Below are 144,179 nucleotides of genomic sequence, written 5' to 3'. Positions count from 1 at the left end.
AAAATTTAATTATTAAAATTTCAAATTTTAAAATTTAAAAATTTAAATACTAAATTTTAAAAATTTAATTATTAAAATTTCAAATTTTAAAATTTAAAAATTTATATACTAAATTTTAAAAATTTAAATATTAAAATTTTAAATTTTAATATTTAAAAATTTAAATACTAAATTTTAAAAATTTAATTATTAAAACTTTAGATTTTAAAATTAAAAAATTTAAATACTAAATTTTTAAAATTTAATTATTAAAATTTTAAATTTTAAAATTTAAAAATTTAAATTTTAAAATTTAAAAATTTAAATATTAAATTTTAAAAATTTAATTATTAAAACTTTAGATTTTAAAATTAAAAAATTTAAATACTAAATTTTTAAAATTTAATTATTAAAATTTTAAATATTAAAATTTAAAAATTTAAATTTTAAAATTTAAAAATTTAAATACTAAATTTAAAAAATTTAATTATTAAAATTTCAAATTTTAAAATTTAAAAATTTAAATTTAAAAATTTAAATACTAAATGTTAAAAATTTAATTATTAAAATTTCAAATTTTAAAATTTAAAAATTTATATACTAAATTTTAAAAATTTAATTATTAAAATTTTAAATTTTAATATTTAAAAATTTAAATACTCAATTTTAAAAATTTAATTATTAAAACTTTAAATTTTAAAATTAAAAAAATTAAATACTAAATTTTTAAAATTTAATTATTAAAATTTTAAATTTTAATATTTAAAAATTTAAATAATAAATTTTAAAAATTTAATTATTAAAATTTCAAATTTTAAAATTTAAAAATTTAAATTTAAAAATTTAAATACTAAATGTTAAAAATTTAATTATTAAAATTTCAAATTTTAAAATTTAAAAATTTAAATTTAAAAATTTAAATACTAAATGTTAAAAATTTAATTATTAAAATTTCAAATTTTAAAATTTAAAAATTTATATACTAAATTTTAAAAATTTAATTATTAAAATTTTAAATTTTAATATTTAAAAATTTAAATACTAAATTTTAAAAATTTAATTATTAAAACTTTAAATTTTAAAATTAAAAAAATTAAATACTAAATTTTTAAAATTTAATTATTAAAATTTTGAATTTTAAAATTTAAAAATTTAAATACTAAATTTTAAAAATTTAATTATTAAAATTTTAAATTTTAAAATTTAAAAATTTAAATTTTAAAAATTAAAAATTTAAAAATTTAAATACTAAATTTTAAAAATTTAATTATTAAAATTTCAAATTTTAAAATTTAAAAATTTAAATTTTAAAATTTAAAAATTTAAATTTTAAAATTTAAAAATTTAAATTTAAAAATTTAAATACTAAATTTTAAAAATTTAATTATTAAAATTTCAAATTTTAAATTTTAAAAATTTAAATTTTAAAATTTAAAAATTTAAATAATAAATTTTAAAAATTTAATTATTAAAACTTTAAATTTTAAAATTTAAAAATTTAAATACTAAATTTTAAAAATTTAATTATTAAAATTTTAAATTTTAAAATTTAAAAATTTAAATTTTAAAATTTAAAAATTTAAATACTAAATTTAAAAAATTTAATTATTAAAATTTCAAATTTTAAAATTTAAAAATTTATATTTTAAAATTTAAAAATTTAAATACTAAATTTTAAAAATTTAATTATTAAAATTTTAAATTTTAATATTTAAAAATTTAAATAATAAATTTTAAAAATTTAATTATTAAAATTTCAAATTTTAAAATTTAAAAATTAAAATTTAAAAATTTAAATACTAAATGTTAAAAATTTAATTATTAAAATTTCAAATTTTAAAATTTAAAAATTTAAATTTAAAAATTTAAATACTAAATGTTAAAAATTTAATTATTAAAATTTCAAATTTTAAAATTTAAAAATTTATATACTAAATTTTAAAAATTTAATTATTAAAATTTTAAGTTTTAATATTTAAAAATTTAAATACTAAATTTTAAAAATTTAATTATTAAAACTTTAAATTTTAAAATTAAAAAAATTAAATACTAAATTTTTAAAATTTAATTATTAAAATTTTGAATTTTAAAATTTAAAAATTTAAATACTAAATTTTAAAAATTTAATTATTAAAATTTTAAATTTTAAAATTTAAAAATTTAAATTTTAAAAATTAAAAATTTAAAAATTTAAATACTAAATTTTAAAAATTTAATTATTAAAATTTCAAATTTTAAAATTTAAAAATTTAAATTTTAAAATTTAAAAATTTAAATTTTAAAATTTAAAAATTTAAATTTAAAAATTTAAATACTAAATTTTAAAAATTTAATTATTAAAATTTCAAATTTTAAATTTTAAAAATTTAAATTTTAAAATTTAAAAATTTAAATTTTAAAATTTAAAAATTTAAATACTAAATTTAAAAAATTTAATTATTAAAATTTCAAATTTTAAAATTTAAAAATTTATATTTTAAAATTTAAAAATTTATATACTAAATTTTAAAAATTTAATTATTAAAATTTTAAATTTTAATATTTAAAAATTTAAATACAAAATTTTAAAAATTTAATTACTAAAACTTTAAATTTTAAAATTAAAAAATTTAAATAATAAATTTTAAAAATTTAATTATTAAAATTTTAAATTTTAAAATTTAAAAATTTAAATTTTAAGAATTAAAAATTTAAATACCAAATTTTAAAAATTTTATTATTAAAACTTTAAATTTTAAAATTTAAAAATTTGAATACTAAATTTTAAAAATTTAATTATTAAAATTTCAAATTTTAAAATTTAAAAATTTAAATTTAAAAATTTTCATACTAAATTTTAAAAATTTAATTATTAGAATTTCAAATTTTAAAATTTAAAAATTTAAATTTTAAAAATTAAAAATTTAAAAATTTAAATACTAAATTTTAAAAATTTAATTATCAAAATTTCAAATTTTAAAATTTAAAAATTTAAATTTTAAAATTTAAAAATTTAAATTTTAAAATTTAAAAATTTAAATTTAAAAATTTAAATACTAAATTTTAAAAATTTAATTATTAAAATTTCAAATTTTAAAATTTAAAAATTTATATACTAAATTTTAAAAATTTAATTATTAAAACTTTAAATTTTAAAATTAAAAAATTTAAATACTAAATTTTAAAAATTTAATTATTAACATTTTAAATTTTAAAATTTAAAAATTTTAATTTTAAAAATTAAAAATTTAAAAATTTAAATACTAAATTTTAATAATTTAATTATTACAATTTCAAATTTTAAAATTTAAAAATATAAATTTAAAAATTTAAATACAAAATTTTAAAAATTTAATTATTAAAATTTCAAATTTTAAAATTTAAAATTTTATGTACAAAATTTTAAAAATTTAATTATTAAAATTTTAAATTTAAAATTTAAAAATTTAAATACTAAATTTTAAAAATTTAATTATTAAAATTTCAAATTTTAAAATTTAAAAATTTAAATACTAAATTTTAAAAATTTAATTATTAAAATTTCAAATTTTAAAATTTAAAACTTTAAATTTTAAAATTTAAAAATTTAAATACTAAATTTTAAAAATTTAATTATTAAAATTTTAAATTTTAAAATTTAGAAATTTAAATTTTAAAATTTAAAAATTTAAATACTAAATTTAAAAAATTTAATTATTAAAATTTCAAATTTTAAAATTTAAAAATTTAAATACTAAATTTTAAAAATTTAATTATTAAAATTTCAAATTTTAAAATTTAAAAATTTATATACTAAATTTTAAAAATTTAAATATTAAAATTTTAAATTTTAATATTTAAAAATTTAAATACTTAATTTTAAAAATTTAATTATTAAAACTTTAGATTTTAAAATTAAAAAATTTAAATACTAAATTTTTAAAATTTAATTATTAAAATTTTAAATTTTAAAATTTAAAAATTTAAATTTTAAAATTTAAAAATTTAAATATTAAATTTTAAAAATTTAATTATTAAAACTTTAGATTTTAAAATTAAAAAATTTAAATACTAAATTTTTAAAATTTAATTATTAAAATTTTAAATTTTAAAATTTAAAAATTTAAATTTTAAAATTTAAAAATTTAAATACTAAATTTAAAAAATTTAAAAATTTAATTATTAAAACTTTAGATTTTAAAATTAAAAAATTTAAATACTAAATTTTTAAAACTTAATTATTAAAATTTTAAATTTTAAAATTTAAAAATTTAAATTTTAAAATTTAAAAATTTAAATACTAAATTTAAAAAATTTAATTATTAAAATTTCAAATTTTAAAATTTAAAAATTTAAATACTAAATTTTAAAAATTTAATTATTAAAATTTTAAATTTTAATATTTAAAAATTTAAATAATAAATTTTAAAAATTTAATTATTAAAATTTCAAATTTTAAAATTTAAAAATTTAAATTTAAAAATTTAAATACTAAATGTTAAAAATTTAATTATTAAAATTTCAAATTTTAAAATTTAAAAATTTAAATTTAAAAATTTAAATACTAAATGTTAAAAATTTAATTATTAAAATTTCAAATTTTAAAATTTAAAAATTTATATACTAAATTTTAAAAATTTAATTATTAAAATTTTAAATTTTAATATTTAAAAATTTAAATACTAAATTTTAAAAATTTAATTATTAAAACTTTAAATTTTAAAATTAAAAAAATTAAATACTAAATTTTTAAAATTTAATTATTAAAATTTTGAATTTTAAAATTTAAAAATTTAAATACTAAATTTTAAAAATTTAATTATTAAAATTTTAAATTTTAAAATTTAAAAATTTAAATTTTAAAAATTAAAAATTTAAAAATTTAAATACTAAATTTTAAAAATTTAATTATTAAAATTTCAAATTTTAAAATTTAAAAATTTATATACTAAATTTTAAAAATTTAATTATTAAAATTTTAAATATTAATATTTAAAAATTTAAATACTAAATTTTAAAAATTTAATTATTAAAATTTCAAATTTTAAAATTTAAAACTTTAAATTTTAAAATTTAAAAATTTAAATACTAAATTTTAAAAATTTAATTATTAAAATTTTAAATTTTAAAATTTAGAAATTTAAATTTTAAAATTTAAAAATTTAAATACTAAATTTAAAAAATTTAATTATTAAAATTTCAAATTTTAAAATTTAAAAATTTAAATACTAAATTTTAAAAATTTAATTATTAAAATTTCAAATTTTAAAATTTAAAAATTTATATACTAAATTTTAAAAATTTAAATATTAAAATTTTAAATTTTAATATTTAAAAATTTAAATACTTAATTTTAAAAATTTAATTATTAAAACTTTAGATTTTAAAATTAAAAAATTTAAATACTAAATTTTTAAAATTTAATTATTAAAATTTTAAATTTTAAAATTTAAAAATTTAAATTTTAAAATTTAAAAATTTAAATATTAAATTTTAAAAATTTAATTATTAAAACTTTAGATTTTAAAATTAAAAAATTTAAATACTAAATTTTTAAAATTTAATTATTAAAATTTTAAATTTTAAAATTTAAAAATTTAAATTTTAAAATTTAAAAATTTAAATACTAAATTTAAAAAATTTAAAAATTTAATTATTAAAACTTTAGATTTTAAAATTAAAAAATTTAAATACTAAATTTTTAAAACTTAATTATTAAAATTTTAAATTTTAAAATTTAAAAATTTAAATTTTAAAATTTAAAAATTTAAATACTAAATTTAAAAAATTTAATTATTAAAATTTCAAATTTTAAAATTTAAAAATTTAAATACTAAATTTTAAAAATTTAATTATTAAAATTTTAAATTTTAATATTTAAAAATTTAAATAATAAATTTTAAAAATTTAATTATTAAAATTTCAAATTTTAAAATTTAAAAATTTAAATTTAAAAATTTAAATACTAAATGTTAAAAATTTAATTATTAAAATTTCAAATTTTAAAATTTAAAAATTTAAATTTAAAAATTTAAATACTAAATGTTAAAAATTTAATTATTAAAATTTCAAATTTTAAAATTTAAAAATTTATATACTAAATTTTAAAAATTTAATTATTAAAATTTTAAATTTTAATATTTAAAAATTTAAATACTAAATTTTAAAAATTTAATTATTAAAACTTTAAATTTTAAAATTAAAAAAATTAAATACTAAATTTTTAAAATTTAATTATTAAAATTTTGAATTTTAAAATTTAAAAATTTAAATACTAAATTTTAAAAATTTAATTATTAAAATTTTAAATTTTAAAATTTAAAAATTTAAATTTTAAAAATTAAAAATTTAAAAATTTAAATACTAAATTTTAAAAATTTAATTATTAAAATTTCAAATTTTAAAATTTAAAAATTTATATACTAAATTTTAAAAATTTAATTATTAAAATTTTAAATATTAATATTTAAAAATTTAAATACTAAATTTTAAAAATTTAATTATTAAAACTTTAAATTTTAAAATTAAAAAAATTAAATACTAAATTTTTAAAATTTAATTATTAAAATTTTGAATTTTGAAATTTAAAAATTTAAATACTAAATTTTAAAAATTTAATTATTAAAATTTTAAATTTTAAAATTTAAAAATTTAAATTTTAAAAATTAAAAATTTAAAAATTTAAATACTAAATTTTAAAAATTTAATTATTAAAATTTCAAATTTTAAAATTTAAAAATTTAAATTTTAAAATTTAAATACTAAATTTTAAAAATTTAATTATTAAAATTTCAAATTTTAAATTTTAAAAATTTAAATTTTAAAATTTAAAAATTTAAATTTTAAAATTTAAAAATTTAATTATTAAAATTTCAAATTTTAAAATTTAAAAATTTATATTTTAAAATTTAAAAATTTAAATACTAAATTTTAAAAATTTAATTATTAAAATTTTAAATTTTAAAATTTAAAAATTTTAATTTTAAAAATTAAAAATTTAAAAATTTAAATACTAAATTTTAATAATTTAATTATTACAATTTCAAATTTTAAAATTTAAAAATATAAATTTAAAAATTTAAATACAAAATTTTAAAAATTTAATTATTAAAATTTCAAATTTTAAAATTTAAAATTTTATGTACAAAATTTTAAAAATTTAATTATTAAAATTTTAAATTTAAAATTTAAAAATTTAAATACTAAATTTAAAAAATTTAATTATTAAAATTTCAAATTTTAAAATTTAAAAATTTAAATACTAAATTTTAAAAATTTAATTATTAAAATTTCAAATTTTAAAATTTAAAACTTTAAATTTTAAAATTTAAAAATTTAAATACTAAATTTTAAAAATTTAATTATTAAAATTTTAAATTTTAAAATTTAGAAATTTAAATTTTAAAATTTAAAAATTTAAATACTAAATTTAAAAAATTTAATTATTAAAATTTCAAATTTTAAAATTTAAAAATTTAAATACTAAATTTTAAAAATTTAATTATTAAAATTTCAAATTTTAAAATTTAAAAATTTATATACTAAATTTTAAAAATTTAAATATTAAAATTTTAAATTTTAATATTTAAAAATTTAAATACTAAATTTTAAAAATTTAATTATTAAAACTTTAGATTTTAAAATTTAAAAATTTAAATACTAAATTTAAAAAATTTAATTATTAAAATTTCAAATTTTAAAATTTAAAAATTTAAATACTAAATTTTAAAAATTTAATTATTAAAATTTTAAATTTTAATATTTAAAAATTTAAATAATAAATTTTAAAAATTTAATTATTAAAATTTCAAATTTTAAAATTTAAAAATTTAAATTTAAAAATTTAAATACTAAATGTTAAAAATTTAATTATTAAAATTTCAAATTTTAAAATTTAAAAATTTAAATTTAAAAATTTAAATACTAAATGTTAAAAATTTAATTATTAAAATTTCAAATTTTAAAATTTAAAAATTTATATACTAAATTTTAAAACTTTAATTATTAAAATTTTAAATTTTAATATTTAAAAATTTAAATACTAAATTTTAAAAATTTAATTATTAAAACTTTAAATTTTAAAATTAAAAAAATTAAATACTAAATTTTTAAAATTTAATTATTAAAATTTTGAATTTTAAAATTTAAAAATTTAAATACTAAATTTTAAAAATTTAATTATTAAAATTTTAAATTTTAAAATTTAAAAATTTAAATTTTAAAAATTAAAAATTTAAAAATTTAAATACTAAATTTTAAAAATTTAATTATTAAAATTTCAAATTTTAAAATTTAAAAATTTAAATTTTAAAATTTAAAAATTTAAATTTTAAAATTTAAAAATTTAAATTTAAAAATTTAAATACTAAATTTTAAAAATTTAATTATTAAAATTTCAAATTTTAAATTTTAAAAATTTAAATTTTAAAATTTAAAAATTTAAATAATAAATTTTAAAAATTTAATTATTAAAACTTTAAATTTTAAAATTTAAAAATTTAAATACTAAATTTTAAAAATTTAATTATTAAAATTTTAAATTTTAATATTTAAAAATTTAAATAATAAATTTTAAAAATTTAATTATTAAAATTTCAAATTTTAAAATTTAAAAATTTAAATTTAAAAATTTAAATACTAAATGTTAAAAATTTAATTATTAAAATTTCAAATTTTAAAATTTAAAAATTTAAATTTAAAAATTTAAATACTAAATGTTAAAAATTTAATTATTAAAATTTCAAATTTTAAAATTTAAAAATTTATATACTAAATTTTAAAAATTTAATTATTAAAATTTTAAATATTAATATTTAAAAATTTAAATACTAAATTTTAAAAATTTAATTATTAAAACTTTAAATTTTAAAATTAAAAAAATTAAATACTAAATTTTTAAAATTTAATTATTAAAATTTTGAATTTTGAAATTTAAAAATTTAAATACTAAATTTTAAAAATTTAATTATTAAAATTTTAAATTTTAAAATTTAAAAATTTAAATTTTAAAAATTAAAAATTTAAAAATTTAAATACTAAATTTTAAAAATTTAATTATTAAAATTTCAAATTTTAAAATTTAAAAATTTAAATTTTAAAATTTAAAAATTTAAATTTTAAAATTTAAAAATTTAAATTTAAAAATTTAAATACTAAATTTTAAAAATTTAATTATTAAAATTTCAAATTTTAAATTTTAAAAATTTAAATTTTAAAATTTAAAAATTTAAATTTTAAAATTTAAAAATTTAATTATTAAAATTTCAAATTTTAAAATTTAAAAATTTATATTTTAAAATTTAAAAATTTAAATACTAAATTTTAAAAATTTAATTATAAAAATTTCAAATTTTAAAATTTAAAAATTTATATACTAAATTTTAAAAATTTAATTATTAAAATTTTAAATTTTAATATTTAAAAATTTAAATACAAAATTTTAAAAATTTAATTACTAAAACTTTAAATTTTAAAATTAAAAAATTTAAATAATAAATTTTAAAAATTTAATTATTAAAATTTTAAATTTTAAAATTTAAAAATTTAAATTTTAAGAATTAAAAATTTAAATACCAAATTTTAAAAATTTTATTATTAAAACTTTAAATTTTAAAATTTAAAAATTTGAATACTAAATTTTAAAAATTTAATTATTAAAATTTCAAATTTTAAAATTTAAAAATTTAAATTTAAAAATTTTCATACTAAATTTTAAAAATTTAATTATTAGAATTTCAAATTTCAAATTTAAAAATTTAAATTTTAAAAATTAAAAATTTAAAAATTTAAATACTAAATTTTAAAAATTTAATTATCAAAATTTCAAATTTTAAAATTTAAAAATTTAAATTTTAAAATTTAAAAATTTAAATTTTAAAATTTAAAAATTTAAATTTAAAAATTTAAATACTAAATTTTAAAAATTTAATTATTAAAATTTCAAATTTTAAAATTTAAAAATTTAAATTTTAAAATTTAAAAATTTAAATACTAAATTTTAAAAATTTAATTATTAAAACTTTAAATTTTTAAATTTAAAAATTTAAATACTAAATTTTAAAAAATTAATTATTAAAATTTTAAATTTTAAAATTTAAAAATTTAAATACTAAATTTAAAAAATTTAATTATTAAAATTTCAAATTTTAAAATTTAAAAATATATATTTTAAAATTTAAAAATTTAAATACTAAATTTTAAAACTTTAATTATTAAAATTTCAAATTTTAAAATTTAAAAATTTATATACTAAATTTTAAAAATTTAATTATTAAAATTTTAAATTTTAAAATTTAAAAATTTAAATACTAAATTTTAAAAATTTAATTATTAAAATTTCAAATTTTAAAATTTAAAAATTTATATTTTAAAATTTAAAAATTTAAATACTAAATTTTAAAAATTTAATTATTAAAATTTCAAATTTTAAAATTTAAAAATTTAAATACTAAATTTTAAAAATTTAATTATTAAAATTTTAAATTTTAAAATTTAAAAATTTAAATTTTAAGAATTAAAAATATAAATACCAAATTTTAAAAATTTTATTATTAAAACTTTAAATTTTAAAATTTAAAAATTTAAATACTAAATTTTAAAAATTTAATTATTAAAATTTTAAATTTTAAAATTTAAAAATTTAAATTTTAAGAATTAAAAATTTAAATACCAAATTTTAAAAATTTTATTATTAAAACTTTAAATTTTAAAATTTAAAAATTTAAATACTAAATTTTAAAAATTTAATTATTAAAATTTCAAATTTTAAAATTTAAAAATTTAAATTTAAAATTTTAAATACTAAATTTTAAAATTTTAATTATTAGAATTTCTAATTTAAAAATTTAAAAATTTATATTTTAAAATTTAAAAATTTAAATACTAAATTTTAAAAATTTAATTATTAAAATTTTAAATTTTAAAATTTAAAAATTTAAATTTAAGATTTTAAATACTAAATTTTAAATATTTAATTATTAGAATTTCAAAATTAAAAATTTAAAAATATATATTTTAAAATTTAAAAATTTAAATACTAAATTTTAAAAATTTAATTATTAAAATTTTAAATTTTAAAATTTAAAAATTTAAATTTTAAGAATTAAAAATTTAAATACCAAATTTTAAAAATTTTATTATTAAAACTTTAAATTTTATAATTTAAAAATTTAAATACTAAATTTTTAAAATTTAATTATTAAAATTTCAAATTTTATAATTTAAAAATTTAAATTTAAAAATTTAAATACTAAATTTTAAAAATTTAATTATTAAAATTTTAAATTTTAAAATTTAAAAATTTAAATACTAAATTTTAAAAATTTAATTATTAAAATTTCAAATTTTAAAATTTAAAAATTTATATTTTAAAATTTAAAAATTTAAATACTAAATTTTAAAAATTTAATTATTAAAATTTCAAATTTTAAAATTTAAAACTTTAAATACTAAATTTTAAAAGTTTAATTATTAAAATTTTAAATTTTAAAATTTAAAAATTTAAATTTTAAGAATTAAAAATTTAAATACCAAATTTTAAAAATTTTATTATTAAAACTTTAAATTTTAAAATTTAAAAATTTAAATACTAAATTTTAAAAATTTAATTATTAAAATTTTAAATTTTAAAATTTAAAAATTTAAATTTTAAAAATTAAAAATTTAAATACCAAATTTTAAAAATTTTATTATTAAAACTCTAAATTTTAAAATTTAAAAATTTAAATACTAAATTTTAAAAATTTAATTATTAAAATTTCAAATTTTAAAATTTAAAAATTTAAATTTAAAATTTTAAATACTAAATTTTAAAAATTTAATTATTAGAATTTCAAATTTAAAAATTTAAAAATTTATATTTTAAAATTTAAAAATTTAAATACTAAATTTTAAAAATTTAATTATTAAAATTTTAAATTTTAAAATTTAAAAATTTAAATTTAAAATTTTAAATACTAAATTTTAAAAATTTAATTATTAGAATTTCAAATTTAAAAATTTAAAAATATATATTTTAAAATTTAAAAATTTAAATACTAAATTTTAAAAATTTAATTATTAAAATTTTAAATTTTAAAATTTAAAAATTTAAATTTTAAGAATTAAAAATTTAAATACCAAATTTTAAAAATTTTATTATTAAAACTTTAAAATTTATAATTTAAAAATTTAAATACTAAATTTTAAAAATTTAATTATTAAAATTTCAAATTTTATAATTTAAAAATTTAAATTTAAAAATTTAAATACTAAATTTTAAAAATTTAATTATTAAAATTTTAAATTTTAAAATTTAAAAATTTAAATTTTAAGAATTAAAAATTTAAATACCAAATTTTAAAAATTTTATTATTAAAACTTTAAATTTTATAATTTAAAAATTTAAATACTAAATTTTAAAAATTTAATTATTAAAATTTCAAATTTTAAAATTTAAAAATTTATATACTAAATTTTAAAAATTTAATTTTTAAAACTTTAAATTTTAAAATTAAAAAATTTAAATACTAAATTTTAAAAATTTAATTATTAACATTTTAAATTTTAAAATTTAAAAATTTTAATTTTAAAAATTAAAAATTTAAAAATTTAAATACTAAATTTTAAAAATTTAATTATTACAACTTCAAATTTTAAAATTTAAAAATATAAATTTAAAAATTTAAATACAAAATTTTAAAAATTTAATTATTAAAATTTCAAATTTTAAAATTTAAAAATTTAAATTTTAAAATTTAAAAATTTAAATACCAAATTTTAAAAATTTTATTAGTAAAACTTTAAATTTTGAAATTTAAAAATTTAAATACTAAATTTTAAAAATTTAATTATTAAAATTTCAAATTTTAAAATTTAAAAATTTAAATTTAAAAATTTAAATACTAAATTTTAAAAATTTAATTATTAAAATTTCAAATTTTAAAATTTAAAAATTTATATACTTAATTTTAAAAATTTAATTATTAAAATTTTAAATTTTAATATTTAAAAATTTAAATACTAAATTTTAAAAATTTAATTATTAAAACTTTAAATTTTAAAATTAAAAAATTTAAATACTAAATTTTTAAAATTTTATTATTAAAATTTTAAATTTTAAAATTTAAAAATTTAAATTTTAAAAATTAAAAATTTAAAAATTTAAATACTAAATTTTAAAAATTTAATTATTAAAATTTCAAATTTTAAAATTTAAAAATTTATATACTAAATTTTAAAAATTTAATTATTAAAATTTTAAATTTTAATATTTAAAAATTTAAATACTAAATTTTAAAAATTTAATTATTAAAATTTCAAATTTTAAAATTTAAAAATTTAAATTTAAAAATTTAAATACTAAATTTTAAAAATTTAATTATTAAAATTTTAAATTTTAATATTTAAAAATTTAAATACTAAATTTTAAAAATTTAATTATTAAAATTTTAAATTTTAAAATTTAAAAATTTAAATTTTAAAATTTAAAGATTTAAATAATAAATTTTAAAAATTTAATTAGTAAAACTTTAAATTTTAAAATTTAAAAATTTAAATTTTAAAATTTAAAAATTTAAATACTAAATTTAAAAAATTTAATTATTAAAATTGCAAATTTTAAAATTTAAAAATTTATATTTTAAAATTTAAAAATTTAAATACAAAATTTTAAAAATTTAATTATTAAAATTTTAAATTTAAAAATTTAAAAATTTAAATTATAAGAATTAAAAATTTAAATACCAAATTTTAAAAATTTTATTATTAAAACTTTAAATTTTAAAATTTAAAAATTTAAATACTAAATTTTAAAAATTTAATTATTAAAATTTTAAATTTTAAAATTTAAAAATTTAAATTTAAAATTTTAAATACTAAATTTTAAAAATTTAATTATTAGAATTTCAAATTTAAAAATTTAAAAATATATATTTTAAAATTTAAAAATTTAAATACTAAATTTTAAAAATTTAATTATTAAAATTTTAAATTTTAAAATTTAAAAATTTAAATTTTAAGAATTAAAAATTTAAATACCAAATTTTAAAAATTTTATTATTAAAACTTTAAATTTTATAATTTAAAAATTTAAATACTAAATTTTAAAAATTTAATTATTAAAATTTCAAATTTTATAATTTAAAAATTTAAATTTAAAAATTTAAATACTAAATTTTAAAAATTTAATTATTAAAATTTTAAATTTTAAAATTTAAAAATTTAAATTTTAAGAATTAAAAATTTAAATACCAAATTTTAAAAATTTTATTATTAAAACTTTAAATTTTATAATTTAAAAATTTAAATACTAAATTTTAAAAATTTAATTATTAAAATTTCAAATTTTAAAATTTAAAAATTTATATACTAAATTTTAAAAATTTAATTTTTAAAACTTTAAATTTTAAAATTAAAAAATTTAAATACTAAATTTTAAAAATTTAATTATTAACATTTTAAATTTTAAAATTTAAAAATTTTAATTTTAAAAATTAAAAATTTAAAAATTTAAATACTAAATTTTAAAAATTTAATTATTACAACTTCAAATTTTAAAATTTAAAAATATAAATTTAAAAATTTAAATACAAAATTTTAAAAATTTAATTATTAAAATTTCAAATTTTAAAATTTAAAAATTTAAATTTTAAAATTTAAAAATTTAAATACCAAATTTTAAAAATTTTATTAGTAAAACTTTAAATTTTGAAATTTAAAAATTTAAATACTAAATTTTAAAAATTTAATTATTAAAATTTCAAATTTTAAAATTTAAAAATTTAAATTTAAAAATTTAAATACTAAATTTTAAAAATTTAATTATTAAAATTTCAAAATTTAAAATTTAAAAATTTATATACTTAATTTTAAAAATTTAATTATTAAAATTTTAAATTTTAATATTTAAAAATTTAAATACTAAATTTTAAAAATTTAATTATTAAAACTTTAAATTTTAAAATTAAAAAATTTAAATACTAAATTTTTAAAATTTTATTATTAAAATTTTAAATTTTAAAATTTAAAAATTTAAATTTTAAAAATTAAAAATTTAAAAATTTAAATACTAAATTTTAAAAATTTAATTATTAAAATTTCAAATTTTAAAATTTAAAAATTTATATACTAAATTTTAAAAATTTAATTATTAAAATTTTAAATTTTAATATTTAAAAATTTAAATACTAAATTTTAAAAATTTAATTATTAAAATTTCAAATTTTAAAATTTAAAAATTTAAATTTAAAAATTTAAATACTAAATTTTAAAAATTTAATTATTAAAATTTTAAATTTTAATATTTAAAAATTTAAATACTAAATTTTAAAAATTTAATTATTAAAACTTTAAATTTTAAAATTAAAAAATTTAAATACTAAATTTTTAAAATTTAATTATTAAAATTTTAAATTTTAAAATTTATAAATTTAAATACTAAATTTTAAAAATTTAATTATTAAAATTTTAAATTTTAAAATTTAAAAATTTAAATTTTAAAATTTAAAGATTTAAATAATAAATTTTAAAAATTTAATTAGTAAAACTTTAAATTTTAAAATTTAAAAATTTAAATTTTAAAATTTAAAAATTTAAATACTAAATTTAAAAAATTTAATTATTAAAATTTCAAATTTTAAAATTTAAAAATTTATATTTTAAAATTTAAAAATTTAAATACAAAATTTTAAAAATTTAATTATTAAAATTTTAAATTTAAAAATTTAAAAATTTAAATTATAAGAATTAATAATTTAAATACCAAATTTTAAAAATTTTATTATTAAAACTTTAAATTTTAAAATTTAAAAATTTAAATACTAAATTTTAAAAATTTAATTATTAAAATTTTAAATTTTAAAATTTAAAAATTTAAATTTTAAGAATTAAAAATTTAAATACCAAATTTTAAAAATTTTATTATTAAAACTTTAAATTTTATAATTTAAAAATTTAAATACTAAATTTTAAAAATTTAATTATTAAAATTTCAAATTTTATAATTTAAAAATTTAAATTTAAAAATTTAAATACTAAATTTTAAAAATTTAATTATTAAAATTTTAAATTTTAAAATTTAAAAATTTAAATTTTAAGAATTAAAAATTTAAATACCAAATTTTAAAAATTTTATTATTAAAACTTTAAATTTTATAATTTAAAAATTTAAATACTAAATTTTAAAAATTTAATTATTACAACTTCAAATTTTAAAATTTAAAAATATAAATTTAAAAATTTAAATACAAAATTTTAAAAATTTAATTATTAAAATTTCAAATTTTAAAATTTAAAAATTTAAATTTTAAAATTTAAAAATTTAAATACCAAATTTTAAAAATTTTATTAGTAAAACTTTAAATTTTGAAATTTAAAAATTTAAATACTAAATTTTAAAAATTTAATTATTAAAATTTCAAATTTTAAAATTTAAAAATTTAAATTTAAAAATTTAAATACTAAATTTTAAAAATTTAATTATTAAAATTTCAAATTTTAAAATTTAAAAATTTAAATTTAAAAATTTAAATACTAAATTTTAAAAATTTAATTATTAAAATTTCAAATTTTAAAATTTAAAAATTTATATACTTAATTTTAAAAATTTAATTATTAAAATTTTAAATTTTAATATTTAAAAATTTAAATACTAAATTTTAAAAATTTAATTATTAAAACTTTAAATTTTAAAATTAAAAAATTTAAATACTAAATTTTTAAAATTTTATTATTAAAATTTTAAATTTTAAAATTTAAAAATTTAAATTTTAAAAATTAAAAATTTAAAAATTTAAATACTAAATTTTAAAAATTTAATTATTAAAATTTCAAATTTTAAAATTTAAAAATTTATATACTAAATTTTAAAAATTTAATTATTAAAATTTTAAATTTTAATATTTAAAAATTTAAATACTAAATTTTAAAAATTTAATTATTAAAATTTCAAATTTTAAAATTTAAAAATTTAAATTTAAAAATTTAAATACTAAATTTTAAAAATTTAATTATTAAAATTTTAAATTTTAATATTTAAAAATTTAAATACTAAATTTTAAAAATTTAATTATTAAAACTTTAAATTTTAAAATTAAAAAATTTAAATACTAAATTTTTAAAATTTAATTATTAAAATTTTAAATTTTAAAATTTATAAATTTAAATACTAAATTTTAAAAATTTAATTATTAAAATTTTAAATTTTAAAATTTAAAAATTTAAATTTTAAAATTTAAAGATTTAAATAATAAATTTTAAAAATTTAATTAGTAAAACTTTAAATTTTAAAATTTAAAAATTTAAATTATAAGAATTAAAAATTTAAATACCAAATTTTAAAAATTTTATTATTAAAACTTTAAATTTTAAAATTTAAAAATTTAAATACTAAATTTTAAAAATTTAATTATTAAAATTTTAAATTTTAAAATTTAAAAATTTAAATTTTAAGAATTAAAAATTTAAATACCAAATTTTAAAAATTTTATTATTAAAACTTTAAATTTTAAAATTTAAAAATTTAAATACTAAATTTTAAAAATTTAATTATTAAAATTTCAAATTTTAAAATTTAAAAATTTAAATTTAAAAATTTAAATACTAAATTTTAAAAATTTAATTATTAGAATTTCAAATTTTAAAATTTAAAAATTTATATACTAAATTTTAAAAATTTAATTATTAAAATTTTAAATTTTAATATTTAAAAATTTAAATACAATATTTTAAAAATTTAATTATTAAAACTTTAAATTTTAAAATTAAAAAATTTAAATACTAAATTTTTAAAATTTAATTATTAAAATTTTAAATTTTAAAATTTAAAAATTTAAATTTTAAAAATTAAAAATTTAAAAATTTAATTACAAAATTTTAAAAATTTAATTATTAAAATTTTAAATTTTAATATTTAAAAATTTAAATATTAAATTTTAAAAATTTAATTATTAAAATTTCAAATTTTAAAATTTAAAAATTTAAATTTAAAAATTTAAATACTAAATTTTAAAAATTTAATTATTAAAATTTCAAATTTTAAAATTTAAAAATTTAAATTTTAAAATTTAAAAATTTAAATAATAAATTTTAAAAATTTAATTATTAAAACTTTAAATTTTAAAATTTAAAAATTTAAATACTAAATTTTAAAAATTTAATTATTAAAATTTTAAATTTTAAAATTTAAAAATTTAAATTTTAAAATTTAAAAATTTAAATACTAAATTTAAAAAATTTAATTATTAAAATTACAAATTTTAAAATTTAAAAATTTATATTTTAAAATTTAAAAATTTAAATACTAAATTTTAAAAATTTAATTATTAAAATTTAAAATTTTAAAATTTAAAAATTTATATACTAAATTTTAAAAATTTAATTATTAAAATTTTAAATTTTAATATTTAAAAATTTAAATACAAAATTTTAAAAATCTAATTACTAAAACTTTAAATTTTAAAATTAAAAAATTTAAATAATAAATTTTAAAAATTTAATTATTAAAATTTTAAATTTTAAAATTTAAAAATTTAAAATTTAAGAATTAAAAATTTAAATACCAAATTTTAAAAATTTTATTATTAAAACTTTAAATTTTAAAATTTAAAAATTTGAATACTAAATTTTAAAAATTTAATTATTAAAATTTCAAATTTTAAAATTTGAAAATTTAAATTTAAAAATTTACATACTAAATTTTCAAAATTTAATTATTAGAATTTCAAATTTTAAAATTTAAAAATTTAAATTTTAAAATTTAAAAATTTAAATTTTAAAATTTAAAAATTTAAATTTAAAAATTTAAATACTAAATTTTAAAAATTTAATTATTAAAATTTCAAATTTTAAAATTTAAAAATTTAAATTTTAAAATTTAAAAATTTAAATAATAAATTTTAAAAATTTAATTATTAAAACTTTAAATTTTAAAATTTAAAAATTTAAATACTAAATTTTAAAAATTTAATTATTAAAATTTTAAATTTTAAAATTTAAAAATTTAAATTTTAAAATTTAAAAATTTAAATTATAAAATTTAAAAATTTAAATTAAAAAATTTAAATACTAAATTTTAAAAATTTAATTATTAAAATTTCAAATTTTAAAATTTAAAAATTTAAATTTTAAAATTTAAAAATTTAAATACTAAATTTTAAAAATTTAATTATTAAAACTTTAAATTTTAAAATTTAAAAATTTAAATACTAAATTTTAAAAAATTAATTATTAAAATTTTAAATTTTAAAATTTAAAAATTTAAATACTAAATTTAAAAAATTTAATTATTAAAATTTCAAATTTTAAAATTTAAAATTATATATTTTAAAATTTAAAAATTTGAATACTAAATTTTAAAAATTTAATTATTAAAATTTCAAATTTTAAAATTTAAAAATTTATATACTAAATTTTAAAAATTTAATTATTAAAATTTTAAATTTTAATATTTAAAAATTTAAATACAAAATTTTAAAAATTTAATTACTAAAACTTTAAATTTTAAAATTAAAAAATTTAAAAAATAAATTTTAAAAATTTAATTATTAAAATTTTAAATTTTAAAATTTAAAAATTTAAATTTTAAGAATTAAAAATTTAAATTCCAAATTTTAAAAATTTTATTATTAAAACTTTAAATTTTAAAATTTAAAAATTTAAATACTAAATTTTAAAAATTTAATTATTAAAATTTCAAATTTTAAAATTTAAAAATTTATAAACTAAATTTTAAAAATTTAATTATTAAAATTTTAAATTTTAATATTTAAAAATTTAAATACTAAATTTTAAAAATTTAATTATTAAAATTTCAAATTTTAAAATTTAAAAATATATATTTTAAAATTTAAAAATTTGAATACTAAATTTTAAAAATTTAATTATTAAAATTTCAAATTTTAAAATTTAAAAATTTATATACTAAATTTTAAAAATTTAATTATTAAAATTTTAAATTTTAATATTTAAAAATTTAAATACAAAATTTTAAAAATTTAATTACTAAAACTTTATATTTTAAAATTAAAAAATTTAAAAAATAAATTTTAAAAATTTAATTATTATAATTTTAAATTTTAAAATTTAAAAATTTAAATTTTAAGAATTAAAAATTTAAATTCCAAATTTTAAAAATTTTATTAATAAAACTTTAAATTTTAAAATTTAAAAATTTAAATACTAAATTTTAAAAATTTAATTATTAAAATTTCAAATTTTAAAATTTAAAAATTTACATACTAAATTTTCAAAATCTAATTATTAAAATTTCAAATTTTAAAATTTAAAAATTTATATACTAAATTTTAAAAATTTAATTATTAAAATTTTAAATTTTAATATTTAAAAATTTAAATACTAAATTTTAAAAATTTAATTATTAAAATTTCAAATTTTAAAATTTAAAAATTTAAATTTAAAAATTTAAATACTAAATTTTAAAAATTTAATTATTAAAATTTCAAATTTTAAAATTTAAAAATTTATATACTAAATTTTAAAAATTTAATTATTAAAATTTTAAATTTTAATATTTAAAAATTTAAATACTAAATTTTAAAAATTTAATTATTAAAACTTTAAATTTTAAAATTAAAAAATTTAAATACTAAATTTTTAAAATTTAATTATTAAAATTTTAAATTTTAAAATTTATAAATTTAAATACTAAATTGTAAAAATTTAATTATTAAAATTTTAAATTTTAAAATTTAAAAATTTAAATTTTAAAATTTAAAGATTTAAATAATAAATTTTAAAAATTTAATTATTAAAACTTTAAATTTTAAAATTTAAAAATTTAAATTTTAAAATTTAAAAATTTAAATACTAAATTTAAAAAATTTAATTATTAAAATTTCAAATTTTAAAATTTAAAAATTTATATTTTAAAATTTAAAAATTTAAATACAAAATTTTAAAAATTTAATTATTAAAATTTTAAATTTAAAAATTTAAAAATTTAAATTATAAGAATTAAAAATTTAAATACCAAATTTTAAAAATTTTATTATTAAAACTTTAAATTTTAAAATTTAAAAATTTAAATACTAAATTTTAAAAATTTAATTATTAAAATTTTAAATTTTAAAATTTAAAAATTTAAATTTTAAGAATTAAAAATTTAAATACCAAATTTTAAAAATTTTATTATTAAAACTTTAAATTTTAAAATTTAAAAATTTAAATACTAAATTTTAAAAATTTAATTATTAAAATTTCAAATTTTAAAATTTAAAAATTTAAATTTAAAAATTTAAATACTAAATTTTAAAAATTTAATTATTAGAATATCAAATTTTAAAATTTAAAAATTTATATACTAAATTTTAAAAATTTAATTATTAAAATTTTAAATTTTAATATTTAAAAATTTAAATACTATATTTTAAAAATTTAATTATTAAAACTTTAAATTTTAAAATTAAAAAATTTAAATACTAAATTTTTAAAATTTAATTATTAAAATTTTAAATTTTAAAATTTAAAAATTTAAATTTTAAAAATTAAAAATTTAAAAATTTAATTACAAAATTTTAAAAATTTAATTATTAAAATTTTAAATTTTAATATTTAAAAATTTAAATATTAAATTTTAAAAATTTAATTATTAAAATTTCAAATTTTAAAATTTAAAAATTTAAATTTAAAAATTTAAATACTAAATTTTAAAAAATTAATTATTAAAATTTTAAATTTTAAAATTTAAAAATTTAAATACTAAATTTAAAAAATTTAATTATTAAAATTACAAATTTTAAAATTTAAAAATATATATTTTAAAATTTAAAAATTTGAATACTAAATTTTAAAAATTTAATTATTAAAATTTCAAATTTTAAAATTTAAAAATTTATATACTAAATTTTAAAAATTTAATTATTAAAATTTTAAATTTTAATATTTAAAAATTTAAATACAAAATTTTAAAAATTTAATTACTAAAACTTTATATTTTAAAATTAAAAAATTTAAAAAATAAATTTTAAAAATTTAATTATTATAATTTTAAATTTTAAAATTTAAAAATTTAAATTTTAAGAATTAAAAATTTAAATTCCAAATTTTAAAAATTTTATTATTAAAACTTTAAATTTTAAAATTTAAAAATTTAAATACTAAATTTTAAAAATTTAATTATTAAAATTTCAAATTTTAAAATTTAAAAATTTACATACTAAATTTTCAAAATTTAATTATTAAAATTTTAAATTTTAATATTTAAAAATTTAAATACTAAATTTTAAAAATTTAATTATTAAAACTTTAAATTTTAAAATTAAAAAATTTAAATACTAAATTTTTAAAATTTAATTATTAAAATTTTAAATTTTAAAATTTATAAATTTAAATACTAAATTGTAAAAATTTAATTATTAAAATTTTAAATTTTAAAATTTAAAAATTTAAATTTTAAAATTTAAAGATTTAAATAATAAATTTTAAAAATTTAATTATTAAAACTTTAAATTTTAAAATTTAAAAATTTAAATTTTAAAATTTAAAAATTTAAATACTAAATTTAAAAAATTTAATTATTAAAATTTCAAATTTTAAAATTTAAAAATTTATATTTTAAAATTTAAAAATTTAAATACAAAATTTTAAAAATTTAATTATTAAAGTTTTAAATTTAAAAATTTAAAAATTTAAATTATAAGAATTAAAAATTTAAATACCAAATTTTAAAAATTTTATTATTAAAACTTTAAATTTTAAAATTTAAAAATTTAAATACTAAATTTTAAAAATTTAATTATTAAAATTTTAAATTTTAAAATTTAAAAATTTAAATTTTAAGAATTAAAAATTTAAATACCAAATTTTAAAAATTTTATTATTAAAACTTTAAATTTTAAAATTTAAAAATTTAAATACTAAATTTTAAAAATTTAATTATTAAAATTTCAAATTTTAAAATTTAAAAATTTAAATTTAAAAATTTAAATACTAAATTTTAAAAATTTAATTATTAGAATTTCAAATTTTAAAATTTAAAAATTTATATACTAAATTTTAAAAATTTAATTATTAAAATTTTAAATTTTAATATTTAGAAATTTAAATACTATATTTTAAAAATTTAATTATTAAAACTTTAAATTTTAAAATTAAAAAATTTAAATACTAAATTTTTAAAATTTAATTATTAAAATTTTAAATTTTAAAATTTAAAAATTTAAATTTTAAAAATTAAAAATTTAAATATTTAATTACAAAATTTTAAAAATTTAATTATTAAAATTTTAAATTTTAATATTTAAAAATTTAAATATTAAATTTTAAAAATTTAATTATTAAAATTTCAAATTTTAAAATTTAAAAATTTAAATTTAAAAATTTAAATACTAAATTTTAAAAATTTAATTATTAAAATTTCAAATTTTAAAATTTAAAAATTTAAATTTTAAAATTTAAAAATTTAAATAATAAATTTTAAAAATTTAATTATTAAAACTTTAAATTTTAAAATTTAAATACTAAATTTTAAAAATTTAATTATTAAAATTTTAAATTTTAAAATTTAAAAATTTAAATTTTAAAATTTAAAAATTTAAATACTAAATTTAAATAATTTAATTATTAAAATTACAAATTTTAAAATTTAAAAATTTATATTTTAAAATTTAAAAATTTAAATACTAAATTTTAAAAATTTAATTATTAAAATTTCAAATTTTAAAATTTAAAAATTTATATACTAAATTTTAAAAATTTAATTATTAAAATTTTAAATTTTAATATTTAAAAATTTAAATACAAAATTTTAAAAATTTAATTACTAAAACTTTAAATTTTAAAATTAAAAAATTTAAATAATAAATTTTAAAAATTTAATTATTAAAATTTTAAATTTTAAAATTTAAAAATTTAAATTTTAAGAATTAAAAATTTAAATACCAAATTTTAAAAATTTTATTATTAAAACGTTAAATTTTAAAATTTAAAAATTTGAATACTAAATTTTAAAAATTTAATTATTAAAATTTCAAATTTTAAAATTTGAAAATTTAAATACTAAATTTTAAAAATTTAATTATTAGAATTTCAAATTTTAAAATTTAAAAATTTAAATTTTAAAATTTAAAAATTTAAATTTTAAAATTTAAAAATTTAAATTTAAAAATTTAAATACTAAATTTTAAAAATTTAATTATTAAAATTTCAAATTTTAAAATTTAAAAATTTAAATTTTAAAATTTAAAAATTTAAATAATAAATTTTAAAAATTTAATTATTAAAACTTTAAATTTTAAAATTTAAAAATTTAAATACTAAATTTTAAAAATTTAATTATTAAAATTTTAAATTTTAAAATTTAAAAATTTAAATTTTAAAATTTAAAAATTTAAATAATAAATTTTAAAAATTTAATTATTAAAACTTTAAATTTTAAAATTTAAAAATTTAAATACTAAATTTTAAAAATTTAATTATTAAAACTTTAAATTTTAAAATTTAAAAATTTAAATACTAAATTTTAAAAAATTAATTATTAAAATTTTAAATTTTAAAATTTAAAAATTTAAATACTAAATTTAAAAAATTTAATTATTAAAATTTCAAATTTTAAAATTTAAAAATATATATTTTAAAATTTAAAAATTTGAATACTAAATTTTAAAAATTTAATTATTAAAATTTCAAATTTTAAAATTTAAAAATTTATATACTAAATTTTAAAAATTTAATTATTAAAATTTTAAATTTTAATATTTAAAAATATAAATACAAAATTTTAAAAATTTAATTACTAAAACTTTAAATTTAAAAATTAAAAAATTTAAAAAATAAATTTTAAAAATTTAATTATTAAAATTTTAAATTTTAAAATTTAAAAATTTAAATTTTAAGAATTAAAAATTTAAATTCCAAATTTTAAAAATTTTATTATTAAAACTTTAAATTTTAAAATTTAAAAATTTAAATACTAAATTTTAAAAATTTAATTATTAAAATTTCAAATTTTAAAATTTAAAAATTTAAATTTAAAAATTTAAATACTAAATTTTAAAAATTTAATTATTAGAATTTCAAATTTTAAAATTTAAAAATTTATATACTAAATTTTAAAAATTTAATTATTAAAATTTTAAATTTTAATATTTAAAAATTTAAATACTATATTTTAAAAATTTAATTATTAAAACTTTAAATTTTAAAATTAAAAAATTTAAATACTAAATTTTTAAAATTTAATTATTAAAATTTTAAATTTTAAAATTTAAAAATTTAAATTTTAAAAATTAAAAATTTAAAAATTTAATTACAAAATTTTAAAAATTTAATTATTAAAATTTTAAATTTTAATATTTAAAAATTTAAATATTAAATTTTAAAAATTTAATTATTAAAATTTCAAATTTTAAAATTTAAAAATTTAAATTTAAAAATTTAAATACTAAATTTTAAAAATTTAATTATTAAAATTTCAAATTTTAAAATTTAAAAATTTAAATTTTAAAATTTAAAAATTTAAATAATAAATTTTAAAAATTTAATTATTAAAACTTTAAATTTTAAAATTTAAAAATTTAAATACTAAATTTTAAAAATTTAATTATTAAAATTTTAAATTTTAAAATTTAAAAATTTAAATTTTAAAATTTAAAAATTTAAATACTAAATTTAAATAATTTAATTATTAAAATTACAAATTTTAAAATTTAAAAATTTATATTTTAAAATTTAAAAATTTAAATACTAAATTTTAAAAATTTAATTATTAAAATTTCAAATTTTAAAATTTAAAAATTTATATACTAAATTTTAAAAATTTAATTATTAAAATTTTAAATTTTAATATTTAAAAATTTAAATACAAAATTTTAAAAATTTAATTACTAAAACTTTAAATTTTAAAATTAAAAAATTTAAATAATAAATTTTAAAAATTTAATTATTAAAATTTTAAATTTTAAAATTTAAAAATTTGAATACTAAATTTTAAAAATTTAATTATTAAAATTTCAAATTTTAAAATTTGAAAATTTAAATTTAAAAATTTACATACTAAATTTTCAAAATTTAATTATTAGAATTTCAAATTTTAAAATTTAAAAATTTAAATTTTAAAATTTAAAAATTTAAATTTTAAAATTTAAAAATTTAAATTTAAAAATTTAAATACTAAATTTTAAAAATTTAATTATTAAAATTTCAAATTTAAAATTTAAAAATTTAAATTTTAAAATTTAAAAATTTAAATAATAAATTTTAAAAATTTAATTATTAAAACTTTAAATTTTAAAATTTAAAAATTTAAATACTAAATTTTAAAAATTTAATTATTAAAATTTTAAATTTTAAAAATTAAAAATTTAAATTTTAAAATTTAAAAATTTAAATAATAAATTTTAAAAATTTAATTATTAAAACTTTAAATTTTAAAATTTAAAAATTTAAATACTAAATTTTAAAAATTTAATTATTAAAACTTTAAATTTTAAAATTTAAAAATTTAAATACTAAATTTTAAAAAATTAATTATTAAAATTTTAAATTTTAAAATTTAAAAATTTAAATACTAAATTTAAAAAATTTAATTATTAAAATTTCAAATTTTAAAATTTAAAAATATATATTTTAAAATTTAAAAATTTGAATACTAAATTTTAAAAATTTAATTATTAAAATTTCAAATTTTAAAATTTAAAAATTTATATACTAAATTTTAAAAATTTAATTATTAAAATTTTAAATTTTAATATTTAAAAATTTAAATACAAAATTTTAAAAATTTAATTACTAAAACTTTAAATTTAAAAATTAAAAAATTTAAAAAATAAATTTTAAAAATTTAATTATTAAAATTTTAAATTTTAAAATTTAAAAATTTAAATTTTAAGAATTAAAAATTTAAATTCCAAATTTTAAAAATTTTATTATTAAAACTTTAAATTTTAAAATTTAAAAATTTAAATACTAAATTTTAAAAATTTAATTATTAAAATTTCAAATTTTAAAATTTAAAAATTTAAATAATAAATTTTAAAAATTTAATTATTAAAATTTTAAATTTTAAAATTTAAAAATTTAAGTTTTAAAATTTAAAAATTTAAATACTAAATTTAAAAAATTTAATTATTAAAATTTCAAATTTTAAAATTTAAAAATTTAAATTCTAAATTTTAAAAATTTAATTATTAAAGTTACAAATTTTAAAATTTAAAAACTTATATACTAAATTTTAAAAATTTAAATATTAAAATTTTAAATATTAATATTTAAAAATTTAAATTCTAAATTTTAAAAATTTAATTATTAAAATTTTAAATTTTAAAATTTAAAAATTTAAATTTTAAGAATTAAAAATTTAAATACCAAATTTTAAAAATTTTATTATTAAAACTTTAAATTTTATAATTTAAAATTTTAAATACTAAATTTTAAAAATTTAATTATTAAAATTTCAAATTTTATAATTTAAAAATTTAAATTTAAAAATTTAAATACTAAATTTTAAAAATTTAATTATTAAAATTTCAAATTTTAAAATTTAAAAATTTATATACTAAATTTTAAAAATTTAATTATTAAAACTTTAAATTTTAAAATTAAAAAATATAAATACTAAATTTTAAAAATTTAATTATTAACATTTTAAATTTTAAAATTTAAAAATTTTAATTTTAAAAATTAAAAATTTAAAAATTTAAATACTAAATTTTAAAAATTTAATTATTACAATTTCAAATTTTAAAATTTAAAAATATAAATTTAAAAATTTAAATACAAAATTTTAAAAATTTAATTATTAAAATTTCAAATTTTAAAATTTAAAAATTTATGTACAAAATTTTAAAAATTTAATTATTAAAATTTTAAATTTAAAATTTAAAAATTTAAATACTAAATTTAAAAAATTTAATTATTAAAATTTCAAATATTAAAATTTAAAAATTTATATTTTAAAATTTAAAAATTTAAATACAAAATTTTAAAAATTTAATTATTAAAATTTTAAATTTAAAAATTTAAAAATTTAAATTATAAGAATTAAAAATTTAAATACCAAATTTTAAAAATTTTATTATTAAAACTTTAAATTTTAAAATTTAAAAATTTAAATACTAAATTTTAAAAATTTAATTATTAAAATTTTAAATTTTAAAATTTAAAAATTTAAATTTTAAGAATTAAAAATTTAAATACCAAATTTTAAAAATTTTATTATTAAAACTTTAAATTTTAAAATTTAAAAATTTAAATACTAAATTTTAAAAATTTAATTATTAAAATTTCAAATTTTAAAATTTAAAAATTTAAATTTAAAAATTTAAATACTAAATTTTAAAAATTTAATTATTAGAATTTCAAATTTTAAAATTTAAAAATTTATATACTAAATTTTAAAAATTTAATTATTAAAATTTTAAATTTTAATATTTAAAAATTTAAATACAATATTTTAAAAATTTAATTATTAAAACTTTAAATTTTAAAATTAAAAAATTTAAATACTAAATTTTTAAAATTTAATTATTAAAATTTTAAATTTTAAAATTTAAAAATTTAAATTTTAAAAATTAAAAATTTAAAAATTTAATTACAAAATTTTAAAAATTTAATTATTAAAATTTTAAATTTTAATATTTAAAAATTTAAATATTAAATTTTAAAAATTTAATTATTAAAATTTCAAATTTTAAAATTTAAAAATTTAAATTTAAAAATTTAAATACTAAATTTTAAAAATTTAATTATTAAAATTTCAAATTTTAAAATTTAAAAATTTAAATTTTAAAATTTAAAAATTTAAATAATAAATTTTAAAAATTTAATTATTAAAACTTTAAATTTTAAAATTTAAAAATTTAAATACTAAATTTTAAAAATTTAATTATTAAAATTTTAAATTTTAAAATTTAAAAATTTAAATTTTAAAATTTAAAAATTTATATACTAAATTTAAAAAATTTAATTATTAAAATTACAAATTTTAAAATTTAAAAATTTATATTTTAAAATTTAAAAATTTAAATACTAAATTTTAAAAATTTAATTATTAAAATTTCAAATTTTAAAATTTAAAAATTTATATACTAAATTTTAAAAATTTAATTATTAAAATTTTAAATTTTAATATTTAAAAATTTAAATACAAAATTTTAAAAATTTAATTACTAAAACTTTAAATTTTAAAATTTAAAAATTTAAATACTAAATTTTAAAAATTTAATTATTATAATTTTAAATTTTAAAATTTAAAAATTTAAATTTTAAGAATTAAAAATTTAAATACCAAATTTTAAAAATTTTATTATTAAAACTTTAAATTTTAAAATTTAAAAATTTGAATACTAAATTTTAAAAATTTAATTATTAAAATTTCAAATTTTAAAATTTGAAAATTTAAATTTAAAAATTTACATACTAAATTTTCAAAATTTAATTATTAGAATTTCAAATTTTAAAATTTAAAAATTTAAATTTTAAAATTTAAAAATTTAAATTTTAAAATTTAAAAATTTAAATTTAAAAATTTAAATACTAAATTTTAAAAATTTAATTATTAAAATTTCAAATTTTAAAATTTAAAAATTTAAATTTTAAAATTTAAAAATTTAAATAATAAATTTTAAAAATTTAATTATTAAAACTTTAAATTTTAAAATTTAAAAATTTAAATACTAAATTTTAAAAATTTAATTATTAAAATTTTAAATTTTAAAATTTAAAAATTTAAATTTTAAAATTTAAAAATTTAAATTATAAAATTTAAAAATTTAAATTAAAAAATTTAAATACTAAATTTTAAAAATTTAATTATTAAAATTTCAAATTTTAAAATTTAAAAATTTAAATTTTAAAATTTAAAAATTTAAATACTAAATTTTAAAAATTTAATTATTAAAACTTTAAATTTTAAAATTTAAAAATTTAAATACTAAATTTTAAAAAATTAATTATTAAAATTTTAAATTTTAAAATTTAAAAATTTAAATACAAAATTTTAAAAATTTAATTACTAAAACTTTAAATTTTAAAATTAAAAAATTTAAAAAATAAATTTTAAAAATTTAATTATTAAAATTTCAAATTTTAAAATTTAAAAATTTAAATTTAAAAATTTAAATACTAAATTTTAAAAATTTAATTATTAGAATTTCAAATTTTAAAATTTAAAAATTTATATACTAAATTTTAAAAATTTAATTATTAAAATTTTAAATTTTAATATTTAAAAATTTAAATACTATATTTTAAAAATTTAATTATTAAAACTTTAAATTTTAAAATTAAAAAATTTAAATACTAAATTTTTAAAATTTAATTATTAAAATTTTAAATTTTAAAATTTAAAAATTTAAATTTTAAAAATTAAAAATTTAAAAATTTAATTACAAAATTTTAAAAATTTAATTATTAAAATTTTAAATTTTAATATTTAAAAATTTAAATATTAAATTTTAAAAATTTAATTATTAAAATTTCAAATTTTAAAATTTAAAAATTTAAATTTAAAAATTTAAATACTAAATTTTAAAAAATTAATTATTAAAATTTTAAATTTTAAAATTTAAAAATTTAAATACTGAATTTAAAAAATTTAATTATTAAAATTACAAATTTTAAAATTTAAAAATATATATTTTAAAATTTAAAAATTTGAATACTAAATTTTAAAAATTTAATTATTAAAATTTCAAATTTTAAAATTTAAAAATTTATATACTAAATTTTAAAAATTTAATTATTAAAATTTTAAATTTTAATATTTAAAAATTTAAATACAAAATTTTAAAAATTTAATTACTAAAACTTTATATTTTAAAATTAAAAAATTTAAAAAATAAATTTTAAAAATTTAATTATTATAATTTTAAATTTTAAAATTTAAAAATTTAAATTTTAAGAATTAAAAATTTAAATTCCAAATTTTAAAAATTTTATTATTAAAACTTTAAATTTTAAAATTTAAAAATTTAAATACTAAATTTTAAAAATTTAATTATTAAAATTTCAAATTTTAAAATTTAAAAATTTACATACTAAATTTTCAAAATTTAATTATTAAAATTTCAAATTTTAAAATTTAAAAATTTATATACTAAATTTTAAAAATTTAATTATTAAAATTTTAAATTTTAATATTTAAAAATTTAAATACTAAATTTTAAAAATTTAATTATTAAAATTTCAAATTTTAAAATTTAAAAATTTAAATTTAAAAATTTAAATACTAAATTTTAAAAATTTAATTATTAAAATTTCAAATTTTAAAATTTAAAAATTTATATACTAAATTTTAAAAATTTAATTATTAAAATTTTAAATTTTAATATTTAAAAATTTAAATACTAAATTTTAAAAATTTAATTATTAAAACTTTAAATTTTAAAATTAAAAAATTTAAATACTAAATTTTTAAAATTTAATTATTAAAATTTTAAATTTTAAAATTTATAAATTTAAATACTAAATTGTAAAAATTTAATTATTAAAATTTTAAATTTTAAAATTTAAAAATTTAAATTTTAAAATTTAAAGATTTAAATAATAAATTTTAAAAATTTAATTATTAAAACTTTAAATTTTAAAATTTAAAAATTTAAATTTTAAAATTTAAAAATTTAAATACTAAATTTAAAAAATTTAATTATTAAAATTTCAAATTTTAAAATTTAAAAATTTATATTTTAAAATTTAAAAATTTAAATACAAAATTTTAAAAATTTAATTATTAAAGTTTTAAATTTAAAAATTTAAAAATTTAAATTATAAGAATTAAAAATTTAAATACCAAATTTTAAAAATTTTATTATTAAAACTTTAAATTTTAAAATTTAAAAATTTAAATACTAAATTTTAAAAATTTAATTATTAAAATTTTAAATTTTAAAATTTAAAAATTTAAATTTTAAGAATTAAAAATTTAAATACCAAATTTTAAAAATTTTATTATTAAAACTTTAAATTTTAAAATTTAAAAATTTAAATACTAAATTTTAAAAATTTAATTATTAAAATTTCAAATTTTAAAATTTAAAAATTTAAATTTTAAAAATTAAAAATTTAAATATTTAATTACAAAATTTTAAAAATTTAATTATTAAAATTTTAAATTTTAATATTTAAAAATTTAAATATTAAATTTTAAAAATTTAATTATTAAAATTTCAAATTTTAAAATTTAAAAATTTAAATTTAAAAATTTAAATACTAAATTTTAAAAATTTAATTATTAAAATTTCAAATTTTAAAATTTAAAAATTTAAATTTTAAAATTTAAAAATTTAAATAATAAATTTTAAAAATTTAATTATTAAAACTTTAAATTTTAAAATTTAAAAATTTAAATACTAAATTTTAAAAATTTAATTATTAAAATTTTAAATTTTAAAATTTAAAAATTTAAATTTTAAAATTTAAAAATTTAAATACTAAATTTAAATAATTTAATTATTAAAATTACAAATTTTAAAATTTAAAAATTTATATTTTAAAATTTAAAAATTTAAATACTAAATTTTAAAAATTTAATTATTAAAATTTTAAATTTTAAAATTTAAAAATTTAAATTTTAAAATTTAAAAATTTAAATACTAAATTTAAATAATTTAATTATTAAAATTACAAATTTTAAAATTTAAAAATTTATATTTTAAAATTTAAAAATTTATATACTAAATTTTAAAAATTTAATTATTAAAATTTTAAATTTTAATATTTAAAAATTTAAATACAAAATTTTAAAAATTTAATTACTAAAACTTTAAATTTTAAAATTAAAAAATTTAAATAATAAATTTTAAAAATTTAATTATTAAAATTTTAAATTTTAAAATTTAAAAATTTAAATTTTAAGAATTAAAAATTTAAATACCAAATTTTAAAAATTTTATTATTAAAACTTTAAATTTTAAAATTTAAAAATTTGAATACTAAATTTTAAAAATTTAATTATTAAAATTTCAAATTTTAAAATTTGAAAATTTAAATTTAAAAATTTACATACTAAATTTTCAAAATTTAATTATTAGAATTTCAAATTTTAAAATTTAAAAATTTAAATTTTAAAATTTAAAAATTTAAATTTTAAAATTTAAAAATTTAAATTTAAAAATTTAAATACTAAATTTTAAAAATTTAATTATTAAAATTTCAAATTTTAAAATTTAAAAATTTAAATTTTAAAATTTAAAAATTTAAATAATAAATTTTAAAAATTTAATTATTAAAACTTTAAATTTTAAAATTTAAAAATTTAAATACTAAATTTTAAAAATTTAATTATTAAAATTTTAAATTTTAAAATTTAAAAATTTAAATTTTAAAATTTAAAAATTTAAATAATAAATTTTAAAAATTTAATTATTAAAACTTTAAATTTTAAAATTTAAAAATTTAAATACTAAATTTTAAAAAATTAATTATTAAAATTTTAAATTTTAAAATTTAAAAATTTAAATACTAAATTTAAAAAATTTAATTATTAAAATTTCAAATTTTAAAATTTAAAAATATATATTTTAAAATTTAAAAATTTGAATACTAAATTTTAAAAATTTAATTATTAAAATTTCAAATTTTAAAATTTAAAAATTTATATACTAAATTTTAAAAATTTAATTATTAAAATTTTAAATTTTAAAATTTAAAAATTTAAATTTTAAGAATTAAAAATTTAAATTCCAAATTTTAAAAATTTTATTATTAAAACTTTAAATTTTAAAATTTAAAAATTTAAATACTAAATTTTAAAAATTTAATTATTAAAATTTCAAATTTTAAAATTTAAAAATTTATATACTAAATTTTAAAAATTTAATTATTAAAATTTTAAATTTTAATATTTAAAAATTTAAATACTAAATTTTAAAAATTTAATTATTAAAACTTTAAATTTTAAAATTAAAAAATTTAAATACTAAATTTTTAAAATTTAATTATTAAAATTTTAAATTTTAAAATTTATAAATTTAAATACTAAATTGTAAAAATTTAATTATTAAAATTTTAAATTTTAAAATTTAAAAATTTAAATTTTAAAATTTAAAGATTTAAATAATAAATTTTAAAAATTTAATTATTAAAACTTTAAATTTTAAAATTTAAAAATTTAAATTTTAAAATTTAAAAATTTAAATACTAAATTTAAAAAATTTAATTATTAAAATTTCAAATTTTAAAATTTAAAAATTTATATTTTAAAATTTAAAAATTTAAATACAAAATTTTAAAAATTTAATTATTAAAGTTTTAAATTTAAAAATTTAAAAATTTAAATTATAAGAATTAAAAATTTAAATACCAAATTTTAAAAATTTTATTATTAAAACTTTAAATTTTAAAATTTAAAAATTTAAATACTAAATTTTAAAAATTTAATTATTAAAATTTTAAATTTTAAAATTTAAAAATTTAAATTTTAAGAATTAAAAATTTAAATACCAAATTTTAAAAATTTTATTATTAAAACTTTAAATTTTAAAATTTAAAAATTTAAATACTAAATTTTAAAAATTTAATTATTAAAATTTCAAATTTTAAAATTTAAAAATTTAAATTTAAAAATTTAAATACTAAATTTTAAAAATTTAATTATTAGAATTTCAAATTTTAAAATTTAAAAATTTATATACTAAATTTTAAAAATTTAATTATTAAAATTTTAAATTTTAATATTTAAAAATTTAAATACTATATTTTAAAAATTTAATTATTAAAACTTTAAATTTTAAAATTAAAAAATTTAAATACTAAATTTTTAAAATTTAATTATTAAAATTTTAAATTTTAAAATTTAAAAATTTAAATTTTAAAAATTAAAAATTTAAAAATTTAATTACAAAATTTTAAAAATTTAATTATTAAAATTTTAAATTTTAATATTTAAAAATTTAAATATTAAATTTTAAAAATTTAATTATTAAAATTTCAAATTTTAAAATTTAAAAATTTAAATTTAAAAATTTAAATACTAAATTTTAAAAATTTAATTATTAAAATTTCAAATTTTAAAATTTAAAAATTTAAATTTTAAAATTTAAAAATTTAAATAATAAATTTTAAAAATTTAATTATTAAAACTTTAAATTTTAAAATTTAAAAATTTAAATACTAAATTTTAAAAATTTAATTATTAAAATTTTAAATTTTAAAATTTAAAAATTTAAATTTTAAAATTTAAAAATTTAAATACTAAATTTAAATAATTTAATTATTAAAATTACAAATTTTAAAATTTAAAAATTTATATTTTAAAATTTAAAAATTTAAATACTAAATTTTAAAAATTTAATTATTAAAATTTCAAATTTTAAAATTTAAAAATTTATATACTAAATTTTAAAAATTTAATTATTAAAATTTTAAATTTTAATATTTAAAAATTTAAATACAAAATTTTAAAAATTTAATTACTAAAACTTTAAATTTTAAAATTAAAAAATTTAAATAATAAATTTTAAAAATTTAATTATTAAAATTTTAAATTTTAAAATTTAAAAATTTAAATTTTAAGAATTAAAAATTTAAATACCAAATTTTAAAAATTTTATTATTAAAACTTTAAATTTTAAAATTTAAAAATTTGAATACTAAATTTTAAAAATTTAATTATTAAAATTTCAAATTTTAAAATTTGAAAATTTAAATTTAAAAATTTTCATACTAAATTTTCAAAATTTAATTATTAGAATTTCAAATTTTAAAATTTAAAAATTTAAATTTTAAAATTTAAAAATTTAAATTTTAAAATTTAAAAATTTAAATTTAAAAATTTAAATACTAAATTTTAAAAATTTAATTATTAAAATTTCAAATTTTAAAATTTAAAAATTTAAATTTTAAAATTTAAAAATTTAAATTTTAAGAATTAAAAATTTAAATTCCAAATTTTAAAAATTTTATTATTAAAACTTTAAATTTTAAAATTTAAAAATTTAAATACTAAATTTTAAAAATTTAATTATTAAAATTTCAAATTTTAAAATTTAAAAATTTATATACTAAATTTTAAAAATTTAATTATTAAAATTTTAAATTTTAATATTTAAAAATTTAAATACTAAATTTTAAAAATTTAATTATTAAAACTTTAAATTTTAAAATTAAAAAATTTAAATACTAAATTTTTAAAATTTAATTATTAAAATTTTAAATTTTAAAATTTATAAATTTAAATACTAAATTGTAAAAATTTAATTATTAAAATTTTAAATTTTAAAATTTAAAAATTTAAATTTTAAAATTTAAAGATTTAAATAATAAATTTTAAAAATTTAATTATTAAAACTTTAAATTTTAAAATTTAAAAATTTAAATTTTAAAATTTAAAAATTTAAATACTAAATTTAAAAAATTTAATTATTAAAATTTCAAATTTTAAAATTTAAAAATTTATATTTTAAAATTTAAAAATTTAAATACAAAATTTTAAAAATTTAATTATTAAAGTTTTAAATTTAAAAATTTAAAAATTTAAATTATAAGAATTAAAAATTTAAATACCAAATTTTAAAAATTTTATTATTAAAACTTTAAATTTTAAAATTTAAAAATTTAAATACTAAATTTTAAAAATTTAATTATTAAAATTTTAAATTTTAAAATTTAAAAATTTAAATTTTAAGAATTAAAAATTTAAATACCAAATTTTAAAAATTTTATTATTAAAACTTTAAATTTTAAAATTTAAAAATTTAAATACTAAATTTTAAAAATTTAATTATTAAAATTTCAAATTTTAAAATTTAAAAATTTAAATTTAAAAATTTAAATACTAAATTTTAAAAATTTAATTATTAGAATTTCAAATTTTAAAATTTAAAAATTTATATACTAAATTTTAAAAATTTAATTATTAAAATTTTAAATTTTAATATTTAAAAATTTAAATATTAAATTTTAAAAATTTAATTATTAAAATTTCAAATTTTAAAATTTAAAAATTTAAATTTAAAAATTTAAATACTAAATTTTAAAAATTTAATTATTAAAATTTCAAATTTTAAAATTTAAAAATTTAAATTTTAAAATTTAAAAATTTAAATAATAAATTTTAAAAATTTAATTATTAAAACTTTAAATTTTAAAATTTAAAAATTTAAATACTAAATTTTAAAAATTTAATTATTAAAATTTTAAATTTTAAAATTTAAAAATTTAAATTTTAAAATTTAAAAATTTAAATACTAAATTTAAATAATTTAATTATTAAAATTACAAATTTTAAAATTTAAAAATTTATATTTTAAAATTTAAAAATTTAAATACTAAATTTTAAAAATTTAATTATTAAAATTTCAAATTTTAAAATTTAAAAATTTATATACTAAATTTTAAAAATTTAATTATTAAAATTTTAAATTTTAATATTTAAAAATTTAAATACAAAATTTTAAAAATTTAATTACTAAAACTTTAAATTTTAAAATTAAAAAATTTAAATAATAAATTTTAAAAATTTAATTATTAAAATTTTAAATTTTAAAATTTAAAAATTTAAATTTTAAGAATTAAAAATTTAAATACCAAATTTTAAAAATTTTATTATTAAAACTTTAAATTTTAAAATTTAAAAATTTGAATACTAAATTTTAAAAATTTAATTATTAAAATTTCAAATTTTAAAATTTGAAAATTTAAATTTAAAAATTTTCATACTAAATTTTCAAAATTTAATTATTAGAATTTCAAATTTTAAAATTTAAAAATTTAAATTTTAAAATTTAAAAATTTAAATTTTAAAATTTAAAAATTTAAATTTAAAAATTTAAATACTAAATTTTAAAAATTTAATTATTAAAATTTCAAATTTTAAAATTTAAAAATTTAAATTTTAAAATTTAAAAATTTAAATAATAAATTTTAAAAATTTAATTATTAAAACTTTAAATTTTAAAATTTAAAAATTTAAATACTAAATTTTAAAAATTTAATTATTAAAATTTTAAATTTTAAAATTTAAAAATTTAAATTTTAAAATTTAAAAATTTAAATAATAAATTTTAAAAATTTAATTATTAAAACTTTAAATTTTAAAATTTAAAAATTTAAATACTAAATTTTAAAAATTTAATTATTAAAACTTTAAATTTTAAAATTTAAAAATTTAAATACTAAATTTTAAAAAATTAATTATTAAAATTTTAAATTTTAAAATTTAAAAATTTAAATACTAAATTTAAAAAATTTAATTATTAAAATTTCAAATTTTAAAATTTAAAAATATATATTTTAAAATTTAAAAATTTGAATACTAAATTTTAAAAATTTAATTATTAAAATTTCAAATTTTAAAATTTAAAAATTTATATACTAAATTTTAAAAATTTAATTATTAAAATTTTAAATTTTAATATTTAAAAATTTAAATACAAAATTTTAAAAATTTAATTACTAAAACTTTAAATTTAAAAATTAAAAAATTTAAAAAATAAATTTTAAAAATTTAATTATTAAAATTTTAAATATTAAAATTTAAAAATTTAAATTTTAAGAATTAAAAATTTAAATTCCAAATTTTAAAAATTTTATTATTAAAACTTTAAATTTTAAAATTTAAAAATTTAAATACTAAATTTTAAAAATTTAATTATTAAAATTTCAAATTTTAAAATTTAAAAATTTAAATAATAAATTTTAAAAATTTAATTATTAAAATTTTAAATTTTAAAATTTAAAAATTTAAATTTTAAAATTTAAAAATTTAAATACTAAATTTAAAAAATTTAATTATTAAAATTTCAAATTTTAAAATTTAAAAATTTAAATTCTAAATTTTAAAAATTTAATTATTAAAGTTACAAATTTTAAAATTTAAAAACTTATATACTAAATTTTAAAAATTTAAATATTAAAATTTTAAATATTAATATTTAAAAATTTAAATTCTAAATTTTAAAAATTTAATTATTAAAATTTTAAATTTTAAAATTTAAAAATTTAAATTTTAAGAATTAAAAATTTAAATACCAAATTTTAAAAATTTTATTATTAAAACTTTAAATTTTATAATTTAAAATTTTAAATACTAAATTTTAAAAATTTAATTATTAAAATTTCAAATTTTATAATTTAAAAATTTAAATTTAAAAATTTAAATACTAAATTTTAAAAATTTAATTATTAAAATTTCAAATTTTAAAATTTAAAAATTTATGTACTAAATTTTAAAAATTTAATTATTAAAACTTTAAATTTTAAAATTAAAAAATATAAATACTAAATTTTAAAAATTTAATTATTAACATTTTAAATTTTAAAATTTAAAAATTTTAATTTTAAAAATTAAAAATTTAAAAATTTAAATACTAAATTTTAAAAATTTAATTATTTCAATTTCAAATTTTAAAATTTAAAAATATAAATTTAAAAATTTAAATACAAAATTTTAAAAATTTAATTATTAAAATTTCAAATTTTAAAATTTAAAAATTTATGTACAAAATTTTAAAAATTTAATTATTAAAATTTTAAATTTAAAATTTAAAAATTTAAATACTAAATTTTAAAAATTTAATTATTAAAACTTTAAATTTTAAAATTAAAAAATTTAAATATTAAATTTTAAAAATTTAATTATTAAAATTTTAAATTTTAAAATTTAAAAATTTAAATACTAAATTTTAAAAATTTAATTATTAAAATTTCAAATTTTAAAATTTAAAAATTTAAATTTTAAAATTTAAAAATTTAAATACTAAATTTTAAAAATTTAATTATTAAAACTTTAAATTTTAAAATTTAAAAATTTAAATACTAAATTTTAAAAATTTAATTATTAAAATTTGAAATTTTAAAATTTAAAAATTTAAATTTTAAAATTTAAAAATATAAATTCTAAATTTAAAAAATTTAATTATTAAAATTTCAAATTTTAAAATTTAAAAATTTAAATACTAAATTTTAAAAATTTAATTATTAATATTTCAAATTTTAAAATTTAAAAATTTATATACTAAATTTTAAAAATTTAAATATTAAAATTTTAAATTTTAATATTTAAAAATTTAAATACTAAATTTTAAAAATTTAATTATTAAAACTTTAGATTTTAAAATTAAAAAATTTAAATACTAAATTTTTAAAATTTAATTATTAAAATTTTAAATTTTAAAATTTAAAAATTTAAATTTTAAAATTTAAAAATTTAAATATTAAATTTTAAAAATTTAATTATTAAAACTTTAGATTTTAAAATTAAAAAATTTAAATACTAAATTTTTAAAATTTAATTATTAAAATTTTAAATTTTAAAATTTAAAAATTTAAATTTTAAAATTTAAAAATTTAAATACTAAATTTAAAAAATTTAATTATTAAAATTTCAAATTTTAAAATTTAAAAATTTAAATAATAAATTTTAAAAATTTAATTATTAAAATTTTAAATTTTAATATTTAAAAATTTAAATAATAAATTTTAATAATTTAATTATTAAAATTTCAAATTTTAAAATTTAAAAATTTAAATTTAAAAATTTAAATACTAAATGTTAAAAATTTAATTATTAAAATTTCAAATTTTAAAATATAAAAATTTAAATTTAAAAATTTAAATACTAAATGTTAAAAATTTAATTTTTAAAATTCCAAATTTTAAAATTTAAAAAATTTATATACTAAATATTAAAAATTTAATTATTAAAATTTTAAATTTTAATATTTAAAAATTTAAATACTAAATTTTAAAATTTTAATTATTAAAATTTCAAATTTTAAAATTTAAAAATTTAAATTTAAAAATTTAAATGTTTTTAATGTTAAAAATTTAATTATTAAAATTTCAAATTTTAAAATTTAAAAATTTATATACTAAATTTTAAAAATTTAATTATTAAAATTTTAAATTTTAATATTTAAAAATTTAAATACTAAATTTTAAAAATTTAATTATTAAAACTTTAAATTTTAAAATTAAAAAATTTAAATACTAAATTTTTAAAATTTAATTATTAAAATTTTGAATTTTAAAATTTAAAAATTTAAATACTAAATTTTAAAAATTTAATTATTAAAATTTTAAATTTTAAAATTTAAAAATTTAAATTTTAAAAATTAAAAATTTAAAAATTTAAATACTAAATTTTAAAAATTTAATTATTAAAATTTCAAATTTTAAAATTTAAAATTTTAAATTTTAAAATTTAAAAATTTAAATTTTAAAATTTAAAAATTTAAATTTAAAAATTTAAATACTAAATTTTAAAAATTTAATTATTAAAATTTCAAATTTTAAATTTTAAAAATTTAAATTTTAAAATTTAAAAATTTAAATAATAAATTTTAAAAATTTAATTATTAAAACTTTAAATTTTAAAATTTAAAAATTTAAATACTAAATTTTAAAAATTTAATTATTAAAATTTTAAATTTTAAAATTTAAAAATTTAAATTTTAAAATTTAAAAATTTAAAAATTTAAATTTAAAAATTTAAATACTAAATTTTAAAAATTTAATTATTAAAATTTCAAATTTTAAAATTTAAAAATTTAAATTTTAAAATTTAAAAATTTAAATACTAAATTTTAAAAATTTAATTATTAAAACTTTAAATTTTAAAATTTAAAAATTTAAATACTAAATTTTAAAAATTTAATTATTAAAACTTTAAATTTTAAAATTTAAAAATTTAAATACTAAATTTTAAAAAATTAATTATTAAAATTTTAAATTTTAAAATTTAAAAATTTAAATACTAAATTTAAAAAATTTAATTATTAAAATTTCAAATTTTAAAATTTAAAAATTTATATTTTAAAATTTAAAAATTTAAATACTAAATTTTAAAAATTTAATTATTAAAATTTCAAATTTTAAAATTTAAAAATTTTTATACTAAATTTTAAAAATTTAATTATTAAAATTTTAAATTTTAATATTTAAAAATTTAAATACAAAATTTTAAAAATTTAATTACTAAAACTTTAAATTTTAAAATTAAAAAATTTAAATAATAAATTTTAAAAATTTAATTATTAAAATTTTAAATTTTAAAATTTAAAAATTTAAATTTTAAGAATTAAAAATTTAAATACCATATTTTAAAAATTTTATTATTAAAACTTTAAATTTTAAAATTTAAAAATTTGAATACTAAATTTTAAAAATTTAATTATTAAAATTTCAAATTTTAAAATTTAAAAATTTAAATTTAAAAATTTTCATACTAAATTTTAAAAATTTAATTATTAGAATTTCAAATTTTAAAATTTAAAAATTTAAATTTTAAAAATTAAAAATTTAAAAATTTAAATACTAAATTTTAAAAATTTAATTATCAAAATTTCAAATTTTAAAATTTAAAAATTTAAATTTTAAAATTTAAAAATTTAAAAATTTAAATTTAAAAATTTAAATACTAAATTTTAAAAATTTAATTATTAAAATTTCAAATTTTAAAATTTAAAAATTTAAATTTTAAAATTTAAAAATTTAAATACTAAATTTTAAAAATTTAATTATTAAAACTTTAAATTTTAAAATTTAAAAATTTAAATACTAAATTTTAAAAAATTAATTATTAAAATTTTAAATTTTAAAATTTAAAAATTTAAATACTAAATTTAAAAAATTTAATTATTAAAATTTCAAATTTTAAAATTTAAAAATATATATTTTAAAATTTAAAACTTTAAATACTAAATTTTAAAACTTTAATTATTAAAATTTCAAATTTTAAAATTTAAAAATTTATATACTAAATTTTAAAAATTTAATTATTAAAATTTTAAATTATAAAATTTAAAAATTTAAATACTAAATTTTAAAAATTTAATTATTAAAATTTCAAATTTTAAAATTTAAAAATTTATATTTTAAAATTTAAAAATTTAAATACTAAATTTTAAAAATTTAATTATTAAAATTTCAAATTTTAAAATTTAAAAATTTAAATACTAAATTTTAAAAATTTAATTATTAAAACTTTAAATTTTAAAATTTAAAAATTTAAATATTAAATTTTAAAAATTTAATTATTAAAATTTTAAATTTTAAAATTTAAAAATTTAAATTTTAAAATTTAAAAATTTAAATTTTAAAATTTAAAAATTTAAATTTAAAAATTTAAATACTAAATTTTAAAAATTTAATTATTAAAATTTCAAATTTTAAAATTTAAAAATTTAAATATTAAAATTTAAAAATTTAAATACTAAATTTTAAAAATTTAATTATTAAAACTTTAAATTTTAAAATTTAAAAATTTAAATACTAAATTTTAAAAAATTAATTTTTAAAATTTTAAATTTTAAAATTTAAAAATTTAAATACTAAATTTAAAAAATTTAATTATTAAAATTTCAAATTTTAAAATTTAAAAATATATATTTTAAAATTTAAAAATTTAAATACTAAATTTTAAAAATTTAATTATTAAAATTTCAAATTTTAAAATTTAAAAATTTATATACTAAATTTTAAAAATTTTATTATTAAAATTTTAAATTTTAATATTTAAAAATTTAAATACAAAATTTTAAAAATTTAATTACTAAAACTTTAAATTTTAGAATTAAAAAATTTAAAAAATAAATTTTAAAAATTTAATTATTAAAATTTTAAATTTTAAAATTTAAAAATTTAAATTTTAAGAATTAAAAATTTAAATTCCAAATTTTAAAAATTTTATTATTAAAACTTTAAATTTTAAAATTTAAAAATTTAAATACTAAATTTTAAAAATTTAATTATTAAAATTTCAAATTTTAAAATTTAAAAATTTATATACTAAATTTTAAAAATTTAATTATTAAAATTTTAAATTTTAATATTTAAAAATTTAAATACTAAATTTTAAAAATTTAATTATTAAAACTTTAAATTTTAAAATTAAAAAATTTAAATACTAAATTTTTAAAATTTAATTATTAAAATTTTAAATTTTAAAATTTAAAAATTTAAATACTAAATTTTAAAAATTTAATTATTAAAATTTTAAATTTTAAAATTTAAAAATTTAAATTTTAAAATTTAAAAATTTAAATAATAAATTTTAAAAATTTAATTATTAAAATTTTAAATTTTAAAATTTAAAAATTTAAATTTTAAAATTTAAAAATTTAAATACTAAATTTAAATAATTTAATTATTAAAATTTCAAATTTTAAAATTTAAAAATTTAAATTCTAAATTTTAAAAATTTAATTATTAAAATTTCAAATTTTAAAATTTAAAAACTTATATACTAAATTTTAAAAATTTAAATATTAAAATTTTAAATATTAATATTTAAAAATTTAAATTCTAAATTTTAAAAATTTAATTATTAAAATTTTAAATTTTAAAATTTAAAAATTTAAATTTTAAGAATTAAAAATTTAAATACCAAATTTTAAAAATTTTATTATTAAAACTTTAAATTTTATAATTTAAAAATTTAAATACTAAATTTTAAAAATTTATTTATTAAAATTTCAAATTTTATAATTTAAAAATTTAAATTTAAAAATTTAAATACTAAATTTTAAAAATTTAATTATTAAAATTTCAAATTTTAAAATTTAAAATTTTATATACTAAATTTTAAAAATTTAATTATTAAAACTTTAAATTTTAAAATTAAAAAATTTAAATACTAAATTTTAAAAATTTAATTATTAACATTTTAAATTTTAAAATTTAAAAATTTTAATTTTAAAATTTAAAAATTTATAAATTTAAATACTAAATTTTAAAAATTTAATTATTACAATTTCAAATTTTAAAATTTAAAAATATAAATTTAAAAATTTAAATACAAAATTTTAAAAATTTAATTATTAAAATTTCAAATTTTAAAATTTAAAAATTTATGTACAAAATTTTAAAAATTTAATTATTAAAATTTTAAATTTAAAATTTAAAAATTTAAATACTAAATTTTAAAAATTTAATTATTAAAACTTTAAATTTTAAAATTAAAAAATTTAAATACTAAATTTTAAAAATTTAATTATTATAATTTTAAATTTTAAAATTTAAAAATTTAAATACTAAATTTTAAAAATTTAATTATTAAAATTTCAAATTTTAAAATTTAAAAATTTAAATTTTAAAATTTAAAAATTTAAATACTAAATTTTAAAAATTTAATTATTAAAACTTTAAATTTTAAAATTTAAAAATTTAAATACTAAATTTAAAAAATTTTATTATTAAAATTTCAAATTTTAAAATTTAAAAATTTAAATACTAAATTTTAAAAATTTAATTATTAAAATTTCAAATTTTAAAATTTAAAAATTTATATACTAAATTTTAAAAATTTAAATATTAAAATTTTAAATTTTAATATTTAAAAATTTAAATACTAAATTTTAAAAATTTAATTATTAAAACTTTAGATTTTAAAATTAAAACATTTAAATACTAAATTTTTAAAATTTAATTATTAAAATTTTAAATTTTAAAATTTAAAAATTTAAATTTTAAAATTTAAAAATTTAAATACTAAATTTTAAAAATTTAATTATTAAAATTTCAAATTTTAAAATTTAAAAATTTAAATTTTAAAATTTAAAAATTTAAATACTAAATTTAAAAAATTTAATTATTAAAATTTCAAATTTTAAAATTTAAAAATTTAAATACTAAATTTTAAAAATTTAATTATTAAAATTTTAAATTTTAATATTTAAAAATTTAAATAATAAATTTTAAAAATTTATTTATTAAAATTTCAAATTTTAAAATTTAAAAATTTAAATTTAAAAATTTAAATACTAAATGTTAAAAATTTAATTATTAAAATTTCAAATTTTAAAGTTTAAAAATTTAAATTTAAAAATTTAAATACTAAATGTTAAAAATTTAATTTTTAAAATTTCAAATTTTAAAATTTAAAAATTTAAATACTAAATTTAAAAAATTTAATTATTAAAATTTCAAATTTTAAAATTTAAAAATTTAAATACTAAATTTTAAAAATTTAATTATTAAAATTTTAAATTTTAATATTTAAAAATTTAAATAATAAATTTTAAAAATTTATTTATTAAAATTTCAAATTTTAAAATTTAAAAATTTAAATTTAAAAATTTAAATACTAAATGTTAAAAATTTAATTATTAAAATTTCAAATTTTAAAATTTAAAAATTTAAATTTAAAAATTTAAATACTAAATGTTAAAAATTTAATTTTTAAAATTTCAAATTTTAAAATTTAAAAATTTATATACTAAATTTTAAAAATTTAATTATTAAAATTTTAAATTTTAATATTTAAAAATTTAAATAAAAAATTTTAAAAATTTAATTATTAAAACTTTAAATTTTAAAATTTAAAAATTTAAATACTAAATTTAAAAAATTTTATTATTAAAATTTCAAATTTTAAAATTTAAAAATTTAAATACTAAATTTTAAAAATTTAATTATTAAAATTTCAAATTTTAAAATTTAAAAATTTATATACTAAATTTTAAAAATTTAAATATTAAAATTTTAAATTTTAATATTTAAAAATTTAAATACTATATTTTAAAAATTTAATTATTAAAACTTTAGATTTTAAAATTAAAACATTTAAATACTAAATTTTTAAAATTTAATTATTAAAATTTTAAATTTTAAAATTTAAAAATTTAAATTTTAAAATTTAAAAATTTAAATACTAAATTTTAAAAATTTAATTATTAAAATTTCAAATTTTTAAATTTAAAAATTTAAATTTTAAAATTTAAAAATTTAAATACTAAATTTAAAAAATTTAATTATTAAAATTTCAAATTTTAAAATTTAAAAATTTAAATACTAAATTTTAAAAATTTAATTATTAAAATTTTAAATTTTAATATTTAAAAATTTAAATAATAAATTTTAAAAATTTATTTATTAAAATTTCAAATTTTAAAATTTAAAAATTTAAATTTAAAAATTTAAATACTAAATGTTAAAAATTTAATTATTAAAATTTAAAAATTTAAATTTAAAAATTTAAATACTAAATGTTAAAAATTTAATTTTTAAAATTTCAAATTTTAAAATTTAAAAATTTATATACTAAATATTAAAAATTTAATTATTAAAATTTTAAATTTTAATATTTAAAAATTTAAATACTAAATTTTAAAAATTTAATTATTAAAATTTCAAATTTTAAAATTTAAAAATTTATATACTAAATTTTAAAAATTTAATTATTAAAATTTTAAATTTTAATATTTAAAAATTTAAATAAAAAATTTTAAAAATTTAATTATTAAAACTTTAAATTTTAAAATTAAAAAATTTAAATACTAAATTTTTAAAATTTAATTATTAAAATTTTGAATTTTAAAATTTAAAAATTTAAATACTAAATTTTAAAAATTTAATTATTAAAATTTTAAATTTTAAAATTTAAAAATTTAAATTTTAAAAATTAAAAATTTAAAAATTTAAATACTAAATTTTAAAAATTTAATTATTAAAATTTCAAATTTTAAAATTTAAAAATTTAAATTTTAAAATTTAAAAATTTAAATTTTAAAATTTAAAAATTTAAATTTAAAAATTTAAATACTAAATTTTAAAAATTTAATTATTAAAATTTCAAATTTTAAATTTTAGAAATTTAAATTTTAAAATTTAAAAATTTAAATAATAAATTTTAAAAATTTAATTATTAAAACTTTAAATTTTAAAATTTAAAAATTTAAATACTAAATTCTAAAAATTTAATTATTAAAATTTTAAATTTTAAAATTTAAAAATTTAAATTTTAAAATTTAAAAATTTAAATACTAAATTTAAAAAATTTAATTATTAAAATTTCAAATTTTAAAATTTAAAAATTTATATTTTAAAATTTAAAAATTTAAATACTAAATTTTAAAAATTTAATTATTAAAATTTCAAATTTTAAAATTTAAAAATTTAAATTTTAAAATTTAAAAATATAAATTTAAAAATTTAAATACTAAATTTTAAAAATTTAATTATTAAAATTTCAAATTTTAAAATTTAAAAATTTAAATTTAAAAATTTAAATACTAAATTTTAAAAATTTAATTATTAAAACTTTAAATTTTAAAATTTAAAAATTTAAATACTAAATTTTAAAAAATTAATTATTAAAATTTTAAATTTTAAAATTTAAAAATTTAAATACTAAATTTAAAAAATTTAATTATTAAAATTTCAAATTTTAAAATTTAAAAATATATATTTTAAAATTTAAAAATTTAAATACTAAATTTAAAAAATTTAATTATTAAAATTTCAAATTTTAAAATTTAAAAATTTATATTTTAAAATTTAAAAATTTAAATACTAAATTTTAAAAATTTAATTATTAAAATTTCAAATTTTAAAATTTAAAAATTTAAATTTTAAAATTTAAAAATATAAATTTAAAAATTTAAATACTAAATTTTAAAAATTTAATTATTAAAATTTCAAATTTTAAAATTTAAAAATTTAAATTTAAAAATTTAAATACTAAATTTTAAAAATTTAATTATTAAAACTTTAAATTTTAAAATTTAAAAATTTAAATACTAAATTTTAAAAAATTAATTATTAAAATTTTAAATTTTAAAATTTAAAAATTTAAATACTAAATTTAAAAAATTTAATTATTAAAATTTCAAATTTTAAAATTTAAAAATATATATTTTAAAATTTAAAAATTTAAATACTAAATTTAAAAAATTTAATTATTAAAATTTCAAATTTTAAAATTTAAAAATTTATATTTTAAAATTTAAAAATTTAAATACTAAATTTTAAAAATTTAATTATTAAAATTTCAAATTTTAAAATTTAAAAATTTAAATTTAAAAATTTAAATACTAAATTTAAAAAATTTAATTATTAAAATTTCAAATTTTAAAATTTAAAAATTTATATTTTAAAATTTAAAAATTTAAATACTAAATTTTAAAACTTTAATTATTAAAATTTCAAATTTTAAAATTTAAAAATTTATATACTAAATTTTAAAAATTTAATTATTAAAATTTTAAATTTTAAAATTTAAAAATTTAAATACTAAATTTTAAAAATTTAATTATTAAAATTTCAAATTTTAAAATTTAAAAATTTTTATTTTAAAATTTAAAAATTTAAATACTAAATTTTAAAAATTTAATTATTAAAATTTCAAATTTTAAAATTTAAAAATTTAAATACTAAATTTTAAAAATTTAATTATTAAAATTTTAAATTTTAAAATTTAAAAATTTAAATTTTAAGAATTAAAAATTTAAATACCAAATTTTAAAAATTTTATTATTAAAACTTTAAATTTTAAAATTTAAAAATTTAAATACTAAATTTTAAAAATTTAATTATTAAAATTTTAAATTTTAAAATTTAAAAATTTAAATTTAAAATTTTAAATACTAAATTTTAAAAATTTAATTATTGGAATTTCAAATTTAAAAATTTAAAAATATATATTTTAAAATTTAAAAATTTAAATACTAAATTTTAAAAATTTAATTATTAAAATTTTAAATGTTAAAATTTAAAAATTTAAATTTTAAGAATTAAACATTTAAATACCAAATTTTAAAAATTTTATTATTAAAACTTTAAATTTTATAATTTAAAAATTTAAATACTAAATTTTAAAAATTTAATTATTAAAATTTCAAATTTTATAATTTAAAAATTTAAATTTAAAAATTTAAATACTAAATTTTAAAAATTTAATTATTACAACTTCAAATTTTAAAATTTAAAAATATAAATTTAAAAATTTAAATACAAAATTTTAATAATTTAATTATTAAAATTTCACATTTTAAAATTTAAAAATTTAAATTTTAAAATTTAAAAATTTAAATACCAAATTTTAAAAATTTTATTAGTAAAACTTTAAATTTTGAAATTTAAAAATTTAAATACTAAATTTTAAAAATTTAATTATTAAAATTTCAAATTTTAAAATTTAAAAATTTAAATTTAAAAATTTAAATACTAAATTTTAAAAATTTAATTATTAAAATTTCAAATTTTAAATTTAAAAATTTATATACTAAATTTTAAAAATTTAATTATTAAAATTTTAAATTTTAATATTTAAAAATTTAAATACTAAATTTTAAAAATTTAATTATTAAAACTTTAAATTTTAAAATTAAAAAATTTAAATACTAAATTTTTAAAATTTTATTATTAAAATTTTAAATTTTAAAATTTAAAAATTTAAATTTTAAAAATTAAAAATTTAAAAATTTAAATACTAAATTTTAATAATTTAATTATTAAAATTTCAAATTTTAAAATTTAAAAATTTATATACTAAATTTTAAAAATTTAATTATTAAAATTTTAAATTTTAATATTTAAAAATTTAAATACTAAATTTTAAAAATATAATTATTAAAATTTCAAATTTTAAAATTTAAAAATTTAAATTTAAAAATTTAAATACTAAATTTTAAAAATTTAATTATTAAAATTTCAAATTTTAAAATTTAAAAATTTATATACTAAATTTTAAAAATTTAATTATTAAAATTTTAAATTTTAATATTTAAAAATTTAAATACTAAATTTTAAAAATTTAATTATTAAAACTTTAAATTTTAAAATTAAAAAATTTAAATACTAAATTTTTAAAATTTAATTATTAAAATTTTAAATTTTAAAATTTATAAATTTAAATACTAAATTTTAAAAATTTAATTATTAAAATTTTAAATTTTAAAATTTAAAAATTTAAATTTTAAAATTTAAAGATTTAAATAATAAATTTTAAAAATTTAATTATTAAAACTTTAAATTTTAAAATTTAAAAATTTAAATTTTAAAATTTAAAAATTTAAATTCTAAATTTAAAAAATTTAATTATTAAAATTTCAAATTTTAAAATTTAAAAATTTATATTTTAAAATTTAAAAATTTAAATACTAAATTTTAAAAATTTAATTATTAAAATTTTAAATTTAAAAATTTAAAAATTTAAATTATAAGAATTAATAATTTAAATACCAAATTTTAAAAATTTTATTATTAAAACTTTAAATTTTAAAATTTAAAAATTTAAATACTAAATTTTAAAAATTTAATTATTAAAATTTTAAATTTTAAAATTTAAAAATTTAAATTTTAAGAATTAAAAATTTAAATACCAAATTTTAAAAATTTTATTATTAAAACTTTAAATTTTAAAATTTAAAAATTTAAATACTAAATTTTAAAAATTTAATTATTAAAATTTCAAATTTTAAAATTTAAAAATTTAAATTTAAAAATTTAAATACTAAATTTTAAAAATTTAATTATTAGAATTTCAAATTTTAAAATTTAAAAATTTATATACTAAATTTTAAAAATTTAATTATTAAAATTTTAAATTTTAATATTTAAAAATTTAAATACTATATTTTAAAAATTTAATTATTAAAACTTTAAATTTTAAAATTAAAAAATTTAAATACTAAATTTTTAAAATTTAATTATTAAAATTTTAAATTTTAAAATTTAAAAATTTAAATTTTAAAAATTAAAAATTTAAAAATTTAAATACAAAATTTTAAAAATTTAATTATTAAAATTTTAAATTTTAATATTTAAAAAATTAAATATTAAATTTTAAAAATTTAATTATTAAAATTTCAAATTTTAATATTTAAAAATTTAAATTTTAAAATTTAAATACTAAATTTTAAAAATTTAATTATTAAAATTCCAAATTTTATAATTTAAAAATTTAAATTTAAAAATTTAAATACTAAATTTTAAAAATTTAATTATTAAAATTTTAAATTTTAAAATTTAAAAATTTAAATTTTAAAAATTAAAAATTTAAAAATTTAAATACTAAATTTTAAAAATTTAATTATTAAAATTTCAAATTTTAAAATTTAAAAATTTAAATTTTAAAATTTAAAAATTTAAATTTTAAAATTTAAAAATTTGAATTTAAAAATTTAAATACTAAATTTTAAAAATTTAATTATTAAAATTTCAAATTTTAAATTTTAAAAATTTAAATTTTAAAATTTAAAAATTTAAATAATAAATTTTAAAAATTTAATTATTAAAACTTTAAATTTTAAAATTTAAAAATTTAAATACTAAATTTTAAAAATTTAATTATTAAAATTTTAAATTTTAAAATTTAAAAATTTAAATTTTAAAATTTAAAAATTTAAATTTTAAAATTTAAAAATTTAAATACTAAATTTTAAAAATTTAATTATTAAAATTTCAAATTTTAAAATTTAAAAATTTAAATTTTAAATTTAAAAATTTAAATACTAAATTTAAAAAATTTAATTATTAAAATTTCAAATTTTAAAATTTAAAAATTTAAATACTAAATTTTAAAAATTTAATTATTAAAATTTTAAATTTTAATATTTAAAAATTTAAATAATAAATTTTAAAAATTTATTTATTAAAATTTCAAATTTTAAAATTTAAAAATTTAAATTTAAAAATTTAAATACTAAATGTTAAAAATTTAATTATTAAAATTTAAAAATTTAAATTTAAAAATTTAAATACTAAATGTTAAAAATTTAATTTTTAAAATTTCAAATTTTAAAATTTAAAAATTTATATACTAAATATTAAAAATTTAATTATTAAAATTTTAAATTTTAATATTTAAAAATTTAAATACTAAATTTTAAAAATTTAATTATTAAAATTTCAAATTTTAAAATTTAAAAATTTATATACTAAATTTTAAAAATTTAATTATTAAAATTTTAAATTTTTATATTTAAAAATTTAAATAAAAAATTTTAAAAATTTAATTATTAAAACTTTAAATTTTAAAATTAAAAAATTTAAATACTAAATTTTTAAAATTTAATTATTAAAATTTTGAATTTTAAAATTTAAAAATTTAAATACTAAATTTTAAAAATTTAATTATTAAAATTTTAAATTTTAAAATTTAAAAATTTAAATTTTAAAAATTAAAAATTTAAAAATTTAAATACTAAATTTTAAAAATTTAATTATTAAAATTTCAAATTTTAAAATTTAAAAATTTAAATTTTAAAATTTAAAAATTTAAATTTTAAAATTTAAAAATTTAAATTTAAAAATTTAAATACTAAATTTTAAAAATTTAATTATTAAAATTTCAAATTTTAAATTTTAGAAATTTAAATTTTAAAATTTAAAAATTTAAATAATAAATTTTAAAAATTTAATTATTAAAACTTTAAATTTTAAAATTTAAAAATTTAAATACTAAATTCTAAAAATTTAATTATTAAAATTTTAAATTTTAAAATTTAAAAATTTAAATTTTAAAATTTAAAAATTTAAATACTAAATTTAAAAAATTTAATTATTAAAATTTCAAATTTTAAAATTTAAAAATTTATATTTTAAAATTTAAAAATTTAAATACTAAATTTTAAAAATTTAATTATTAAAATTTCAAATTTTAAAATTTAAAAATTTAAATTTAAAAATTTAAATACTAAATTTTAAAAATTTAATTATTAAAACTTTAAATTTTAAAATTTAAAAATTTAAATACTAAATTTTAAAAAATTAATTATTAAAATTTTAAATTTTAAAATTTAAAAATTTAAATACTAAATTTAAAAAATTTAATTATTAAAATTTCAAATTTTAAAATTTAAAAATATATATTTTAAAATTTAAAAATTTAAATACTAAATTTAAAAAATTTAATTATTAAAATTTCAAATTTTAAAATTTAAAAATTTATATTTTAAAATTTAAAAATTTAAATACTAAATTTTAAAAATTTAATTATTAAAATTTCAAATTTTAAAATTTAAAAATTTAAATTTAAAAATTTAAATACTAAATTTAAAAAATTTAATTATTAAAATTTCAAATTTTAAAATTTAAAAATTTATATTTTAAAATTTAAAAATTTAAATACTAAATTTTAAAACTTTAATTATTAAAATTTCAAATTTTAAAATTTAAAAATTTATATACTAAATTTTAAAAATTTAATTATTAAAATTTTAAATTTTAAAATTTAAAAATTTAAATACTAAATTTTAAAAATTTAATTATTAAAATTTCAAATTTTAAAATTTAAAAATTTATATTTTAAAATTTAAAAATTTAAATACTAAATTTTAAAAATTTAATTATTAAAATTTCAAATTTTAAAATTTAAAAATTTAAATACTAAATTTTAAAAATTTAATTATTAAAATTTTAAATTTTAAAATTTAAAAATTTAAATTTTAAGAATTAAAAATTTAAATACCAAATTTTAAAAATTTTATTATTAAAACTTTAAATTTTAAAATTTAAAAATTTAAATACTAAATTTTAAAAATTTAATTATTAAAATTTTAAATTTTAAAATTTAAAAATTTAAATTTAAAATTTTAAATACTAAATTTTAAAAATTTAATTATTGGAATTTCAAATTTAAAAATTTAAAAATATATATTTTAAAATTTAAAAATTTAAATACTAAATTTTAAAAATTTAATTATTAAAATTTTAAATGTTAAAATTTAAAAATTTAAATTTTAAGAATTAAACATTTAAATACCAAATTTTAAAAATTTTATTATTAAAACTTTAAATTTTATAATTTAAAAATTTAAATACTAAATTTTAAAAATTTAATTATTAAAATTTCAAATTTTATAATTTAAAAATTTAAATTTAAAAATTTAAATACTAAATTTTAAAAATTTAATTATTACAACTTCAAATTTTAAAATTTAAAAATATAAATTTAAAAATTTAAATACAAAATTTTAATAATTTAATTATTAAAATTTCAAATTTTAAAATTTAAAAATTTAAATTTTAAAATTTAAAAATTTAAATACCAAATTTTAAAAATTTTATTAGTAAAACTTTAAATTTTGAAATTTAAAAATTTAAATACTAAATTTTAAAAATTTAATTATTAAAATTTCAAATTTTAAAATTTAAAAATTTAAATTTAAAAATTTAAATACTAAATTTTAAAAATTTAATTATTAAAATTTCAAATTTTAAATTAAAAAATTTATATACTAAATTTTAAAAATTTAATTATTAAAATTTTAAATTTTAATATTTAAAAATTTAAATACTAAATTTTAAAAATTTAATTATTAAAACTTTAAATTTTAAAATTAAAAAATTTAAATACTAAATTTTTAAAATTTTATTATTAAAATTTTAAATTTTAAAATTTAAAAATTTAAATTTTAAAAATTAAAAATTTAAAAATTTAAATACTAAATTTTAATAATTTAATTATTAAAATTTCAAATTTTAAAATTTAAAAATTTATATACTAAATTTTAAAAATTTAATTATTAAAATTTTAAATTTTAATATTTAAAAATTTAAATACTAAATTTTAAAAATTTAATTATTAAAATTTCAAATTTTAAAATTTAAAAATTTAAATTTAAAAATTTAAATACTAAATTTTAAAAATTTAATTATTAAAATTTCAAATTTTAAAATTTAAAAATTTATATACTAAATTTTAAAAATTTAATTATTAAAATTTTAAATTTTAATATTTAAAAATTTAAATACTAAATTTTAAAAATTTAATTATTAAAACTTTAAATTTTAAAATTAAAAAATTTAAATACTAAATTTTTAAAATTTAATTATTAAAATTTTAAATTTTAAAATTTATAAATTTAAATACTAAATTTTAAAAATTTAATTATTAAAATTTTAAATTTTAAAATTTAAAAATTTAAATTTTAAAATTTAAAGATTTAAATAATAAATTTTAAAAATTTAATTATTAAAACTTTAAATTTTAAAATTTAAAAATTTAAATTTTAAAATTTAAAAATTTAAATTCTAAATTTAAAAAATTTAATTATTAAAATTTCAAATTTTAAAATTTAAAAATTTATATTTTAAAATTTAAAAATTTAAATACTAAATTTTAAAAATTTAATTATTAAAATTTCAAATTTTAAAATTTAAAAATTTATATACTAAATTTTAAAAATTTAAATATTAAAATTTTAAATTTTAATATTTAAAAATTTAAATACTAAATTTTAAAAATTTAATTATTAAAACTTTAGATTTTAAAATTAAAACATTTAAATACTAAATTTTTAAAATTTAATTATTAAAATTTTAAATTTTAAAATTTAAAAATTTAAATTTTAAAATTTAAAAATTTAAATACCAAATTTTAAAAATTTAATTATTAAAATTTCAAATTTTAAAATTTAAAAATTTAAATTTTAAAATTTAAAAATTTAAATACTAAATTTAAAAAATTTAATTATTAAAATTTCAAATTTTAAAATTTAAAAATTTAAATACTAAATTTTAAAAATTTAATTATTAAAATTTTAAATTTTAATATTTAAAAATTTAAATAATAAATTTTAAAAATTTATTTATTAAAATTTCAAATTTTAAAATTTAAAAATTTAAATTTAAAAATTTAAATACTAAATGTTAAAAATTTAATTATTAAAATTTAAAAATTTAAATTTAAAAATTTAAATACTAAATGTTAAAAATTTAATTTTTAAAATTTCAAATTTTAAAATTTAAAAATTTATATACTAAATATTAAAAATTTAATTATTAAAATTTTAAATTTTAATATTTAAAAATTTAAATACTAAATTTTAAAAATTTAATTATTAAAATTTCAAATTTTAAAATTTAAAAATTTATATACTAAATTTTAAAAATTTAATTATTAAAATTTTAAATTTTAATATTTAAAAATTTAAATAAAAAATTTTAAAAATTTAATTATTAAAACTTTAAATTTTAAAATTAAAAAATTTAAATACTAAATTTTTAAAATTTAATTATTAAAATTTTGAATTTTAAAATTTAAAAATTTAAATACTAAATTTTAAAAATTTAATTATTAAAATTTTAAATTTTAAAATTTAAAAATTTAAATTTTAAAAATTAAAAATTTAAAAATTTAAATACTAAATTTTAAAAATTTAATTATTAAAATTTCAAATTTTAAAATTTAAAAATTTAAATTTTAAAATTTAAAAATTTAAATTTTAAAATTTAAAAATTTAAATTTAAAAATTTAAATACTAAATTTTAAAAATTTAATTATTAAAATTTCAAATTTTAAATTTTAGAAATTTAAATTTTAAAATTTAAAAATTTAAATAATAAATTTTAAAAATTTAATTATTAAAACTTTAAATTTTAAAATTTAAAAATTTAAATACTAAATTCTAAAAATTTAATTATTAAAATTTTAAATTTTAAAATTTAAAAATTTAAATTTTAAAATTTAAAAATTTAAATACTAAATTTAAAAAATTTAATTATTAAAATTTCAAATTTTAAAATTTAAAAATTTATATTTTAAAATTTAAAAATTTAAATACTAAATTTTAAAAATTTAATTATTAAAATTTCAAATTTTAAAATTTAAAAATTTAAATTTTAAAATTTAAAAATATAAATTTAAAAATTTAAATACTAAATTTTAAAAATTTAATTATTAAAATTTCAAATTTTAAAATTTAAAAATTTAAATTTAAAAATTTAAATACTAAATTTTAAAAATTTAATTATTAAAACTTTAAATTTTAAAATTTAAAAATTTAAATACTAAATTTTAAAAAATTAATTATTAAAATTTTAAATTTTAAAATTTAAAAATTTAAATACTAAATTTAAAAAATTTAATTATTAAAATTTCAAATTTTAAAATTTAAAAATATATATTTTAAAATTTAAAAATTTAAATACTAAATTTAAAAAATTTAATTATTAAAATTTCAAATTTTAAAATTTAAAAATTTATATTTTAAAATTTAAAAATTTAAATACTAAATTTTAAAAATTTAATTATTAAAATTTCAAATTTTAAAATTTAAAAATTTAAATTTAAAAATTTAAATACTAAATTTAAAAAATTTAATTATTAAAATTTCAAATTTTAAAATTTAAAAATTTATATTTTAAAATTTAAAAATTTAAATACTAAATTTTAAAACTTTAATTATTAAAATTTCAAATTTTAAAATTTAAAAATTTATATACTAAATTTTAAAAATTTATTAAAATTTTAAATTTTAAAATTTAAAAATTTAAATACTAAATTTTAAAAATTTAATTATTAAAATTTCAAATTTTAAAATTTAAAAATTTATATTTTAAAATTTAAAAATTTAAATACTAAATTTTAAAAATTTAATTATTAAAATTTCAAATTTTAAAATTTAAAAATTTAAATACTAAATTTTAAAAATTTAATTATTAAAATTTTAAATTTTAAAATTTAAAAATTTAAATTTTAAGAATTAAAAATTTAAATACCAAATTTTAAAAATTTTATTATTAAAACTTTAAATTTTAAAATTTAAAAATTTAAATACTAAATTTTAAAAATTTAATTATTAAAATTTTAAATTTTAAAATTTAAAAATTTAAATTTAAAATTTTAAATACTAAATTTTAAAAATTTAATTATTGGAATTTCAAATTTAAAAATTTAAAAATATATATTTTAAAATTTAAAAATTTAAATACTAAATTTTAAAAATTTAATTATTAAAATTTTAAATGTTAAAATTTAAAAATTTAAATTTTAAGAATTAAACATTTAAATACCAAATTTTAAAAATTTTATTATTAAAACTTTAAATTTTATAATTTAAAAATTTAAATACTAAATTTTAAAAATTTAATTATTAAAATTTCAAATTTTATAATTTAAAAATTTAAATTTAAAAATTTAAATACTAAATTTTAAAAATTTAATTATTACAACTTCAAATTTTAAAATTTAAAAATATAAATTTAAAAATTTAAATACAAAATTTTAATAATTTAATTATTAAAATTTCAAATTTTAAAATTTAAAAATTTAAATTTTAAAATTTAAAAATTTAAATACCAAATTTTAAAAATTTTATTAGTAAAACTTTAAATTTTGAAATTTAAAAATTTAAATACTAAATTTTAAAAATTTAATTATTAAAATTTCAAATTTTAAAATTTAAAAATTTAAATTTAAAAATTTAAATACTAAATTTTAAAAATTTAATTATTAAAATTTCAAATTTTAAATTTAAAAATGTATATACTAAATTTTAAAAATTTAATTATTAAAATTTTAAATTTTAATATTTAAAAATTTAAATACTAAATTTTAAAAATTTAATTATTAAAACTTTAAATTTTAAAATTAAAAAATTTAAATACTAAATTTTTAAAATTTTATTATTAAAATTTTAAATTTTAAAATTTAAAAATTTAAATTTTAAAAATTAAAAATTTAAAAATTTAAATACTAAATTTTAATAATTTAATTATTAAAATTTCAAATTTTAAAATTTAAAAATTTATATACTAAATTTTAAAAATTTAATTATTAAAATTTTAAATTTTAATATTTAAAAATTTAAATACTAAATTTTAAAAATTTAATTATTAAAATTTCAAATTTTAAAATTTAAAAATTTAAATTTAAAAATTTAAATACTAAATTTTAAAAATTTAATTATTAAAATTTCAAATTTTAAAATTTAAAAATTTATATACTAAATTTTAAAAATTTAATTATTAAAATTTTAAATTTTAATATTTAAAAATTTAAATACTAAATTTTAAAAATTTAATTATTAAAACTTTAAATTTTAAAATTAAAAAATTTAAATACTAAATTTTTAAAATTTAATTATTAAAATTTTAAATTTTAAAATTTATAAATTTAAATACTAAATTTTAAAAATTTAATTATTAAAATTTTAAATTTTAAAATTTAAAAATTTAAATTTTAAAATTTAAAGATTTAAATAATAAATTTTAAAAATTTAATTATTAAAACTTTAAATTTTAAAATTTAAAAATTTAAATTTTAAAATTTAAAAATTTAAATTCTAAATTTAAAAAATTTAATTATTAAAATTTCAAATTTTAAAATTTAAAAATTTATATTTTAAAATTTAAAAATTTAAATACTAAATTTTAAAAATTTAATAATTAAATTTTAAATTTAAAAATTTAAAAATTTAAATTATAAGAATTAATAATTTAAATACCAAATTTTAAAAATTTTATTATTAAAACTTTAAATTTTAAAATTTAAAAATTTAAATACTAAATTTTAAAAATTTAATTATTAAAATTTTAAATTTTAAAATTTAAAAATTTAAATTTTAAGAATTAAAAATTTAAATACCAAATTTTAAAAATTTTATTATTAAAACTTTAAATTTTAAAATTTAAAAATTTAAATACTAAATTTTAAAAATTTAATTATTAAAATTTCAAATTTTAAAATTTAGAAATTTAAATTTAAAAATTTAAATACTAAATTTTAAAAATTTAATTATTAGAATTTCAAATTTTAAAATTTAAAAATTTATATACTAAATTTTAAAAATTTAATTATTAAAATTTTAAATTTTAATATTTAAAAATTTAAATACTATATTTTAAAAATTTAATTATTAAAACTTTAAATTTTAAAATTAAAAAATTTAAATACTAAATTTTTAAAATTTAATTATTAAAATTTTAAATTTTAAAATTTAAAAATTTAAATTTTAAAAATTAAAAATTTAAAAATTTAAATACAAAATTTTAAAAATTTAATTATTAAAATTTTAAATTTTAATATTTAAAAATTTAAATATTAAATTTTAAAAATTTAATTATTAAAATTTCAAATTTTAATATTTAAAAATTTAAATTTTAAAATTTAAATACTAAATTTTAAAAATTTAATTATTAAAATTCCAAATTTTATAATTTAAAAATTTAAATTTAAAAATTTAAATACTAAATTTTAAAAATTTAATTATTAAAATTTTAAATTTTAAAATTTAAAAATTTAAATTTTAAAATTTAAAAATTTAAATACTAAATTTAAAAAATTTAATTATTAAAATTTCAAATTTTAAAATTTAAAAAATTTATATTTTAAAATTTAAAAATTTAAATACTAAATTTTAAAAATTTAATTATTAAAATTTCAAATTTTAAAATTTAAAAATTTATATACTAAATTTTAAAAATTTAATTATTAAAATTTCAAATTTTAAAATTTAAAAATTTATATACTAAATTTTAAAAATTTAATTATTTAAATTTTAAATTTTAATATTTAAAAATTTAAATACTAAATTTTAAAAATTTAATTATTAAAATTTCAAATTTAAAAATTTAAATTTAAAAATTTAAATACTAAATTTTAAAAATTTAATTATTAAAACTTTAAATTTTAAAATTAAAAAATTTAAATACTAAATTTTAAAAATATAATTATTAAAATTTTAAATTTTAAAATTTAAAAATATAAATTTTAAGAATTAAAAATTTAAATACCAAATTTTAAAAATTTTATTATTAAAACTTTAAATTTTAAAATTTAAAAATTTGAATACTAAATTTTAAAAATTTAATTATTAAAATTTCAAATTTTAAAATTTAAAAATTTAAATTTAAAAATTTACATACTAAATTTAAAAATTTAATTATTAGAATTTCAAATTTTAAAATTTAAAAATTTAAATTTTAAAAATTAAAAATTTAAAAATTTAAATACTAAATTTTAATAATTTAATTATCAAAATTTCAAATATTAAAAATTAAAAATTTAAATTTTAAAATTTAAAAATTTAAATTTTAAAATTTAAAAATTTAAATTTAAAAATTTAAATACTAAATTTTAAAAAATTAATTATTAAAATTTTAAATTTTAAAATTTAAAAATTTAAATACTAAATTTAAAAAATTTAATTATTAAAATTTCAAATTTTAAAATTTAAAAATATATATTTTAAAATTTAAAAATTTAAATACTAAATTTTAAAAATTTAATTATTAAAATTTCAAATTTTAAAATTTAAAAATTTATATACTAAATTTTAAAAATTTAATTATTAAAATTTTAAATTTTAATATTTAAAAATTTAAATACAAAATTTTAAAAATTTAATTACTAAAACTAAATTTTAAAATTAAAAAATTTAAAAAATAAATTTTAAAAATTTAATTATTAAAATTTTAAATTTTAAAATTTAAAAAATTTAAATTTTAAGAATTAAAAATTTAAATTCCAAATTTTAAAAATTTTATTATTAAAACTTTAAATTTTAAAATTTAAAAATTTAAATACTAAATTTTAAAAATTTAATTATTAAAATTTCAAATTTTAAAATTTAAAAATTTATATACTAAATTTTAAAAATTTAATTATTTAAATTTTAAATTTTAATATTTAAAAATTTAAATACTAAATTTTAAAAATTTAATTATTAAAATTTCAAATTTAAAAATTTAAATTTAAAAATTTAAATACTAAATTTTAAAAATTTAATTATTAAAACTTTAAATTTTAAAATTAAAAAATTTAAATACTAAATTTTAAAAATTTAATTATTAAAATTTTAAATTTAAAATTTAAAAATTTAAATACTAAATTTTAAAAATTTAATTATTAAAACTTTAAATTTTAAAATTAAAAAATTTAAATACTAAATTTTAAAAATTTAATTATTAAAATTTTAAATTTTAAAATTTAAAAATTTAAATACTAAATTTTAAAAATTTAATTATTAAAATTTCAAATTTTAAAATTTAAAAATTAAAATTCTAAATTTTAAAAATTTAATTATTAAAATTTCAAATTTTAAAATTTAAAAATTTATATAATAAATTTTAAAAATTTAAATATTAAAATTTTAAATTTTAAAATTTAAAAATTTAAATTTTAAGAATTAAAAATTTAAATACCAAATTTTTAAAATTTTATTATTAAAACTTTATATTTTATAATTTAAAAATTTAAATACTAAATTTTAAAAGTTTAATTATTAAAATTTCAAATTTTATAATTTAAAAATTTAAATTTTAAAATTTAAGAATTTAAATACTAAATTTAAAAAATTTAATTATTAAAATTTCAAATTTTAAAATTTAAAAATTTAAATACTAAATTTTAAAAATTTAATTATTAAAATTTCAAATTTTAAAATTTAAAAAATTATATACTAAATTTTAAAAATTTAAATATTAAAATTTTAAATTTTAATATTTAAAAATTTAAATACTAAATTTTAAAAATTTAATTATTAAAATTTTAAATTTAAAATTTAAAAATTTAAATACTAAATTTTAAAAATTTAATTATTAAAACTTTAGATTTTAAAATTAAAAAATTTAAATACCAAATTTTTAAAATTTAATTATTAAAATTTTAAATTTTAAAATTTAAAAATTTAAATTTTAAAATTTAAAAATTTAAATATTAAATTTTAAAAATTTAATTATTAAAACTTTAGATTTTAAAATTAAAAAATTTAAATACTAAATTTATAAAATTTAATTATTAAAATTTTAAATTTTAAAATTTAAAAATTTAAATTTTAAAATTTAAAAATTTAAATACTAAATTTAAAAAATTTAATTATTAAAATTTCAAATTTTAAAATTTAAAAATTTAAATACTAAATTTTAAAAATTTAATTATTAAAATTTTAAATTTTAATATTTAAAAATTTAAATACTAAATTTTAAAAATTTAATTATTAAAATTTCAAATTTTAAAATTTAAAAATTTAAATTTAAAAATTTAAATACTAAAAGTTAAAAATTTAATTATTAAAATTTCAAATTTTAAAATTTAAAAATTTATATTTTAAAATTTAAAAATTTAAATACTAAATTTAAAAAATTTAATTATTAAAATTTCAAATTTTAAAATTTAAAAATTTAAATACTAAATTTTAAAAATTTAATTATTAAAATTTTAAATTTTAATATTTAAAAATTTAAATACTAAATTTTAAAAATTTAATTATTAAAATTTCAAATTTTAAAATTTAAAAATTTAAATTTAAAAATTTAAATACTAAATGTTAAAAATTTAATTATTAAAATTTCAAATTTTAAAATTTAAAAATTTAAATTTAAAAATTTAAATACTAAATATTAAAAATTTAATTATTAAAATTTTAAATTTTAATATTTAAAAATTTAAATACTAAATTTTAAAATTTTAATTATTAAAATTTCAAATTTTAAAATTTAAAAATTTAAATTTAAAAATTTAAATACTAAATGTTAAAAATTTAATTATTAAAATTTCAAATTTTAAAATTTAAAAATTTATATACTAAATTTTAAAAATTTAATTATTAAAATATTAAATTTTAATATTTAAAAATTTAAATACTAAATTTTAAAAATTTAATTATTAAAACTTTAAATTTTAAAATTAAAAAATTTAAATACTAAATTTTTAAAATTTAATTATTAAAATTTTAAATTTTAAAATTTAAAAATTTAAATACTAAATTTTAAAAATTTAATTATTAAAATTTTAAATTTTAAAATTTAAAAATTTAAATTTTAAAATTTAAAAATTTAAATAATAAATTTTAAAAATTTAATTATTAAAACTTTAAATTTTAAAATTTAAAAATTTAAATTTTAAAATTTAAAAATTTAAATACTAAATTTAAAAAATTTAATTATTAAAATTTCAAATTTTAAAATTTAAAAATTTATATTTTAAAATTTAAAAATTTAAATAGTAAATTTTAAAAATTTAATTATTAAAATTTCAAATTTTAAAATTTAAAAATTTATATTTTAAAATTTAAAAATTTAAATACTAAATTTTAAAAATTTTATTATTAAAATTTTAAATTTTATAATTTAAAAATTTAAATACTAAATTTTAAAAATTTAATTATTAAAATTTCAAATTTAATAATTTAAAAATTTAAATTTAAAAATTTAAATACTAAATTTTAAAAATTTAATTATTAAAATTTCAAAATTTAAAATTTAAAAATTTATATACTAAACTTTAAAAATTTAATTATTAAAACATTAAATTTTAAAATTAAAAAATTTAAATACTAAATTTTAAAAATTTAATTATTAACATTTTAAATTTTAAAATTTAAAAATTTTAATTATAAAAATTAAAAATTTAAAAATTTAAATACTAAATTTTAAAAATTTAATTATTACAATTTCAAATTTTAAAATTTAAAAATATAAATTTAAAAATTTAAATACAAAATTTTAAAAATTTAATTATTAAAATTTCAAATTTTAAAATTTAAAAATTTATGTACAAAATTTTAAAAATTTAATTATTAAAACTTTAAATTTAAAATTTAAAAATTTAAATACTAAATTTTAAAAATTTAATTATTAAAACTTTAAATTTTAAAATTAAAAAATTTAAATACTAAATTTTAAAAATTTAATTATTAAAACTTTAAATTTTAAAATTTAAAAATTTAAATACTAAATTTTAAATATTTAATTAATAAAATTTTAAATTTTAAAATTTAAAAATTTAAATACTAAATTTTAAAAATTTAATTATTAAAATTTCAAATTTTAAAATTTAAAAATTTATATACTAAATTTTAAAAATTTAAATATTAAAATTTTAAATTTTAATATTTAAAAATTTAAATACTAAATTTTAAAAATTTAATTATTAAAACTTTAGATTTTAAAATTAAAAAATTTAAAAACTAAATTTTTAAAATTTAATTATTAAAACTTTAGATTTTAAAATTAAAAAATTTAAATACTAAATTTTTAAAATTTAATTATTAAAATTTTAAATTTTAAAACTTAAAAATTTAAATTTTAAAATTTAAAAATTTAAATTTTAAAATTTAAAAATTTAAATACTAAATTTTAAAAATTTAATTATTAAAACTTTTGATTTTAAATTTAAAAAATTTAAATTTTAAAATTTAAAAATTTAAATACTAAATTTAAAAAATTTAATTATTAAAATTTCAAATTTTAAAATTTAAAAATTTAAATACTAAATTTTAAAAATTTAATTATTAAAATTTCAAATTTTAAAATTTAAAAATTTATATACTAAATTTTAAAAATTTAAATATTAAAATTTTAAATTTTAATATTTAAAAATTTAAATACTAAATTTTAAAAATTTAATTATTAAAAGTTTAGATTTTAAAATTAAAAAATTTAAATACCAAATTTTTAAAATTTAATTATTAAAATTTTAAATTTTAAAATTTAAAAATTTAAATTTTAAAATTTAAAAATTTGAATACTAAATTTAAAAAATTTAATTATTAAAATTTCAAATTTTAAAATTTAAAAATTTAAATACTAAATTTTAAAAATTTAATTATTAAAATTTCAAATTTTAAAATTTAAAAATTTATATACTAAATTTTAAAAATTTAATTATTAAAATTTTAAATTTTAATATTTAAAAATTTAAATACAAAATTTTAAAAATTTAATTACTAAAACTTTAAATTTTAAAATTAAAAAAGTTAAATACTAAATTTTAAAAATTTAATTATTAAAATTTTAAAAATTTAATTATTAAAATTTTAAATTTTAAAATCTAAAAATTTAAATTTTAAGAATTAAAAATTTAAATACCAAATTTTAAAAATTTTATTATTAAAACTTTAAATTTTAAAATTTAAAAATTTATATACTAAATTTTAAAAATTTAATTATTAAAACTTTAAATTTTAAAATTAAAAAATTTAAATACTAAATTTTAAAAATTTAATTATTAACATTTTAAATTTTAAAATTTAAAAATTTTAATTATAAAAATTAAAAATTTAAAAATTTTTAATACAAAATTTTAAAAATTTAATTATTACAATTTCAAATTTTAAAATTTAAAAATATAAATTTAAAAATTTAAATACAAAATTTTAGAAATTTAATTATTAAAATTTCAAATTTTAAAATTTAAAAATTTATGTACAAAATTTTAAAAATTTAATTATTAAAATTTTAAATTTTAAAATTTAAAAATTTAAATACTAAATTTTAAAAATTTAATTATTAAAATTTCAAATTTTAAAATTTAAAAATTTAAATTTTAAAATTTAAAAATTTAAATACTAAATTTTAAAAATTTAATTATTAAAACTTTAAATTTTAAAATTTAAAAATTTAAATACTAAATTTTAAAAATATAATTATTAAAATTTTAAATTTTAAAATTTAAAAATTTAAATTTTAAAATTTAAAAATTTAAATACTAAATTTTAAAAATTTAATTATTAAAATTTCAAATTTTAAAATTTAAAAATTTAAATACTAAATTTAAAAAATTTAATTATTAAAATTTCAAATTTTAAAATTTAAAAATTTAAATACTAAATTTTAAAAATTTAATTATTAAAATTTCAAATTTTAAAATTTAAAAATTTATATACTAAATTTTAAAAATTTAAATATTAAAATTTTAAATTTTAATATTTAAAAATTTAAATACTAAATTTTAAAAATTTAATTATTAAAACTTTAGATTTTAAAATTAAAAAATTTAAATACTAAATTTTTAAAATTTAATTATTAAAATTTTAAATTTTAAAATTTAAAAATTTAAATTTTAAAATTTAAAAATTTAAATACTAAATTTAAAAAATTTAATTATTAAAATTTCAAATTTTAAAATTTAAAAATTTAAATACTAAATTTTAAAAATTTAATTACTAAAACTTTAAATTTTAAAATTAAAAAATTTAAATACTAAATTTTAAAAATTTAATTATTAAAATTTTAAATTTTAAAATTTAAAAATTTAAATTTTAAGAATTAAAAATTTAAATACCAAATTTTAAAAATTTTATTATTAAAACTTTAAATTTTAAAATTTAAAAATTTGTATACTAAATTTTAAAAATTTAATTATTAAAACTTTAAATTTTAAAATTAAAAAATTTAAATACTAAAGTTTAAAAATTTAATTATTAACATTTTAAATTTTAAAATTTAAAAATTTTAATTATAAAAATTAAAAATTTAAAAATTTAAATACTAAATTTTAAAAATTTAATTATTACAATTTCAAATTTTAAAATTTAAAAATATAAATTTAAAAATTAAATACAAAATTTTAGAAATTTAATTATTAAAATTTCAAATTTTAAAATTTAAAAATTTATGTACAAAATTTTAAAAATTTAATTATTAAAATTTTAAATTTTAAAATTTAAAAATTTAAATACTAAATTTTAAAAATTTAATTATTAAAATTTCAAATTTTAAAATTTAAAAATTTAAATTTTAAAATTTAAAAATTTAAATACTAAATTTTAAAAATTTAATTATTAAAACTTTAAATTTTAAAATTTAAAAATTTAAATACTAAATTTTAAAAATATAATTATTAAAATTTTAAATTTTAAAATTTAAAAATTTAAATTTTAAAATTTAAAAATTTAAATACTAAATTTAAAAAATTTAATTATTAAAATTTCAAATTTTAAAATTTAAAAATTTAAATACTAAATTTTAAAAATTTAATTATTAAAATTTCAAATTTTAAAATTTAAAAATTTATATACTAAATTTTAAAAATTTAAATATTAAAATTTTAAATTTTAATATTTAAAAATTTAAATACTAAATTTTAAAAATTTAATTATTAAAACTTTAGATTTTAAAATTAAAAAATTTAAATACTAAATTTTTAAAATTTAATTATTAAAATTTTAAATTTTAAAATTTAAAAATTTAAATTTTAAAATTTAAAAATTTAAATACTAAATTTTAAAAATTTAATTATTAAAACTTTAGATTTTAAAATTAAAAAATTTAAATACTAAATTTTTAAAATTTAATTATTAAAATTTTAAATTTTAAAATTTAAAAATTTAAATTTTAAAATTTAAAAATTTAAATACTAAATTTAAAAAATTTAATTATTAAAATTTCAAATTTTAAAATTTAAAAATTTAAATACTAAATTTTAAAAATTTAATTATTAAAATTTCAAATTTTAAAATTTAAAAATTTAAATACTAAATTTTAAAAATTTAATTATTAAAATTTTAAATTTTAATATTTAAAAATTTAAATACTAAATTTTAAAAATTTAATCACTAAAACTAAAAATTTAAATTATTAAAATTTTAAATTTTAAAATTTAAAAATTTAAATACTAAATTTTAAAAATTTAATTATTAAAACTTTAAATTTTAAAATTAAAAAATTTTAATACTAAATTTTAAAAATTTAATTATTAAAATTTTATATTTTAAAATTTAAAAATTTAAATACTAAATTTTATAAAATTAATTATTAAAACTTTAAATTTTAAAATATAAAAATTTAAATACTAAATTTTAAAAATTTAATAATTAAAATTTTAAATTTTAAAATTTAAAAATTTTAATTTTAAAAATTAAAAATTTAAAAATTTAAATACTCAATTTTTAAAATTTAATTATTAAAATTTTAAATTTTAAAATTTAAAAATTTAAATTTTAAAATTTAAAAATTTAAATACTAAATTTAAAAAATTTAATTATTAAAATTTCAAATTTTAAAATTTACAAATTTAAATACTAAATTTTAAAAATTTAATTATTAAAATTTCAAATTTTAAAATTTAAAAATTTATATACAAAATTTAAAAAATTTAAATATTAAAATTTTAAATTTTAATATTTAAATATTTAAATACTAAATTTTAATAATTTAATTATTAAAACTTTAGATTTTAAAATTAAAAAATTTAAATACTAAATTTTTAAAATTTAATTATTAAAATTTTAAATTTTAAAATTTAAAAATTTAAATTTTAAAATTTAAAAATTTAAATACTAAATTTTAAAAATATAATTATTAAAATTTTAAATTTTAAAATTTAAAAATTTAAATTTTAAAATTTAAAAATTTAAATTTTAAGAATTAAAAATTTAAATACCAAATTTTAAAAATTTTATTATTAAAACTTTAAATTTTAAAATTTAAAAATTTATATACTAAATTTTAAAAATTTAATTATTAAAACTTTAAATTTTAAAATTAAAAAATTTAAATACTAAATTTTAAAAATTTAATTATTAACATTTTAAATTTTAAAATTTAAAAATTTTAATTATAAAAATTAAAAATTTAAAAATTTTTAATACTAAATTTTAAAAATTTAATTATTACAATTTCAAATTTTAAAATTTAAAAATATAAATTTAAAAATTTAAATACAAAATTTTAGAAATTTAATTATTAAAATTTCAAATTTTAAAATTTAAAAATTTATGTACAAAATTTTAAAAATTTAATTATTAAAATTTTAAATTTTAAAATTTAAAAATTTAAATACTAAATTTTAAAAATTTAATTATTAAAATTTCAAATTTTAAAATTTAAAAATTTAAATTTTTAAAATTTAAAAATTTAAATACTAAATTTTAAAAATTTAATTATTAAAACTTTAAATTTTAAAATTTAAAAATTTAAATACTAAATTTTAAAAATATAATTATTAAAATTTTAAATTTTAAAATTTAAAAATTTAAATTTTAAAATTTAAAAATTTAAATACTAAATTTTAAAAATTTAATTATTAAAATTTCAAATTTTAAAATTTAAAAATTTAAATACTAAATTTAAAAAATTTAATTATTAAAATTTCAAATTTTAAAATTTAAAAATTTAAATACTAAATTTTAAAAATTTAATTATTAAAATTTCAAATTTTAAAATTTAAAAATTTATATACTAAATTTTAAAAATTTAAATATTAAAATTTTAAATTTTAATATTTAAAAATTTAAATACTAAATTTTAAAAATTTAATTATTAAAACTTTAGATTTTAAAATTAAAAAATTTAAATACTAAATTTTTAAAATTTAATTATTAAAATTTTAAATTTTAAAATTTAAAAATTTAAATTTTAAAATTTAAAAATTTAAATACTAAATTTAAAAAATTTAATTATTAAAATTTCAAATTTTAAAATTTAAAAATTTAAATACTAAATTTTAAAAATTTAATTACTAAAACTTTAAATTTTAAAATTAAAAAATTTAAATACTAAATTTTAAAAATTTAATTATTAAAATTTTAAATTTTAAAATTTAAAAATTTAAATTTTAAGAATTAAAAATTTAAATACCAAATTTTAAAAATTTTATTATTAAAACTTTAAATTTTAAAATTTAAAAATTTGTATACTAAATTTTAAAAATTTAATTATTAAAACTTTAAATTTTAAAATTAAAAAATTTAAATACTAAATTTTAAAAATTTAATTATTAACATTTTAAATTTTAAAATTTAAAAATTTTAATTATAAAAATTAAAAATTTAAAAATTTAAATACTAAATTTTAAAAATTTAATTATTACAATTTCAAATTTTAAAATTTAAAAATATAAATTTAAAAATTAAATACAAAATTTTAGAAATTTAATTATTAAAATTTCAAATTTTAAAATTTAAAAATTTATGTACAATATTTTAAAAATTTAATTATTAAAATTTTAAATTTTAAAATTTAAAAATTTAAATACTAAATTTTAAAAATTTAATTATTAAAATTTCAAATTTTAAAATTTAAAAATTTAAATTTTAAAATTTAAAAATTTAAATACTAAATTTTAAAAATTTAATTATTAAAACTTTAAATTTTAAAATTTAAAAATTTAAATACTAAATTTTAAAAATATAATTATTAAAATTTTAAATTTTAAAATTTAAAAATTTAAATTTTAAAATTTAAAAATTTAAATACTAAATTTAAAAAATTTAATTATTAAAATTTCAAATTTTAAAATTTAAAAATTTAAATACTAAATTTTAAAAATTTAATTATTAAAATTTCAAATTTTAAAATTTAAAAATTTATATACTAAATTTTAAAAATTTAAATATTAAAATTTTAAATTTTAATATTTAAAAATTTAAATACTAAATTTTAAAAATTTAATTATTAAAACTTTAGATTTTAAAATTAAAAAATTTAAATACTAAATTTTTAAAATTTAATTATTAAAATTTTAAATTTTAAAATTTAAAAATTTAAATTTTAAAATTTAAAAATTTAAATACTAAATTTTAAAAATTTAATTATTAAAACTTTAGATTTTAAAATTAAAAAATTTAAATACTAAATTTTTAAAATTTAATTATTAAAATTTTAAATTTTAAAATTTAAAAATTTAAATTTTAAAATTTAAAAATTTAAATACTAAATTTAAAAAATTTAATTATTAAAATTTCAAATTTTAAAATTTAAAAATTTAAATACTAAATTTTAAAAATTTAATTATTAAAATTTCAAATTTTAAAATTTAAAAATTTAAATACTAAATTTTAAAAATTTAATTATTAAAATTTTAAATTTTAATATTTAAAAATTTAAATACTAAATTTTAAAAATTTAATCACTAAAACTAAAAATTTAAATTATTAAAATTTTAAATTTTAAAATTTAAAAATTTAAATACTAAATTTTAAAAATTTAATTATTAAAACTTTAAATTTTAAAATTAAAAAATTTTAATACTAAATTTTAAAAATTTAATTATTAAAATTTTATATTTTAAAATTTAAAAATTTAAATACTAAATTTTATAAAATTAATTATTAAAACTTTAAATTTTAAAATATAAAAATTTAAATACTAAATTTTAAAAATTTAATAATTAAAATTTTAAATTTTAAAATTTAAAAATTTTAATTTTAAAAATTAAAAATTTAAAAATTTAAATACTAAATTTTTAAAATTTAATTATTAAAATTTTAAATTTTAAAATTTAAAAATTTAAATTTTAAAATTTAAAAATTTAAATACTAAATTTAAAAAATTTAATTATTAAAATTTCAAATTTTAAAATTTACAAATTTAAATACTAAATTTTAAAAATTTAATTATTAAAATTTCAAATTTTAAAATTTAAAAATTTATATACAAAATTTAAAAAATTTAAATATTAAAATTTTAAATTTTAATATTTAAATATTTAAATACTAAATTTTAATAATTTAATTATTAAAACTTTAGATTTTAAAATTAAAAAATTTAAATACTAAATTTTTAAAATTTAATTATTAAAATTTTAAATTTTAAAATTTAAAAATTTAAATTTTAAAATTTAAAAATTTAAATACTAAATTTAAAAAATTTAATTATTAAAATTTCAAATTTTAAAATTTAAAAATTTAAATACTAAATTTTAAAAATTTAATTATTAAAATTTCAAATTTTAAAATTTAAAAATTTATATACTAAATTTTAAAAATTTAAATATTAAAATTTTAAATTTTAATATTTAAAAATTTAAATACTAAATTTTAAAAATTTAATTATTAAAACTTTAGATTTTAAAATTAAAAAATTTAAATACTAAATTTTTAAAATTTAATTATTAAAATTTTATTTATTTAAAATTTAAATTTTAAAATTTAAAAATTTAAATACTAAATTTTAAAAATTTAATTATTAAAACTTTAGATTTTAAAATTAAAAAATTTAAATACTAAATTTTTAAAATTTAATTATTAAAATTTTAAATTTTAAAATTTAAAAATTTAAATTTTAAAATTTAAAAATTTAAATACTAAATTTAAAAAATTTAATTATTAAAATTTCAAATTTTAAAATTTAAAAATTTAAATACTAAATTTTAAAAATTTAATTATTAAAATTTCAAATTTTAAAATTTAAAAATTTAAATACTAAATTTTAAAAATTTAATTATTAAAATTTTAAATTTTAATATTTAAAAATTTAAATACTAAATTTTAAAAATTTAATCACTAAAACTAAAAATTTAAATTATTAAAATTTTAAATTTTAAAATTTAAAAATTTAAATACTAAATTTTAAAAATTTAATTATTAAAACTTTAAATTTTAAAATTAAAAAATTTTAATACTAAATTTTAAAAATTTAATTATTAAAATTTTATATTTTAAAATTTAAAAATTTAAATACTAAATTTTATAAAATTAATTATTAAAACTTTAAATTTTAAAATATAAAAATTTAAATACTAAATTTTAAAAATTTAATAATTAAAATTTTAAATTTTAAAATTTAAAAATTTTAATTTTAAAAATTAAAAATTTAAAAATTTAAATACTAAATTTTTAAAATTTAATTATTAAAATTTTAAATTTTAAAATTTAAAAATTTAAATTTTAAAATTTAAAAATTTAAATACTAAATTTAAAAAATTTAATTATTAAAATTTCAAATTTTAAAATTTACAAATTTAAATACTAAATTTTAAAAATTTAATTATTAAAATTTCAAATTTTAAAATTTAAAAATTTATATACAAAATTTAAAAAATTTAAATATTAAAATTTTAAATTTTAATATTTAAATATTTAAATACTAAATTTTAATAATTTAATTATTAAAACTTTAGATTTTAAAATTAAAAAATTTAAATACTAAATTTTTAAAATTTAATTATTAAAATTTTAAATTTTAAAATTTAAAAATTTAAATTTTAAAATTTAAAAATTTAAATACTAAATTTTAAAAATATAATTATTAAAATTTTAAATTTTAAAATTTAAAAATTTAAATTTTAAAATTTAAAAATTTAAATACTAAATTTTAAAAATTTAATTATTAAAATTTCAAATTTTAAAATTTAAAAATTTATATACTAAATTTTAAAAATTTAAATATTAAAATTTTAAATTTTAATATTTAAAAATTTAAATACTAAATTTTAAAAATTTAATTATTAAAACTTTAGATTTTAAAATTAAAAAATTTAAATACTAAATTTTTAAAATTTAATTATTAAAATTTTAAATTTTAAAATTTAAAAATTTAAATTTTAAAATTTAAAAATTTAAATACTAAATTTAAAAAATTTAATTATTAAAATTTCAAATTTTAAAATTTACAAATTTAAATACTAAATTTTAAAAATTTAATTATTAAAATTTCAAATTTTAAAATTTACAAATTTAAATACTAAATTTTAAAAATTTAATTATTAAAATTTCAAATTTTAAAATTTAAAAATTTATATACAAAATTTAAAAAATTTAAATATTAAAATTTTAAATTTTAATATTTAAATATTTAAATACTAAATTTTAATAATTTAATTATTAAAACTTTAGATTTTAAAATTAAAAAATTTAAATACTAAATTTTTAAAATTTAATTATTAAAATTTTAAATTTTAAAATTTAAAAATTTAAATTTTAAAATTTAAAAATTTAAATACTAAATTTAAAAAATTTAATTATTAAAATTTCAAATTTTAAAATTTACAAATTTAAATACTAAATTTTAAAAATTTAATTATTAAAATTTCAAATTTTAAAATTTAAAAATTTATATACAAAATTTAAAAAATTTAAATATTAAAATTTTAAATTTTAATATTTAAATATTTAAATACTAAATTTTAATAATTTAATTATTAAAACTTTAGATTTTAAAATTAAAAAATTTAAATACTAAATTTTTAAAATTTAATTATTAAAATTTTAAATTTTAAAATTTAAAAATTTAAATTTTAAAATTTAAAAATTTAAATACTAAATTTTAAAAATATAATTATTAAAATTTTAAATTTTAAAATTTAAAAATTTAAATTTTAAAATTTAAAAATTTAAATACTAAATTTTAAAAATTTAATTATTAAAATTTCAAATTTTAAAATTTAAAAATTTATATACTAAATTTTAAAAATTTAAATATTAAAATTTTAAATTTTAATATTTAAAAATTTAAATACTAAATTTTAAAAATTTAATTATTAAAACTTTAGATTTTAAAATTAAAAAATTTAAATACTAAATTTTTAAAATTTAATTATTAAAATTTTAAATTTTAAAATTTAAAAATTTAAATTTTAAAATTTAAAAATTTAAATACTAAATTTTAAAAATTTAATTATTAAAATTTTAGATTTTAAAATTAAAAAATTTAAATACTAAATTTTTAAAATTTAATTATTAAAATTTTAAATTTTAAAATTTAAAAATTTAAATTTTAAAATTTAAAAATTTAAATACTAAATTTAAAAAATTTAATTATTAAAATTTCAAATTATAAAATTTAAAAATTTAAATACTAAATTTTAAAAATTTAATTATTAAAATTTCAAATTTTAAAATTTAAAAATTTAAATACTAAATTTTAAAAATTTAATCACTAAAACTAAAAATTTAAATTATTAAAATTTTAAATTTTAAAATTTAAAAATTTAAATACTAAATTTTAAAAATTTAATTATTAAAACTTTAAATTTTAAAATTAAAAAATTTTAATACTAAATTTTAAAAATTTAATTATTAATATTTTATATTTTAAAATTTAAAAATTTAAATACTAAATTTTATAAAATTAATTATTAAAACTTTAAATTTTAAAATATAAAAATTTAAATACTAAATTTTAAAAATTTAATAATTAAAATTTTAAATTTTAAAATTTAAAAATTTTAATTTTAAAAATTAAAAATTTAAAAATTTAAATACTAAATTTTTAAAATTTAATTATTAAAATTTTAAATTTTAAAATTTAAAAATTTAAATTTTAAAATTTAAAAATTTAAATACTAAATTTAAAAAATTTAATTATTAAAATTTCAAATTTTAAAATTTACAAATTTAAATACTAAATTTTAAAAATTTAATTATTAAAATTTCAAATTTTAAAATTTAAAAATTTATATACAAAATTTAAAAAATTTAAATATTAAAATTTTAAATTTTAATATTTAAATATTTAAATACTAAATTTTAATAATTTAATTATTAAAACTTTAGATTTTAAAATTAAAAAATTTAAATACTAAATTTTTAAAATTTAATTATTAAAATTTTAAATTTTAAAATTTAAAAATTTAAATTTTATAATTTAAAAATTTAAATACTAAATTTTAAAAATTTAATTATTAAAATTTCAAATTTTATAATTTAAAAATTTAAATTTAAAAATTTAAATACTAAATTTTAAAAATTTAATTATTACAACTTCAAATTTTAAAATTTAAAAATATAAATTTAAAAATTTAAATACAAAATTTTAATAATTTAATTATTAAAATTTCAAATTTTAAAATTTAAAAATTTAAATTTTAAAATTTAAAAATTTAAATACCAAATTTTAAAAATTTTATTAGTAAAACTTTAAATTTTGAAATTTAAAAATTTAAATACTAAATTTTAAAAATTTAATTATTAAAATTTCAAATTTTAAAATTTAAAAATTTAAATTTAAAAATTTAAATACTAAATTTTAAAAATTTAATTATTAAAATTTCAAATTTTAAATTTAAAAATTTATATACTAAATTTTAAAAATTTAATTATTAAAATTTTAAATTTTAATATTTAAAAATTTAAATACTAAATTTTAAAAATTTAATTATTAAAACTTTAAATTTTAAAATTAAAAAATTTAAATACTAAATTTTTAAAATTTTATTATTAAAATTTTAAATTTTAAAATTTAAAAATTTAAATTTTAAAAATTAAAAATTTAAAAATTTAAATACTAAATTTTAATAATTTAATTATTAAAATTTCAAATTTTAAAATTTAAAAATTTATATACTAAATTTTAAAAATTTAATTATTAAAATTTTAAATTTTAATATTTAAAAATTTAAATACTAAATTTTAAAAATTTAATTATTAAAATTTCAAATTTTAAAATTTAAAAATTTAAATTTAAAAATTTAAATACTAAATTTTAAAAATTTAATTATTAAAATTTCAAATTTTAAAATTTAAAAATTTATATACTAAATTTTAAAAATTTAATTATTAAAATTTTAAATTTTAATATTTAAAAATTTAAATACTAAATTTTAAAAATTTAATTATTAAAACTTTAAATTTTAAAATTAAAAAATTTAAATACTAAATTTTTAAAATTTAATTATTAAAATTTTAAATTTTAAAATTTATAAATTTAAATACTAAATTTTAAAAATTTAATTATTAAAATTTTAAATTTTAAAATTTAAAAATTTAAATTTTAAAATTTAAAGATTTAAATAATAAATTTTAAAAATTTAATTATTAAAACTTTAAATTTTAAAATTTAAAAATTTAAATTTTAAAATTTAAAAATTTAAATTCTAAATTTAAAAAATTTAATTATTAAAATTTCAAATTTTAAAATTTAAAAATTTATATTTTAAAATTTAAAAATTTAAATACTAAATTTTAAAAATTTAATAATTAAATTTTAAATTTAAAAATTTAAAAATTTAAATTATAAGAATTAATAATTTAAATACCAAATTTTAAAAATTTTATTATTAAAACTTTAAATTTTAAAATTTAAAAATTTAAATACTAAATTTTAAAAATTTAATTATTAAAATTTTAAATTTTAAAATTTAAAAATTTAAATTTTAAGAATTAAAAATTTAAATACCAAATTTTAAAAATTTTATTATTAAAACTTTAAATTTTAAAATTTAAAAATTTAAATACTAAATTTTAAAAATTTAATTATTAAAATTTCAAATTTTAAAATTTAGAAATTTAAATTTAAAAATTTAAATACTAAATTTTAAAAATTTAATTATTAGAATTTCAAATTTTAAAATTTAAAAATTTATATACTAAATTTTAAAAATTTAATTATTAAAATTTTAAATTTTAATATTTAAAAATTTAAATACTATATTTTAAAAATTTAATTATTAAAACTTTAAATTTTAAAATTAAAAAATTTAAATACTAAATTTTTAAAATTTAATTATTAAAATTTTAAATTTTAAAATTTAAAAATTTAAATTTTAAAAATTAAAAATTTAAAAATTTAAATACAAAATTTTAAAAATTTAATTATTAAAATTTTAAATTTTAATATTTAAAAATTTAAATATTAAATTTTAAAAATTTAATTATTAAAATTTCAAATTTTAATATTTAAAAATTTAAATTTTAAAATTTAAATACTAAATTTTAAAAATTTAATTATTAAAATTCCAAATTTTATAATTTAAAAATTTAAATTTAAAAATTTAAATACTAAATTTTAAAAATTTAATTATTAAAATTTTAAATTTTAAAATTTAAAAATTTAAATTTTAAAATTTAAAAATTTAAATACTAAATTTAAAAAATTTAATTATTAAAATTTCAAATTTTAAAATTTAAAAAATTTATATTTTAAAATTTAAAAATTTAAATACTAAATTTTAAAAATTTAATTATTAAAATTTCAAATTTTAAAATTTAAAAATTTATATACTAAATTTTAAAAATTTAATTATTAAAATTTCAAATTTTAAAATTTAAAAATTTATATACTAAATTTTAAAAATTTAATTATTTAAATTTTAAATTTTAATATTTAAAAATTTAAATACTAAATTTTAAAAATTTAATTATTAAAATTTCAAATTTAAAAATTTAAATTTAAAAATTTAAATACTAAATTTTAAAAATTTAATTATTAAAACTTTAAATTTTAAAATTAAAAAATTTAAATACTAAATTTTAAAAATATAATTATTAAAATTTTAAATTTTAAAATTTAAAAATATAAATTTTAAGAATTAAAAATTTAAATACCAAATTTTAAAAATTTTATTATTAAAACTTTAAATTTTAAAATTTAAAAATTTGAATACTAAATTTTAAAAATTTAATTATTAAAATTTCAAATTTTAAAATTTAAAAATTTAAATTTAAAAATTTACATACTAAATTTAAAAATTTAATTATTAGAATTTCAAATTTTAAAATTTAAAAATTTAAATTTTAAAAATTAAAAATTTAAAAATTTAAATACTAAATTTTAATAATTTAATTATCAAAATTTCAAATATTAAAAATTAAAAATTTAAATTTTAAAATTTAAAAATTTAAATTTTAAAATTTAAAAATTTAAATTTAAAAATTTAAATACTAAATTTTAAAAAATTAATTATTAAAATTTTAAATTTTAAAATTTAAAAATTTAAATACTAAATTTAAAAAATTTAATTATTAAAATTTCAAATTTTAAAATTTAAAAATATATATTTTAAAATTTAAAAATTTAAATACTAAATTTTAAAAATTTAATTATTAAAATTTCAAATTTTAAAATTTAAAAATTTATATACTAAATTTTAAAAATTTAATTATTAAAATTTTAAATTTTAATATTTAAAAATTTAAATACAAAATTTTAAAAATTTAATTACTAAAACTAAATTTTAAAATTAAAAAATTTAAAAAATAAATTTTAAAAATTTAATTATTAAAATTTTAAATTTTAAAATTTAAAAAATTTAAATTTTAAGAATTAAAAATTTAAATTCCAAATTTTAAAAATTTTATTATTAAAACTTTAAATTTTAAAATTTAAAAATTTAAATACTAAATTTTAAAAATTTAATTATTAAAATTTCAAATTTTAAAATTTAAAAATTTATATACTAAATTTTAAAAATTTAATTATTTAAATTTTAAATTTTAATATTTAAAAATTTAAATACTAAATTTTAAAAATTTAATTATTAAAATTTCAAATTTAAAAATTTAAATTTAAAAATTTAAATACTAAATTTTAAAAATTTAATTATTAAAACTTTAAATTTTAAAATTAAAAAATTTAAATACTAAATTTTAAAAATTTAATTATTAAAATTTTAAATTTAAAATTTAAAAATTTAAATACTAAATTTTAAAAATTTAATTATTAAAACTTTAAATTTTAAAATTAAAAAATTTAAATACTAAATTTTAAAAATTTAATTATTAAAATTTTAAATTTTAAAATTTAAAAATTTAAATACTAAATTTTAAAAATTTAATTATTAAAATTTCAAATTTTAAAATTTAAAAATTAAAATTCTAAATTTTAAAAATTTAATTATTAAAATTTCAAATTTTAAAATTTAAAAATTTATATAATAAATTTTAAAAATTTAAATATTAAAATTTTAAATTTTAAAATTTAAAAATTTAAATTTTAAGAATTAAAAATTTAAATACCAAATTTTTAAAATTTTATTATTAAAACTTTATATTTTATAATTTAAAAATTTAAATACTAAATTTTAAAAATTTAATTATTAAAATTTCAAATTTTATAATTTAAAAATTTAAATTTTAAAATTTAAGAATTTAAATACTAAATTTAAAAAATTTAATTATTAAAATTTCAAATTTTAAAATTTAAAAATTTAAATACTAAATTTTAAAAATTTAATTATTAAAATTTCAAATTTTAAAATTTAAAAAATTATATACTAAATTTTAAAAATTTAAATATTAAAATTTTAAATTTTAATATTTAAAAATTTAAATACTAAATTTTAAAAATTTAATTATTAAAACTTTAGATTTTAAAATTAAAAAATTTAAATACCAAATTTTTAAAATTTAATTATTAAAATTTTAAATTTTAAAATTTAAAAATTTAAATTTTAAAATTTAAAAATTTAAATATTAAATTTTAAAAATTTAATTATTAAAACTTTAGATTTTAAAATTAAAAAATTTAAATACTAAATTTATAAAATTTAATTATTAAAATTTTAAATTTTAAAATTTAAAAATTTAAATTTTAAAATTTAAAAATTTAAATACTAAATTTAAAAAATTTAATTATTAAAATTTCAAATTTTAAAATTTAAAAATTTAAATACTAAATTTTAAAAATTTAATTATTAAAATTTTAAATTTTAATATTTAAAAATTTAAATACTAAATTTTAAAAATTTAATTATTAAAATTTCAAATTTTAAAATTTAAAAATTTAAATTTAAAAATTTAAATACTAAAAGTTAAAAATTTAATTATTAAAATTTCAAATTTTAAAATTTAAAAATTTAAATTTTAAAATTTAAAAATTTAAATACTAAATTTAAAAAATTTAATTATTAAAATTTCAAATTTTAAAATTTAAAAATTTAAATACTAAATTTTAAAAATTTAATTATTAAAATTTTAAATTTTAATATTTAAAAATTTAAATACTAAATTTTAAAAATTTAATTATTAAAATTTCAAATTTTAAAATTTAAAAATTTAAATTTAAAAATTTAAATACTAAATGTTAAAAATTTAATTATTAAAATTTCAAATTTTAAAATTTAAAAATTTAAATTTAAAAATTTAAATACTAAATATTAAAAATTTAATTATTAAAATTTTAAATTTTAATATTTAAAAATTTAAATACTAAATTTTAAAATTTTAATTATTAAAATTTCAAATTTTAAAATTTAAAAATTTAAATTTAAAAATTTAAATACTAAATGTTAAAAATTTAATTATTAAAATTTCAAATTTTAAAATTTAAAAATTTATATACTAAATTTTAAAAATTTAATTATTAAAATATTAAATTTTAATATTTAAAAATTTAAATACTAAATTTTAAAAATTTAATTATTAAAACTTTAAATTTTAAAATTAAAAATTTTAAATACTAAATTTTTAAAATTTAATTATTAAAATTTTAAATTTTAAAATTTAAAAATTTAAATACTAAATTTTAAAAATTTAATTATTAAAATTTTAAATTTTAAAATTTAAAAATTTAAATTTTAAAATTTAAAAATTTAAATAATAAATTTTAAAAATTTAATTATTAAAACTTTAAATTTTAAAATTTAAAAATTTAAATTTTAAAATTTAAAAATTTAAATACTAAATTTAAAAAATTTAATTATTAAAATTTCAAATTTTAAAATTTAAAAATTTATATTTTAAAATTTAAAAATTTAAATAGTAAATTTTAAAAATTTAATTATTAAAATTTTAAATTTTAAAATTTAAAAATTTAAATTTTAAGAATTAAAAATTTAAATACCAAATTTTAAAAATTTTATTATTAAAATTTTAAATTTTATAATTTAAAAATTTAAATACTAAATTTTAAAAATTTAATTATTAAAATTTCAAATTTAATAATTTAAAAATTTAAATTTAAAAATTTAAATACTAAATTTTAAAAATTTAATTATTAAAATTTCAAAATTTAAAATTTAAAAATTTATATACTAAACTTTAAAAATTTAATTATTAAAACTTTAAATTTTAAAATTAAAAAATTTAAATACTAAATTTTAAAAATTTAATTATTAACATTTTAAATTTTAAAATTTAAAAATTTTAATTATAAAAATTAAAAATTTAAAAATTTAAATACTAAATTTTAAAAATTTAATTATTACAATTTCAAATTTTAAAATTTAAAAATATAAATTTAAAAATTTAAATACAAAATTTTAAAAATTTAATTATTAAAATTTCAAATTTTAAAATTTAAAAATTTATGTACAAAATTTTAAAAATTTAATTATTAAAACTTTAAATTTAAAATTTAAAAATTTAAATACTAAATTTTAAAAATTTAATTATTAAAACTTTAAATTTTAAAATTAAAAAATTTAAATACTAAATTTTAAAAATTTAATTATTAACACTTTAAATTTTAAAATTTAAAAATTTAAATACTAAATTTTAAATATTTAATTAATAAAATTTTAAATTTTAAAATTTAAAAATTTAAATACTAAATTTTAAAAATTTAATTATTAAAATTTCAAATTTTAAAATTTAAAAATTTATATACTAAATTTTAAAAATTTAAATATTTAAATTTTAAATTTTAATATTTAAAAATTTAAATACTAAATTTTAAAAATTTAATTATTAAAACTTTAGATTTTAAAATTAAAAAATTTAAAAACTAAATTTTTAAAATTTAATTATTAAAACTTTAGATTTTAAAATTAAAAAATTTAAATACTAAATTTTTAAAATTTAATTATTAAAATTTTAAATTTTAAAACTTAAAAATTTAAATTTTAAAATTTAAAAATTTAAATTTTAAAATTTAAAAATTTAAATACTAAATTTTAAAAATTTAATTATTAAAACTTTTGATTTTAAATTTAAAAAATTTAAATTTTAAAATTTAAAAATTTAAATACTAAATTTAAAAAATTTAATTATTAAAATTTCAAATTTTAAAATTTAAAAATTTAAATACTAAATTTTAAAAATTTAATTATTAAAATTTCAAATTTTAAAATTTAAAAATTTATATACTAAATTTTAAAAATTTAAATATTAAAATTTTAAATTTTAATATTTAAAAATTTAAATACTAAATTTTAAAAATTTAATTATTAAAAGTTTAGATTTTAAAATTAAAAAATTTAAATACCAAATTTTTAAAATTTAATTATTAAAATTTTAAATTTTAAAATTTAAAAATTTAAATTTTAAAATTTAAAAATTTGAATACTAAATTTAAAAAATTTAATTATTAAAATTTCAAATTTTAAAATTTAAAAATTTAAATACTAAATTTTAAAAATTTAATTATTAAAATTTCAAATTTTAAAATTTAAAAATTTATATACTAAATTTTAAAAATTTAATTATTAAAATTTTAAATTTTAATATTTAAAAATTTAAATACAAAATTTTAAAAATTTAATTACTAAAACTTTAAATTTTAAAATTAAAAAAGTTAAATACTAAATTTTAAAAATTTAATTATTAAAATTTTAAAAATTTAATTATTAAAATTTTAAATTTTAAAATTTAAAAATTTAAATTTTAAGAATTAAAAATTTAAATACCAAATTTTAAAAATTTTATTATTAAAACTTTAAATTTTAAAATTTAAAAATTTATATACTAAATTTTAAAAATTTAATTATTAAAACTTTAAATTTTAAAATTAAAAAATTTAAATACTAAATTTTAAAAATTTAATTATTAACATTTTAAATTTTAAAATTTAAAAATTTTAATTATAAAAATTAAAAATTTAAAAATTTTTAATACTAAATTTTAAAAATTTAATTATTACAATTTCAAATTTTAAAATTTAAAAATATAAATTTAAAAATTTAAATACAAAATTTTAGAAATTTAATTATTAAAATTTCAAATTTTAAAATTTAAAAATTTATGTACAAAATTTTAAAAATTTAATTATTAAAATTTTAAATTTTAAAATTTAAAAATTTAAATACTAAATTTTAAAAATTTAATTATTAAAACTTTAAATTTTAAAATTTAAAAATTTAAATACTAAATTTTAAAAATATAATTATTAAAATTTTAAATTTTAAAATTTAAAAATTTAAATTTTAAAATTTAAAAATTTAAATACTAAATTTTAAAAATTTAATTATTAAAATTTCAAATTTTAAAATTTAAAAATTTAAATACTAAATTTAAAAAATTTAATTATTAAAATTTCAAATTTTAAAATTTAAAAATTTAAATACTAAATTTTAAAAATTTAATTATTAAAATTTCAAATTTTAAAATTTAAAAATTTATATACTAAATTTTAAAAATTTAAATATTAAAATTTTAAATTTTAATATTTAAAAATTTAAATACTAAATTTTAAAAATTTAATTATTAAAACTTTAGATTTTAAAATTAAAAAATTTAAATACTAAATTTTTAAAATTTAATTATTAAAATTTTAAATTTTAAAATTTAAAAATTTAAATTTTAAAATTTAAAAATTTAAATACTAAATTTAAAAAATTTAATTATTAAAATTTCAAATTTTAAAATTTAAAAATTTAAATACTAAATTTTAAAAATTTAATTACTAAAACTTTAAATTTTAAAATTAAAAAATTTAAATACTAAATTTTAAAAATTTAATTATTAAAATTTTAAATTTTAAAATTTAAAAATTTAAATTTTAAGAATTAAAAATTTAAATACCAAATTTTAAAAATTTTATTATTAAAACTTTAAATTTTAAAATTTAAAAATTTGTATACTAAATTTTAAAAATTTAATTATTAAAACTTTAAATTTTAAAATTAAAAAATTTAAATACTAAAGTTTAAAAATTTAATTATTAACATTTTAAATTTTAAAATTTAAAAATTTTAATTATAAAAATTAAAAATTTAAAAATTTAAATACTAAATTTTAAAAATTTAATTATTACAATTTCAAATTTTAAAATTTAAAAATATAAATTTAAAAATTAAATACAAAATTTTAGAAATTTAATTATTAAAATTTCAAATTTTAAAATTTAAAAATTTATGTACAAAATTTTAAAAATTTAATTATTAAAATTTTAAATTTTAAAATTTAAAAATTTAAATACTAAATTTTAAAAATTTAATTATTAAAATTTCAAATTTTAAAATTTAAAAATTTAAATTTTAAAATTTAAAAATTTAAATACTAAATTTTAAAAATTTAATTATTAAAACTTTAAATTTTAAAATTTAAAAATTTAAATACTAAATTTTAAAAATATAATTATTAAAATTTTAAATTTTAAAATTTAAAAATTTAAATTTTAAAATTTAAAAATTTAAATACTAAATTTAAAAAATTTAATTATTAAAATTTCAAATTTTAAAATTTAAAAATTTAAATACTAAATTTTAAAAATTTAATTATTAAAATTTCAAATTTTAAAATTTAAAAATTTATATACAAAATTTAAAAAATTTAAATATTAAAATTTTAAATTTTAATATTTAAATATTTAAATACTAAATTTTAATAATTTAATTATTAAAACTTTAGATTTTAAAATTAAAAAATTTAAATACTAAATTTTTAAAATTTAATTATTAAAATTTTAAATTTTAAAATTTAAAAATTTAAATTTTAAAATTTAAAAATTTAAATACTAAATTTTAAAAATATAATTATTAAAATTTTAAATTTTAAAATTTAAAAATTTAAATTTTAAAATTTAAAAATTTAAATTTTAAGAATTAAAAATTTAAATACCAAATTTTAAAAATTTTATTATTAAAACTTTAAATTTTAAAATTTAAAAATTTATATACTAAATTTTAAAAATTTAATTATTAAAACTTTAAATTTTAAAATTAAAAAATTTAAATACTAAATTTTAAAAATTTAATTATTAACATTTTAAATTTTAAAATTTAAAAATTTTAATTATAAAAATTAAAAATTTAAAAATTTTTAATACTAAATTTTAAAAATTTAATTATTACAATTTCAAATTTTAAAATTTAAAAATATAAATTTAAAAATTTAAATACAAAATTTTAGAAATTTAATTATTAAAATTTCAAATTTTAAAATTTAAAAATTTATGTACAAAATTTTAAAAATTTAATTATTAAAATTTTAAATTTTAAAATTTAAAAATTTAAATACTAAATTTTAAAAATTTAATTATTAAAATTTCAAATTTTAAAATTTAAAAATTTAAATTTTAAAATTTAGAAATTTAAATACTAAATTTTAAAAATTTAATTATTAAAACTTTAAATTTTAAAATTTAAAAATTTAAATACTAAATTTTAAAAATATAATTATTAAAATTTTAAATTTTAAAATTTAAAAATTTAAATTTTAAAATTTAAAAATTTAAATACTAAATTTTAAAAATTTAATTATTAAAATTTCAAATTTTAAAATTTAAAAATTTAAATACTAAATTTAAAAAATTTAATTATTAAAATTTCAAATTTTAAAATTTAAAAATTTAAATACTAAATTTTAAAAATTTAATTATTAAAATTTCAAATTTTAAAATTTAAAAATTTATATACTAAATTTTAAAAATTTAAATATTAAAATTTTAAATTTTAATATTTAAAAATTTAAATACTAAATTTTAAAAATTTAATTATTAAAACTTTAGATTTTAAAATTAAAAAATTTAAATACTAAATTTTTAAAATTTAATTATTAAAATTTTAAATTTTAAAATTTAAAAATTTAAATTTTAAAATTTAAAAATTTAAATACTAAATTTAAAAAATTTAATTATTAAAATTTCAAATTTTAAAATTTAAAAATTTAAATACTAAATTTTAAAAATTTAATTACTAAAACTTTAAATTTTAAAATTAAAAAATTTAAATACTAAATTTTAAAAATTTAATTATTAACATTTTAAATTTTAAAATTTAAAAATTTAAATTTTAAGAATTAAAAATTTAAATACCAAATTTTAAAAATTTTATTATTAAAATTTTAAATTTTATAATTTAAAAATTTAAATACTAAATTTTAAAAATTTAATTATTAAAATTTCAAATTTAATAATTTAAAAATTTAAATTTAAAAATTTAAATACTAAATTTTAAAAATTTAATTATTAAAATTTCAAATTTAATAATTTAAAAATTTAAATTTAAAAATTTAAATACTAAATTTTAAAAATTTAATTATTAAAATTTCAAAATTTAAAATTTAAAAATTTATATACTAAACTTTAAAAATTTAATTATTAAAACTTTAAATTTTAAAATTAAAAAATTTAAATACTAAATTTTAAAAATTTAATTATTAACATTTTAAATTTTAAAATTTAAAAATTTTAATTATAAAAATTAAAAATTTAAAAATTTAAATACTAAATTTTAAAAATTTAATTATTACAATTTCAAATTTTAAAATTTAAAAATATAAATTTAAAAATTTAAATACAAAATTTTAAAAATTTAATTATTAAAATTTCAAATTTTAAAATTTAAAAATTTATGTACAAAATTTTAAAAATTTAATTATTAAAACTTTAAATTTAAAATTTAAAAATTTAAATACTAAATTTTAAAAATTTAATTATTAAAACTTTAAATTTTAAAATTAAAAAATTTAAATACTAAATTTTAAAAATTTAATTATTAAAACTTTAAATTTTAAAATTTAAAAATTTAAATACTAAATTTTAAATATTTAATTAATAAAATTTTAAATTTTAAAATTTAAAAATTTAAATACTAAATTTTAAAAATTTAATTATTAAAATTTCAAATTTTAAAATTTAAAAATTTATATACTAAATTTTAAAAATTTAAATATTTAAATTTTAAATTTTAATATTTAAAAATTTAAATACTAAATTTTAAAAATTTAATTATTAAAACTTTAGATTTTAAAATTAAAAAATTTAAAAACTAAATTTTTAAAATTTAATTATTAAAACTTTAGATTTTAAAATTAAAAAATTTAAATACTAAATTTTTAAAATTTAATTATTAAAATTTTAAATTTTAAAACTTAAAAATTTAAATTTTAAAATTTAAAAATTTAAATTTTAAAATTTAAAAATTTAAATACTAAATTTTAAAAATTTAATTATTAAAACTTTTGATTTTAAATTTAAAAAATTTAAATTTTAAAATTTAAAAATTTAAATACTAAATTTAAAAAATTTAATTATTAAAATTTCAAATTTTAAAATTTAAAAATTTAAATACTAAATTTTAAAAATTTAATTATTAAAATTTCAAATTTTAAAATTTAAAAATTTATATACTAAATTTTAAAAATTTAAATATTAAAATTTTAAATTTTAATATTTAAAAATTTAAATACTAAATTTTAAAAATTTAATTATTAAAAGTTTAGATTTTAAAATTAAAAAATTTAAATACCAAATTTTTAAAATTTAATTATTAAAATTTTAAATTTTAAAATTTAAAAATTTAAATTTTAAAATTTAAAAATTTGAATACTAAATTTAAAAAATTTAATTATTAAAATTTCAAATTTTAAAATTTAAAAATTTAAATACTAAATTTTAAAAATTTAATTATTAAAATTTCAAATTTTAAAATTTAAAAATTTATATACTAAATTTTAAAAATTTAATTATTAAAATTTTAAATTTTAATATTTAAAAATTTAAATACAAAATTTTAAAAATTTAATTACTAAAACTTTAAATTTTAAAATTAAAAAAGTTAAATACTAAATTTTAAAAATTTAATTATTAAAATTTTAAAAATTTAATTATTAAAATTTTAAATTTTAAAATTTAAAAATTTAAATTTTAAGAATTAAAAATTTAAATACCAAATTTTAAAAATTTTATTATTAAAACTTTAAATTTTAAAATTTAAAAATTTATATACTAAATTTTAAAAATTTAATTATTAAAACTTTAAATTTTAAAATTAAAAAATTTAAATACTAAATTTTAAAAATTTAATTATTAACATTTTAAATTTTAAAATTTAAAAATTTTAATTATAAAAATTAAAAATTTAAAAATTTTTAATACTAAATTTTAAAAATTTAATTATTACAATTTCAAATTTTAAAATTTAAAAATATAAATTTAAAAATTTAAATACAAAATTTTAGAAATTTAATTATTAAAATTTCAAATTTTAAAATTTAAAAATTTATGTACAAAATTTTAAAAATTTAATTATTAAAATTTTAAATTTTAAAATTTAAAAATTTAAATACTAAATTTTAAAAATTTAATTATTAAAACTTTAAATTTTAAAATTTAAAAATTTAAATACTAAATTTTAAAAATATAATTATTAAAATTTTAAATTTTAAAATTTAAAAATTTAAATTTTAAAATTTAAAAATTTAAATACTAAATTTTAAAAATTTAATTATTAAAATTTCAAATTTTAAAATTTAAAAATTTAAATACTAAATTTAAAAAATTTAATTATTAAAATTTCAAATTTTAAAATTTAAAAATTTAAATACTAAATTTTAAAAATTTAATTATTAAAATTTCAAATTTTAAAATTTAAAAATTTATATACTAAATTTTAAAAATTTAAATATTAAAATTTTAAATTTTAATATTTAAAAATTTAAATACTAAATTTTAAAAATTTAATTATTAAAACTTTAGATTTTAAAATTAAAAAATTTAAATACTAAATTTTTAAAATTTAATTATTAAAATTTTAAATTTTAAAATTTAAAAATTTAAATTTTAAAATTTAAAAATTTAAATACTAAATTTAAAAAATTTAATTATTAAAATTTCAAATTTTAAAATTTAAAAATTTAAATACTAAATTTTAAAAATTTAATTACTAAAACTTTAAATTTTAAAATTAAAAAATTTAAATACTAAATTTTAAAAATTTAATTATTAAAATTTTAAATTTTAAAATTTAAAAATTTAAATTTTAAGAATTAAAAATTTAAATACCAAATTTTAAAAATTTTATTATTAAAACTTTAAATTTTAAAATTTAAAAATTTGTATACTAAATTTTAAAAATTTAATTATTAAAACTTTAAATTTTAAAATTAAAAAATTTAAATACTAAAGTTTAAAAATTTAATTATTAACATTTTAAATTTTAAAATTTAAAAATTTTAATTATAAAAATTAAAAATTTAAAAATTTAAATACTAAATTTTAAAAATTTAATTATTACAATTTCAAATTTTAAAATTTAAAAATATAAATTTAAAAATTAAATACAAAATTTTAGAAATTTAATTATTAAAATTTCAAATTTTAAAATTTAAAAATTTATGTACAAAATTTTAAAAATTTAATTATTAAAATTTTAAATTTTAAAATTTAAAAATTTAAATACTAAATTTTAAAAATTTAATTATTAAAATTTCAAATTTTAAAATTTAAAAATTTAAATTTTAAAATTTAAAAATTTAAATACTAAATTTTAAAAATTTAATTATTAAAACTTTAAATTTTAAAATTTAAAAATTTAAATACTAAATTTTAAAAATATAATTATTAAAATTTTAAATTTTAAAATTTAAAAATTTAAATTTTAAAATTTAAAAATTTAAATACTAAATTTAAAAAATTTAATTATTAAAATTTCAAATTTTAAAATTTAAAAATTTAAATACTAAATTTTAAAAATTTAATTATTAAAATTTCAAATTTTAAAATTTAAAAATTTATATACTAAATTTTAAAAATTTAAATATTAAAATTTTAAATTTTAATATTTAAAAATTTAAATACTAAATTTTAAAAATTTAATTATTAAAACTTTAGATTTTAAAATTAAAAAATTTAAATACTAAATTTTTAAAATTTAATTATTAAAATTTTAAATTTTAAAATTTAAAAATTTAAATTTTAAAATTTAAAAATTTAAATACTAAATTTTAAAAATTTAATTATTAAAACTTTAGATTTTAAAATTAAAAAATTTAAATACTAAATTTTTAAAATTTAATTATTAAAATTTTAAATTTTAAAATTTAAAAATTTAAATTTTAAAATTTAAAAATTTAAATACTAAATTTAAAAAATTTAATTATTAAAATTTCAAATTTTAAAATTTAAAAATTTAAATACTAAATTTTAAAAATTTAATTATTAAAATTTCAAATTTTAAAATTTAAAAATTTAAATACTAAATTTTAAAAATTTAATTATTAAAATTTTAAATTTTAATATTTAAAAATTTAAATACTAAATTTTAAAAATTTAATCACTAAAACTAAAAATTTAAATTATTAAAATTTTAAATTTTAAAATTTAAAAATTTAAATACTAAATTTTAAAAATTTAATTATTAAAATTTCAAATTTTAAAATTTAAAAATTTATATACTAAATTTTAAAAATTTAAATATTAAAATTTTAAATTTTAATATTTAAAAATTTAAATACTAAATTTTAAAAATTTAATTATTAAAACTTTAGATTTTAAAATTAAAAAATTTAAATACTAAATTTTTAAAATTTAATTATTAAAATTTTAAATTTTAAAATTTAAAAATTTAAATTTTAAAATTTAAAAATTTAAATACTAAATTTAAAAAATTTAATTATTAAAATTTCAAATTTTAAAATTTAAAAATTTAAATACTAAATTTTAAAAATTTAATTACTAAAACTTTAAATTTTAAAATTAAAAAATTTAAATACTAAATTTTAAAAATTTAATTATTAAAATTTTAAATTTTAAAATTTAAAAATTTAAATTTTAAGAATTAAAAATTTAAATACCAAATTTTAAAAATTTTATTATTAAAACTTTAAATTTTAAAATTTAAAAATTTGTATACTAAATTTTAAAAATTTAATTATTAAAACTTTAAATTTTAAAATTAAAAAATTTAAATACTAAAGTTTAAAAATTTAATTATTAACATTTTAAATTTTAAAATTTAAAAATTTTAATTATAAAAATTAAAAATTTAAAAATTTAAATACTAAATTTTAAAAATTTAATTATTACAATTTCAAATTTTAAAATTTAAAAATATAAATTTAAAAATTAAATACAAAATTTTAGAAATTTAATTATTAAAATTTCAAATTTTAAAATTTAAAAATTTATGTACAAAATTTTAAAAATTTAATTATTAAAATTTTAAATTTTAAAATTTAAAAATTTAAATACTAAATTTTAAAAATTTAATTATTAAAATTTCAAATTTTAAAATTTAAAAATTTAAATTTTAAAATTTAAAAATTTAAATACTAAATTTTAAAAATTTAATTATTAAAACTTTAAATTTTAAAATTTAAAAATTTAAATACTAAATTTTAAAAATATAATTATTAAAATTTTAAATTTTAAAATTTAAAAATTTAAATTTTAAAATTTAAAAATTTAAATACTAAATTTAAAAAATTTAATTATTAAAATTTCAAATTTTAAAATTTAAAAATTTAAATACTAAATTTTAAAAATTTAATTATTAAAATTTCAAATTTTAAAATTTAAAAATTTATATACAAAATTTAAAAAATTTAAATATTAAAATTTTAAATTTTAATATTTAAATATTTAAATACTAAATTTTAATAATTTAATTATTAAAACTTTAGATTTTAAAATTAAAAAATTTAAATACTAAATTTTTAAAATTTAATTATTAAAATTTTAAATTTTAAAATTTAAAAATTTAAATTTTAAAATTTAAAAATTTAAATACTAAATTTTAAAAATATAATTATTAAAATTTTAAATTTTAAAATTTAAAAATTTAAATTTTAAAATTTAAAAATTTAAATTTTAAGAATTAAAAATTTAAATACCAAATTTTAAAAATTTTATTATTAAAACTTTAAATTTTAAAATTTAAAAATTTATATACTAAATTTTAAAAATTTAATTATTAAAACTTTAAATTTTAAAATTAAAAAATTTAAATACTAAATTTTAAAAATTTAATTATTAACATTTTAAATTTTAAAATTTAAAAATTTTAATTATAAAAATTAAAAATTTAAAAATTTTTAATACTAAATTTTAAAAATTTAATTATTACAATTTCAAATTTTAAAATTTAAAAATATAAATTTAAAAATTTAAATACAAAATTTTAGAAATTTAATTATTAAAATTTCAAATTTTAAAATTTAAAAATTTATGTACAAAATTTTAAAAATTTAATTATTAAAATTTTAAATTTTAAAATTTAAAAATTTAAATACTAAATTTTAAAAATTTAATTATTAAAATTTCAAATTTTAAAATTTAAAAATTTAAATTTTAAAATTTAGAAATTTAAATACTAAATTTTAAAAATTTAATTATTAAAACTTTAAATTTTAAAATTTAAAAATTTAAATACTAAATTTTAAAAATATAATTATTAAAATTTTAAATTTTAAAATTTAAAAATTTAAATTTTAAAATTTAAAAATTTAAATACTAAATTTTAAAAATTTAATTATTAAAATTTCAAATTTTAAAATTTAAAAATTTAAATACTAAATTTAAAAAATTTAATTATTAAAATTTCAAATTTTAAAATTTAAAAATTTAAATACTAAATTTTAAAAATTTAATTATTAAAATTTCAAATTTTAAAATTTAAAAATTTATATACTAAATTTTAAAAATTTAAATATTAAAATTTTAAATTTTAATATTTAAAAATTTAAATACTAAATTTTAAAAATTTAATTATTAAAACTTTAGATTTTAAAATTAAAAAATTTAAATACTAAATTTTTAAAATTTAATTATTAAAATTTTAAATTTTAAAATTTAAAAATTTAAATTTTAAAATTTAAAAATTTAAATACTAAATTTAAAAAATTTAATTATTAAAATTTCAAATTTTAAAATTTAAAAATTTAAATACTAAATTTTAAAAATTTAATTACTAAAACTTTAAATTTTAAAATTAAAAAATTTAAATACTAAATTTTAAAAATTTAATTATTAACATTTTAAATTTTAAAATTTAAAAATTTAAATTTTAAGAATTAAAAATTTAAATACCAAATTTTAAAAATTTTATTATTAAAATTTTAAATTTTATAATTTAAAAATTTAAATACTAAATTTTAAAAATTTAATTATTAAAATTTCAAATTTAATAATTTAAAAATTTAAATTTAAAAATTTAAATACTAAATTTTAAAAATTTAATTATTAAAATTTCAAATTTAATAATTTAAAAATTTAAATTTAAAAATTTAAATACTAAATTTTAAAAATTTAATTATTAAAATTTCAAAATTTAAAATTTAAAAATTTATATACTAAACTTTAAAAATTTAATTATTAAAACTTTAAATTTTAAAATTAAAAAATTTAAATACTAAATTTTAAAAATTTAATTATTAACATTTTAAATTTTAAAATTTAAAAATTTTAATTATAAAAATTAAAAATTTAAAAATTTAAATACTAAATTTTAAAAATTTAATTATTACAATTTCAAATTTTAAAATTTAAAAATATAAATTTAAAAATTTAAATACAAAATTTTAAAAATTTAATTATTAAAATTTCAAATTTTAAAATTTAAAAATTTATGTACAAAATTTTAAAAATTTAATTATTAAAACTTTAAATTTAAAATTTAAAAATTTAAATACTAAATTTTAAAAATTTAATTATTAAAACTTTAAATTTTAAAATTAAAAAATTTAAATACTAAATTTTAAAAATTTAATTATTAAAACTTTAAATTTTAAAATTTAAAAATTTAAATACTAAATTTTAAATATTTAATTAATAAAATTTTAAATTTTAAAATTTAAAAATTTAAATACTAAATTTTAAAAATTTAATTATTAAAATTTCAAATTTTAAAATTTAAAAATTTATATACTAAATTTTAAAAATTTAAATATTTAAATTTTAAATTTTAATATTTAAAAATTTAAATACTAAATTTTAAAAATTTAATTATTAAAACTTTAGATTTTAAAATTAAAAAATTTAAAAACTAAATTTTTAAAATTTAATTATTAAAACTTTAGATTTTAAAATTAAAAAATTTAAATACTAAATTTTTAAAATTTAATTATTAAAATTTTAAATTTTAAAACTTAAAAATTTAAATTTTAAAATTTAAAAATTTAAATTTTAAAATTTAAAAATTTAAATACTAAATTTTAAAAATTTAATTATTAAAACTTTTGATTTTAAATTTAAAAAATTTAAATTTTAAAATTTAAAAATTTAAATACTAAATTTAAAAAATTTAATTATTAAAATTTCAAATTTTAAAATTTAAAAATTTAAATACTAAATTTTAAAAATTTAATTATTAAAATTTCAAATTTTAAAATTTAAAAATTTATATACTAAATTTTAAAAATTTAAATATTAAAATTTTAAATTTTAATATTTAAAAATTTAAATACTAAATTTTAAAAATTTAATTATTAAAAGTTTAGATTTTAAAATTAAAAAATTTAAATACCAAATTTTTAAAATTTAATTATTAAAATTTTAAATTTTAAAATTTAAAAATTTAAATTTTAAAATTTAAAAATTTGAATACTAAATTTAAAAAATTTAATTATTAAAATTTCAAATTTTAAAATTTAAAAATTTAAATACTAAATTTTAAAAATTTAATTATTAAAATTTCAAATTTTAAAATTTAAAAATTTATATACTAAATTTTAAAAATTTAATTATTAAAATTTTAAATTTTAATATTTAAAAATTTAAATACAAAATTTTAAAAATTTAATTACTAAAACTTTAAATTTTAAAATTAAAAAAGTTAAATACTAAATTTTAAAAATTTAATTATTAAAATTTTAAAAATTTAATTATTAAAATTTTAAATTTTAAAATTTAAAAATTTAAATTTTAAGAATTAAAAATTTAAATACCAAATTTTAAAAATTTTATTATTAAAACTTTAAATTTTAAAATTTAAAAATTTATATACTAAATTTTAAAAATTTAATTATTAAAACTTTAAATTTTAAAATTAAAAAATTTAAATACTAAATTTTAAAAATTTAATTATTAACATTTTAAATTTTAAAATTTAAAAATTTTAATTATAAAAATTAAAAATTTAAAAATTTTTAATACTAAATTTTAAAAATTTAATTATTACAATTTCAAATTTTAAAATTTAAAAATATAAATTTAAAAATTTAAATACAAAATTTTAGAAATTTAATTATTAAAATTTCAAATTTTAAAATTTAAAAATTTATGTACAAAATTTTAAAAATTTAATTATTAAAATTTTAAATTTTAAAATTTAAAAATTTAAATACTAAATTTTAAAAATTTAATTATTAAAACTTTAAATTTTAAAATTTAAAAATTTAAATACTAAATTTTAAAAATATAATTATTAAAATTTTAAATTTTAAAATTTAAAAATTTAAATTTTAAAATTTAAAAATTTAAATACTAAATTTTAAAAATTTAATTATTAAAATTTCAAATTTTAAAATTTAAAAATTTAAATACTAAATTTAAAAAATTTAATTATTAAAATTTCAAATTTTAAAATTTAAAAATTTAAATACTAAATTTTAAAAATTTAATTATTAAAATTTCAAATTTTAAAATTTAAAAATTTATATACTAAATTTTAAAAATTTAAATATTAAAATTTTAAATTTTAATATTTAAAAATTTAAATACTAAATTTTAAAAATTTAATTATTAAAACTTTAGATTTTAAAATTAAAAAATTTAAATACTAAATTTTTAAAATTTAATTATTAAAATTTTAAATTTTAAAATTTAAAAATTTAAATTTTAAAATTTAAAAATTTAAATACTAAATTTAAAAAATTTAATTATTAAAATTTCAAATTTTAAAATTTAAAAATTTAAATACTAAATTTTAAAAATTTAATTACTAAAACTTTAAATTTTAAAATTAAAAAATTTAAATACTAAATTTTAAAAATTTAATTATTAAAATTTTAAATTTTAAAATTTAAAAATTTAAATTTTAAGAATTAAAAATTTAAATACCAAATTTTAAAAATTTTATTATTAAAACTTTAAATTTTAAAATTTAAAAATTTGTATACTAAATTTTAAAAATTTAATTATTAAAACTTTAAATTTTAAAATTAAAAAATTTAAATACTAAAGTTTAAAAATTTAATTATTAACATTTTAAATTTTAAAATTTAAAAATTTTAATTATAAAAATTAAAAATTTAAAAATTTAAATACTAAATTTTAAAAATTTAATTATTACAATTTCAAATTTTAAAATTTAAAAATATAAATTTAAAAATTAAATACAAAATTTTAGAAATTTAATTATTAAAATTTCAAATTTTAAAATTTAAAAATTTATGTACAAAATTTTAAAAATTTAATTATTAAAATTTTAAATTTTAAAATTTAAAAATTTAAATACTAAATTTTAAAAATTTAATTATTAAAATTTCAAATTTTAAAATTTAAAAATTTAAATTTTAAAATTTAAAAATTTAAATACTAAATTTTAAAAATTTAATTATTAAAACTTTAAATTTTAAAATTTAAAAATTTAAATACTAAATTTTAAAAATATAATTATTAAAATTTTAAATTTTAAAATTTAAAAATTTAAATTTTAAAATTTAAAAATTTAAATACTAAATTTAAAAAATTTAATTATTAAAATTTCAAATTTTAAAATTTAAAAATTTAAATACTAAATTTTAAAAATTTAATTATTAAAATTTCAAATTTTAAAATTTAAAAATTTATATACTAAATTTTAAAAATTTAAATATTAAAATTTTAAATTTTAATATTTAAAAATTTAAATACTAAATTTTAAAAATTTAATTATTAAAACTTTAGATTTTAAAATTAAAAAATTTAAATACTAAATTTTTAAAATTTAATTATTAAAATTTTAAATTTTAAAATTTAAAAATTTAAATTTTAAAATTTAAAAATTTAAATACTAAATTTTAAAAATTTAATTATTAAAACTTTAGATTTTAAAATTAAAAAATTTAAATACTAAATTTTTAAAATTTAATTATTAAAATTTTAAATTTTAAAATTTAAAAATTTAAATTTTAAAATTTAAAAATTTAAATACTAAATTTAAAAAATTTAATTATTAAAATTTCAAATTTTAAAATTTAAAAATTTAAATACTAAATTTTAAAAATTTAATTATTAAAATTTCAAATTTTAAAATTTAAAAATTTAAATACTAAATTTTAAAAATTTAATTATTAAAATTTTAAATTTTAATATTTAAAAATTTAAATACTAAATTTTAAAAATTTAATCACTAAAACTAAAAATTTAAATTATTAAAATTTTAAATTTTAAAATTTAAAAATTTAAATACTAAATTTTAAAAATTTAATTATTAAAATTTCAAATTTTAAAATTTAAAAATTTATATACTAAATTTTAAAAATTTAAATATTAAAATTTTAAATTTTAATATTTAAAAATTTAAATACTAAATTTTAAAATTTAATTATTAAAACTTTAGATTTTAAAATTAAAAAATTTAAATACTAAATTTTTAAAATTTAATTATTAAAATTTTAAATTTTAAAATTTAAAAATTTAAATTTTAAAATTTAAAATTTTAAATACTAAAATTTAAAAAATTTAATTATTAAAATTTCAAATTTTAAAATTTAAAAATTTAAATACTAAATTTTAAAAATTTTAATTACTAAAACTTTAAATTTTAAAATTAAAAAATTTAAATACTAAATTTTAAAAATTTAATTATTAAAATTTTAAATTTTAAAATTTAAAAATTTAAATTTTAAGAATTAAAAATTTAAATACCAAATTTTAAAAATTTTATTATTAAAACTTTAAATTTTAAAATTTAAAAATTTGTATACTAAATTTTAAAAATTTAATTATTAAAACTTTAAATTTTAAAATTAAAAAATTTAAATACTAAAGTTTAAAAATTTAATTATTAACATTTTAAATTTTAAAATTTAAAAATTTTAATTATAAAAATTAAAAATTTAAAAATTTAAATACTAAATTTTAAAAATTTAATTATTACAATTTCAAATTTTAAAATTTAAAAATATAAATTTAAAAATTAAATACAAAATTTTAGAAATTTAATTATTAAAAATTTCAAATTTTAAAATTTAAAAATTTATGTACAAAATTTTAAAAATTTAATTATTAAAATTTTAAATTTTAAAATTTAAAAATTTAAATACTAAATTTTAAAAATTTAATTATTAAAATTTCAAATTTTAAAATTTAAAAATTTAAATTTTAAAATTTAAAAATTTAAATACTAAATTTTAAAAATTTAATTATTAAAACTTTAAATTTTAAAATTTAAAAATTTAAATACTAAATTTTAAAAATATAATTATTAAAATTTTAAATTTTAAAATTTAAAAATTTAAATTTTAAAATTTAAAAATTTAAATACTAAATTTAAAAAATTTAATTATTAAAATTTCAAATTTTAAAATTTAAAAATTTAAATACTAAATTTTAAAAATTTAATTAATAAAATTTCAAATTTTAAAATTTAAAAATTTATATACAAAATTTAAAAAATTTAAATATTAAAATTTTAAATTTTAATATTTAAATATTTAAATACTAAATTTTAATAATTTAATTATTAAAACTTTAGATTTTAAAATTAAAAAATTTAAATACTAAATTTTTAAAATTTAATTATTAAAATTTTAAATTTTAAAATTTAAAAATTTAAATTTTAAAATTTAAAAATTTAAATACTAAATTTTAAAAATATAATTATTAAAATTTTAAATTTTAAAATTTAAAAATTTAAATTTTAAAATTTAAAAATTTAAATTTTAAGAATTAAAAATTTAAATACCAAATTTTAAAAATTTTATTATTAAAACTTTAAATTTTAAAATTTAAAAATTTATATACTAAATTTTAAAAATTTAATTATTAAAACTTTAAATTTTAAAATTAAAAAATTTAAATACTAAATTTTAAAAATTTAATTATTAACATTTTAAGTTTTAAAATTTAAAAATTTTAATTATAAAAATTAAAAATTTAAAAATTTTTAATACTAAATTTTAAAAATTTAATTATTACAATTTCAAATTTTAAAATTTAAAAATATAAATTTAAAAATTTAAATACAAAATTTTAGAAATTTAATTATTAAAATTTCAAATTTTAAAATTTAAAAATTTATGTACAAAATTTTAAAAATTTAATTATTAAAATTTTAAATTTTAAAATTTAAAAATTTAAATACTAAATTTTAAAAATTTAATTATTAAAATTTCAAATTTTAAAATTTAAAAATTTAAATTTTAAAATTTAGAAATTTAAATACTAAATTTTAAAAATTTAATTATTAAAACTTTAAATTTTAAAATTTAAAAATTTAAATACTAAATTTTAAAAATATAATTATTAAAATTTTAAATTTTAAAATTTAAAAATTTAAATTTTAAAATTTAAAAATTTAAATACTAAATTTTAAAAATTTAATTATTAAAATTTCAAATTTTAAAATTTAAAAATTTAAATACTAAATTTAAAAAATTTAATTATTAAAATTTCAAATTTTAAAATTTAAAAATTTAAATACTAAATTTTAAAAATTTAATTATTAAAATTTCAAATTTTAAAATTTAAAAATTTATATACTAAATTTTAAAAATTTAAATATTAAAATTTTAAATTTTAATATTTAAAAATTTAAATACTAAATTTTAAAAATTTAATTATTAAAACTTTAGATTTTAAAATTAAAAAATTTAAATACTAAATTTTTAAAATTTAATTATTAAAATTTTAAATTTTAAAATTTAAAAATTTAAATTTTAAAATTTAAAAATTTAAATACTAAATTTAAAAAATTTAATTATTAAAATTTCAAATTTTAAAATTTAAAAATTTAAATACTAAATTTTAAAAATTTAATTACTAAAACTTTAAATTTTAAAATTAAAAAATTTAAATACTAAATTTTAAAAATTTAATTATTAACATTTTAAATTTTAAAATTTAAAAATTTAAATTTTAAGAATTAAAAATTTAAATACCAAATTTTAAAAATTTTATTATTAAAATTTTAAATTTTATAATTTAAAAATTTAAATACTAAATTTTAAAAATTTAATTATTAAAATTTCAAATTTAATAATTTAAAAATTTAAATTTAAAAATTTAAATACTAAATTTTAAAAATTTAATTATTAAAATTTCAAATTTAATAATTTAAAAATTTAAATTTAAAAATTTAAATACTAAATTTTAAAAATTTAATTATTAAAATTTCAAAATTTAAAATTTAAAAATTTATATACTAAACTTTAAAAATTTAATTATTAAAACTTTAAATTTTAAAATTAAAAAATTTAAATACTAAATTTTAAAAATTTAATTATTAACATTTTAAATTTTAAAATTTAAAAATTTTAATTATAAAAATTAAAAATTTAAAAATTTAAATACTAAATTTTAAAAATTTAATTATTACAATTTCAAATTTTAAAATTTAAAAATATAAATTTAAAAATTTAAATACAAAATTTTAAAAATTTAATTATTAAAATTTCAAATTTTAAAATTTAAAAATTTATGTACAAAATTTTAAAAATTTAATTATTAAAACTTTAAATTTAAAATTTAAAAATTTAAATACTAAATTTTAAAAATTTAATTATTAAAACTTTAAATTTTAAAATTAAAAAATTTAAATACTAAATTTTAAAAATTTAATTATTAAAACTTTAAATTTTAAAATTTAAAAATTTAAATACTAAATTTTAAATATTTAATTAATAAAATTTTAAATTTTAAAATTTAAAAATTTAAATACTAAATTTTAAAAATTTAATTATTAAAATTTCAAATTTTAAAATTTAAAAATTTATATACTAAATTTTAAAAATTTAAATATTTAAATTTTAAATTTTAATATTTAAAAATTTAAATACTAAATTTTAAAAATTTAATTATTAAAACTTTAGATTTTAAAATTAAAAAATTTAAAAACTAAATTTTTAAAATTTAATTATTAAAACTTTAGATTTTAAAATTAAAAAATTTAAATACTAAATTTTTAAAATTTAATTATTAAAATTTTAAATTTTAAAACTTAAAAATTTAAATTTTAAAATTTAAAAATTTAAATTTTAAAATTTAAAAATTTAAATACTAAATTTTAAAAATTTAATTATTAAAACTTTTGATTTTAAATTTAAAAAATTTAAATTTTAAAATTTAAAAATTTAAATACTAAATTTAAAAAATTTAATTATTAAAATTTCAAATTTTAAAATTTAAAAATTTAAATACTAAATTTTAAAAATTTAATTATTAAAATTTCAAATTTTAAAATTTAAAAATTTATATACTAAATTTTAAAAATTTAAATATTAAAATTTTAAATTTTAATATTTAAAAATTTAAATACTAAATTTTAAAAATTTAATTATTAAAATTTCAAATTTTAAAATTTAAAAATTTAAATACTAAATTTTAAAAATTTAATTATTAAAATTTTAAATTTTAATATTTAAAAATTTAAATACTAAATTTTAAAAATTTAATCACTAAAACTAAAAATTTAAATTATTAAAACTTTAAATTTTAAAATTTAAAAATTTAAATACTAAATTTTAAAAATATAATTATTAAAATTTTAAATTTTAAAATTTAAAAATTTAAATTTTAAAATTTAAAAATTTAAATACTAAATTTTAAAAATTTAATTATTAAAATTTCAAATTTTAAAATTTAAAAATTTAAATACTAAATTTAAAAAATTTAATTATTAAAATTTCAAATTTTAAAATTTAAAAATTTAAATACTAAATTTTAAAAATTTAATTATTAAAATTTCAAATTTTAAAATTTAAAAATTTATATACTAAATTTTAAAAATTTAAATATTAAAATTTTAAATTTTAATATTTAAAAATTTAAATACTAAATTTTAAAAATTTAATTATTAAAACTTTAGATTTTAAAATTAAAAAATTTAAATACTAAATTTTTAAAATTTAATTATTAAAATTTTAAATTTTAAAATTTAAAAATTTAAATTTTAAAATTTAAAAATTTAAATACTAAATTTAAAAAATTTAATTATTAAAATTTCAAATTTTAAAATTTAAAAATTTAAATACTAAATTTTAAAAATTTAATTACTAAAACTTTAAATTTTAAAATTAAAAAATTTAAATACTAAATTTTAAAAATTTAATTATTAACATTTTAAATTTTAAAATTTAAAAATTTAAATTTTAAGAATTAAAAATTTAAATACCAAATTTTAAAAATTTTATTATTAAAATTTTAAATTTTATAATTTAAAAATTTAAATACTAAATTTTAAAAATTTAATTATTAAAATTTCAAATTTAATAATTTAAAAATTTAAATTTAAAAATTTAAATACTAAATTTTAAAAATTTAATTATTAAAATTTCAAATTTAATAATTTAAAAATTTAAATTTAAAAATTTAAATACTAAATTTTAAAAATTTAATTATTAAAATTTCAAAATTTAAAATTTAAAAATTTATATACTAAACTTTAAAAATTTAATTATTAAAACTTTAAATTTTAAAATTAAAAAATTTAAATACTAAATTTTAAAAATTTAATTATTAACATTTTAAATTTTAAAATTTAAAAATTTTAATTATAAAAATTAAAAATTTAAAAATTTAAATACTAAATTTTAAAAATTTAATTATTACAATTTCAAATTTTAAAATTTAAAAATATAAATTTAAAAATTTAAATACAAAATTTTAAAAATTTAATTATTAAAATTTCAAATTTTAAAATTTAAAAATTTATGTACAAAATTTTAAAAATTTAATTATTAAAACTTTAAATTTAAAATTTAAAAATTTAAATACTAAATTTTAAAAATTTAATTATTAAAACTTTAAATTTTAAAATTAAAAAATTTAAATACTAAATTTTAAAAATTTAATTATTAAAACTTTAAATTTTAAAATTTAAAAATTTAAATACTAAATTTTAAATATTTAATTAATAAAATTTTAAATTTTAAAATTTAAAAATTTAAATACTAAATTTTAAAAATTTAATTATTAAAATTTCAAATTTTAAAATTTAAAAATTTATATACTAAATTTTAAAAATTTAAATATTTAAATTTTAAATTTTAATATTTAAAAATTTAAATACTAAATTTTAAAAATTTAATTATTAAAACTTTAGATTTTAAAATTAAAAAATTTAAAAACTAAATTTTTAAAATTTAATTATTAAAACTTTAGATTTTAAAATTAAAAAATTTAAATACTAAATTTTTAAAATTTAATTATTAAAATTTTAAATTTTAAAACTTAAAAGTTTAAATTTTAAAATTTAAAAATTTAAATTTTAAAATTTAAAAATTTAAATACTAAATTTTAAAAATTTAATTATTAAAACTTTTGATTTTAAATTTAAAAAATTTAAATTTTAAAATTTAAAAATTTAAATACTAAATTTAAAAAATTTAATTATTAAAATTTCAAATTTTAAAATTTAAAAATTTAAATACTAAATTTTAAAAATTTAATTATTAAAATTTCAAATTTTAAAATTTAAAAATTTATATACTAAATTTTAAAAATTTAAATATTAAAATTTTAAATTTTAATATTTAAAAATTTAAATACTAAATTTTAAAAATTTAATTATTAAAAGTTTAGATTTTAAAATTAAAAAATTTAAATACCAAATTTTTAAAATTTAATTATTAAAATTTTAAATTTTAAAATTTAAAAATTTAAATTTTAAAATTTAAAAATTTGAATACTAAATTTAAAAAATTTAATTATTAAAATTTCAAATTTTAAAATTTAAAAATTTAAATACTAAATTTTAAAAATTTAATTATTAAAATTTCAAATTTTAAAATTTAAAAATTTATATACTAAATTTTAAAAATTTAATTATTAAAATTTTAAATTTTAATATTTAAAAATTTAAATACAAAATTTTAAAAATTTAATTACTAAAACTTTAAATTTTAAAATTAAAAAAGTTAAATACTAAATTTTAAAAATTTAATTATTAAAATTTTAAAAATTTAATTATTAAAATTTTAAATTTTAAAATTTAAAAATTTAAATTTTAAGAATTAAAAATTTAAATACCAAATTTTAAAAATTTTATTATTAAAACTTTAAATTTTAAAATTTAAAAATTTATATACTAAATTTTAAAAATTTAATTATTAAAACTTTAAATTTTAAAATTAAAAAATTTAAATACTAAATTTTAAAAATTTAATTATTAACATTTTAAATTTTAAAATTTAAAAATTTTAATTATAAAAATTAAAAATTTAAAAATTTTTAATACTAAATTTTAAAAATTTAATTATTACAATTTCAAATTTTAAAATTTAAAAATATAAATTTAAAAATTTAAATACAAAATTTTAGAAATTTAATTATTAAAATTTCAAATTTTAAAATTTAAAAATTTATGTACAAAATTTTAAAAATTTAATTATTAAAATTTTAAATTTTAAAATTTAAAAATTTAAATACTAAATTTTAAAAATTTAATTATTAAAACTTTAAATTTTAAAATTTAAAAATTTAAATACTAAATTTTAAAAATATAATTATTAAAATTTTAAATTTTAAAATTTAAAAATTTAAATTTTAAAATTTAAAAATTTAAATACTAAATTTTAAAAATTTAATTATTAAAATTTCAAATTTTAAAATTTAAAAATTTAAATACTAAATTTAAAAAATTTAATTATTAAAATTTCAAATTTTAAAATTTAAAAATTTAAATACTAAATTTTAAAAATTTAATTATTAAAATTTCAAATTTTAAAATTTAAAAATTTATATACTAAATTTTAAAAATTTAAATATTAAAATTTTAAATTTTAATATTTAAAAATTTAAATACTAAATTTTAAAAATTTAATTATTAAAACTTTAGATTTTAAAATTAAAAAATTTAAATACTAAATTTTTAAAATTTAATTATTAAAATTTTAAATTTTAAAATTTAAAAATTTAAATTTTAAAATTTAAAAATTTAAATACTAAATTTAAAAAATTTAATTATTAAAATTTCAAATTTTAAAATTTAAAAATTTAAATACTAAATTTTAAAAATTTAATTACTAAAACTTTAAATTTTAAAATTAAAAAATTTAAATACTAAATTTTAAAAATTTAATTATTAAAATTTTAAATTTTAAAATTTAAAAATTTAAATTTTAAGAATTAAAAATTTAAATACCAAATTTTAAAAATTTTATTATTAAAACTTTAAATTTTAAAATTTAAAAATTTGTATACTAAATTTTAAAAATTTAATTATTAAAACTTTAAATTTTAAAATTAAAAAATTTAAATACTAAAGTTTAAAAATTTAATTATTAACATTTTAAATTTTAAAATTTAAAAATTTTAATTATAAAAATTAAAAATTTAAAAATTTAAATACTAAATTTTAAAAATTTAATTATTACAATTTCAAATTTTAAAATTTAAAAATATAAATTTAAAAATTAAATACAAAATTTTAGAAATTTAATTATTAAAATTTCAAATTTTAAAATTTAAAAATTTATGTACAAAATTTTAAAAATTTAATTATTAAAATTTTAAATTTTAAAATTTAAAAATTTAAATACTAAATTTTAAAAATTTAATTATTAAAATTTCAAATTTTAAAATTTAAAAATTTAAATTTTAAAATTTAAAAATTTAAATACTAAATTTTAAAAATTTAATTATTAAAACTTTAAATTTTAAAATTTAAAAATTTAAATACTAAATTTTAAAAATATAATTATTAAAATTTTAAATTTTAAAATTTAAAAATTTAAATTTTAAAATTTAAAAATTTAAATACTAAATTTAAAAAATTTAATTATTAAAATTTCAAATTTTAAAATTTAAAAATTTAAATACTAAATTTTAAAAATTTAATTATTAAAATTTCAAATTTTAAAATTTAAAAATTTATATACTAAATTTTAAAAATTTAAATATTAAAATTTTAAATTTTAATATTTAAAAATTTAAATACTAAATTTTAAAAATTTAATTATTAAAACTTTAGATTTTAAAATTAAAAAATTTAAATACTAAATTTTTAAAATTTAATTATTAAAATTTTAAATTTTAAAATTTAAAAATTTAAATTTTAAAATTTAAAAATTTAAATACTAAATTTTAAAAATTTAATTATTAAAACTTTAGATTTTAAAATTAAAAAATTTAAATACTAAATTTTTAAAATTTAATTATTAAAATTTTAAATTTTAAAATTTAAAAATTTAAATTTTAAAATTTAAAAATTTAAATACTAAATTTAAAAAATTTAATTATTAAAATTTCAAATTTTAAAATTTAAAAATTTAAATACTAAATTTTAAAAATTTAATTATTAAAATTTCAAATTTTAAAATTTAAAAATTTAAATACTAAATTTTAAAAATTTAATTATTAAAATTTTAAATTTTAATATTTAAAAATTTAAATACTAAATTTTAAAAATTTAATCACTAAAACTAAAAATTTAAATTATTAAAATTTTAAATTTTAAAATTTAAAAATTTAAATACTAAATTTTAAAAATTTAATTATTAAAACTTTAAATTTTAAAATTAAAAAATTTTAATACTAAATTTTAAAAATTTAATTATTAAAATTTTATATTTTAAAATTTAAAAATTTAAATACTAAATTTTATAAAATTAATTATTAAAACTTTAAATTTTAAAATATAAAAATTTAAATACTAAATTTTAAAAATTTAATAATTAAAATTTTAAATTTTAAAATTTAAAAATTTTAATTTTAAAAATTAAAAATTTAAAAATTTAAATACTCAATTTTTAAAATTTAATTATTAAAATTTTAAATTTTAAAATTTAAAAATTTAAATTTTAAAATTTAAAAATTTAAATACTAAATTTAAAAAATTTAATTATTAAAATTTCAAATTTTAAAATTTACAAATTTAAATACTAAATTTTAAAAATTTAATTATTAAAATTTCAAATTTTAAAATTTAAAAATTTATATACAAAATTTAAAAAATTTAAATATTAAAATTTTAAATTTTAATATTTAAATATTTAAATACTAAATTTTAATAATTTAATTATTAAAACTTTAGATTTTAAAATTAAAAAATTTAAATACTAAATTTTTAAAATTTAATTATTAAAATTTTAAATTTTAAAATTTAAAAATTTAAATTTTAAAATTTAAAAATTTAAATACTAAATTTTAAAAATATAATTATTAAAATTTTAAATTTTAAAATTTAAAAATTTAAATTTTAAAATTTAAAAATTTAAATTTTAAGAATTAAAAATTTAAATACCAAATTTTAAAAATTTTATTATTAAAACTTTAAATTTTAAAATTTAAAAATTTATATACTAAATTTTAAAAATTTAATTATTAAAACTTTAAATTTTAAAATTAAAAAATTTAAATACTAAATTTTAAAAATTTAATTATTAACATTTTAAATTTTAAAATTTAAAAATTTTAATTATAAAAATTAAAAATTTAAAAATTTTTAATACTAAATTTTAAAAATTTAATTATTACAATTTCAAATTTTAAAATTTAAAAATATAAATTTAAAAATTTAAATACAAAATTTTAGAAATTTAATTATTAAAATTTCAAATTTTAAAATTTAAAAATTTATGTACAAAATTTTAAAAATTTAATTATTAAAATTTTAAATTTTAAAATTTAAAAATTTAAATACTAAATTTTAAAAATTTAATTATTAAAATTTCAAATTTTAAAATTTAAAAATTTAAATTTTAAAATTTAGAAATTTAAATACTAAATTTTAAAAATTTAATTATTAAAACTTTAAATTTTAAAATTTAAAAATTTAAATACTAAATTTTAAAAATATAATTATTAAAATTTTAAATTTTAAAATTTAAAAATTTAAATTTTAAAATTTAAAAATTTAAATACTAAATTTTAAAAATTTAATTATTAAAATTTCAAATTTTAAAATTTAAAAATTTAAATACTAAATTTAAAAAATTTAATTATTAAAATTTCAAATTTTAAAATTTAAAAATTTAAATACTAAATTTTAAAAATTTAATTATTAAAATTTCAAATTTTAAAATTTAAAAATTTATATACTAAATTTTAAAAATTTAAATATTAAAATTTTAAATTTTAATATTTAAAAATTTAAATACTAAATTTTAAAAATTTAATTATTAAAACTTTAGATTTTAAAATTAAAAAATTTAAATACTAAATTTTTAAAATTTAATTATTAAAATTTTAAATTTTAAAATTTAAAAATTTAAATTTTAAAATTTAAAAATTTAAATACTAAATTTAAAAAATTTAATTATTAAAATTTCAAATTTTAAAATTTAAAAATTTAAATACTAAATTTTAAAAATTTAATTACTAAAACTTTAAATTTTAAAATTAAAAAATTTAAATACTAAATTTTAAAAATTTAATTATTAAAATTTTAAATTTTAAAATTTAAAAATTTAAATTTTAAGAATTAAAAATTTAAATACCAAATTTTAAAAATTTTATTATTAAAACTTTAAATTTTAAAATTTAAAAATTTGTATACTAAATTTTAAAAATTTAATTATTAAAACTTTAAATTTTAAAATTAAAAAATTTAAATACTAAATTTTAAAAATTTAATTATTAACATTTTAAATTTTAAAATTTAAAAATTTTAATTATAAAAATTAAAAATTTAAAAATTTAAATACTAAATTTTAAAAATTTAATTATTACAATTTCAAATTTTAAAATTTAAAAATATAAATTTAAAAATTAAATACAAAATTTTAGAAATTTAATTATTAAAATTTCAAATTTTAAAATTTAAAAATTTATGTACAATATTTTAAAAATTTAATTATTAAAATTTTAAATTTTAAAATTTAAAAATTTAAATACTAAATTTTAAAAATTTAATTATTAAAATTTCAAATTTTAAAATTTAAAAATTTAAATTTTAAAATTTAAAAATTTAAATACTAAATTTTAAAAATTTAATTATTAAAACTTTAAATTTTAAAATTTAAAAATTTAAATACTAAATTTTAAAAATATAATTATTAAAATTTTAAATTTTAAAATTTAAAAATTTAAATTTTAAAATTTAAAAATTTAAATACTAAATTTAAAAAATTTAATTATTAAAATTTCAAATTTTAAAATTTAAAAATTTAAATACTAAATTTTAAAAATTTAATTATTAAAATTTCAAATTTTATAATTTAAAAATTTATATACTAAATTTTAAAAATTTAAATATTAAAATTTTAAATTTTAATATTTAAAAATTTAAATACTAAATTTTAAAAATTTAATTATTAAAACTTTAGATTTTAAAATTAAAAAATTTAAATACTAAATTTTTAAAATTTAATTATTAAAATTTTAAATTTTAAAATTTAAAAATTTAAATTTTAAAATTTAAAAATTTAAATACTAAATTTTAAAAATTTAATTATTAAAACTTTAGATTTTAAAATTAAAAAATTTAAATACTAAATTTTTAAAATTTAATTATTAAAATTTTAAATTTTAAAATTTAAAAATTTAAATTTTAAAATTTAAAAATTTAAATACTAAATTTAAAAAATTTAATTATTAAAATTTCAAATTTTAAAATTTAAAAATTTAAATACTAAATTTTAAAAATTTAATTATTAAAATTTCAAATTTTAAAATTTAAAAATTTAAATACTAAATTTTAAAAATTTAATTATTAAAATTTTAAATTTTAATATTTAAAAATTTAAATACTAAATTTTAAAAATTTAATCACTAAAACTAAAAATTTAAATTATTAAAATTTTAAATTTTAAAATTTAAAAATTTAAATACTAAATTTTAAAAATTTAATTATTAAAACTTTAAATTTTAAAATTAAAAAATTTTAATACTAAATTTTAAAAATTTAATTATTAAAATTTTATATTTTAAAATTTAAAAATTTAAATACTAAATTTTATAAAATTAATTATTAAAACTTTAAATTTTAAAATATAAAAATTTAAATACTAAATTTTAAAAATTTAATAATTAAAATTTTAAATTTTAAAATTTAAAAATTTTAATTTTAAAAATTAAAAATTTAAAAATTTAAATACTAAATTTTTAAAATTTAATTATTAAAATTTTAAATTTTAAAATTTAAAAATTTAAATTTTAAAATTTAAAAATTTAAATACTAAATTTAAAAAATTTAATTATTAAAATTTCAAATTTTAAAATTTACAAATTTAAATACTAAATTTTAAAAATTTAATTATTAAAATTTCAAATTTTAAAATTTAAAAATTTATATACAAAATTTAAAAAATTTAAATATTAAAATTTTAAATTTTAATATTTAAATATTTAAATACTAAATTTTAATAATTTAATTATTAAAACTTTAGATTTTAAAATTAAAAAATTTAAATACTAAATTTTTAAAATTTAATTATTAAAATTTTAAATTTTAAAATTTAAAAATTTAAATTTTAAAATTTAAAAATTTAAATACTAAATTTAAAAAATTTAATTATTAAAATTTCAAATTTTAAAATTTAAAAATTTAAATACTAAATTTTAAAAATTTAATTATTAAAATTTCAAATTTTAAAATTTAAAAATTTATATACTAAATTTTAAAAATTTAAATATTAAAATTTTAAATTTTAATGTTTAAAAATTTAAATACTAAATTTTAAAAATTTAATTATTAAAACTTTAGATTTTAAAATTAAAAAATTTAAATACTAAATTTTTAAAATTTAATTATTAAAATTTTATTTATTTAAAATTTAAATTTTAAAATTTAAAAATTTAAATACTAAATTTTAAAAATTTAATTATTAAAACTTTAGATTTTAAAATTAAAAAATTTAAATACTAAATTTTTAAAATTTAATTATTAAAATTTTAAATTTTAAAATTTAAAAATTTAAATTTTAAAATTTAAAAATTTAAATACTAAATTTAAAAAATTTAATTATTAAAATTTCAAATTTTAAAATTTAAAAATTTAAATACTAAATTTTAAAAATTTAATTATTAAAATTTCAAATTTTAAAATTTAAAAATTTAAATACTAAATTTTAAAAATTTAATTATTAAAATTTTAAATTTTAATATTTAAAAATTTAAATACTAAATTTTAAAAATTTAATCACTAAAACTAAAAATTTAAATTATTAAAATTTTAAATTTTAAAATTTAAAAATTTAAATACTAAATTTTAAAAATTTAATTATTAAAACTTTAAATTTTAAAATTAAAAAATTTTAATACTAAATTTTAAAAATTTAATTATTAAAATTTTATATTTTAAAATTTAAAAATTTAAATACTAAATTTTATAAAATTAATTATTAAAACTTTAAATTTTAAAATATAAAAATTTAAAAACTAAATTTTAAAAATTTAATAATTAAAATTTTAAATTTTAAAATTTAAAAATTTTAATTTTAAAAATTAAAAATTTAAAAATTTAAATACTAAATTTTTAAAATTTAATTATTAAAATTTTAAATTTTAAAATTTAAAAATTTAAATTTTAAAATTTAAAAATTTAAATACTAAATTTAAAAAATTTAATTATTAAAATTTCAAATTTTAAAATTTACAAATTTAAATACTAAATTTTAAAAATTTAATTATTAAAATTTCAAATTTTAAAATTTAAAAATTTATATACAAAATTTAAAAAATTTAAATATTAAAATTTTAAATTTTAATATTTAAATATTTAAATACTAAATTTTAATAATTTAATTATTAAAACTTTAGATTTTAAAATTAAAAAATTTAAATACTAAATTTTTAAAATTTAATTATTAAAATTTTAAATTTTAAAATTTAAAAATTTAAATTTTAAAATTTAAAAATTTAAATACTAAATTTTAAAAATATAATTATTAAAATTTTAAATTTTAAAATTTAAAAATTTAAATTTTAAAATTTAAAAATTTAAATACTAAATTTTAAAAATTTAATTATTAAAATTTCAAATTTTAAAATTTAAAAATTTATATACTAAATTTTAAAAATTTAAATATTAAAATTTTAAATTTTAATATTTAAAAATTTAAATACTAAATTTTAAAAATTTAATTATTAAGACTTTAGATTTTAAAATTAAAAAATTTAAATACTAAATTTTTAAAATTTAATTATTAAAATTTTAAATTTTAAAATTTAAAAATTTAAATTTTAAAATTTAAAAATTTAAATACTAAATTTAAAAAATTTAATTATTAAAATTTCAAATTTTAAAATTTACAAATTTAAATACTAAATTTTAAAAATTTAATTATTAAAATTTCAAATTTTAAAATTTACAAATTTAAATACTAAATTTTAAAAATTTAATTATTAAAATTTCAAATTTTAAAATTTAAAAATTTATATACAAAATTTAAAAAATTTAAATATTAAAATTTTAAATTTTAATATTTAAATATTTAAATACTAAATTTTAATAATTTAATTATTAAAACTTTAGATTTTAAAATTAAAAAATTTAAATACTAAATTTTTAAAATTTAATTATTAAAATTTTAAATTTTAAAATTTAAAAATTTAAATTTTAAAATTTAAAAATTTAAATACTAAATTTAAAAAATTTAATTATTAAAATTTCAAATTTTAAAATTTACAAATTTAAATACTAAATTTTAAAAATTTAATTATTAAAATTTCAAATTTTAAAATTTAAAAATTTATATACAAAATTTAAAAAATTTAAATATTAAAATTTTAAATTTTAATATTTAAATATTTAAATACTAAATTTTAATAATTTAATTATTAAAACTTTAGATTTTAAAATTAAAAAATTTAAATACTAAATTTTTAAAATTTAATTATTAAAATTTTAAATTTTAAAATTTAAAAATTTAAATTTTAAAATTTAAAAATTTAAATACTAAATTTTAAAAATATAATTATTAAAATTTTAAATTTTAAAATTTAAAAATTTAAATTTTAAAATTTAAAAATTTAAATACTAAATTTTAAAAATTTAATTATTAAAATTTCAAATTTTAAAATTTAAAAATTTATATACTAAATTTTAAAAATTTAAATATTAAAATTTTAAATTTTAATATTTAAAAATTTAAATACTAAATTTTAAAAATTTAATTATTAAAACTTTAGATTTTAAAATTAAAAAATTTAAATACTAAATTTTTAAAATTTAATTATTAAAATTTTAAATTTTAAAATTTAAAAATTTAAATTTTAAAATTTAAAAATTTAAATACTAAATTTTAAAAATTTAATTATTAAAATTTTAGATTTTAAAATTAAAAAATTTAAATACTAAATTTTTAAAATTTAATTATTAAAATTTTAAATTTTAAAATTTAAAAATTTAAATTTTAAAATTTAAAAATTTAAATACTAAATTTAAAAAATTTAATTATTAAAATTTCAAATTATAAAATTTAAAAATTTAAATACTAAATTTTAAAAATTTAATTATTAAAATTTCAAATTTTAAAATTTAAAAATTTAAATACTAAATTTTAAAAATTTAATCACTAAAACTAAAAATTTAAATTATTAAAATTTTAAATTTTAAAATTTAAAAATTTAAATACTAAATTTTAAAAATTTAATTATTAAAACTTTAAATTTTAAAATTAAAAAATTTTAATACTAAATTTTAAAAATTTAATTATTAATATTTTATATTTTAAAATTTAAAAATTTAAATACTAAATTTTATAAAATTAATTATTAAAACTTTAAATTTTAAAATATAAAAATTTAAATACTAAATTTTAAAAATTTAATAATTAAAATTTTAAATTTTAAAATTTAAAAATTTTAATTTTAAAAATTAAAAATTTAAAAATTTAAATACTAAATTTTTAAAATTTAATTATTAAAATTTTAAATTTTAAAATTTAAAAATTTAAATTTTAAAATTTAAAAATTTAAATACTAAATTTAAAAAATTTAATTATTAAAATTTCAAATTTTAAAATTTACAAATTTAAATACTAAATTTTAAAAATTTAATTATTAAAATTTCAAATTTTAAAATTTAAAAATTTATATACAAAATTTAAAAAATTTAAATATTAAAATTTTAAATTTTAATATTTAAATATTTAAATACTAAATTTTAATAATTTAATTATTAAAACTTTAGATTTTAAAATTAAAAAATTTAAATACTAAATTTTTAAAATTTAATTATCAAAATTTTAAATTTTAAAATTTAAAAATTTAAATTTTAAAATTTAAAAATTTAAATACTAAATTTTAAAAATATAATTATTAAAATTTTAAATTTTAAAATTTAAAAATTTAAATTTTAAAATTTAAAAATTTAAATACTAAATTTTAAAAATTTAATTATTAAAATTTCAAATTTTAAAATTTAAAAATTTATATACTAAATTTTAAAAATTTAAATATAAAAATTTTAAATTTTAATATTTAAAAATTTAAATACTAAATTTTAAAAATTTAATTATTAAAACTTTAGATTTTAAAATTAAAAAATTTAAATACTAAATTTTTAAAATTTAATTATTAAAATTTTAAATTTTAAAATTTAAAAATTTAAATTTTAAAATTTAAAAATTTAAATACTAAATTTAAAAAATTTAATTATTAAAATTTCAAATTTTAAAATTTACAAATTTAAATACTAAATTTTAAAAATTTAATTATTAAAATTTCAAATTTTAAAATTTACAAATTTAAATACTAAATTTTAAAAATTTAATTATTAAAATTTCAAATTTTAAAATTTAAAAATTTATATACAAAATTTAAAAAATTTAAATATTAAAATTTTAAATTTTAATATTTAAATATTTAAATACTAAATTTTAATAATTTAATTATTAAAACTTTAGATTTTAAAATTAAAAAATTTAAATACTAAATTTTTAAAATTTAATTATTAAAATTTTAAATTTTAAAATTTAAAAATTTAAATTTTAAAATTTAAAAATTTAAATACTAAATTTAAAAAATTTAATTATTAAAATTTCAAATTTTAAAATTTACAAATTTAAATACTAAATTTTAAAAATTTAATTATTAAAATTTCAAATTTTAAAATTTAAAAATTTATATACAAAATTTAAAAAATTTAAATATTAAAATTTTAAATTTTAATATTTAAATATTTAAATACTAAATTTTAATAATTTAATTATTAAAACTTTAGATTTTAAAATTAAAAAATTTAAATACTAAATTTTTAAAATTTAATTATTAAAATTTTAAATTTTAAAATTTAAAAATTTAAATTTTAAAATTTAAAAATTTAAATACTAAATTTTAAAAATATAATTATTAAAATTTTAAATTTTAAAATTTAAAAATTTAAATTTTAAAATTTAAAAATTTAAATACTAAATTTTAAAAATTTAATTATTAAAATTTCAAATTTTAAAATTTAAAAATTTATATACTAAATTTTAAAAATTTAAATATTAAAATTTTAAATTTTAATATTTAAAAATTTAAATACTAAATTTTAAAAATTTAATTATTAAAACTTTAGATTTTAAAATTAAAAAATTTAAATACTAAATTTTTAAAATTTAATTATTAAAATTTTAAATTTTAAAATTTAAAAATTTAAATTTTAAAATTTAAAAATTTAAATACTAAATTTTAAAAATTTAATTATTAAAACTTTAGATTTTAAAATTAAAAAATTTAAATACTAAATTTTTAAAATTTAATTATTAAAATTTTAAATTTTAAAATATAAAAATTTAAATACTAAATTTTAAAAATTTAATAATTTAAATTTTAAATTTTAAAATTTAAAAATTTTAATTTTAAAAATTAAAAATTTAAAAATTTAAATACTAAATTTTTAAAATTTAATTATTAAAATTTTAAATTTTAAAATTTAAAAATTTAAATTTTAAAATTTAAAAATTTAAATACTAAATTTAAAAAATTTAATTATTAAAATTTCAAATTTTAAAATTTAAAAATTTAAATACTAAATTTTAAAAATTTAATTATTAAAATTTCAAATTTTAAAATTTAAAAATTTATATACAAAATTTAAAAAATTTAAATATTAAAATTTTAAATTTTAATATTTAAATATTTAAATACTAAATTTTAATAATTTAATTATTAAAACTTCAGATTTTAAAATTAAAAAATTTAAATACTAAATTTTTAAAATTTAATTATTAAAATTTTAAATTTTAAAATTTAAAAATTTAAATTTTAAAATTTAAAAATTTAAATACTAAATTTAAAAAATTTAATTATAAAAATTTCAAATTTTAAAATTTAAAAATTTAAATACTAAATTTTAAAAATTTAATTATTAAAATTTCAAATTTTAAAATTTAAAAATTTATATACTAAATTTTAAAAATTTAAATATTAAAATTTTAAATTTTAATATTTAAAAATTTAAATACTAAATTTTAAAAATTTAATTTTTAATTTAATTATTAAAATTTTAAATTTTAAAATTTAAAAATTTAAATTTTAAAATTTAAAAATTTAAATACTAAATTTAAAAAATTTAATTATTAAAATTTCAAATTTTAAAATTTAAAAATTTAAATTTTAAAATTTAAAAATTTAAATACTAAATTTAAAAAATTTAATTATAAAAATTTCAAATTTTAAAATTTAAAAATTTAAATACTAAATTTTAAAAATTTAATTATTAAAATTTCAAATTTTAAAATTTAAAAATTTATATACTAAATTTTAAAAATTTAATTATTAAAATTTTAAATTTTAATATTTAAAAATTTAAATACTAAATTTTAAAAATTTAATTACTAAAACTTTATATTTTAAAATTAAAAAATTTAAATACTACATTTTAAAAATTTAATTATTAAAATTTTAAATTTTAAAATTTAAAAATTTAAATTTTAAGAATTAATAATTTAAATAACAAATCTTAAAAATTTTATTATTAAAACTTTAAATTTTAAAATTTAAAAATTTAAATACTAAATTTTAAAAATTTAATTATTAAAATTTCAAATTTTAAAATTTAAAAATTTAAATACTAAATTTTAAAAATTTAATTATTAAAATTTTAAATTTTAATATTTAAAAATTTAAATACTAAATTTTAAAAATTTAATTATTGAAATTTTAAATTTTAAAATTTAAAAATTTAAATTTTAAAAATTAAAAATTTAAAAATTTAAATACTAAATTTTAAAAATTTAATTATTACAATTTCAAATTTTAAAATTTAAAAATATAAATTTAAAAATTTAAATACTAAATTTTAAAAATTTAATTATTAAAATTTCAAATTTTAAAATTTAAAAATTTAAATTTTAAAATTTAAAAATTTAAATACTAAATTTTATAAATTTAATTATTAAAACTTTAAATTTTAAAATTTAAAAATTTAAATTTTAAAATTTAAAAATTTAAATACTAAATTTAAAAAATTTAATTATTAAAATTTCAAATTTTAAAATTTACAAATTTAAATACTAAATTTTAAAAATTTAATTATTAAAATTTCAAATTTTAAAATTTAAAAATTTATATACAAAATTTAAAAAATTTAAATATTAAAATTTTAAATTTTAATATTTAAATATTTAAATACTAAATTTTAATAATTTAATTATTAAAACTTTAGATTTTAAAATTAAAAAATTTAAATACTAAATTTTTAAAATTTAATTATTAAAATTTTAAATTTTAAAATTTAAAAATTTAAATTTTAAAATTTAAAAATTTAAATACTAAATTTTAAAAATATAATTATTAAAATTTTAAATTTTAAAATTTAAAAATTTAAATTTTAAAATTTAAAAATTTAAATACTAAATTTTAAAAATTTAATTATTAAAATTTCAAATTTTAAAATTTAAAAATTTATATACTAAATTTTAAAAATTTAAATATTAAAATTTTAAATTTTAATATTTAAAAATTTAAATACTAAATTTTAAAAATTTAATTATTAAAACTTTAGATTTTAAAATTAAAAAATTTAAATACTAAATTTTTAAAATTTAATTATTAAAATTTTAAATTTTAAAATTTAAAAATTTAAATTTTAAAATTTAAAAATTTAAATACTAAATTTTAAAAATTTAATTATTAAAACTTTAGATTTTAAAATTAAAAAATTTAAATACTAAATTTTTAAAATTTAATTATTAAAATTTTAAATTTTAAAATATAAAAATTTAAATACTAAATTTTAAAAATTTAATAATTTAAATTTTAAATTTTAAAATTTAAAAATTTTAATTTTAAAAATTAAAAATTTAAAAATTTAAATACTAAATTTTTAAAATTTAATTATTAAAATTTTAAATTTTAAAATTTAAAAATTTAAATTTTAAAATTTAAAAATTTAAATACTAAATTTAAAAAATTTAATTATTAAAATTTCAAATTTTAAAATTTAAAAATTTAAATACTAAATTTTAAAAATTTAATTATTAAAATTTCAAATTTTAAAATTTAAAAATTTATATACAAAATTTAAAAAATTTAAATATTAAAATTTTAAATTTTAATATTTAAATATTTAAATACTAAATTTTAATAATTTAATTATTAAAACTTCAGATTTTAAAATTAAAAAATTTAAATACTAAATTTTTAAAATTTAATTATTAAAATTTTAAATTTTAAAATTTAAAAATTTAAATTTTAAAATTTAAAAATTTAAATACTAAATTTAAAAAATTTAATTATAAAAATTTCAAATTTTAAAATTTAAAAATTTAAATACTAAATTTTAAAAATTTAATTATTAAAATTTCAAATTTTAAAATTTAAAAATTTATATACTAAATTTTAAAAATTTAAATATTAAAATTTTAAATTTTAATATTTAAAAATTTAAATACTAAATTTTAAAAATTTAATTTTTAATTTAATTATTAAAATTTTAAATTTTAAAATTTAAAAATTTAAATTTTAAAATTTAAAAATTTAAATACTAAATTTAAAAAATTTAATTATTAAAATTTCAAATTTTAAAATTTAAAAATTTAAATTTTAAAATTTAAAAATTTAAATACTAAATTTAAAAAATTTAATTATAAAAATTTCAAATTTTAAAATTTAAAAATTTAAATACTAAATTTTAAAAATTTAATTATTAAAATTTCAAATTTTAAAATTTAAAAATTTATATACTAAATTTTAAAAATTTAATTATTAAAATTTTAAATTTTAATATTTAAAAATTTAAATACTAAATTTTAAAAATTTAATTACTAAAACTTTATATTTTAAAATTAAAAAATTTAAATACTACATTTTAAAAATTTAATTATTAAAATTTTAAATTTTAAAATTTAAAAATTTAAATTTTAAGAATTAATAATTTAAATAACAAATCTTAAAAATTTTATTATTAAAACTTTAAATTTTAAAATTTAAAAATTTAAATACTAAATTTTAAAAATTTAATTATTAAAATTTCAAATTTTAAAATTTAAAAATTTAAATACTAAATTTTAAAAATTTAATTATTAAAATTTTAAATTTTAATATTTAAAAATTTAAATACTAAATTTTAAAAATTTAATTATTGAAATTTTAAATTTTAAAATTTAAAAATTTAAATTTTAAAAATTAAAAATTTAAAAATTTAAATACTAAATTTTAAAAATTTAATTATTACAATTTCAAATTTTAAAATTTAAAAATATAAATTTAAAAATTTAAATACTAAATTTTAAAAATTTAATTATTAAAATTTCAAATTTTAAAATTTAAAAATTTAAATTTTAAAATTTAAAAATTTAAATACTAAATTTTATAAATTTAATTATTAAAACTTTAAATTTTAAAATTTAAAAATTTAAATTTTAAAATTTAAAAATTTAAATACTAAATTTAAAAAATTTAATTATTAAAATTTCAAATTTTAAAATTTAAAAATTTATATTTTATAATTTAAAAATTTAAATACTAAATTTTAAAAATTTAATTATTATAATTTCAAATTTTAAAATTTAAAAATTTATATACTAAATTTTAAAAATTTAATTATTAAAATTTTAAATTTTAATATTTAAAAATTTAAATACAAAATTTTAAAAATTTAATTGCTAAAACTTTAAATTTTAAAATTTAAAAATTTGAATACTAAATTTTAAAAATTTAATTATTAAAATTTCAAATTTTAAAATTTAAAAATTTAAATTTAAAAATTTACATACTAAATTTTAAAAATTTAATTATTAGAATTTCAAATTTTAAAATTTAAAAATTTAAATTTTAAAAATTAAAAATTTAAAAATTTAAGTACTAAATTTTAAAAATTTAATTATCAAAATTTCAAATTTTAAAATTTAAAAATTTAAATTTTAAAATTTAAAAATTTAAATTTTAAAATTTAAAAATTTAAATTTAAAAATTTAAATACTAAATTTTAAAAATTTAATTATTGAAAATTTCAAATTTTAAAATTTAAAAATTTAAATTTTAAAATTTAAAAATTTAAATACTAAATTTTAAAAATTTAATTATTAAAACTTTAAATTTTAAAATTTAAAAATTTAAATACTAAATTTTAAAAAATTAATTATTAAAATTTTAAATTTTAAAATTTAAAAATTTAAATACTAAATTTAAAAAATTTAATTATTAAAATTTCAAATTTTAAAATTTAAAAATATATATTTTAAAATTTAAAAATTTAAATACTAAATTTTAAAAATTTAATTATTAAAATTTCAAATTTTAAAATTTAAAAATTTATATACTAAATTTTAAAAATTTAATTATTAAAATTTTAAATTTTAATATTTAAAAATTTAAATACAAAATTTTAAAAATTTAATTACTAAAACTTTAAATTTTAAAATTAAAAAAATTAAAAAATAAATTTTAAAATTTTAATTATTAAAATTTTAAATTTTAAAATTTAAAAATTTAAATTTTAAGAATTAAAAATTTAAATTCCAAATTTTAAAAATTTTATTATTAAAACTTTAAATTTTAAAATTTAAAAATTTAAATACTAAATTTTAAAAATTTAATTATTAAAATTTCAAATTTTAAAATTTAAAAATTTATATACCAAATTTTAAAAATTTAATTATTAAAATTTTAAATTTTAATATTTAAAAATTTAAATACTAAATTTTAAAAATTTAATTATTAAAATTTCAAATTTTAAAATTTAAAAATTTAAATTTAAAAATTTAAATACTAAATGTTAAAAATTTAATTATTAAAATTTCAAATTTTAAAATTTAAAAATTTATATACTAAATTTTAAAAATTTAATTATTAAAATTTTAAATTTTAATATTTAAAAATTTAAATACTAAATTTTAAAAATTTAATTATTAAAACTTTAAATTTTAAAATTAAAAAATTTAAATACTAAATTTTTAAAATTTAATTATTAAAATTTTAAATTTTAAAATTTAAAAATTTAAATACTAAATTTTAAAAATTTAATTATTAAAATTTTAAATTTTAAAATTTAAAAATTTAAATTTTAAAATTTAAAAATTTAAATAATAAATTTTAAAAATTTAATTATTAAAATTTTAAATTTTAAAATTTAAAAATTTAAATTTTAAAATTTAAAAATTTAAATACTAAATTTAAAAAATTTAATTATTAAAATTTCAAATTTTAAAATTTAAAAATTTAAATTCTAAATTTTAAAAATTTAATTATTAAAATTTCAAATTTTAAAATTTAAAAATTTATATACTAAATTTTAAAAATTTAATTATTAAAATTTTAAATTTTATAATTTAAAAATTTAAATTTTAAAATTTAAAAATTTAAATAATAAATTTTAAAAATTTAATTATAAAACTTTAAGTTTTAAAATTTAAAAATTTAAATACTAAATTTTAAAAATTTAATTATTAAAACTTTAAATTTTAAAATTAAAAAATTTAAATACTAAATTTTTAAAATTTAATTATTAATACTTTAAATTTTAAAATATAAAAATTTAAATACTAAATTTTAAAAATTTAATTATTAAAATTTTAAATTTTAAAATTTAAAAATTTAAATTTAAAAATTTAAATACTAAATTTTAAAAATTTAATTAAAATTTTAAATTTTATAATTTAAAAATTTTAATACTAAATTTTAAAAATTTAATTATTAAAACTTTAAATTTTAAAATTAAAAAATTTAAATACTAAATTTTTAAATTTTAATTATTAAAATTTTAAATTTTAAAATTTAAAAATTTAAATACTAAATTTTAAAAATTTAATTATTAAAATTTCAAATTTTAAAATTTAAAAATATAAATTTAAAAATTTAAATACAAAATTTTAGAAATTTAATTATTAAAATTTCAAATTTTAAAATTTAAAAATTTATGTACAAAATTTTAAAAATTTAATTATTAAAATTTTAAATTTTAAAATTTAAAAATTTAAATACTAAATTTTAAAAATTTAATTATTAAAATTTCAAATTTTAAAATTTAAAAATTTAAATTTTAAAATTTAAAAATTTAAATACTAAATTTTAAAAATTTAATTATTAAAACTTTAAATTTTAAAATTTAAAAATTTAAATACTAAATTTTAAAAATATAATTATTAAAATTTTAAATTTTAAAATTTAAAAATTTAAATTTTAAAATTTAAAAATTTAAATACTAAATTTAAAAAATTTAATTATTAAAATTTCAAATTTTAAAATTTAAAAATTTAAATACTAAATTTTAAAAATTTAATAATTTAAATTTTAAATTTTAAAATTTAAAAATTTTAATTTTAAAAATTAAAAATTTAAAAATTTAAATACTAAATTTTTAAAATTTAATTATTAAAATTTTAAATTTTAAAATTTAAAAATTTAAATTTTAAAATTTAAAAATTTAAATACTAAATTTAAAAAATTTAATTATTAAAATTTCAAATTTTAAAATTTAAAAATTTAAATACTAAATTTTAAAAATTTAATTATTAAAATTTCAAATTTTAAAATTTAAATATTTATATACAAAATTTAAAAAATTTAAATATTAAAATTTTAAATTTTAATATTTAAATATTTAAATACTAAATTTTAATAATTTAATTATTAAAACTTCAGATTTTAAAATTAAAAAATTTAAATACTAAATTTTTAAAATTTAATTATTAAAATTTTAAATTTTAAAATTTAAAAATTTAAATTTTAAAATTTAAAAATTTAAATACTAAATTTAAAAAATTTAATTATTAAAATTTCAAATTTTAAAATTTAAAAATTTAAATACTAAATTTTAAAAATTTAATTATTAAAATTTCAAATTTTAAAATTTAAAAATTTATATACTAAATTTTAAAAATTTAAATATTAAAATTTTAAATTTTAATATTTAAAAATTTAAATACTAAATTTTAAAAATTTAATTTTTAATTTAATTATTAAAATTTTAAATTTTAAAATTTAAAAATTTAAATTTTAAAATTTAAAAATTTAAATACTACATTTAAAAAATTTAATTATTAAAATTTCAAATTTTAAAATTTAAAAATTTAAATACTAAATTTTAAAAATTTAATTATTAAAATTTTAAATTTTAATATTTAAAAATTTAAATACTAAATTTTAAAAATTTAATTACTAAAACTTTAAATTTTAAAATTAAAAAATTTAAATACCACATTTTAAAAATTTAATTATTAAAATTTTAAATTTTAAAATTTAAAAATTTAAATTTTAAGAATTAGTAATTTAAATAACAAATCTTAAAAATTTTATTATTAAAACTTTAAATTTTAAAATTTAAAAATTTAAATACTAAATTTTAAAAATTTAATTATTAAAATTTCAAATTTTAAAATTTAAAAATTTAAATTTAAAAATTTAAATACTAAATTTTAAAAATTTAATTATTAAAATTTCAAATTTTAAAATTTAAAAATTTATATACTAAATTTTAAAAATTTAATTATTAAAATTTTAAATTTTAATATTTAAAAATTTAAATACTAAATTTTAAAAATTTAATTATTGAAATTTTAAATTTTAAAATTTAAAAATTTAAATTTTAAAAATTAAAAATTTAAAAATTTAAATACTAAATTTTAAAAATTTAATTATTACAATTTCAAATTTTAAAATTTAAAAATATAAATTTAAAAATTTAAATACTAAATTTTAAAAATTTAATTATTAAAATTTCAAATTTTAAAATTTAAAAATTTAAATTTTAAAATTTAAAAATTTAAATACTAAATTTTATAAATTTAATTATTAAAACTTTAAATTTTAAAATTTAAAAATTTAAATTTTAAAATTTAAAAATTTAAATACTAAATTTAAAAAATTTAATTATTAAAATTTCAAATTTTAAAATTTAAAAATTTATATTTTATAATTTAAAAATTTAAATACTAAATTTTAAAAATTTAATTATTATAATTTCAAATTTTAAAATTTAAAAATTTATATACTAAATTTTAAAAATTTAATTATTAAAATTTTAAATTTTAATATTTAAAAATTTAAATACAAAATTTTAAAAATTTAATTACTAAAACTTTAAATTTTAAAATTAAAAAATTTAAATAATAAATTTTAAAAATTTAATTATTAAAATTTTAAATTTTAAAATTTAAAAATTTAAATTTTAAGAATTAAAAATTTAAATACCAAATTTTAAAAATTTTATTATTAAAACTTTAAATTTTAAAATTTAAAAATTTGAATACTAAATTTTAAAAATTTAATTATTAAAATTTCAAATTTTAAAATTTAAAAATTTAAATTTAAAAATTTACATACTAAATTTTAAAAATTTAATTATTAGAATTTCAAATTTTAAAATTTAAAAATTTAAATTTTAAAAATTAAAAATTTAAAAATTTAAGTACTAAATTTTAAAAATTTAATTATCAAAATTTCAAATTTTAAAATTTAAAAATTTAAATTTTAAAATTTAAAAATTTAAATTTTAAAATTTAAAAATTTAAATTTAAAAATTTAAATACTAAATTTTAAAAATTTAATTATTAAAATTTCAAATTTTAAAATTTAAAAATTTAAATTTTAAAATTTAAAAATTTAAATACTAAATTTTAAAAATTTAATTATTAAAACTTTAAATTTTAAAATTTAAAAATTTAAATACTAAATTTTAAAAAATTAATTATTAAAATTTTAAATTTTAAAATTTAAAAATTTAAATACTAAATTTAAAAAATTTTATTATTAAAATTTCAAATTTTAAAATTTAAAAATATATATTTTAAAATTTAAAAATTTAAATACTAAATTTTAAAAATTTAATTATTAAAATTTCAAATTTTAAAATTTAAAAATTTATATACCAAATTTTAAAAATTTAATTATTAAAATTTTAAATTTTAATATTTAAAAATTTAAATACTAAATTTTAAAAATTTAATTATTAAAATTTCAAATTTTAAAATTTAAAAATTTAAATTTAAAAATTTAAATACTAAATGTTAAAAATTTAATTATTAAAATTTCAAATTTTAAAATTTAAAAATTTATATACTAAATTTTAAAAATTTAATTATTAAAATTTTAAATTTTAATATTTAAAAATTTAAATACTAAATTTTAAAAATTTAATTATTAAAACTTTAAATTTTAAAATTAAAAAATTTAAATACTAAATTTTTAAAATTTAATTATTAAAATTTTAAATTTTAAAATTTAAAAATTTAAATACTAAATTTTAAAAATTTAATTATTAAAATTTTAAATTTTAAAATTTAAAAATTTAAATTTTAAAATTTAAAAATTTAAATAATAAATTTTAAAAATTTAATTATTAAAATTTTAAATTTTAAAATTTAAAAATTTAAATTTTAAAATTTAAAAATTTAAATACTAAATTTAAAAAATTTAATTATTAAAATTTCAAATTTTAAAATTTAAAAATTTAAATTCTAAATTTTAAAAATTTAATTATTAAAATTTCAAATTTTAAAATTTAAAAATTTATATACTAAATTTTAAAAATTTAATTATTAAAATTTTAAATTTTAAAATTTAAAAATTTAAATTTTAAAATTTAAAAATTTAAATAATAAATTTTAAAAATTTAATTATAAAACTTTAAGTTTTAAAATTTAAAAATTTAAATACTAAATTTTAAAAATTTAATTATTAAAACTTTAAATTTTAAAATTAAAAAATTTAAATACTAAATTTTTAAAATTTAATTATTAATACTTTAAATTTTAAAATATAAAAATTTAAATACTAAATTTTAAAAATTTAATTATTAAAATTTTAAATTTTAAAATTTAAAAATTTAAATTTAAAAATTTAAATACTAAATTTTAAAAATTTAATTAAAATTTTAAATTTTTTAATTTAAAAATTTTAATACTAAATTTTAAAAATTTAATTATTAAAACTTTAAATTTTAAAATTAAAAAATTTAAATACTAAATTTTTAAAATTTAATTATTAAAATTTTAAATTTTAAAATTTAAAAATTTAAATACTAAATTTTAAAAATTTAATTATTAAAATTTTAAATTTTAAAATTTAAAAATTTAAATTTTAAAATTTAAAAATTTAAATAATAAATTTTAAAAATTTAATTATAAAACATTAAATTTTAAAATTTAAAAATTTAAATACTAAATTTTAAAAATTTAATTATTAAAATTTCAAATTTTAAAATTTAAAAATTTAAATTTAAAAATTTAAATACTAAATTTTAAAAATTTAATTATTAAAATTTCAAATTTTAAATTTTAAAAATTTATATACTAAATTTTAAAAATTTAATTATTAAAATTTCAAATTTTAAAATTTAAAAATTTAAATTTTAAAATTTAAAAATTTAAATAATAAATTTTAAAAATTTAATTATTAAAATTTTAAATTTTATAATTTAAAAATTTAAATTTTAAAATTTAAAAATTTAAATAATAAATTTTAAAAATTTAATTATAAAACTTTAAGTTTTAAAATTTAAAAATTTAAATACTAAATTTTAAAAATTTAATTATTAAAACTTTAAATTTTAAAATTAAAAAATTTAAATACTAAATTTTTAAAATTTAATTATTAAAACTTTAAATTTTAAAATATAAAAATTTAAATACTAAATTTTAAAAATTTAATTATTAAAATTTTAAATTTTAAAATTTAAAAATTTAAATTTAAAAATTTTAATACTAAATTTTAAAAATTTAATTATTAAAATTTCAAATTTTAAAATTTAAAAATATATATTTTAAAATTAAAAAATTTAAATACTAAATTTTAAAAATTTAATTTTTAAAATTTCAAATTTTAAAATTTAAAAAGTTATATACTAAATTTTAAAAATTTAATTATTAAAATTTCAAATTTTAAAATTTAAAAATTTATATACTAAATTTTAAAAATTTAATTATTAAAATTTCAAATTTTAAAATTTAAAAATTTATATACTAAATTTTAAAAATTTAATTATTAAAATTTTAAATTTTATAATTTAAATTTTAAAATATAAAAATTTAAATAATAAATTTTAAAAATTTAATTATTAAAATTTTAAATTTTAATATTTAAAAATTTAAATATTAAATTTTAAAAATTTAATTATTAAAATTTCAAATTTTAAAATTTAAAAATTTAAATTTAAAAATTTAAATACTAAATTTTAAAAATTTAATTATTAAAATTCCAAATTTTATAATTTAAAAATTTAAATTTAAAAATTTAAATACTAAATTTTAAAAATTTAATTATTAAAATTTTAAATTTTAAAATTTAAAAATTTAAATTTTAAAAATTAAAAATTTAAGAATTTAAATACTAAATTTTAAAAATTTAATTATTAAAATTTCAAATTTTAAAATTTAAAAATTTAAATTTTAAAATTTCGAAATTTAAATTTTAAAATTTAAAAATTTAAATTTAAAAATTTAAATACTAAATTTTAAAAATTTAATTATTAAAACTTTAAATTTTAAAATTAAAAAATTTAAATACTAAATTTTTAAAATTTAATTATTAAAACTTTAAATTTTAAAATATAAAAATTTAAATACTAAATTTTAAAAATTTAATTATTAAAATTTTAAATTTTAAAATTTAAAAATTTAAATTTAAAAATTTTAATACTAAATTTTAAAAATTTAATTATTAAAATTTCAAATTTTAAAATTTAAAAATATATATTTTAAAATTAAAAAATTTAAATACTAAATTTTAAAAATTTAATTATTAAAATTTCAAATTTTAAAATTTAAAAAGTTATATACTAAATTTTAAAAATTTAATTATTAAAATTTCAAATTTTAAAATTTAAAAATTTATATACTAAATTTTAAAAATTTAATTATTAAAATTTCAAATTTTAAAATTTAAAAATTTATATACTAAATTTTAAAAATTTAATTATTAAAATTTTAAATTTTATAATTTAAATTTTAAAATTTAAAAATTTAAATAATAAATTTTAAAAATTTAATTATAAAACTTTAAGTTTTAAAATTTAAAAATTTAAATACTAAATTTTAAAAATTTAATTGTTAAAACTTTAAATTTTAAAATTAAAAAATTTAAATACTAAATTTTTAAAATTTAATTATTAAAATTTTAAATTTTAAAATTTAAAAATTTAAATTTTAAAAATTAAAAATTTAAAAATTTAAATACAAAATTTTAAAAATTTAATTATTAAAATTTTAAATTTTAATATTTAAAAATTTAAATATTAAATTTTAAAAATTTAATTATTAAAATTTCAAATTTTAAAATTTAAAAATTTAAATTTAAAAATTTAAATACTAAATTTTAAAAATTTAATTATTAAAATTCCAAATTTTATAATTTAAAAATTTAAATTTAAAAATTTAAATACTAAATTTTAAAAATTTAATTATTAAAATTTTAAATTTTAAAATTTAAAAATTTAAATTTTAAAAATTAAAAATTTAAGAATTTAAATACTAAATTTTAAAAATTTAATTATTAAAATTTCAAATTTTAAAATTTAAAAATTTAAATTTTAAAATTTAAAAATTTAAATTTTAAAATTTAAAAATTTAAATTTAAAAATTTAAATACTAAATTTTAAAAATTTAATTATTAAAATTTCAAATTTTAAAATTTAAAAATTTAAATTTTAAAATTTAAAAATTTAAATAATAAATTTTAAAAATTTAATTATTAAAACTTTAAATTTTAAAATTTAAAAATTTAAATACTAAATTTTAAAAATTTAATTATTAAAATTTTAAATTTCAAAATTTAAAAATTTAAATTTTAAAATTTAAAAATTTAAATACTAAATTTAAAAAATTTAATTATTAAAATTTCAAATTTTAAAATTTAAAAATTTATATTTTATAATTTAAAAATTTAAATACTAAATTTTAAAAATTTAATTATTAAAATTTCAAATTTTAAAATTTAAAAATTTATATACTAAATTTTAAAAATTTAATTATTAAAATTTTAAATTTTAATATTTAAAAATTTAAATACAAAATTTTAAAAATTTAATTACTAAAACTTTAAATTTTAAAATTAAAAAATTTAAATAATAAATTTTAAAAATTTAATTATTAAAATTTTAAATTTTAAAATTTAAAAATTTAAATTTTAAGAATTAAAAATTTAAATACCAAATTTTAAAAATTTTATTATTAAAACTTTAAATTTTAAAATTTAAAAATTTGAATACTAAATTTTAAAAATTTAATTATTAAAATTTCAAATTTTAAAATTTAAAAATTTAAATTTAAAAATTTGCATACTAAATTTTAAAAATTTAATTATTAGAATTTCAAATTTTAAAATTTAAAAATTTAAATTTTAAAAATTAAAAATTTAAAAATTTAAATTTTTAAATTTTAAAATTTAAATTTAAAAATTTAAATACTAAATTTTAAAAATTTAATTATTAAAATTTCAAATTTTAAAATTTAAAAATTTATATACTAAATTTTAAAAATTTAATTATTAAAATTTTAAATTTTAATATTTAAAAATTTAAATACTAAATTTTAAAAATTTAATTATTAAAACTTTAAATTTTAAAATTATAAAATTTAAATACTAAATTTTTAAAATTTAATTATTAAAATTTTAAATTTTAAAATTTAAAAATTTAAATACTAAATTTTAAAAATTTAATTATTAAAATTTTAAATTTTAAAATTTAAAAATTTAAATTTTAAAATTTAAAAATTTAAATAATAAATTTTAAAAATTTAATTATTAAAATTTTAAATTTTAAAATTTAAAAATTTAAATTTTAAAATTTAAAAATTTAAATACTAAATTTAAAAAATTTAATTATTAAAATTTCAAATTTTAAAATTTAAAAATTTAAATTCTAAATTTTAAAAATTTAATTATTAAAATTTCAAATTTTAAAATTTAAAAATTTATATACTAAATTTTAAAAATTTAATTATTAAAATTTTAAATTTTATAATTTAAAAATTTAAATTTTAAGAATTAAAAATTTAAATACCAACTTTTAAAAATTTTATTATTAAAACTTTAAATTTTAAAATTTAAAAATTTGAATACTAAATTTTAAAAATTTAATTATTAAAATTTCAAATTTTAAAATTTAAAAATTTAAATTTAAAAATTTACATACTAAATTTTAAAAATTTTATTATTAGAATTTCAAATTTTAAAATTTAAAAATTTAAATTTTAAAAATTAAAAATTTAAAAATTTAAATACTAAATTTTAAAAATTTAATTATCAAAATTTCAAATTTTAAAATTTAAAAATTTAAATTTTAAAATTTAAAAATTTAAATTTTAAAATTTAAAAATTTAAATTTAAAAATTTAAATACTAAATTTTAAAAATTTAATTATTAAAATTTCAAATTTTAAAATTTAAAAATTTAAATTTTAAAATTTAAAAATTTAAATACTAAATTTTAAAAATTTAATTATTAAAACTTTAAATTTTAAAATTTAAAAATTTAAATACTAAATTTTAAAAAATTAATTATTAAAATTTTAAATTTTAAAATTTAAAAATTTAAATACTAAATTTAAAAAATTTAATTATTAAAATTTCAAATTTTAAAATTTAAAAATATATATTTTAAAATTTAAAAATTTAAATACTAAATTTTAAAAATTTAATTATTAAAATTTCAAATTTTAAAATTTAAAAATTTAAATTTTAAAAATTAAAAATTTAAGAATTTAAATACTAAATTTTAAAAATTTAATTATTAAAATTTCAAATTTTAAAATTTAAAAATTTAAATTTTAAAATTTCAAAATTTAAATTTTAAAATTTAAAAATTTAAATTTAAAAATTTAAATACTAAATTTTAAAAATTTAATTATTAAAACTTTAAATTTTAAAATTAAAAAATTTAAATACTAAATTTTTAAAATTTAATTATTAAAACTTTAAATTTTAAAATATAAAAATTTAAATACTAAATTTTAAAAATTTAATTATTAAAATTTTAAATTTTAAAATTTAAAAATTTAAATTTAAAAATTTTAATACTAAATTTTAAAAATTTAATTATCAAAATTTCAAATTTTAAAATTTAAAAATATATATTTTAAAATTAAAAAATTTAAATACTAAATTTTAAAAATTTAATTATTAAAATTTCAAATTTTAAAATTTAAAAATTTAAATTTTAAAATTTAAAAATTTAAATACTAAATTTTAAAAATTTAATTATTAAAATTTCAAATTTTAAAATTTAAAAATTTAAATTTAAAAATTTAAATACTAAATTTTAAAAATTTAATTATTAAAATTTCAAATTTTAAATTTTAAAAATTTATATACTAAATTTTAAAAATTTAATTATTAAAATTTCAAATTTTAAAATTTAAAAATTTAAATTTTAAAATTTAAAAATTTAAATACTAAATTTTAAAAATTTAATTATTAAAACTTTAAATTTTAAAATTAAAAAATTTAAATACTAAATTTTTAAAATTTAATTATTAAAACTTTAAATTTTAAAATATAAAAATTTAAATACTAAATTTTAAAAATTTAATTATTAAAATTTTAAATTTTAAAATTTAAAAATTTAAATTTAAAAATTTTAATACTAAATTTTAAAAATTTAATTATTAAAATTTCAAATTTTAAAATTTAAAAATATATATTTTAAAATTAAAAAATTTAAATACTAAATTTTAAAAATTTAATTTTTAAAATTTCAAATTTTAAAATTTAAAAAGTTATATACTAAATTTTAAAAATTTAATTATTAAAATTTCAAATTTTAAAATTTAAAAATTTATATACTAAATTTTAAAAATTTAATTATTAAAATTTCAAATTTTAAAATTTAAAAATTTATATACTAAATTTTAAAAATTTAATTATTAAAATTTTAAATTTTATAATTTAAATTTTAAAATATAAAAATTTAAATAATAAATTTTAAAAATTTAATTATAAAACTTTAAGTTTTAAAATTTAAAAATTTAAATACTAAATTTTAAAAATTTAATTATTAAAACTTTAAATTTTAAAATTAAAAAATTTAAATACTAAATTTTTAAAATTTAATTATTAAAATTTTAAATTTTAAAATTTAAAAATTTAAATTTTAAAAATTAAAAATTTAAAAATTTAAATACAAAATTTTAAAAATTTAATTATTAAAATTTTAAATTTTAATATTTAAAAATTTAAATATTAAATTTTAAAAATTTAATTATTAAAATTTCAAATTTTAAAATTTAAAAATTTAAATTTAAAAATTTAAATACTAAATTTTAAAAATTTAATTATTAAAATTCCAAATTTTATAATTTAAAAATTTAAATTTAAAAATTTAAATACTAAATTTTAAAAATTTAATTATTAAAATTTTAAATTTTAAAATTTAAAAATTTAAATTTTAAAAATTAAAAATTTAAGAATTTAAATACTAAATTTTAAAAATTTAATTATTAAAATTTCAAATTTTAAAATTTAAAAATTTAAATTTTAAAATTTCAAAATTTAAATTTTAAAATTTAAAAATTTAAATTTAAAAATTTAAATACTAAATTTTAAAAATTTAATTATTAAAACTTTAAATTTTAAAATTAAAAAATTTAAATACTAAATTTTTAAAATTTAATTATTAAAACTTTAAATTTTAAAATATAAAAATTTAAATACTAAATTTTAAAAATTTAATTATTAAAATTTTAAATTTTAAAATTTAAAAATTTAAATTTAAAAATTTTAATACTAAATTTTAAAAATTTAATTATTAAAATTTCAAATTTTAAAATTTAAAAATATATATTTTAAAATTAAAAAATTTAAATACTAAATTTTAAAAATTTAATTATATAAAAAAATTTAAATTTTAAAATTTAAAAAGTTATATACTAAATTTTAAAAATTTAATTATTAAAATTTCAAATTTTAAAATTTAAAAATTTATATACTAAATTTTAAAAATTTAATTATTAAAATTTCAAATTTTAAAATTTAAAAATTTATATACTAAATTTTAAAAATTTAATTATTAAAATTTTAAATTTTATAATTTAAATTTTAAAATTTAAAAATTTAAATAATAAATTTTAAAAATTTAATTATAAAACTTAAAGTTTTAAAATTTAAAAATTTAAATACTAAATTTTAAAAATTTAATTATTAAAACTTTAAATTTTAAAATTAAAAAATTTAAATACTAAATTTTTAAAATTTAATTATTAAAATTTTAAATTTTAAAATTTAAAAATTTAAATTTTAAAAATTAAAAATTTAAAAATTTAAATACAAAATTTTAAAAATTTAATTATTAAAATTTTAAATTTTAATATTTAAAAATTTAAATATTAAATTTTAAAAATTTAATTATTAAAATTTCAAATTTTAAAATTTAAAAATTTAAATTTAAAAATTTAAATACTAAATTTTAAAAATTTAATTATTAAAATTCCAAATTTTATAATTTAAAAATTTAAATTTAAAAATTTAAATACTAAATTTTAAAAATTTAATTATTAAAATTTTAAATTTTAAAATTTAAAAATTTAAATTTTAAAAATTAAAAATTTAAGAATTTAAATACTAAATTTTAAAAATTTAATTATTAAAATTTCAAATTTTAAAATTTAAAAATTTAAATTTTAAAATTTAAAAATTTAAATTTTAAAATTTAAAAATTTAAATTTAAAAATTTAAATACTAAATTTTAAAAATTTAATTATTAAAATTTCAAATTTTAAAATTTAAAAATTTAAATTTTAAAATTTAAAAATTTAAATAATAAATTTTAAAAATTTAATTATTAAAACTTTAAATTTTAAAATTTAAAAATTTAAATACTAAATTTTAAAAATTTAATTATTAAAATTTTAAATTTCAAAATTTAAAAATTTAAATTTTAAAATTTAAAAATTTAAATACTAAATTTAAAAAATTTAATTATTAAAATTTCAAATTTTAAAATTTAAAAATTTATATTTTATAATTTAAAAATTTAAATACTAAATTTTAAAAATTTAATTATTAAAATTTCAAATTTTAAAATTTAAAAATTTATATACTAAATTTTAAAAATTTAATTATTAAAATTTTAAATTTTAATATTTAAAAATTTAAATACAAAATTTTAAAAATTTAATTACTAAAACTTTAAATTTTAAAATTAAAAAATTTAAATAATAAATTTTAAAAATTTAATTATTAAAATTTTAAATTTTAAAATTTAAAAATTTAAATTTTAAGAATTAAAAATTTAAATACCAAATTTGAAAAATTTTATTATTAAAACTTTAAATTTTAAAATTTAAAAATTTGAATACTAAATTTTAAAAATTTAATTATTAAAATTTCAAATTTTAAAATTTAAAAATTTAAATTTAAAAATTTACATACTAAATTTTAAAAATTTAATTATTAGAATTTCAAATTTTAAAATTTAAAAATTTAAATTTTAAAAATTAAAAATTTAAAAATTTAAATACTAAATTTTAAAAATTTAATTATCAAAATTTCAAATTTTAAAATTTAAAAATTTAAATTTTAAAATTTAAAAATTTAAATTTTAAAATTTAAAAATTTAAATTTAAAAATTTAAATACTAAATTTTAAAAATTTAATTATTAAAATTTCAAATTTTAAAATTTAAAAATTTATATACTAAATTTTAAAAATTTAATTATTAAAATTTTAAATTTTAATATTTAAAAATTTAAATACTAAATTTTAAAAATTTAATTATTAAAACTTTAAATTTTAAAATTATAAAATTTAAATACTAAATTTTTAAAATTTAATTATTAAAATTTTAAATTTTAAAATTTAAAAATTTAAATACTAAATTTTAAAAATTTAATTATTAAAATTTTAAATTTTAAAATTTAAAAATTTAAATTTTAAAATTTAAAAATTTAAATAATAAATTTTAAAAATTTAATTATTAAAATTTTAAATTTTAAAATTTAAAAATTTAAATTTTAAAATTTAAAAATTTAAATACTAAATTTAAAAAATTTAATTATTAAAATTTCAAATTTTAAAATTTAAAAATTTAAATTCTAAATTTTAAAAATTTAATTATTAAAATTTCAAATTTTAAAATTTAAAAATTTATATACTAAATTTTAAAAATTTAATTATTAAAATTTTATATTTTATAATTTAAAAATTTAAATTTTAAGAATTAAAAATTTAAATACCAACTTTTAAAAATTTTATTATTAAAACTTTAAATTTTAAAATTTAAAAATTTGAATACTAAATTTTAAAAATTTAATTATTAAAATTTCAAATTTTAAAATTTAAAAATTTAAATTTAAAAATTTACATACTAAATTTTAAAAATTTTATTATTAGAATTTCAAATTTTAAAATTTAAAAATTTAAATTTTAAAAATTAAAAATTTAAAAATTTAAATACTAAATTTTAAAAATTTAATTATCAAAATTTCAAATTTTAAAATTTAAAAATTTAAATTTAAAAATTTAAATACTAAATTTTAAAAATTTAATTATTAAAATTTCAAATTTTAAAATTTAAAAATTTAAATTTTAAAATTTAAAAATTTAAATACTAAATTTTAAAAATTTAATTATTAAAACTTTAAATTTTAAAATTTAAAAATTTAAATACTAAATTTTAAAAAATTAATTATTAAAATTTTAAATTTTAAAATTTAAAAATTTAAATACTAAATTTAAAAAATTTAATTATTAAAATTTCAAATTTTAAAATTTAAAAATATATATTTTAAAATTTAAAAATTTAAATACTAAATTTTAAAAATTTAATTATTAAAATTTCAAATTTTAAAATTTAAAAATTTAAATTTTAAAAATTAAAAATTTAAGAATTTAAATACTAAATTTTAAAAATTTAATTATTAAAATTTCAAATTTTAAAATTTAAAAATTTAAATTTTAAAATTTCAAAATTTAAATTTTAAAATTTAAAAATTTAAATTTAAAAATTTAAATACTAAATTTTAAAAATTTAATTATTAAAACTTTAAATTTTAAAATTAAAAAATTTAAATACTAAATTTTTAAAATTTAATTATTAAAACTTTAAATTTTAAAATATAAAAATTTAAATACTAAATTTTAAAAATTTAATTATTAAAATTTTAAATTTTAAAATTTAAAAATTTAAATTTAAAAATTTTAATACTAAATTTTAAAAATTTAATTATTAAAATTTCAAATTTTAAAATTTAAAAATATATATTTTAAAATTAAAAAATTTAAATACTAAATTTTAAAAATTTAATTTTTAAAATTTCAAATTTTAAAATTTAAAAAGTTATATACTAAATTTTAAAAATTTAATTATTAAAATTTCAAATTTTAAAATTTAAAAATTTATATACTAAATTTTAAAAATTTAATTATTAAAATTTCAAATTTTAAAATTTAAAAATTTATATACTAAATTTTAAAAATTTAATTATTAAAATTTTAAATTTTATAATTTAAATTTTAAAATATAAAAATTTAAATAATAAATTTTAAAAATTTAATTATAAAACTTTAAGTTTTAAAATTTAAAAATTTAAATACTAAATTTTAAAAATTTAATTATTAAAACTTTAAATTTTAAAATTAAAAAATTTAAATACTAAATTTTTAAAATTTAATTATTAAAATTTTAAATTTTAAAATTTAAAAATTTAAATTTTAAAAATTAAAAATTTAAAAATTTAAATACAAAATTTTAAAAATTTAATTATTAAAATTTTAAATTTTAATATTTAAAAATTTAAATATTAAATTTTAAAAATTTAATTATTAAAATTTCAAATTTTAAAATTTAAAAATTTAAATTTAAAAATTTAAATACTAAATTTTAAAAATTTAATTATTAAAATTCCAAATTTTATAATTTAAAAATTTAAATTTAAAAATTTAAATACTAAATTTTAAAAATTTAATTATTAAAATTTTAAATTTTAAAATTTAAAAATTTAAATTTTAAAAATTAAAAATTTAAGAATTTAAATACTAAATTTTAAAAATTTAATTATTAAAATTTCAAATTTTAAAATTTAAAAATTTAAATTTTAAAATTTCAAAATTTAAATTTTAAAATTTAAAAATTTAAATTTAAAAATTTAAATACTAAATTTTAAAAATTTAATTATTAAAACTTTAAATTTTAAAATTAAAAAATTTAAATACTAAATTTTTAAAATTTAATTATTAAAACTTTAAATTTTAAAATATAAAAATTTAAATACTAAATTTTAAAAATTTAATTATTAAAATTTTAAATTTTAAAATTTAAAAATTTAAATTTAAAAATTTTAATACTAAATTTTAAAAATTTAATTATTAAAATTTCAAATTTTAAAATTTAAAAATATATATTTTAAAATTAAAAAATTTAAATACTAAATTTTAAAAATTTAATTATTAAAATTTCAAATTTTAAAATTTAAAAAGTTATATACTAAATTTTAAAAATTTAATTATTAAAATTTCAAATTTTAAAATTTAAAAATTTATATACTAAATTTTAAAAATTTAATTATTAAAATTTCAAATTTTAAAATTTAAAAATTTATATACTAAATTTTAAAAATTTAATTATTAAAATTTTAAATTTTATAATTTAAATTTTAAAATTTAAAAATTTAAATAATAAATTTTAAAAATTTAATTATAAAACTTTAAGTTTTAAAATTTAAAAATTTAAATACTAAATTTTAAAAATTTAATTATTAAAACTTTAAATTTTAAAATTAAAAAATTTAAATACTAAATTTTTAAAATTTAATTATTAAAATTTTAAATTTTAAAATTTAAAAATTTAAATTTTAAAAATTAAAAATTTAAAAATTTAAATACAAAATTTTAAAAATTTAATTATTAAAATTTTAAATTTTAATATTTAAAAATTTAAATATTAAATTTTAAAAATTTAATTATTAAAATTTCAAATTTTAAAATTTAAAAATTTAAATTTAAAAATTTAAATACTAAATTTTAAAAATTTAATTATTAAAATTCCAAATTTTATAATTTAAAAATTTAAATTTAAAAATTTAAATACTAAATTTTAAAAATTTAATTATTAAAATTTTAAATTTTAAAATTTAAAAATTTAAATTTTAAAAATTAAAAATTTAAGAATTTAAATACTAAATTTTAAAAATTTAATTATTAAAATTTCAAATTTTAAAATTTAAAAATTTAAATTTTAAAATTTAAAAATTTAAATTTTAAAATTTAAAAATTTAAATTTAAAAATTTAAATACTAAATTTTAAAAATTTAATTATTAAAATTTCAAATTTTAAAATTTAAAAATTTAAATTTTAAAATTTAAAAATTTAAATAATAAATTTTAAAAATTTAATTATTAAAACTTTAAATTTTAAAATTTAAAAATTTAAATACTAAATTTTAAAAATTTAATTATTAAAATTTTAAATTTCAAAATTTAAAAATTTAAATTTTAAAATTTAAAAATTTAAATACTAAATTTAAAAAATTTAATTATTAAAATTTCAAATTTTAAAATTTAAAAATTTATATTTTATAATTTAAAAATTTAAATACTAAATTTTAAAAATTTAATTATTAAAATTTCAAATTTTAAAATTTAAAAATTTATATACTAAATTTTAAAAATTTAATTATTAAAATTTTAAATTTTAATATTTAAAAATTTAAATACAAAATTTTAAAAATTTAATTACTAAAACTTTAAATTTTAAAATTAAAAAATTTAAATAATAAATTTTAAAAATTTAATTATTAAAATTTTAAATTTTAAAATTTAAAAATTTAAATTTTAAGAATTAAAAATTTAAATACCAAATTTGAAAAATTTTATTATTAAAACTTTAAATTTTAAAATTTAAAAATTTGAATACTAAATTTTAAAAATTTAATTATTAAAATTTCAAATTTTAAAATTTAAAAATTTAAATTTAAAAATTTACATACTAAATTTTAAAAATTTAATTATTAGAATTTCAAATTTTAAAATTTAAAAATTTAAATTTTAAAAATTAAAAATTTAAAAATTTAAATACTAAATTTTAAAAATTTAATTATCAAAATTTCAAATTTTAAAATTTAAAAATTTAAATTTTAAAATTTAAAAATTTAAATTTTAAAATTTAAAAATTTAAATTTAAAAATTTAAATACTAAATTTTAAAAATTTAATTATTAAAATTTCAAATTTTAAAATTTAAAAATTTATATACTAAATTTTAAAAATTTAATTATTAAAATTTTAAATTTTAATATTTAAAAATTTAAATACTAAATTTTAAAAATTTAATTATTAAAACTTTAAATTTTAAAATTATAAAATTTAAATACTAAATTTTTAAAATTTAATTATTAAAATTTTAAATTTTAAAATTTAAAAATTTAAATACTAAATTTTAAAAATTTAATTATTAAAATTTTAAATTTTAAAATTTAAAAATTTAAATTTTAAAATTTAAAAATTTAAATAATAAATTTTAAAAATTTAATTATTAAAATTTTAAATTTTAAAATTTAAAAATTTAAATTTTAAAATTTAAAAATTTAAATACTAAATTTAAAAAATTTAATTATTAAAATTTCAAATTTTAAAATTTAAAAATTTAAATTCTAAATTTTAAAAATTTAATTATTAAAATTTCAAATTTTAAAATTTAAAAATTTATATACTAAATTTTAAAAATTTAATTATTAAAATTTTATATTTTATAATTTAAAAATTTAAATTTTAAGAATTAAAAATTTAAATACCAACTTTTAAAAATTTTATTATTAAAACTTTAAATTTTAAAATTTAAAAATTTGAATACTAAATTTTAAAAATTTAATTATTAAAATTTCAAATTTTAAAATTTAAAAATTTAAATTTAAAAATTTACATACTAAATTTTAAAAATTTTATTATTAGAATTTCAAATTTTAAAATTTAAAAATTTAAATTTTAAAAATTAAAAATTTAAAAATTTAAATACTAAATTTTAAAAATTTAATTATCAAAATTTCAAATTTTAAAATTTAAAAATTTAAATTTTAAAATTTAAAAATTTAAATTTTAAAATTTAAAAATTTAAATTTAAAAATTTAAATACTAAATTTTAAAAATTTAATTATTAAAATTTCAAATTTTAAAATTTAAAATTTCAAATTTTAAAATTTAAAAATTTAAATTTTAAAATTTAAAAATTTAAATACTAAATTTTAAAAATTTAATTATTAAAACTTTAAATTTTAAAATTTAAAAATTTAAATACTAAATTTTAAAAAATTAATTATTAAAATTTTAAATTTTAAAATTTAAAAATTTAAATACTAAATTTAAAAAATTTAATTATTAAAATTTCAAATTTTAAAATTTAAAAATATATATTTTAAAATTTAAAAATTTAAATACTAAATTTTAAAAATTTAATTATTAAAATTTCAAATTTTAAAATTTAAAAATTTAAATTTTAAAAATTAAAAATTTAAGAATTTAAATACTAAATTTTAAAAATTTAATTATTAAAATTTCAAATTTTAAAATTTAAAAATTTAAATTTTAAAATTTCAAAATTTAAATTTTAAAATTTAAAAATTTAAATTTAAAAATTTAAATACTAAATTTTAAAAATTTAATTATTAAAACTTTAAATTTTAAAATTAAAAAATTTAAATACTAAATTTTTAAAATTTAATTATTAAAACTTTAAATTTTAAAATATAAAAATTTAAATACTAAATTTTAAAAATTTAATTATTAAAATTTTAAATTTTAAAATTTAAAAATTTAAATTTAAAAATTTTAATACTAAATTTTAAAAATTTATTTATTAAAATTTCAAATTTTAAAATTTAAAAATATATATTTTAAAATTAAAAAATTTAAATACTAAATTTTAAAAATTTAATTATTAAAATTTCAAATTTTAAAATTTAAAAAGTTATATACTAAATTTTAAAAATTTAATTATTAAAATTTCAAATTTTAAAATTTAAAAATTTATATACTAAATTTTAAAAATTTAATTATTAAAATTTCAAATTTTAAAATTTAAAAATTTATATACTAAATTTTAAAAATTTAATTATTAAAATTTTAAATTTTATAATTTAAATTTTAAAATTTAAAAATTTAAATAATAAATTTTAAAAATTTAATTATAAAACTTTAAGTTTTAAAATTTAAAAATTTAAATACTAAATTTTAAAAATTTAATTATTAAAACTTTAAATTTTAAAATTAAAAAATTTAAATACTAAATTTTTAAAATTTAATTATTAAAATTTTAAATTTTAAAATTTAAAAATTTAAATTTTAAAAATTAAAAATTTAAAAATTTAAATACAAAATTTTAAAAATTTAATTATTAAAATTTTAAATTTTAATATTTAAAAATTTAAATATTAAATTTTAAAAATTTAATTATTAAAATTTCAAATTTTAAAATTTAAAAATTTAAATTTAAAAATTTAAATACTAAATTTTAAAAATTTAATTATTAAAATTCCAAATTTTATAATTTAAAAATTTAAATTTAAAAATTTAAATACTAAATTTTAAAAATTTAATTATTAAAATTTTAAATTTTAAAATTTAAAAATTTAAATTTTAAAAATTAAAAATTTAAGAATTTAAATACTAAATTTTAAAAATTTAATTATTAAAATTTCAAATTTTAAAATTTAAAAATTTAAATTTTAAAATTTAAAAATTTAAATTTTAAAATTTAAAAATTTAAATTTAAAAATTTAAATACTAAATTTTAAAAATTTAATTATTAAAATTTCAAATTTTAAAATTTAAAAATTTAAATTTTAAAATTTAAAAATTTAAATAATAAATTTTAAAAATTTAATTATTAAAACTTTAAATTTTAAAATTTAAAAATTTAAATACTAAATTTTAAAAATTTAATTATTAAAATTTTAAATTTCAAAATTTAAAAATTTAAATTTTAAAATTTAAAAATTTAAATACTAAATTTAAAAAATTTAATTATTAAAATTTCAAATTTTAAAATTTAAAAATTTATATTTTATAATTTAAAAATTTAAATACTAAATTTTAAAAATTTAATTATTAAAATTTCAAATTTTAAAATTTAAAAATTTATATACTAAATTTTAAAAATTTAATTATTAAAATTTTAAATTTTAATATTTAAAAATTTAAATACAAAATTTTAAAAATTTAATTACTAAAACTTTAAATTTTAAAATTAAAAAATTTAAATAATAAATTTTAAAAATTTAATTATTAAAATTTTAAATTTTAAAATTTAAAAATTTAAATTTTAAGAATTAAAAATTTAAATACCAAATTTTAAAAATTTTATTATTAAAACTTTAAATTTTAAAATTTAAAAATTTGAATACTAAATTTTAAAAATTTAATTATTAAAATTTCAAATTTTAAAATTTAAAAATTTAAATTTAAAAATTTACATACTAAATTTTAAAAATTTAATTATTAGAATTTCAAATTTTAAAATTTAAAA

The sequence above is a fragment of the Aethina tumida genome, chromosome 8, assembly GCF_024364675.1.
Source record: "Aethina tumida isolate Nest 87 chromosome 8, icAetTumi1.1, whole genome shotgun sequence".
NCBI lineage: Eukaryota > Metazoa > Arthropoda > Insecta > Coleoptera > Nitidulidae > Aethina > Aethina tumida.
The sequence above is the reverse complement of the archived record's forward strand: the minus strand, read 5'-3'. Positions refer to the sequence as shown.